Source organism: Diceros bicornis, chromosome 33 (assembly GCF_020826845.1).
Source record: "Diceros bicornis minor isolate mBicDic1 chromosome 33, mDicBic1.mat.cur, whole genome shotgun sequence".
Lineage (NCBI taxonomy): Eukaryota > Metazoa > Chordata > Mammalia > Perissodactyla > Rhinocerotidae > Diceros > Diceros bicornis.
Window position 1 is genome coordinate 12,917,818 of NC_080772.1, and position 144,179 is coordinate 13,061,996.

General features: G+C 35.4%; 1 pseudogene; it reads left to right on the forward strand.

Annotated features, from left to right (window-relative positions):
• Nucleotides 1-121,777: 121,777 nt before the first annotated feature.
• Nucleotides 121,778-122,049, forward strand: LOC131396631 (small integral membrane protein 15-like; annotated as a pseudogene).
• Nucleotides 122,050-144,179: the final 22,130 nt, after the last annotated feature.

Genomic DNA, 144,179 nt, shown 5'->3' on the forward strand with positions numbered 1-144,179 from the left:
TCGAACTTTCGTCTCTTCATCCAATACCAACAGTGCACAAATGATGCGCCATCACTGCTTGAATCACTTGAGGGTTTGCTCCCCCACAACAGCCCCAAATTCCTGCCCTTACAGAGCACAGCCATTTCCCTTTGAAGGAGCTATCTCGTGGCAGATGCCATTTGTTACATAACATACACTTCTCTATCCACCTCAAAATGGTGGGGATCAACTCAGTTAAAATAGTAAACAAAATCACGTTGCAAACTCTGAAGGGGTACAGGAACACGAGTGCTCATTATTATTTAATCTAATTTCTCCTCCCCTTCAGGAAATTTTCTCCTCCATTCTTCTCACTGTCAGTTGTGAGCTCAGGGAATTCAAATTAATTTAAAGATTAGACTGAGTAAAACATAATTAGGAAGGTAAATGTTCAGGGGAAAAAAGGGCAGCAGAAAATGTGTTCCAGACATAAATATAAATGATGCTTGTGTTATCTGCCATTTTTACATGCTCTGTGTCACTGTTCCCATTCTTTGGCATGGATAATCCGAAGCTAACTACAGTCACACAAGAAATCAAACTGATAAATGGGAACAATAAGAAATTAGGGATATTAGAAGCAAATTCCAAAGATATCCCTGCATAAAGTTAATTTAAAAATACAAATTAAATATGGTTTTTAGTCTTGTGTTAAATAGACATATTTGACAGAATAAATTTTATTTTGAAAATACAGATATACCCTAAATTTCAGCTGTATGTCAGGCCTGGAGTGTTTCAAATGTTTCCTTAAAATACACAAATGCAGCAATATCATGTAGGATGGAATATTTAGGACCTAAATAATTTAAATCCTGTTGCTCAATCTATGTGTGTGTGTATGTGTGTATTTTAACATCTTTTATGTGATGATAAATTTCAGGTATCTTTTATTAAGGAGAAGCCTCTAATACCTAGAGAAAAGTCCTAAAGATGAAATTCTCTCTTTATAAACTCCAGGGGAGACCCTTTAGAATTCTGATTGGTTAATATTTTTATTGCTTATTATTTTCCTGTAAAATAGACAATTAAATTAGTCAGAATTAAAGAACACCACACTAGAAAATGATTTATATCTGGAAATCAGATTATTCACATTCTTATGGAAACTTCTCAAAAGTTAGATACAGGAACATGAAAAAAAGCATATTGCCTTTGTGATTCTCAAGTTAAATATTAAATATTTCTTACAGCCTCCAAGGCAAAAATACTATTAAGGTATTGAAAATCTGAGCAACCTTTCTGTGCCACATTTAAACTTCATTGATGGAGCTTTTAGATCAGAATGAAACTTACAGATTTGGTAATGTGAATTTCGTTTTATTGTATAACCTTCTTATAACTGCCTGAAGGCTCAGACTAATAATACTTCTAATAAACAAGTTTTTTAAATATATGGACTCAGTCCAGCATTTGAGCTCAGAACGTTTGAAAAGGCAAAATCTCATTTTTTTCATTCATTTTCCCACCGTATTTAGATATTGGAGTCTCAAGAACTAAAAAACTAGTCTGTAACTTGAAAAATATGTATTTTAGAAGTTTTTTATACTCTTTTAATATGTAAATGTTTCTAAATCACAACTCATAAATATAAGCCAAATCAGTATTAACATGTTTGGTATAATTTCTTATCAATTTTCATGTTTTTGCCATTAAATGGAGGTAAAATTGTCAGGTCATTCAAGTTACATCAATGAGACACGAAAACCGTGGTGGCTTCATTCAGTGATGGTATTGGGTAAATGAGAAGATTACTCTTTCTGATGTCATGGTTCACTGCTTAACAACATACGTGAAGGTGTGATATGCATACTCATAATGAATCAGAGAAGGACTTTAAAGTAAAAGCCAAAGACTAAGAGAAACAAATCCATGTTAGCCATCTATTACTGCATTTTGTTTAGAGAAATATTAAAATATTAGTGGATTTCTTCTTCTCAGTAGCTACCTGTTATATGGAAGATCAAAGTCAGAATCTCAAAACCAGGGCACAAATGAAGAAGACAGAGAAGAAGAGCAATGCATTTTCTTGAAAAACAAAACAAAATCTTACGTCCCTGATACATGAAATCTCCTTCTTAAAAAAAAATCAACAATTTATTTTTTATTTATATTTTATTTATTTATTTTTGCTGAGGGAGTCTCACCCTGACCTAACATCCACTGCCAATCCACCTCTTTTCCGTTTTTGTTTTTATGTGAGCCACCGCTACAGCGTGGCCAGTGACGGATGAGTGGTATAGGTCCGTGTCTGGGAACCAAACCCTGGCTGCCAAAGCGGAGCATGCCAAACTTAACCACTAGGCCACTGGGGCTGGCTCCAAAAAATCAATGATTTAAATTCTACCCTGGTCGTGAGTGAATGAAAACTTGTTGTGGATCAGTATCACAGGAAATACATTCTTGGATTAGGCCCTCTGTCTAACTGTTAAGAAACAGAAACTCAGAGTTTTGAAACTCAGAATCTTGAGCATCACCCTGGGATCTTCAGAGGAAAACCAAGGAATGGGTATGGAAGCAAGGGTTCTCTTGGAAGATTATATGTTCTTAAACTCTAAGGGAAATATTAGTACATTCTTTTCTGTAACTATTTTATTTTGTTGTTGTTGAGGGAGATTGGCCCTGAGCTAAAATCTGTTGCCAATCTTCCTCTTTTTGCTTGAGGAAGATAGACCTTGAGCTAACATCTGTGCCAATCTTCCTTTATTTTGTATGTGGGATGCCACCACAGCATGGCTTGATGAGCGGTATGTAGGTTCGTGCCCGGGGTCCAAACCTGTGAACCCCAGGCCCCCGAAGTGGAGTGCACAAACTTAACCACTATGCTACCAGGCTGGCCCCTGTAACCATTTTATAAGTATCTTGAAAATGTTGCTTCAGCAAAAATTTTCAGTTTTAAGTGACTAGCAACACAACTGAAAGTAACTTCAGTGAAAAAAAAAGGAATTTGTTGGCAGGTTCCAGGCACAGCTGGCTTCAAGACTCAAGGATGTCTACAGGCCTGGATTCCTCTCCATCTCGCCTTTCAGTTTCAGCTCTGCCTGGCAGCAAGGTGGCTGCCAGCTCCAGCCTTATTTCCTTTCAGTTTCAACTCCAGCAGGAAAGAGTAAGCCCTGTTAATGGAAACTCTAGAAAAAACCCCTGAGTTTCATTCTGCTTGTCATACTTAAGGTGACTCAATCACTAGGGCGAGAGGAATATGTTGTACTCTGATTTAGGCTGGGTTATGCACTCTAACTCTGGATTCTGGGTGATATAACCTCCCCCTGGACGTGGGCCTCAAAAGTGTAAGAAGCACGGATCCCGAAATGAAAATTTGGGTATGTGGCTAGAGGAAGGGGAATGGATGTGGGAGAGGCAGTTAACATAGAACCACTACGTTGTCAATCAATCAACCATCCTCCATATCACTCAAAAATTATCATACTTACTTGCCTGCTTTTTGAATTCCTTGTTTTCTGCAACACATGGAATTCCCTTTCAGCAAAATATTAACTCTTGCTTCATGATTGTATTTAGTGAGTGATGCAATTACATGTTTGGGTACCATAATCTGTAATTAAATGCAGCGGTTAACTACAACAGGATGGGGCATAATAGTGATACCAGAGAAAGGAAAGGTAGCATGCTTGGCAGCCCTTGGGTGTGTTGATTCTCAAAGGTAACAATAATAGAAGGGTTGTGAGTAGCTTCAAATTACTTTTTCTTTCTAATTGGCAATTAGTTCTAATTAACTTTTAATTAATATTCAATGTTTTCTTTAACAAATGGAACCCTGATGAGATCACATCTGTTAATACCACTCAGTTTCTATTTTGGTGTTCTACAATTTTCCATTATGACAGTAGCAAGTGCAACTTTGGACAAAAAAAAGATCACCTTTTAGCTAAGGTTAAAAAAGTGGCCTGATTTAAAGTCATTGTGCTTTAAAAGTGATTTCGGCAAAAACTAAGACTCTATGAAATTGGATTTTGCACTACAATCTTAACAGAGAGCATCAGGAATTAGAAGTTACTGCCACTTTTCTGTAGCCTCAGTGAAAATTCTTTTGAAGTATTACAAGCTGTATACAAATCCCCCTTTTTACTATGATGGGCACACAGAACAGAATGTAGAATGTAGGACATAATGCGTAGAAAGATGCATAGAGATTTCTTCCATGCAGTTACTTTAGAGATAAAGCTGAAATCCAGAGAGAAGTTTTGGCTGATCCATGCAATTCCATAAACCAATATTATTAGAAAGAACAAAAACAGAGAAATCTGCAAATATCTTACTTTATAGAAAGTTGAACCTCGCCGGAACACAATTCTGCTCCATCATCTGACCATTAATTCTCTTGGCTTTCCCAAGTTCTGTTGCTTTCAGACTGTTTGTTGACATCATTCCAAGACATTTTTTTGTTTCATTCTTTAGCTTTTTAGTCTAGCTAGTGTTTTGGTTTGTGCTTTGGGTAATCTTTCTTCATTATTTGTTTTTTATTTGTGAGCTAGCTTTTAGTAAACATGTAGATGCATGTCCTTTTCGATTATCTCAATTTTACCTTTGCTGATTAGGATAATTTTTCAAATATGCTTCTGCAGTTGCTCAATATTAAATAAAACTGGAGCCATTGTTCATCGTGATGTGTGGATTAAGTAGAATAACTGGGGTCCAGCAAGTAATTTCTCAATTTCAAGCAGAAGTCAGAGTGGGCAAGCCACAGATGCTTCTGGCTAATTTTTGGTTTGAACGTCCAATGTCATTCTCTTTGATGAGAGGCCAAAATTCAAAACTTTGGCTTAAAGAAGCAAAATTTAAGTGGGCTAACTATTCTTCTTAATGTTGGCTACAGAATTGAGGTTTAAGAAACTGGCTTATTTGAAAGAGATTTTAGCCCTTGTAGAGTAATAATTAAGATGGCTATATTTGGGTAAATGGGTTGTAGTTATTTCTTTTCTGCTTGAAATGAAAAGTAATTTGCCAAACCCCAAATTCCCTTTTCTACATTGATCTTCTATGCCCAAGATACTTTGGAAATGTGAATAACTTTTCTCTTTAGCAAACCAACCACTATAACTATAATAAACAGATGAAATCTTATGACTTAAAAATAATATTTGATGATTTCTTGGGAATTGAACTTCTTTCTTGAATACATATGTTTAGAACAGTACACTATTTAGAGGGACATTATATGCTATGAGACACTCGTTTTGATAAGATATTTGATAAAACAACAACATGTAATGATTAATAAACTTTCTTGGACTTTACTACACATTGAAATTATCTTTTTTTTTTTAACATGGCACTGATAAAGAAATGGAGAAACCAATCACTTCTAGATTCTAATAATGCCATTAATTTCATTCTTTTGAGAACTTAGGTTCAATTGAAATCCTGAATCCTGATTTTCTGTTGGTGAAGGTTCTGAACAATGATGCTTCTGGCATCTTAGGTTGAAAATTTCAAACAGCATTTCAAAGAAACTCTTTTCTTTCATCTGTCAGAAGTTTGCTTAGGTTTTCAGCATCATTCCCTTATAATAAATGGGTATAAATCTATTATTGTTAATAACTTGATACATATAGCCTTTATTTTAAGTAAACTAAAAATAGAAAAATCAGTTCTTGTGAAATCTGTAAAGTAGAAAATGTTTACACATTGTACATATTCGTTGCAAATGTTAAAATCTCCAATATTATTAAATATTGGCTAAAACCAATCAGCTAGGGAAAAAGAAACTTTTTTTTTACTAACTGCTTAAACAAAATGCAACCTAGTTATGATTGCAGTGAAATTCAAAAGTCAAAAGAAAATGCAATACCAAAAGAAAATTTAAAAATTAATTTAAAAAATTCAAAGTAAGTGTTAAAAAATTTTTAAATTCTAAATAAAATAAAAAAAGAAGTCAAAAGAAAATTCAAAAGAAAAATCATTCATTTTCTCCTTATAATCCCACTTTTGGGATTTCTCAAATGGAAATCATCACACTGAAGTAAAATCCCAGAAGGATGTCCATTGCAGAGAAATCTGCAACAGCAAAAACAGAAAGATGATCCAACTGTCTAACAATATGGAATGCTTGCTTGAGTAAATTATGATATCTAATTTCAGTTAATTACTATGAACTCACTAAAATGTTTAAAATGTAACTTCATTGGGTTGGATGGAAACTTCTATTAAAAAATGACAACTCTAGGGCCGGGCCCTGTTGCCGAGTGGTTCAAGTTCCACATGTTCCACTTTGGCAGCCTGGGTTTGTGGGTTCAGATCCTGGGCATGGACCTACTCCACTGACCAGCCAAGCTGTGGCAGTATCCCATGTACAAAATAGAGCAAGGTTGGCACAGATGTTTGCTCAAGGAAAATCTTCCTTAGCGAAAAAAAAAAAAGATAACTCTGAAGGAAACGTTTGGAGTCTCTCAGGGGCTTAAATTTTCTCTTTAAATGCTTAGTTTCTCTTTAAAAGTGTTGTTTTCCACTTAATTAATTAATGCAAATATATACCAAAAATGTTATTTTATAATTCAGAATAATCATAACTAAGGACTTTTTTGGAGTGGAATTTATGAATGTTCTAAATGTCAACACCTACCACGATGGTTCCTATTTTCCAGGTTGGGTGCTTCTCAGATAAGCCAGTATTGTGTTGGGAGTTGGCAGAAAGACAATGTGAGATCTATATTTATTTGAAAGAAATATTAAATTGAGCATTTTGGATTCAAGGAATTCCTCTCCAACTCTAGAAACCATGCCAGAGCAGATGTCCTTGGGGCAAAGCCCGGCTAGGGATCATTTGCCATCTTGCTATTTTCTTTGCTTACAGCTTTTTCCATTGAATGTGTTTTTCCTTTTGCAAACAATCTCCAATTTGTTGTATGTGACCAGGAAAATTGGGATTTGTGTTCAACTTCTCAGGAGCAACTTTATTTTGTAATTGAGGGAGAACTGTATTGCAAGCTGTATATCCTGGATTTGTTCACATTTTGTTACGTAAACGTAGATGAGCTGTCAGTGAGATAATATTCGTAAAGTGATTTGTATTCTTTCGTATTCTATAAATCTAAGGTAGTATATTCTTTGAATTAAAATAAAATCCTATATTATTCTAGTTAATACGCCACCTGGTGTAACACAAACTTTGAAACCAGGATCCCAGTTCTTGATTAGCCACTGAGTGTTGTTATTATCCACTGAGTGAATAATAAGACATCTCTTTTAAATTAGGCTTATTAAGAAAAACATTCCTTCAAACTTTACAAGTAAAATGCGTGAGTTTTAGGGTTCCCTTGACAAGACAAATAAGGAATTATATTTATGTTCATTGAAAACACTATGTCACTCTACAATGTTATAAGGGTTCAGAAATGGACTTTAAAAGGTGCAAATACTATGACTTAAACTTTTTGCAATGCTATATTTTAGAGAATGGTGTGACGACTGATAATTTCAAAATCATCCAAAAAAGCATTGATTTCTAAAGTACTTGGTTGTTATTACATGGCTTTAGCTGCAGTAGATTTCTAGTACTGGCTGTTAATTTGGTGGTTCTCTTCATCACACTAACAACTGGTAGTTTTCATGATTTTCTTCACATGTCATACATACACATATATAGATATCACAGTTAGAGACATTCAAAATTGGAAAACCACATGCTCAGGAAGAAAGAAATTCCATCCAGATTACTTCTGGGTAAAGTTTGCACTCTCTAATCGCATTACTGCCCTCATTGATAAGATAAAATAAAGTATAAAGTAAAAAAATGAAATAAAATAGAACAGTGCAATCCTTTAAAAGTGAAAAAGAAACTGAATATACTTCAAAACCACATTTTACCTCCTATGTTTTCATTAATTTTTATTGAAAAACATTGCATAAACAACAAGCAGAAAAGTAATAGAAATGTGTCAGCATCTTATCTGCCCTATACCCAAAGTCTATGTGAATTCTTTCAAATCAGCATTTTCATGAGCAGTGCCATACCTCTCTACCAGCAGGGCTGGCAATCATAGGGAACCTCGGTCCCTTTATCTTGCATGTAGGAGGATCATTATTTTTATTTCCCCCTTGAAATAAAATAGCTACTCTTTTATCATTATGTGGGTTTGAAGCCAAGACAGAGCCAAACTGTAAGTCAGGGAAAAAAAAAGACATTTGGGACTTTTCCTTAGGGAACTTTCCTGTTAAGTTAGTCTCTACTTTCATTTGTCCTAAAAGAAAATAACATCAGTTGTGTCCATAATATACCTAGTTCATGATCCAATAGATCACACCGCCAGGAGCTTTGCCTAATAGCCTTCAATTCATATTTTTCTAACCTTGACTCCCTACCCCCACCCTCTCTGTGTGGTCTAATTCTGGGTGCTGCTGCTGAAGCCCAGATGGGAGTCTTTGGGGCTAGATATTGTGGTCCTATCAGTGAGTGTCATCTTGGCCATCCTTTGGAAATACCACACGGCTCATAAGCATGGACAGGGAAGATGCTTCAATTGATCCCCATTATCTGCTTTGGAATTAGAGTACCACCTCTGTACAAGACAAATTTGTTGTCTGTTATGGGCAGGTGTTTTGCTAGGTCTTTTATCAGGAGGTTTTGACCCACTACCCTAGCATTTGGCTCCTAGCATAGCCTTGGCCTCCACTTAGGTGCATGGTGGAAGAAAACCTTAATATCCTCCCGTGCAAGCTCTGTGTGGCTGCAAGATGGTTTGTTGAGACCCTCAATATAAATCAATGTTATCCTGTTAGAGTTACTGTGACAACAAAAAGGAAACAAGCTATCATTACTCCACTATGGAATATTCCTTTTGTGTGTGTGTAAATTATAAATATTACTTTTTCTCCCCACCTTCGGTTTTTAAAATGTGGTTTCACATTTCATTTAATGCTAAATGGTTCATTACATAGAGTAGCAACTCAGTTCTCTTATTACGGTGTTATCTTTCACTTTGTCAAAATATGTCTACTTGATAAGAAATCTGACAGAAGTTGCTTATGATGGGATCACTAACAGCCATCAGTTTCTCTCTAGCAAATGAAACTGTAACCATGGTGACGGCCTTTTTTTGCCAGAATGAAAATGAGACAGCACTCTGCTGCAGCCATTAGCAGAATACACAAATGTCCCTCAAGGCAAACATCTAAAGCAAATGGACTGCAAAGGAAGGAGCACTAATTTCTATTTATTTAGGATTTGTAAACCTAGCAGAGCAAGATATTAACAAAGGAACAAACAAAGAAAGCTTAAAAAATCCCTGCTGTTTGTGTTTTTCTTTTGGTTTATGAAACTCCCTGTTTCAAATCTAAAATACTCCCGTCTGATTTTCCTACTCTAGTATTAAATAATGCCAACAATGTGCCTTTTACTCTAGCCCTGGATATTTCATTGGTTTTCATTCCCCCCTTTCATCAAGGGGAAAAGAGAACTTAATCAATCAGGTAGAAAAAGTACTTTAAATGATAAGGAGTTTCTCCTAGTGTTTTAAAATGTGCATTTTAGGGAAAACTATCAAAAACAAAATACAAGATGTCTTTTTTCATATACTTTAATTTTCAAAGAGTCATGTTCATTCTGATAAGGGGCATAGAGGCTGATAATAAGTCTATTCTAACACCATCAGCAATCAGCCACAGGCTGTCAAAGACCTTTCAAGTGTCAGACCCTTCTTGGTGTCTTCTTATTCACCATTAGACCCGTCTCAGCAGAATCTACTCAGTGCATGCAGATATTCTTTTGACAGACATGGCTTAGGTGAAATTTCTTTAGCCATCTGTGATGTGAGAAAGTGATTTTCTTTAACTCTCTTACATCTAAACCAAAATATTAGTTTAAAATGGTTTCCAGGTCTCTGTCTCTCTTTCTCATTCTCTTTCTTATGTCCTTCTCTCTCCCTCTCCCTCCAACCCTCCCTCTCCAACTATTCTAATGGTTAAGCAAAAATAATATTTTTTTCAGGGTCTGATCCAGTTTATTTCCTGCAAATGCTTACTTAGTTTTTAATTTATGCCTTGATCGAAAGAGCAAATGACTTTGGTAGTATGTTATGAAGCCTGTTAGGGACCTCTTTAAGGCCCATTTAGGTATATACATTATTTCAGAATACTTGCTGCCACCCCAGAGAGGCATAAAAATATCAGTTTCAGGCAATGATATTTTTGCCCAGCATCTTATTCAGAAGGTCTGAGTTAGGAGATTTTGAAGCCCAATAAGGGAATCAGTCTAAAAGTCTGTGGCTGTATTAAAACAATTAACCTGTGGAATTTGTCTGTCAGTGACTACAGTGTAGGTACTCTGCATACCCATCTCTGGAACGTTTTCCTGTTTTAGGTTTTTTTTTTTTTCAGTTGGGCAAATATCAATGATCTGTACGTTTTGATTTTCTTCACAACTTTCAGCATCCGCCTCAGAGCACTGCGGACTGAAGCTGAGTAGTGCTGGATGTAGAAACTTGTCCCCGGCCAGATATTCACCAGCTCTTTCTTTTACTTTAAGCTGCAAGACTTATAAAGGACACCCTAATATCTCTAAAACTGATGAAATCAACAGGAAAGGGGTTTAGGCATTGATTTTGCATCTGGGAACTAAGTTCAGTTTGCAGTGTTTCCTTTTTGGGGTCATCTTTTCATATTTACTGATTCAGTGTTCTTTCTGGTAGAGTGAAAGCAAAAATACTTTAACTCAACTCAATAACACTAGCTAATTTATATCTCTAGCTTGTAACTTATTTTAAGAACTTTTTAATAAAAATATTTGTCTATGAGTTCACCAAGTATACATCAAGTGCCTAATGTACATAAGACACAGTCTAGACACCAGCATATGAGATGAGGTATGATTTGTATATAAATAGCTACAAGTGCCATAATAACAGTCAATATTTATTATGTTTCACAAGTGCCAGCCATGGTGAGATGGTGGGAGCACCACCTAGAAGCCTATAGCACTAAGCCAGAAGAGGAGTCATAAAATCTGTCCTTGGATAATGATAATGGGTACAGAGAAGAAGGATTGGAGGCTAAAAATACCTGAAGAGCTAGAATAAAGGGACTTCATAAGCAAGGGACAGGAGAAAGTCAGATATCTCTGTGAGATTTTTGGTATTTCCAACTCAAACACAAAATATAGTTTAGCCTATGTATTTGCTCCAGGAGTGTTCTAGATTGTGTAATGGTGAAGTGCGTGTGCTTGAACAATTACTAGCTGTACCTGTGGGAACGTGGAATAACACTCATGCTTCTCAGTTTCCTCACTTGTTAAATTGTGAATATAGTCGTCCCTGGTATTTAGGGAGCGTTCAATAAACATTAGCTAATTTTTTGTCCATAGAATGGGATATGACCAATTTTAAAAGATATTGACCATATTGTGTGCTTTTCATAGTGATTTTTCGATGAATTTATAATTGTCTATTCAGCTCTATTCAAAGTTGTGATAAAGAGCTTTGGCCGGAGGATGTGTCAACACGCTGCTTCCTTCATCCACAAAGGAAATGTCTGCAGGACTAAGCAGTGTGCTCAGTGACTCAGTCAATGTACGTTCTGGAGCAAGTTCCTCACCTCCTTGTGGACTGGGAACAAACAGTTTCTTGGTGAAAGCCCACAGTGAGGTTTCCAGGGTCCACACTTTGCATATCGCTGATCTCCACGTTGAATCAAAGGAATTAAAAGCAGAAAATTAAACAGTGTTTAAAAGATGCACGCCAGGGACATATTTACACCACCTTAGATCTTTTGCCTTCTTTTGTAGGACAGACACAGGGAGGTTCAGAATGAGGAACAAAGAGAATAGCACTGTGACCTTATCTGTCACCAGCCAATCCCAGCCACATGAGCCTGAGGGACTTCCTTTTTCTGTTTTCTAGAAGGGTGCTTGGCCACCCAGCCTCAGTCACAGCTCAGCTAGATAACAGAAGTTTAACCCATTCTGGTCAATTCTGTGAGCATTTCTAGCTTCTAGGCTTACTACTCTGAATCAACCCATGAGGAAGATCAGATTTCTGGTAATTCCTTGTGTTCTGTATTATTTCAAGGTAATATTAAATTACCTGATGCCCAGTTGAACCCACCACCATATAGACCTGCAGCCTCAAGCGCAACTTGGGATAAAAGCAGTTTCTTCAAGATGGAAGACTTGGAGTCTGCCATTCATCATTCTTTATTGTAGTGTGAAGGCCACTTTTGAAGTTTTCCTGTAATACGCAACTTTGTGAGGAAGGTGAATGAAAATTCAAAAGATCCATATGGTTCTAAAGATCTTAAGGTATGAGCATGCACTCCTTGAGAACACGGCCTACTGCTTCTCTTTCATTTGTTACTGTTCCAGTGCAAGAAGCTTCTAGAAGATCTCCTTCTGGAGAACTTTGCCTCCCAGAGGCAGATGCATGTTTAGCTCTGAAGCCAGCAATGTAGTCTTACTGTGTTTTCCAGTTCTCCTTTATGTAACTTGCCCCTCTTTTTAGCAACTCCATCTACAAGAACTACTTAAGATGCAATCTGAAAATCTAATTCACACATAGGTATAAATAATTTACAGCATTTATAGAAAGTACTTGCTTACTCAAAAGCGACTAAAATTAGTAGGTAAACAGGTCTCTAATGATGGTATTGTATGTCCCATCATTATGCTTTTGGGGAAATGAAGTTTCCATGTGTCCCTAAAATCACTGTCCATTATTCTGAATTGTGAGGTTGGCCTGACAACATACATGTCGGGACCTCTCAGCTAGACATGATGGGCACAGGAAGACAGAAGGCAAATACCTCTACTAATTCATTCAATGAGCACTTGCTCTGATTCCTACTGTACTAAATTGACTAGCCATGCAAAAAATAGGATTAACTGTCCAATTAGGAACTTGTGCTTTTTTTTTTTTAAACAATTGAGCCTGCCTATACTAGGAAGTTATTAATAAAATAAGCCATTAAATTCTAAATAGACAGTAGTTAAGTTGAGAACTTCCTTCTTTATCAAATCACATTTCAACTCACCTAAAAGCAACACCAGGCTTCCACCTTTCAAAATAAATGAAGGCTACTCAATAAATGCCTAAAGCCCATAAAAATCTGAGCCAAGTGAGTGTTATTTCAGGCTGGTATTTATCCTGGGGGTAAAGTTTTATGGGAAGCATATAAGAAACATGAGTATGTTTCAACATATATCATATTTAGTAAATATTTTTAGCATTTTTATGTTTTTCTTGGCAACTTAGAAATTCATCCTTCAAGTAAATTGTTACAAGTGTATGAAACTAATGTATATTTAGCTTATATTTCTTAGTAGTGAATATTATCTTTTAATGCTTGTTTCTTCTCTATAATCATTGACTTTTTCTCTAATCTTAAAAGACCAAAGACCTTTACCTCTGCACAATGGTTCCTTGGAGGTGAATATTCACAATTAGAATTTTAATTATCTCGATTAAGACTAAGTGAGGCCAAGTTTTCAGGAAACTGAGCATGAGACAAACTTTACAGGCTGTGTTCTACCTCTTATAACATCTTAGATTCTTCTGAGTCACAGGAATATTGAAAACTTCACCTCTTATGGCCAAATTCCAACCTATTCTTCGTTCTAATTTTCCTTTGGCCAGACCCAGCTTGCATGATTTCAACCAAGTCTCCTGCCTCTGCTTTAATTCAGATCTATTTCCTCCTATGTTTGAGTACACTTCTGCTGGTGCTCAAAAACCTTGCTCCACTCCCACCCCTAGACTCCTGGATTTTGCCACTTGACAAAATCCAGTTTTGGATTTGGATTGAGCCTGCCTCAATCCAATTTGGATCATTAAAACTACTAGTTTTAACGAATGAGGCAGAAGACAAACACTTCTATAAAACTTTACATGATTGATAAGGAATAAGAGGCCATTGCCATCCAGTCTTTCTGCTAACATGTCAATGTGGTGTTCAAAATGTGTATAGTTAAGCTGTGTATAAAACATTTTATTTGGACTTAAAACCACTATAGTATTTCTTTTAATTTTATAGGTCATATTGATGACGTCGTTGAATAGAATCCATGAACTTGTTTAATAATAAATGATAGGTTACAGTTTTCACAGATGTCTACATATTATTAATAATTTCATATATTTAGCCACTTAAATGAAAGAACTGGGCAGATTAGAATTAGAAGAGTTGAAAATATTATTGTTTTTGATAACTCTAATAGAATTCATTTGTAACTTACAGTCACTATGTATGTGGCTATCTGAGAATGTTACCCATTAAAGTACTTCAAACCAAGCATTTCTTTTCCACATACTGTTTCATAGAACTTTGGAATAGCATTTTTTTAAACAACCAGAGAAAAGAGAAATGTAATAGGAGTCAGCTCTTGTCATAAACCTTATGAATTGTTTAGAGATATATTAAAAGTTGACATCAATTCATATACCAGCTTTCAAATGTTCCTATTTACAGTTTGTAGTTCTAAATCATTCCCTGTGTTTTATTGCCTTGGCATAAAATTGAATGTATTGTTACTTTCCGTAGACCAGCTATCTCGGACTCTCACATGTTCTGAAAAACACTTGTGCCCCTTCCTGATCCCTTGGAATAGTTTCTCACAGGAGCATTATATATTTAGTTTGATGAATTTCAGAGAGAAAACACAGCGCATCTACAATTCAAAAATATTACTAATTCTTCATCATTAAGGATCTCTCTTACACTGGTTGCTAGGGATGGTAGACTCATGTACCAGCTTTCAGGATCATGAGAGATTGAGAAAAGTTATACCATGTTTGGGGGCTGCTGGTTGCCTTCCCACATGAGCACTGGAAATCTGTAAAATTGGACTGAGGGATCGGAACAATAAAATACTAAATAGTAAAGAACCTGGTAAGGTCACAGCAGACTTTGGTTTTGCAGAAACTTCACTACCTTTGATCCTTGGAGATTTTTCTGTTTTTCTCTTTTTTTTAAAATTTAGATTCACATGGTTCCTAGAGACACAAAATGATCACATTGTAACTGAGCTCATACACTTTACTCTGATAAGACTGCCAGCACACTCTTCAGAATACTTATCATCAATTAGAGAGAGGTAGAAAAATAATGGAGAAGACTAGAGTATAAGCCTTAGTGTGAAAAATGCCAAAGGAAGGATACAAATATAGTGCTCTGAGGATTCTGAAAAGAACAATTCCTTCTGGAGGTATAAAGTCTTTGGCATTTGAAATAGGATAGATAAAGCTTTAAAAGGAAAAGTAATAGAAGGTAAACCATTCCAGGGAGAGAAACTAGCAAGAACAAAGGCATGACAGAGGAAACTCAACGGTATGAATTTTGGCAACAGCAACATGGAGCAGAAATAGCTTTGACTATAAAGAAAGATTTGAATCTCAATTCTACTGTGAACTTTGAGACTTTGGACTCATTTTTATCTTGAGGCTTCATTTATAAATTAGATGTAATGCCATCTTTCTTATAGAGTTGTGAGGATTAAATAGAATAGTGTTTGCATACCACCTGGTTCATAGCAAATGCTCAACAAACCATAGCACTTCATAAAGGGATTTTTATGGAAGGCAATGACATAATCTGAGCTATCTTTTTATTTTCCTAAGCACAAATTCTTTCTTGAAATAAAAAGAGAGTAGAAGACATTTTCTCCAATGTTAAACTGCATAGAAAAATATTTAATTTAGAGAGTAGTATAGTTATGGTTGATCTCATATAATAAATGGCTAGTTGCATATTATGCCCAAAGACTTTAAGAACTGAAACTTCAATGATTCTGTTAATATGGTGAACTTTGAGTATGTAATAATCAGTGCTTAAAATGAGACAGGACATGGTAAGAACTGTGTATTTTATTCAGTTAAGTAATAAATGAGGAAGTAAGATAATTCTTTCATGAAGTAGTCATAAAATCAAATTTTGGAATCATGATTCATCTTTGAGGTTACGTAGTATAACTCCCTCATTTTGCAATAAGGAACCTGAGGAGTATGTAGATGAAGACAGTGCTGTCTAAATGTCATTCTGAAGCACAGTCACAACACTTCACAAATTTTCATTGTTCCATGGCAAAAGAGAAATGTTTTAATGGTGTGAGCTTTTATGAAGCTAAATTTATTTATTTAAAATTTCCATATAATTATTTTACGTTAAAATGTTCACCTTAAGGGCTGGCCCAGTGGTGTAGTGGTTAAGTTCACATGCTCCTCTTCAGCAGCCCAGGGTTCGTAGGTTTGGATCCCGGACGCAGACCTACTCCACTCACCAGCCATGCTGTGGCAGTGTCCCACATACAAAATAGAGGAAGACTGGCACACACGTTATCTCAGGGACAATATTCTTCAAGCAAAGAGAAGAAGATTGGCAACGGATGTTAGCTCAGGGCCAATCTTTCTCACACACACACACACACACACAAAAGTTCACATTAAATAAAATAATAGTGAAGTAAATGATAGAGTTTTTACTCTCCTAATTGAGCAACATGTAAGTTAATTACTTGTCACCTTGTTCCTTTTTAAAAACATTTAATCCTTTATGAAATCAAACATCTGGGAACCACTGAGTTAAGCAACTTGAGAAAGAATTTTCCAGACCATTAGCAACTATTCTAGATTAATAACACAGGTTTCCTAGGTCTTGATTCAATACTCTCTCCAATACCTCTCGATGTAATTTAAGAATCTTGTTTATAAGATACAGAAAAATAAATCCAATCTTCCCGTGTTCTGTCCTAGTCACGTTTTCTGCATTTTCTTTCTTAACAAAATTTTCCCAAGTTAAAGAGAGTAAAAGAAAACTAATTTAAAAACTTTAAATGCGTCAATATTCCTACCTGGTAACCATTCTTAGAATATTTTATAAAGTGAGCCTTGAATGTAATGAAAAACAAAACCATGACAGTTATCTCTGTATTTCATTCATCCCTTTACCTCTGGATGATCTGTTATAAGCCATGGGCATTTTTAGTCAAGTGTATGTTTCCTGGACATGGATTGTGAATATACCTATTACCACTTCACAAAAACCATTTCTAATATGTATATAATGAGTCATGAGTATGTTTGGTCCAAAATTTAGTTTCTCAGTTAATTGTTTAAAATATGGAACATATTTTTATGAAGAAATAATGCTATTTCTGGTGGTTTTGTTCTCAGGCTTGCTTACAAAAAGCCATTTTTAATCCAAAATGTAGCTGGATCATACCATTCTAGGTTCTGATTCTGGATAAAGAGAGGCATTGTTCATGAGAGGAAAACATGGGAAAATGTATACATCCAGGGCCCTCAGAAGTCAAGAAAGGTAAAATTGTAATTTCTAAACTTTTAAATTTCAAAGATTTACTATACATATTGTATTCTCTGTGAAACATATTGTTAGCCACGTCTTTCAGTGCAATCATGGAGCGCCTTATGGAATGTGGTAATCAGGCTGAGGTATGATTGGAAAATCTATATTTGTGCAGGAGTGATTCAGTATGCCCCTTCTTATGAAAGACGGGAGATGTTGCCTTTAACGCTCAAGAGTTATGTTCCAATTTCACAGAATTCACATGGTGATGAAGTCCTATAGTACTTTTCTTGGCTTCCTCAGATTTTCCCCTTACCTTTTTCGTTGGCACAGCGTCACAGTCAATGACTCTGTTGTCACCACTCTTAGATGACAAAAGTACCCCTCCCCCCCAAAAATAACAAACTTGCCCTCATGCCTTCTGTTTCTCCCCTCCCTGACAGTCTGTTGGTCCCTTATTCCCCAGGGTGGCTTGCCAGTCCTTCTCAGTCATTCCTGGTTCTGCTGCTGCAGAGGAGAGGGGCTGGGCGATTAGATCCAGAATGGAGAGGAGGGGAGACATTACAACTGATGCCACGGGAATAAAAAGGATTATGACTACTATGAACAATTATATGCCAACAAATCGGATAACTTAGAAGACATAGATAAATTCCTAGAAATGTTAAACCTACCGAGACTGATCATGAAGAAATAGAACATCTGGCTGCTGACATTTCTCCTGTACCTTACAACGCTAACAGAGTGTCCTCTGCCTTCTTTGAGGGACATTATCAATGTTCATTCACTTGCCTTAACCTCAGTGGGTTCCTGGTATTAGGAAAAGTTTGTGTTTCAATCAGTGTGAAAATTCATCGTGAAGTAACATAGGAATAATTTTTTGAAAATTGAAGAAACGGTTAACTTATGGTGTAAAAATATATGACCTTTGGCAGAAAATGTAATTTCATCAAATGCTCAACACCCCTTCAAAATTTACTTAAAGCAACAGGCACCTGTGTGACCACTGAGCCAACTTTTGTTTTGAGGTTTTTAAGATGCATGTTTATTTTCACAACGTGAAGTTTAAAGAGCTGGAACAATTTATAGAAAGAAATGTTTTAGGTAAGAAAAAGCCTTTTGAACACAAATGAAATCTGCCTATATGAGAAAAAAATGCTTTCACAGTCATACATATCTAAGGAGACTTGAGAGGAGTAGACCAACTCCTCTGATTTGTAACAAAGTAGCCAGCCAGCCAATTAAGTCAGGCTTATGCTCCTGTTCTACAAATCCCAGGTCACCAAAGAGTAATTCCGTTGCACAGTTTTAGTCATGGTACTAGTTTGTGTACCAGTTTCATGAGTACTTTGTGGTAGAGTGTTATTTGGGGACTTACAGATGTTTCTGATCATAATCCTTAAAACTGTCAGAGGTCTGCTCTATCTGGAGACAGCAGGGAGGTGCCTCTCAAGAACCTAGAAATGAAAGCAGGTTGTTTTCTGAGAATTAGATGGGGCCCTAGCCTAATAGTTTGCAACAGAAATATGCAAAGTCAACACTAGCATATGAGATTTGGTAACAAGAACAAGAGGAGAAGATCTTCAATGAAAACATAGAAAATCAAGAATCAGATGAGCAAATACTGACAACGTCTAGACACATCTTTTCTGGGGAGAGGAACCTGCTGGTCTGATGTTTGTTTTTGCTGTTGTGAGAATAGATGCATTCGCCCAGTGTTTTTCAAAATGGAGCATGCATCAAAATCATTGGAGGGCTGTTGAAACACAGCTTGCTGGGCCTACCACCAGAGTTCCTGACTCAGGGGGTCTGGAGGGAGGTTCCAGAATCCATGTTTTCAACCATTTCCCAGGGAGTGACGATGCTCCTGGTCCTAGCTCTGCACTTTAAAAACCACTGCATTAAACCAGCAGAACCTGCTTGTAGTAAGCATTTAAATCAAATGAATGTCTCTCAACTCGTTTATTTCTTGTTCACCAGGAACCTAAAGACTATACCTTGCCCACAAGGAAGAAAATATGCCAGACATCAATGTAAGTCTTCACTCAGCATTTATATTTAGCATTGTAAATTGATCATTTGTTTTTCTGGATTTATACACCAGTCTTCTGTGAGCAGGGGCATAACTAAGTGTTATTTGGCCTTGATTTACACAGTTCTTAGGGAAGACTCTTTAAGGAAAATGGATATAAAATTTTGAATAAAATCTTTGGTATGAAGGTGCGTATTGATCTAGAAAATAAATCACAACAAATTATAAATTGATAAAAACTCACAAGTACCGCAGACATCACAACATCCAGCAAATGAATGGTTTATCTTGTGTACAGAGGCAGAAGCTCTTTTCCACTAGCCACGCACTCCTGTGCTGGGCACCATAGCACACATTCACATGAGGATAGGACCTCTGGCCCTGCACTTTCGTGAGGAAGCCACGTGAGTCAATGTGGAAGATGGTAAGAATATTGCTGGAGGCTATTTCCACTTGGACAACTAGCAATAACAATGTAGAAGTGACGACAAGCCACTAAATATAATCCACTCTATCCAAACTAAATATATCCCCAATTTAGCTTTTCCTTAGCAGGATCCCCCAAATGCCTGAACCATTCCAATTACACTGGGGAGGTTTAAATGGAAGAGACAGTAGTCTTAACTAATTGCAAGTAAAATAGTCCATTTTTGTAAATTTACTAAAATGTGTGATCGTGTGAACACATTATTAGACTCCCTCCCTTGGGCTCAGAAGGATACATGTTACTTAGGGACTCTGAGACTGGAGCTTGTTTAGACTCACAGCAAATCCATGGGGAGAAAGAAAAAGAATGTCAGAATCTGATCAGATCTAGAACCTCAAGGATTTCCAGTGGTTGAGTTTACAGAGCTCAGGGTAAAAATGAACCAGCGTGGATTCAACAAGATAAAAGAAAGCCATGTTTGCAGTCCAGTGGTAGCATACCCGGCATCATCAAGCACACATGCCTAGATGTGTAGAAATTCCACCAGCCTTTGACATTTTGTGACTGGGGCATTTCCCAGTTTTTCCCTTTTTTTCCATACCCGTGTGTCTTCTCCTCTGGATATGTGTGAGGAAGTGATAGGAAGGAGCAGGAAGCTACTAAGAAAGTGAAAGGTAGCTTCTGAAAGTGATCTCCAAGGCAGTAAGAAGGTCAGATGAAAGGCAAGTGGGGGAGTGGGACTCCCTGAGTCTGGATGTCTGCTTTCACCAGCTCTGAGACAATGGCCACGCTACCAATCCCTCTGTGCCTGAGTTTACTCAACTGTAAAATAGGAAAAATAATAGTACCTCCCTCGTAGGGTTGTCATAAGGACTAAGTGAGTTAATATATGTAAAGCATGTAGAACAGTGCCTGGCACACAGTAACCACTCAATAAAAGTTAGCTGTTATTATGTGGAAAGTAAAATACATTTTAAAATGTGATTTCCAAAGCAGTAGCAGAGATTTTTGGATTTATTTCCCCTCTCCTCTTTTACTACTAAAATTAGCATCCTTCCAAGTCCAGTTCCTGGGTAACTGCTTGTTGCTATTCTAGGCCATCTGTGATCTTCAATTGCACCAAGTTTGGCGTTTCCAATCCACAGCTAGATCGCGTCACAACTCCTAGTGATCTGTTGTCTGTTTATTTGCAGAATTGGTCACAATTTGGTCTTTTTTGTATAAATTGTCTACATTAGCTCTTAAAACTCTGCAGTCGTCTACTGGGGCGCCAGCATTTGGAATGGGTGTTATAACACTACATTTTCTCTTCATTACAAGTCCTAAAAATAGGGTGCAACTGACTAACGTTTCAGCCTTCACAGCAAGATTTGGTTTGTCAGGAAATGGTGTGGGAGGAGTTCTCATATGCACTGAAGGTGCAAAGTGCAAAACAAAAATAACTCAACAAGAGTTTAACAGCCCTTCTTTATGTACGTTATTTACAAAGGCCACAATCTGGAGTTCCAGGCAGAGCCTTAGGAAGCTCGAGAGACCCTTCTGGAACGGGAAAAAATGCCAATATAGATTACACAAAAGAGAAGATGGTATAAAGAAAGACAAGGTTTAATCTGTTATCTCTGCCCTCTTTATCAGTATTCATGTCTGCTCAAGCATCAAAAGGACTTTGAGTTTAGTCAAACTTGGAAGAACTCTTTAATAATATAATGCATAAACACATATGCAGAAATTTCTAAACCATTGCCGCTTTCATTTTTATGTGTAAAATTTCCCCCATCCTCTCCGGTGGGTGACTACTTTTCTTTCGGCTGTCTTAATTTCTTGTGTGAAACAAGACATGTTGCATTAGTGAATCTTAATTGCATTTTCACTTTCTGTGGCTTCATAATGTTTAGCAGCAAATATTTTGCAAACATTGAGACACTGCAGAATTATTATTTCTGCCCTTCAATATAAATTCTAAATATTGTCAGAAGTCAGGAGAAAAACAGTTGTCTTCATTAATATCATGACAATAGAGGAGGAAAAAAGCCATGATTTTTGGTGCATGCTTTATTCCAGCTCTAATAAACATCACATTCTTGATTAGGCTAAAAAATTTCAAATGCATGTAATGAAATAATTTTGCTGCATTTTTTAAAACTTAAAAAAATATTTTTTGCTGTCTTGCTTGCTGTTAGTCTTTCCGTTATCAACTTAGAAGAGAATTCTTGCACCTCTCAATGCATTGGGGATGAACTCTTTATTTTCATGCCAATGAAATATTGTCACAAACACTTTGTTCAGCCAAAAGAAGATTTAAAATAGCTTTGCTTTATCACTGCTTGCAATGTAGTCTTGGAGTTAATAGACTTACACAAATGAAATAACCAAAGAGATTTCCCCCTTTGCATTTTTTTAGTTACTTTCTCATCAAAAGTTTTTCAGTTTTACAGTATGGAAAACTTTCTCTTTGTGCTTAAAAATCAGAGAGAGAAAAACATACACTGTTTTCTTTGAGGAGCAAAGAAGATGATGGATTAAAGTAGATGTAGAATGTTTGCAGTTATATGAGACTATTAGGGACCCTGCTTGTTCTGGTTTTTGTAATTTGTCCATGTCCTACTTTATATAACTCAATCCATTGTGAGCCAAACATGAAATAAGCGAATACGGTATTCCATATTTCACTTTGTCAGCAAATTAAAAAAAGTGTAGAACAAACACAATCGTCATCACGGTTCTTAAATAGAGAACGGAGCATTTTTCAAATCCCAGGGACCTGTAAGAAACAGAAGGTTAAAGAGATTTTTTTTTTAACAATGAGCAGATGTGTTTGTTACTGTTGATGGACAAGCTTATCCATTTACTTCAATTAATAACAAGAGGGAACACATCAATACGTAAGCTTGTCCTGATGCCTTGATTTTTTTCCAATTTGACAGGTAATAGTGGGGCTGGGAACATGTCACCACAATTTAGTCCTGCCTCACTAGGTTTAGCTAGTTCGATGACAATGGAAATGCGTCTTGCTGAGATTTCTTATTATTCATAATCACGCTACATTTTTTGACTGTTACAGAGGGTTTAAAATCTGTGACAATTAATAGTTTAAAATCAAATCCTTTTACGGGTTATTCATTTGAGCACTAAGTAAAATCAAGTTAAAATATTTATGAACAGTATGAAAATGTGGAAACTTTCTTTAGGAACCTGTCCTTTCATATTGAGTCATAAATGAAACCAACTATGTTTGACAAAGAAAGGCCATTTCATCATATGGCTGAGATATTAACCCCCTTCCCATGTTCTAAAAGTTCTTTTCTACAATCCGACAGATTTTGTCAGAGAAACTCTAGTGACTTTAAAAAATCCATGGTCTCACAAATTTTAGCAGATCAGAGCAAATTATGCCTCCAGCAAACTTGACAATGGATATCAAAATGTAATAATATCAGTAAATCACTTCAGTGCTCACAGACTCAGTAAATACACACTTTCCTTTTAAAAGTAAAAGATTAATACCTGTACAGGAGGGGAGGGGAAAATTGGCAATTTCTTTTTATAGAAAAAATACAAGCCCATTTATACTCTTCTATGGGCAATGGAATTAGCGTAGGTAGTAGCCTCACACGTTCCATAGAGGTGTGAGGGATCTCAGAGAATGTTCACGTGTGTGGATAAATCGCAGCTTCTTCAGGGCAAGAATGGCATCATATTGGTCTCTGAATCGCTGCAGTGCCTAATACAACCTTTCTCACACATAAGGAAGTCAACCAATGTTTTCTAGCAAGCAACATTCTTCTAGACCACTCCCTATGGTACAGTGAACCAAGTGTCTTAAAAATAGATGCGTAAAACTTAAGGTTTGTAGCAGGTTTGAGGAAAGCCTTACGTAGCTCTCCCCAAAACTTATCTCCTCACTACTGTGCACTCCCCCCTTCATTCTGCGTGTTATCATCTCTGTGAGGCCCTCCCTGATGCCTTGAGCACCCCAAAAATAAATCACAGTTCTCTCCTCTCTTTGACGATAGTACCCGTATATAACTTTAACACTTATTGTTTTATATTTTAACAATTTCTTTTTGTCTCTGCGACCACGTTTGAGATCTGCAGATACTTTCTTCTTATTTATCATTGAATCATCTGATTCGAAACTGCCATGTGTCTAGTCTTGAGTAAACACTCAATAAATGTTTGAATTGCATTGAATTGTTGATGCCAATCTGAATCCTTTGGACTACGGTAGGCACAGTAGGACTACCAATTAGTTACAAGGAGATGGGACAAAATAGAGTAAAAGCAAGTGTTATGGGCTGAATTGTGACACTCCCCAAACACATATGTTGATGTCCTAACCCTTAGTACCTCAGAATGTGACCTTATTTGGAGATAGGGTCCTTACAGAGGTAATCAAGTTAAAATGAAGTCATTAGTGTGGGCCCTAGTCCAATATGACTGTTGTCCTTATAAGAAGGAAAAATTTGGAAACAGACAAGTACAGAGAGAAGATGATGTGAAGATCCAGGGAGAAGACAGCCATCTTCAAGCCAAGGAGAGAGGCCTGGACCAGATTCTTCCATCACAGCCCTCGGAAGAAACTAACCCTGTCAACACCTTGATCTGAGACTTCTAGCCTCCAGAACTGCGAGACAATATATTTATATTGTTTAAACTACTCAGTTTATGGTACTTTGTTATAGCAGTCCTAGAAAACTAATACAAGCATCCAATTTCCTTTGCCCGTTAAAAAGAAAAGCTGGACAGAAAGTAGTTTGTAATGGTATTGTGGCATTGTTGAGGAAGGGAGATAACATAAGGACTCATATATGACCTCTGCAGAATATCATAAAATAGAAAAGCTTGCATTTTTCCCTCCTATAGGAAAACATTATCTGCATGCTATTACTATCCTGCACTAACTCAGTGTTCAAATGCTTTGTGTAATATGAAAATGGATCTTCAAGTAGGATGGGAAATTACATTTGCTATAATCAATCAGCCTGCTCTGAAAAATAGATTATTAAAAATGCCTTCATTTGATTACCTGGGTGAAAATATAAATGGAAAATAACAATTCCAAACGCAGTGTAAGTATTGATAATGTGATGACTAGAGGAACTGTATTCATTCCTAACATTAATAAATTTTTAAGTTTTATTAATGCCTACAATAATACAGGTTTGTTATATTAACCATAATTTACTTAGGCTTATCAACACAATGACTATAGGTTAAATGAAAGGGGCTGCTATTTTCTGAAATGAAAATAGAGACAAAGAAACAAAGGGAAGTATGTTTACTGAGATAGCATATGAGGTGGGGTAGAGAAAAAGAAGAATATAAAAAAGGTTATTTTAAAATTATTTATTTAAAGAAATTGAGATAATATACTTGAGAAGGCAAGGTTAGTCTTTGATCAGTTACACAGTTTTGTTTTTCAAGGTTTTAACTTGATTCCAGCCTCAGAGAATTAAAATTTGTTTTCTTTTATACAAAATTCAGCTCCCATTATATGGAAAAAACACAAGAGTAAGAAAATATAGAGAGCTGTATCAGGGACACAATAGAATTCCTGGCTTTAAAATAGCTCATACAAACCTACAATAATAAATCAAAAGAATTGTGCGTATCTTGATCATATTTCAGGGAAAAATCCCTGAAACGGAAGCCCTAGTCTACATTACCAAATAAGGACCCATATGCCAGTATGTGCTTTTCAATCATTTATTACAGCAGTTTTGTTACTGCCAGATAAGCCATTGCCCAGCAAACATAAAACAGAAAAACTAAAGATCGCTTAGAAAAACCTCTGTGAAAGATTATAACAGCCAGAGATTCAAATGTAAAAATATTTAAAGCATTCATTTGATGAAAAAGTAAAATAATAAAACATTTATCTAGCTTTCTGTTTCTAAAAACACATTCTCACTAATTCAGCAAATACTTATTGACCACTAAATTATTTTAATATATGTCTGGTTATATGTTGTGTTTACATATGTATGTAAATACACTATATAAACTCCTATTTTATTCTGAAATGGATCCAAATTCCTATTTTCAGTTTCTTAACATAAAAACACTTTTTCTTAAATATAAGGACTGCTTCAAACCACTTTTGTATATTTCAGAAATCAATCGAAATCTATTTTGAATACATAAATAATGAGTGATTCCTATTTCTCATAACTTAATTCTAAATAAGGATAAGAAAATGCAAGAAAATAATTTGGAGAGAGTTTACATGCTGCTGTCTTTAATAGTTTCCTTTAAGACCTTTCCAAATCTGTCTCAAGTGATTTTTCTTGCCTAAATCTCCTTGTCTGTAGAGAGGGTAATAATACTATGCTACAACAGATAGTTTAATGGTTTACAGGTTAAACTAAGAACAGTTACGGGAATTGAATAGACAGTCACTTAGATAAACAACTCAACAAGATACTATCAATGTTTCTTCTCTCCTCTTCCTTTTGTCACACCTGTCTCTCCATAACACCTCAGCATTGGATCAATCCAAATATTGAGGATAAATATTTCCTCACTCCTGGATAAATGGAGATAAATCGCATGGCAATACAGACAGGAGTCTCTGGCTTCAGCCTCCATGCTGCTAGGAAATCTTCCCACAAGTCCTTTATCAGCCCCCTCATATCTGCTCCTACGGTGTTCCAAGCCTATGCTTCTTTTCTCAAAACTATCCTTTCGTCTATTCCCCACTCTCAGAAAATGATCTTCCTTCTACTTCCATGAGAAGAATCATATCTTCAAGGAATAAGTCTGAATTACTTTACCCAATACCTACAATAAACAAACATCTGTATGCATTTTTCCTCTGTGTCAAGGGTCCCCAAAATTACTTCACCTTAGACTCTATGATTTGCTAAAAGGATTTGGAGGACTTGGGAAAGTTGTTATAATCACGGTTGCAGTTTATTACAGTGAAATGATAGAGATTAAAATCAGCACAGGGAAAAGCCATCTGGGGTGAAGTTCGGGAGAAACCAGTCACAAGTTTCCAGTTTTCCTTTTCCAGTGGAGTCACAAGGGTATACTCTTAATTCTACCAGCAATAATGTGTGACAACACACGTGAAGTATTGCCCACAGGGAAGCTTGCCCCAGCCCTGGTGTTCAGAGTTGTTGTTGCGGGTCAGTCACATGAGCTTGCGGCACCCATGTGACTGACCTCAGCTACTCAGACACCAGCCCCTTCCCTCCAAGAGCAAAAGCAGGTGTTTGCATAAATCATATTATCTTTTCAAACTGGTACAGCATAGCTCAAGGCCTCAAGTAAACAAAAATGCTCTTACTAGGCAGAATATTCTAAGATTTTAGAGGTTATCTTCCAGGAGACGGTCAAAGGCCAGTGCTGAAGACAGGTCTTTATTTTGAATGTGCAGGGTTTGAACAACCCAAGTCTGCTGAGTTACCCTTTTCTTTCAGTTCTCCTTCTCTCTTGTTTCATTCTCTCACTTGTCACTTTTCCGTTCAAGTCTACTATTTCTTCTTATGCCTAATCCCTTATTCCTACGCATGTACGTTATTCCATCAACCATTCTTTCTTCTCTTTCTTCAGTCTCTCTATCAAGTCTAAACATGCTTAATCTCTCCTATTCAAAAAATAATTTCAAAGACTTCCAGTTCCATCAAGATAGAGTAACCCCATTCTTTCCAGGTAGCATGAAAGTAAAATAGGGGGAAAAGATACACCATGCAAACATTAATTTTAAAAAGAGCAAGAGTAGCTATATCAATATCAAATAAAGTGGTTCTCAGAACAAAGAAAATTGCTAGAAGTAAAGAGGGACATTACCTAATGATAAAAGCATCAATTTGTCAGGAAGACAAAAGAACGCAAAATTTGTATCACCAAATACAGGGCTTCAAATTATATTAAGCAAAAACTGAGAAGATTGAAAAGAGAAATAGACAGAACCAAAATTATAGTTGGAGACTTCAACACTCCTCTCTCAACAACTGATAGAACTAGTGTACAAAATATGAACAAAGATAGAAAAGATGTGAACAGCAAAATTGCTGAACAGGACCTAATTGACATTTATAGAACATTCCACTCTACAACAGCAGGAAACAATTTTTTTTCAAACTTACATAGAACATTTATCAAGATAGAACATACCCTGGGCCATAAAACACACTTCAATAAGTGAAAAATAATCAAAATTATACAGAGTTATGTCCTCTGACTATGATGGAATAAAACTATAAATCAATAACAGAAAGACAAGAGGAATATCTCCAAACATTTGGAAAATAAACAGCAAACTTCTAAATAATCCATGGGTCAAAGAGAAGGTCTCAGAGGAAATTTAAAAAATAAATAGAATTAAAATGAAAACACAACATATCAAAATGTGCGGTACACAGCTAAAACAATGGTAAGAGGAAAATTTGTAGCACTCAATGCTAATTTAGAAAACTGGAAAGTTCTCAAAATAAAAATCTCAGTTCTGACCTCGAGAAACTAGAAAGAGTACTCTGAGCACAGAATAAACCCAGGGCAAGTAGAAGAGTGGAAATAAGAGCGGAAATCAATGAAATTGAAAATAGGAGCAATAGAGAATACTAATGAGACAAAAAGCTATTTCTTAAAAAAATCTATAAAATCAATAAATCTCTAGCAAGATTGACAAAGACAAAAAGAAGGCATGAAGCACCAATCTAAGGAATGAAACAGGGGCTATCACCACAGATTCTGCAGCCGTTAAAAGAACAAGGGAATACATTGAACAACTTGATTCTCATAAATTCAAAAACTTAGAAGAAATGGACCAAGTTATTGAGAGGCACAACCTATAAATACTCAGCCAAGATAAAATAGGCAACATGACCAGTCTGATAAGCATTTAAAAAAATTGAATTTATAATGAAAAAGCTCTCATAAAAAAGATCTTCAGGTCTGGATGGTTTCCTTGGAGAATTCCACTAGCATTTAAAGAATTAACATCAATTTTATACAACCTTTTCTATAAAATATAATAGAAGGGAACACTCCTCAACTTGTTTAATGAAACCAGTACTACCCAGCTATCAAAACCAGACAAAACAGCACAAAAACATGGAAAATGACAGACCAATATCTCTTATGAACTTAAACTCAAAAATCCCAAACACATTATTAGCAAATCCAATCCAGCAATGTATAAAAATAGTTATATACCATGACCAAACGGGCTTTATTCCAGGTATACAGCCTGGCTCAATATTCAAATGTCAATCAGTGTAATTCACCTTATCAACATACATAATAAAAATCATATGATCATATCAATTAACACAGAAGAACCATTTGACAAAATTAGATCCCCATTCACGGTTTTAAAAAAACAGAAAATCCTCAGCAAACTAAGAATAGAGGGGAACTTCCCCAATTTTGATAAAAAGTGTTTACAAAACAGTTAACATCCTAGATGGTAAAAGACTAAATTCTTTCCTTCTAAGAGTGGGAACAAAGTGAAGATATACACTCTGATCACTCTTATCCAACATACTACTGAAAGTTCAAGCCAGTGCAATAAAAGAAGAAAAATTAATGAAAGACATGTAGATTAGAAAGTTAGAAAAAACTTTGTCCGTGTTTTCCATTAACGTTAATTGTCTACATAGAAAATGTCAAAGAATCTACAAGAAAATCCCTCATAGAAGTAATAACTAAGCTCAGCAAGGTTGCAGGATACAAGATCAAGACACAAAAATCAATTGCATTTCTGTATACTGATAATGAGTATGTGTAAACTGAAATTTAGAAATCAATACTATCTCAGTTATTCCAAAGAAAATGAAATACTTAGATACTAACTTAATAAAACATGTACAGGATCTATATGTTGAAAACTACAAACTACTCTCAATGCAGGAAATTAAAAGACCTAAATTAATGGAGAGGCATACCATGGTTGTGATTAGAAGACTCAACAGTAAAGATGTTAATTCTTTCCCCAAATTTACCTATTTAATTCAATTCAAGGTTTAATTCAATTTCTATGAAAATCCCAGCAAGGTTTTTGATAGACATAGACAAGTTTATTTTAAAATTTATATGAAAAGGCATAGAACCTAGAATAGATAAAGCAATCTTAGAAAAAAAGGGAAAAATCATTCTAGCTAATATTAAGGCTAGTTGTATAGCTACAGTGGCCAATATTTTTTCATTATTTTGATGTTGTTTGATATTGGCCTAGGAATACATATAGATCAATAGTACTGGATAGAGAACCCAGAAATAGACCTACGCAAATATGTCCGAATGATTTTTGACAAAAATGCAAGAACATTTCAGTGGAGAAAGGATAGATTTTTCGACAAATGGTGCTGGAGCAATTAGACATGGCCAAAAAAATAAACCTCAACATACGCCTCACACCTTTTACAAAAATTAACTGAAAATGCATCAAGGACTTAAATGTAAAATGTAAAACTATAAAATATTTAGAATAAAATAGAAAATCTTTGTCATCTAGGGCTAAGCAAAGAGCTCTTAGACTCTACACCAAAAGCATAATTCATGAAAGAAATATTTTATAAATTAGACTTCATCAAAATTAAAAATTTTGTTTTTAAAAATACCCTAAGAAGATGAAAAAGTAAGCAAAAGACTGGGACAAAATATTTGCAAACCATGTATCTCACAAAGGACAAGTGTCTAGAATATACAAACCACTTTCAAAGCTCAATAGTAAAAAAAAAAAAAAAAAAAAATACAATTACAAAATGGGCAAAAATCATGAACTGACATTTACTAAAGAGGATATACAGATGTCACATAAACACATGAGAAAATGTTCAACAGCATTTACCAATAGAGAAATGCAAATTAAGACCACAATATATCATTACACACCTATAATAATAAAAAATAGCAACAAACTAAATGCTGGCAGGGACGCAAAGAAACTGGATCACTCATATATTACTGGTGGGACTACAAAATGGTATAGCCACTCTGAAAAACTGTTGGTAGTTTCTTATAAAACTAAAAATGCAACTATCATATGACCCAGCAATTTCATTCTGGGGCATTTATTCCAGAGAAAGGAAAACTTAGGTTCTCACAAAATCCTGTACAGGAATATTTATAGCAGCTTAGTTTGTGATAGCCAAAAACTGAGAAAAACTCAAACGTCCTTTAATGCATGAATGGTTATATAAACTGGTGGTACGATCAGACCAAGAAATACTAATTAGCAATGAAAAATAACGAACTATTTATATACTTAACAACTTGATGAATCTCCAGAGAATTATGCTGAGTGAAAAAAAGCCAATCCCAAAAGATCTCATACCGTATGATAATATTTATCTTACAGTTTTGAAATGACAAAATTATAGAAATGGATAACAGATCAGTGGTTGTCAGGGGTAGGCGTGTGGAAATTGGGTGTGGCCATTAAAGAGCAACAACTCCTTGTTGTGATGAAACTGTTCTAAATCTTGACTTTGTCAAAATCCTGATCGTAACAGTATACTGTAGATTTGCAAGACATTACCATTGGGGTAACTGTGCAAACAGTACACAGGATCTCTCTGTTTTATTTCTTACAACTGCATGTGAATACGCAATTTTCTCAAATGAAAAGTTTAGTTAAAAATTAACGATTGTAAAATAAATTTTCACTGATCTCATATTTCCCTCTAGTTGCTGTACTGAATGTACATTTATTACTACTACTTCCTCAATGCCCATTCATCTCTTGACTTATTGCTCTCAAGCTGTTAAACCCACTAACTCACTGAGACTATTCTCGCTAATATTACCAGTGACCTCTACATTGCCAAAATGAAAGGCACTCAGCAGTCTTTTTACTCCTGGGCCCTCTACTGCATCGCTGACCACTCCAGAAGAGAACTTTCTTTTGATTTCCATGACATTGCATTTTCCTTTATTTCTATGTACTCTTTTTAAAATCTTAGTGTTCCGTAGGATTCCATTCTCTTTGTCCTGATTTTTACAACCTCTACATGACTTGTGAATGACCTCACCTCTACCCATAACTTCAACTATTTCCAAATTGATAAATCTCAAATTCATATCTTTTCCATAAGTCTGCTGAGCTGCCTAACAGACATTTCCACTTCACAGCACCTCTGCATCTCAGTTACAGCATGTTTCACCTAATCTTATCCTCTTTTTATATTCCAAGCAGCCATCCAGTTCTCCCCTAAATCCAGTCATCCTTAACGCAGAAACCCAGTCTCTGTAAACTACTCCCTCTTATTCATGTCTACCTAAGATCAATCCACACTTTTGGTATATTCTAACTCTCTGGTATCTCTGGAATCCATTATCTTCCTTTCATATACCACTGCTGCTGCCTTTGTTCTAGCTCTCAAGAGTTTATTGCATGGGTCATTCAATAGCCTCTTAAATAACCTCCCTGAAAAAATCTGATTTTCTCAAATATTTCCTCCAAGCTGCAACCAATAATTTTACAAAAACACAATTTGATCACTTCATACCATTGCCTTAAACATTTCAATAATTTCCTATTGTTTCAAGATAAATTTCATACTCCTTAACTCATATCCTCCCTCAATCTCCTGTTATACCTCACCCCGGATTGACTTGAGAAATGCCTGGCTACTGTGCACTCCTACTGCATTAGACCTATAGTGTTGGCCTCCTGATAATGCATTCCCTGTACTGGGCTTGGGATCTAGTGTGAGGCTATGCATAAAGAACCTTGTATTGCCTCTCTGCCCATGCTAGACTGTTGTGTGTGAGATGGTTAAGACCTGAGAATTTTGATCCAACATCCTAGAAAACAGCTCTCCACTGGCTCCTCCTTTGTCCCAGTAGCTCATAGTCAAATCACATCTTTACCATCATTGGCCCTCAATTACTCATCTGTAAATGGAAGGGATTGGTCCGTGGGATCGCTAAGAACCTTTTAATCTCAATATAGTATAGTTATATAGAATGGTGGAATGAAGTAAATATGTAATAAATCAGATAACAGGTTTTCATTCAATACTGAATTGCTATTACCTCTATGTCTGCCTGGTATCATTCATATACATATACACACACACATATATACATACATATATATATAATTTTATCTATTTGAAAGGCTATAAGTTATTTGTAATTCTTTCATGAATGATAGCTAAATATAGCACATCACATGCCTTTTCATTAAAGTTAACTGCATTTGGGGAACTAAAGAAGAATTTTACCTTAAAGATTGGTCTGTGGGTGTTTTTTTTACTGCTTTCTTCCTCTTCCTTTCAGATCTCATTTATGTAAATTGAAAAATAAGCATGTTATTTTTGCAAAATTTGTTTTCCATTTGCACTATTTCTCACGTATAATTATATCTGAATAAATGTTCTATCTTAACCATTAAAACACATGTAGAAAAAAATGCTGATTTCCTAAAAAACACTGATGTTATATTTCTTTAATGAATTTTCATGCAGGAGTAAAAGTGAAAAAATACATATTTTTCCAAAAGAAATTTTGATAACTATTGAAAAATATATAATCACAATAATCAATTTGTAATGAATGACTATGGGTATATAAAGAAGCAATAGTTTCATTTTTATTGTAAAAGAATTAATCATATTCTGATATCTTTATTAAAACTTATGAAATGAGACCTAGATCTTAAATAAGGCTATTATTTCTGAGACTATTATTTACTTTAAATAAAAATAGTACTTCTTTCTCTGGGGTACATTGCACAATTTATTTTGTATAGAAAATTGATGAGGACATCAGAGTTAAAGAAATATTTTAACTCTGAGATTTATATAATTTTAATAATAGTGTGACAAAACATAGTGTAAGTGGAAAAGCAGAAGAAAATTAAATAAAAACATTCTTCTATATTTTGCTATAGTTCCACCCAAGCAAATATTTGCTGAAAATATTTTTTACATTTTGCTATATATAGTTCCACAAATGTATAGTAATGCCATGGCAGAATGAAAAGAGGCTAAGGATACAAGGTGATAAAAATCCACTTAATTTCACAGGCCTTAACCTTTACCAAATTACATCATATTCATTCACTTTAGGAGACTTCTTAATGCTAAGTAATAGTTTTAAGAATGTAAAAGGGAAAGAAATTTAACATTTAGTCATGCATTTAATTTCCCATTCATGAGCATAGTTTCTATTATTTTCAAGGTAGGTAAGAGGTTAAAAAAACAGATAAGGAAAAAAAACAAATTAAAAAATTGAGAGATATCTACCTTTAGCAAAACACTGAGTTTATAAGAAATAGGCTTAAGAATTAGTGAGAAGCAATGAAAAGATGCTCAACTCTGGAACCCTGCTGAGGTTGCTATGGTTCTGGATAGTCAAACGATTGTTAATGGGTAATCAATGCCGCTCATCCTTAGCTTCTTTTTCTCTTTTTCTGGCATTCTCTAGAACCTCCCCATGTATTTTATTAAGACCACCACTGAGATTCATTAAATACTTGGCATATTACTGGATATTGGTTGTACAAATGTCAACCGACTGCATGTTCCCTGTAGTTTGCCTTGACTGTTGAGATTATGAAAGCTCTAAAGTATATTTAACTTCTTTTTTATCATTATTAAAAGTGACCTTTTAGACATTTTGCTCTATTGATATCCAGACTTCGGTTGAGGCTCTTTCTGAAGAGAGTGTTTGGGTTCAGTGAACAATGGCAAAATGACTGGTGTGAGTGGAAACCACAGTTACTGCACATAAAGGTAGATCCACATTCCTTTTCTTCCCCAAATCTTCCAGGTAAAGATTTAACAGGAGTGAGAAGAGCCAAACACATATCTGTAACCAAATAGAGCATGGGTACAAGGCCAGTTGTCAATAAATCTTCTGTGCTTTTAAAATGATGATAAAGTAAAATCTCTTTCCTCTGGAAACATATAAAAACAAGAGGAATTCTCATTGGTTTGAAATAGGTTTGAATGCAAAGATACGGATTAATCAATTATGATCCCCTCACTATCAAAGTATATTCTGGGCCAAGAATTAAACCACATTAAGGACTCACACACATACACACACACACACAAGTAGGCATTAGATCCCATCCTTGGACCCCAAAAATAACTGGCATGGGACAGGCAGATTTTTTGAACCTCACGAGCACACTGTCCAAGAGTCTTAGCTTTTAAAAATGTTGCAGGCATGTGCTAACTTTCCAGCTCTTAAGACTAATGAATAGATCTTGGAGTAGTGCTTTTCAAACAGCAGATTGCAACCCACTGCGTAAATAAAATCATTTCAGAGGGTACCAACTAACACTTTTATTGATACATAAATTAAAATGTTATTTCTTTTAGAAAAATCACAAAATAACCAAACCAATAGCTGCAGTAATCAAGTATTGTTGATTGTTGATTGCACCGACGAGTACACACACACACACAAACACAGGTATACACAAATGAGAAATAATCATTAAAACAGGGCTATAAAATTTCACATAAGTCTTCTTTGGACAATATAGTAGTCCCCCCTCATCTGCAATTTCACTTTCCGGGTTTCAGTTACCCGCCAATGGTCAACTGCTGTCAGAAAATATTAAATGGAAAATTGCAAAAATAAACAACTCGTAAGTTTTAAATTGCAGGCCGGGCCACTCTGAGTAGCATGGTGAAACCTCACGCTGTCTAACCCAGGACGTGAATCATCTGTCTGTCCAGCGTATCCTGGCTATATACACCACCCACCCATTAGTCACTTAGTAGGCTTCTCCGTTATCAGACCAACTGTCCCGGTATCGCAGTGCTTGTATTCAGGTAACCTTTATTTTACTTAACAAAAGCCCTAAAGTACAAGAGTGATGCTGGCAGTTCAGATATGCCAAAGAGAAGTTATTGTTGTTAATCTCTTACTGTACCTAATTTATAAATTAAACTTTATCATAGGTATGTGCAGGAAAAAACATAGTATATATAAGATTCAGTACAATTAGAAGACATTTGGTCCTGTCCAAAATGTCTGTAAGACGTTTGGTCCATGCCAAAAGGTCCTTGACAGTTGGTCCTGTCCAAAACGTCCAAGAGCACATTTGGTACACGCCAAACGGTTTTGGACAGGACCTTTTGGTGTGGACCAAATGTCTGATTGACATTTTGGGGAGGACCAAATGGCCATGCAAATATCAAGGACCTTTTGGTATAGATCAAGTATCTTTTGGCCGATTTGGACAGGACCAAATGTCCTGCAAGCTTTGGTATTATTTGCAGTTTCAGGCACCCACTGAGAGTCTTGGAATGTATCCCCCGAAGATAAGGGGGGACTATTGTATTATGCAAGTAAATTTTAGAACCCTGAAGAAATAGATAATTTTCTAGAAAAATAAAGTTTACTAAAATTGACCTCAGTAAAGATGGAACAATTAAACAGACCAATGTTCATTAGAGAAATAATAAAAAATATCAAAGAAGTACCTAACATCTTCCCCCAAGGGAAAAAAAAAACAACTAGGCCCACATGGTTTTACAGGGGAATTCTAATAATCTGTCATAGAATGGATAACTCCAATGATATTTAAGTTGTTCCAGATCATAGGAAAAAGAAAAGACGCTTTCAAATTCTTTATACGGAGCAAGTATACATATTTACTCATGAATATTGAAGTAAAAATCCTATATAAAATATTAGCAAAGAACAGATGGAAAAATAACTCTGTAGGATTTATTCCAGGAGTGCAAAGATGGTTTAATATTAGAAAATCAATAACAAAATTCACCATATTAAAGAGTTTAAGTTTTCCTAGAGAAATGGTTGATACCAGCACTGGGGCAGAGAGAATGCAAAGTGAAATAGAATAAAAAGTAGTCAAAGATTAATGGAGACATGCCGAAAGATATAGGAGATGGCTTGTTGGAGCTCCCATTGGCCAAATTTGGAACAATATGAGCAACAAAATAATGGTAATGGTGTATTGGAACATACTGAATAAAAATGCATCCATGGAGCCGGCCCCATGTCTTAGCGGTTAAGTGTGCACTCTCTGCTACTGGCAGCCCGGGTTCGGATCCCGGGTGCGCACCGACGCACTGCTTCTCTGGCCATGCTGAGGCTGCATCCCACATACAGCAACTAGAAGGATGTGCAGCTATGACATACAACTATCTACTGGGGCTTTGGGGGAAAAATAAATAAATAAATAAAATTAAAAAAAAAAATGAAAAGGGTTATTGACAAATGCTAAAACCATGGGGTGAAAGATTGCTGGGAACAGGATATTCACAATATCTCAATGTAACCTAGTATAGATAACTTAGTTATTACAAAAGGAAAAATATGTTATTACATGGAAAGATCTGGCATTCATCATCTTAAACAAGTGATCAAATTTAACCTCACCAACAATGGGACAAACTAACATTATGTCTGCAATGGGAAGTACACATCGCTGCGTATGTAGCGACAGAACGTTTGACTCCAAGTGGCCCAGGGTAGATGATGACGTGTAGGAAAGACAAAGAAATAACAAACTTCCAAACAACCTTCCTGCAGGGATTGCACCCAGCTTCTCCAAAGCAAAAATAGTCCAAAATGAGAAAGCATGATTGATTTAAGAATTAGAAACTTGTGTGGAATGGGGGTAGCTTAGAACTCCTCAAGGATATGACACTTGAGCATTCTTGGTGAATAGCTTGATGCTTGACCACCCTAAGAGCTGACATCATCTCTTTGTCTGGCATCTAGACTCGTGTGGCACTCACATTTCTACTCCTCTCAGTCACCTGTCCAGCCTTTTCAAAAAAGAAGAGGTTTTCTGATTCTTCCTACTGCCAGACAATGGAATAAGTACTCTGCCAACTTGGACTAATTTTTGGGAAAGTCTCTGTTATAATGTTTAAATGAGACACTATGTATAAAGTGCCTAGGATACCACCTGCCACATAGAAGAGGATGAGAAAACAATTTCCTGCCTCTAATGAGTATCGGTATTTCTTCTTGCCAATATTTTATCTCATTTTTAAAGAATTATCCTGCTTCCTTCTAGAATTACTCCAGGATAAACTGAGCAAATAGAAATACCTGCAGTCATTTCAGAAAGAGAAATTTCTTATCAATGTGTTGGTGGAATTATCCTACTGCTCACTGTGAGGATAAACTCATTTTTCTTGTTCCTTTTCTTTCCTTGCTAAAGAAATAGCTAAAAAAGAAAGAAATATAGAGAACCAAAAATAGAAAGAACCTTATGTGTCTTTGCTAGAATCCTCTCTTGTGACTTTACGCTAAGCCTGGATGACAATTACCAGTTACTTTCTTCCTTGTGTTTCCGTAATATTCTGTGTATAATCTTATTACAATATTTATTTTCATTGCATTGTAATTACTTGTTTACATGTTGGCCTTTACTGCTGGCCTATAAACTTCTTGAGGGCAGGAAGCATGCCTTATTTATGGTTTATGCTGGCACCCAGCACGATGGCTAGTCTGGAGTAGGCACTCAATAACTGTCCATAGCAGAGATATCAACTTCCTGCTCCTTTCTCTCTGCCCCTCCCCAGCTTCTGTCTCTCCTCTTTCTCTGCCTCAGATCTATTTTTGTCTTCACTGTCCTATGAGGCCACTGTTATTAAAGATAGGTCTATCTTTTATATGATTTTTTTTTACTTTTCAATTTCCTATGACTCTATAGAAGAAATGGTTCAAAATATGTCTTTTTTATATTTGCCAAGTTGTGTCACCTTTAAAAATTTACTACTACACACAAAGGGTCTCAGCCATTAATGACTGATGTTCTTTGCCAGGAGATACAATAAATCGTGTCTTTCTAGGTCTATGATATTTAGTAAGTTACACACAGTGCACTATAAGCCCAGTTCAATGCTGAGTCATTGAGATTTGATTATTAATTTTGAAGAAATACTAATACATCATGATTTCCAAATATTTATCTAAATATTTGAATACTTTTTTGGTTGCTTTGGAAAACTATTTATATATCCTCAAAGTATCAGAGATATATAGCCCTTTAGATGAGCCCTGTGGCTCTCTTATAGAGGGATGAGTTTGAGAGTCAGAATTATTGGCCAGGATATAGATACAATGTGAAACATTTTTCTTTTTTAGTGGAGATTATGATCAAAATACATTAGCTGAATTGATATTTCTGTCCCATTTATTCTCATACAAACGTATGCAGACTTGATTTTCTTTCTTTAGGAGAAGTTAGAAAATGCTAAATGTAAGTCAATTTTCTCTTAAATCTTTTTCAAGTTATTTTTATATATCATTGATTTTTATTTTTCTTTTAGAGCTAAGACATAGAGAACATATAGCTACCCAGCAACCCTAACAAAGGATTTCTAAAACATCTTGTTTTCTAAAACATTTATAGGTGCTTTAACAAAAAGAGACATTTAGAAGATTACAATTCTTCTAAAATGCCCTACTTTTTCTCTGCTGTATCTTAAAATTTCTATCATTTTCATAGATCAAAAGATTGGTGTTCAGAAAGTTTTAAGATGTTCAGAATAGCACAAAACACACAAAGTGAAGTATATTTCTATGAAGCAAAGAGTTTTAATTGCTGAGCTAGAGACTTTGCCTAATGACAATGCCTAGAAAATTTTTTTCTATATCTGAGATGTTCCTGAAAGCATCATTCTATTGCTTGTAAGAATTCAAAGCTCAATTCTTTCATATTTCTGCAAATGAAACTTCTTTCTATGTATAATGGAATCACCAACCTTGACTCATGCTAACTTAGTAACCAGATTAACCCTTTTAGACTTGTGCAGTTAACTAATTCTAACAACCTGGAGCAAGGATGAACTTAAAACTATTATTGCAATATGCAGAAACAGTATGTGCTAGATTGCTGCAGCCTCAGATCTATCACATCTTAAGTCCAAGACAACATTACAGAATGAAAAAAAATTATATCTCACAAAAAAATCAATAAAGATGATGTATTACTTTGCTTTTTCCATGTGTTTAAAAATTCTTTCTCTATGTCTTTAATCATCCTAGAGGAAAATTTCTATATTTATATACACTGGCATGAAATTACACAGCCCTTATACATAATAAACCATATTAATTTTGCCATATGTTGGTGGATGAGGTAATTACTATTACTTAGCCAATTCACTCTAAAAAAAGTTGTCTAAATTTTAAAACAAGGGACTTCCCATTGGCCCAAATACATTATTAGAAGTTTTCTTTAATGTCCTTGTCCACAGGGGCTCTGCTATGTGTCACAGAAGGGAGGTTGAAAAGATGTGACAACTTCCCTCCAGGAAGCTGACAGTCTGCATAAGACAAAGTTGGTATAAACCTAAGAGTTCAATGTGCGTATATGCTCCCTATCGCCATGATTTGAGCAGTACCATAAGGCCCACACCACCTGAAAATATCATCCTAGTCCCTGGAAATGTAATTTGGGCTTAAGGTATTATGCCAAATGCCAATATTAAAATGATCATGTTTCCTTGTGTACAAGAAAAGGGAGTAAAGGCCTAAGGAGGTGAAGGGTACCAGGATACGCCACCCCAAAATATGTCTTTTCGGCATATCAATTACTTTTTTGAAGACCATTGAGAAGGGAAAAGTTCTAAAAACAGGTCACAAGTCTTCCTTTTATAAAGGAAATTTACACTTAGAAAGGAAGTTTCCATTTATAGAGATGTCTCCAGCTGCCCTTATCAAGGAAGAAGGCACGTACTTAGATTTGCATAACAAATCTTACGAAACAATCCTTGTTTACCATACTTTTCCTGGTCATCTTCTCATAACTTGACTCCCCCCGCTCAGAAACCCAAAACCCCTTTTCCTTTTTTTCAGCCTAAGCAGATATATAAACCCAAGTTCTAACCATCTCTTTGACTTACTCATCTCTTAGTATTCCCATGTGTAAGTGAAATGTACATGTGAATAAACATCTGTTTGTTTTTCTCTTATTAAACTGTCGTGGCCAGTCTCATTTACAAAGCACCAGCTGGAGAAGCCATGATGGGTAGTAGAAAAGATTTTTTTCCTCCCCTACAGAGTCCAACACATTGGATTTTGTTCATTGAAAAGAGGATTTATCAGCAACATGCAGCTTGGTCAGGTAAGAAGGGAAACCAGATGGTTACATGGAATCAGGATCAATTTTCCCCACCTGTGGACTGCAGACCCTGGAGGCACCAAGAGTATCATAAGACCTCCGCAAATCTGAACATAAACCACACATTGTCTGTAGCTGAATAAATGATAGATATCCACATACATTTATATGGAGATACTTTATAGTCAATAAAATCAACTCTGTGTATAATGCCAGTGAATTCATGGAATTTTTAGATTGTATATATTTTTAAGAGTCAATACTGGAAACATAAGTACTTTCATGTGAAGGTAAATGGAAGTTTTGAGGTGAAAGAGAAGTCATACTCACCAATGTTAGGAAGTCATTCTCTAGTGTAAGCTAACTAAGGCAAAATTTTCCTAGGGCCAGCCTGTTGGAAAAGAATATGAAATCTGAAGATAAACAACCAAAACTGTTGAGGTGTGCTACACAGGTAGAAAATACTACTTTTTAAAAATTATCCACTTAGGCTATTGATACGAAAGAAAGCACACATATTTGGACCTTCGCCTTGGTCTAAGAATTTTACTGGGGCAGTGTAAAGCAAAAATCTAATCTCAAATGACTTCCAGTTCCTTATGTTACTAAGGCTGTGTAGACCTGGGATAGATGACTGTCATATGCAGAAACTCCTGATGGGCCTTTTAGTTAAAAGTGTCCAGTGAAGCCCCTGTTTAGGTTAGATGTGTAATGACTTTTATAGGAGAGGAAGACAATTCCTCTAACCATTGGGTCATTCTGACTGGGCTATGAATTAAATTGACATGAGACAGAATAGCAGGAGAAAATCAAACAAAGCTTTATAACATGTATACATGGGAGGAACCCAGGAAAACTGGGTAACTCACCAAAATGGCTGAGCTGCCAGCTTAAATATCATCTTCAGCTTAAGACAAAGGAGAGTGTTGGGGATAGTGCTTTGGGATTTCAAAGGGGAGGAAAGCAATTTACATGGAAATAGAAAAGCAAATGTTTGGTGAACAGAACTTTGATAAGAATGGGCTTAGCAAGCACCCTCACAGTCTATGATACCCAGAGTTATCTGTCGTGATGGCCTGTCCCATGGACAGGTCTTTTACCTTAAATTCTTTTAGGCAGTTAGGGGGGAAGGTCAAAGTTTCTTTCAGAGACTTTTGTTCTTAAAAATAATCAAGACAAAGAGATACATTTTGGGGTGACCAATTCTGATCCCCCACACTTTGATGAAGAAAATAAAATAAAATAATATAACAGAAATTTTGGAATTTTCTTGATCCTGGGAGATGAGAACAGTGCCCCAATAGGGAAGCTGCCTCAGTTACACGTGAAAGATCCAGTCTGAAGGATTTAACAAAAGTTTACTTGTGGAATGAGTTGTTAGGAAAAGTGATGCCAAATATTCAATTGGAGATTGTTTGCTCTTCTGTTCTAGAATAATCCTTAGTTACAGTAGTAAAAATCTGTTATCCAAACAACTTTGTATCAGTGGTGCTTTGGGAAATGACGAGAAAGGCAGAGTGTCCACCCTTGGCACAAGGTGGGATAGAGCCAAGATAACAGATGCAGGAGGTAAGATACCAAGTAAGTTTGATTATTGAATGAGGAGTAAAAATTGAGAGTAGAAGGTGATGGCAAGACATAGACCACCCTCAATGAACTTAGAAATATGATGGTCTTCCTCTGGTGCAAGTAATGGAAGCTTGAGCACTTTGTTTGGATATTAAAGTAAAGGGTGTGCCCTGCACGCTAGAAGATTGAAGACCTGTGAGTTAAAAATGCAATAGCAGTTGGCTGGAATCCTTGCATTACATAGGGAGGAAGGGACGTGTATGTGAGAGACTGGGGGAGGGGTGGCAGGGCAGGGTGGGTGAATGGAGAGAGAATGTACACCAGGAGAGAAATAAAGGGTTTGAGATTCATGTGTAGAGAGTCGAAGAAAAGATGAAATGCAATTTATGTTCTACTTCCTCCCTAATTCATCAAAAGTACCTTTTGTAAGTTTTGTCAGAACTTTTTTTCATAGAATTGATTTTTTTCCAAGATGATGACAGGGCTTGGTCAAGTGAACTTGGGCAACTACTCCTGCTCCCACCACCCCAAAGGGTAGGGGTATATAAAAAGCAAAAATAATTAGGAAAGAATTTTCATTCATTCTTATTTTAATTGAGTCTTTGTTCTAGTAAAATCAAATTAAAATGTGGCCTGTGCCTTTCAAAAGAAATGTAAATGAATAATTCTTAACCATAAATAAACAAAATTCAAAGAAATAGAAATTTGTTTTTTGACAGATAGTTATGTTTATGGGAAATTATGCTCTTTTATTCAAAACACCAAAAGTATCAGTGTTTACACATATCAAATGATATGACAGTTGTAATTTGAGTTGGAGTTTTAAAATGAACATAAAAGAATAGCACAAATTAGGAGGTACATGTGCAGAACAAAGATTGAGGTATGACTTTTAGAAACTGAAGCACATTTTTTAGCAGAAATCTTTCAATATGGGATGTAATTTTACTACTATTATAGAGGATCAATATGGACATAAAGTTGAGTATTTAAATTAAAAATATGCTATATATATTTAGAAACTCTTTGCTGCATCAGGTATTAAGACAGTGTTAATTTAAGAGTATTTCTGAATTTTTTACAAAGATGCATTTAACAGTATCAATTAATTAAATTTTCAAGGAATGCTCAAATGCATTCAACATTCTTATGAAAATGGAAACCATCCACTTCTGATCACGCCATAGCCCCTCCTCCATGCCACCCCAACTCTGAGCCAAAAGAGGTGTATTCTTTATGTTTTCGTGTCACTGCTATATCTTTATGCATGCCTGCTCTAAACCTCTTAAATACAGATGAACACAAAATACGGGCATATTTCTCATTATGCAAGCAGACTTGCACACACGGATTCTAAAGGAAAGCACAGAACAGCTGCATTCCACTTTTTTTTTTTTTTTGGCATGAATAGGGCCTTTAATATCAATACTGAAGTGGAAGTGATTAGAACTATTTACTGAATTTTAAAGCACCTTAGGATGTTCAGCCAGACAGTTTATTTGACTGGCTGAACATGTGGACACCTCATTTTGGGAAAAATATGTTGGCACAGGCAAAGAAACAGCTATCTGGCTGCTTCATAGGCATTTTCAGAGGATTTGAACTGATAATTCTGTTTTTAAAAATGATGCTCATAAAGAATAACATGCTCTTTCTAGTATTATATGGTGTTCTTTACCTAATCACACTCCTTACTTTAAAATTAGGAGCATTGAGTATGATCATTTAGATTTGGCTCAGCTTACACAAAGCTTTTATTCATGACATTTTGATGTATAGTATTCAATGCAGAAATTATCCATTTATATTGCAGTACATTGATAATACAGGATCAATATACAAAATGAGTTGGATTTCTGTACACTAGAAAAGAAGAATCTGAAACTGAAATTAATAAAATACTATCATTTACAATTGCCTCCAAAAGAATAAAATTTACTTAAGAGTAAATTTAATAAAAGAAGTGCAAGACTTGTATACTGAAAACTACAAAATATCATTGAAAGATATTAAAGAAGACAAATAAACCCAAAGTCATCCAATGTTCAGGGGTTGAAAGACTTAATATTGATAAAATAACAATACTCCCTCAAATTGATCTGCAGATTCAACACAATTCTTATCAAAATACCAACTGGTTTTTTGCAGAAATTGACAAACTGATCCTAAAATTTATATAGGAATGCAAGGAACCCAGATCAACAGATAACTCAGAAAGATATCATAGACATATTTCAAAATATAGCAGCAGTCCCAATGAATCTAAAACATTTAGAATTATCTATAAAAATGCAAAGACTGTCAGATAAGAATTTTTTTAATCTAAAATTATGTGAAACTTATAACACACACACAAAAATCAAAAAAAGAAATAGAAAAGATAACTCAGCCCAATACTAATCAAAATGAAGCTGGTTTAGCAACATAAATTTCAGATAATAGGAAAATTGAGGCAAAAAAATAACAAGAGGTGAAGAGAGAAATAACAAAATAATCTATCAAAAATGCAAATAAGAATTTTCCACACTTTGCAACATAGTCTTGAAATATATAAAATAAAAACGATTATGAGAAATTGACAAATCCACTATTCTTTGGGATACTTTAATATATATTTGTCTAACAATAGCAGATTAAGCAGAAAAAATAGTAAGAATATAACTTTGAGAAGTAAAATGTACAAGTTCATCTAATTGAAAGAATGTTGGGGAAGAAAAGGGCTTTGTACACAAGACAAAAAAGTATAATCTACAAAGAATAGAGAGATAAATTTGACTACATTGAAGTTAAAAAACAAAACATCTGTATAACATAAAACGTGTTAAACAATACTAAAAGATTTATGATATAGTGAAGGAAGTATTTAGAACTTTTACATAGCACACAAAAAAAGTTATTACTCAGATAATGTATATATAAATTTATACTTCATGTATAAATACTTTTTAAGTGTATCTCTCTATATATACTTATTAATATAAAGTATGTTTATCTCTCTACATGCATACATAAATATGTGTATATATGAAATAAAATACATGTATATTTTACAAGTATTTGAAAATAAGTGTATATATGTATACATACACATACATACATATATATAGAGAGAGAGAACTAGAACACAAAGATATTCTAAATTTAAAAATAGATCAAAACCTGAAAAGATACCTGATTACACTAAAAATTTTAAAAATGTAAATTAAGAAACCAGATATGATTTCACTATTAGATTCACAAACATTTTAAAATATGACATCACCATTTTTCAAAATGTCACAGGGATGTGGAACAATGGAAATTCTCAAACACTACTGAAGTATAAATTGATACAATCATTCTTCTAGTTGTTCTCTTTCACTTGTCTCCCAAATCCAATCTCCTCTATTCTTTGCCCTGTTCTCAGTCCCAAAAGGCTGAATCTTGAAAATTGCATCACTCAAGGTTCCTTGACTATTAGCTTTGGTTTGATTCAGCCAATGGGCAGCAGTGGCAGGACACTAGGGCATAGAATAAGAGGTCATGGTATTTCTTTTTAATGTATGGAATGTCATTGGGGTGAAATCTATCTCTTTCTGATACTACTAGTTGTCGGGAGAGAAATTAGGCAGGGCTGAAATTTTTATACACTGATGCCCACCAATTCTACTTACAGGAATATATTGTAGAGAAGCTCTCATATATGAACTAGGAAACTGGCACAAGAACATTCATGGTAACTTTGAAAAAAAAATTGCAAACTGCCAAAATGTCCATCAACATGATTATAAATAAATTAGTTAATAAGTTAATTTATAAATAAGTAAATTGGGATACGTTCATACACAAAAAATCATACAACACTGAAAATGAATGTGTATGTATCAACATAAATAGATTTTAAAAGCACAAATTTTGAATTATAAAAGCAAACTGAGGACTTCTGATTTCTAGTCTGACAAGTTGTTAACCCCAAAATTGGAGAGACGGAAGAATACAGGAGAAGCACAGCTTACCAGAGCAGAAGTCCAAAACCAGAAGCCTGCCACTGGAGCCAGTACTGCTATAGAAAAACAAACTGCAATTGGTGAATTGCTAGAGGCTCAGTGTGGGCAATCACAAGAGTTAAAAACTCCAGAGGGCTCAATCATAGGAGGGGCGCCATACTGCCAGAGCTTTCACTCCCAGAGTCCCACCAGGTTGTCAGGGTGTAGACTGGATAAAACTCCTCTTGAGCTTCTGGCAGGGAAAGGGGAAAAGTAATCATTTTGAAATATGCTCAGAGCATTCTTTTCAACTTAATAAAATCCTGCTGTCAAGGGAAAATATTTACCAGAACCTAGCCAACCTGAGAGAAGGGAAATACCCAACTTCAAGGCCCTCTAGCTTTCCTGTCTTACCTACAGGGGAGGAAAAAACCCCCCTGAGAATCCCTTCTGAAGGTCACAGCTCAGGGCACAAACTCACTAAAAACTGAGACCTAATCATAGGACTACTGAATGCTTTTCCTCCCTCCACACCTTACCACCACATCAATAGAGCTCCTGTATACTAAGAGAGTGCTACAACAGAAAGAACTGCCAATCTTAGGCATTACTTAAGAAGAATTCTCTAGAGAAACTCAATGACAACAGGGGAGACAAAAACAAGGACACCAGAGAAAATATGAGCCTCTCACACCTACAGATACATAAATAGTTGACAACCTAACTCCTAGGCAGATAAACATAATATCTCACATTGCGGGCCTTTTTAACTAGGTTTCTTTTGCTCAATACATCATGTCCCCTGTCCAACAAAAAATTACAAGGCATGTTAAAAAACAAAAACATAGTTTGAAGAGACAGAGCAAACATCAAAATCAGACTCAAATATACCAGAGATTTTGGAATTATCAGACCAGGAATTTAAAATAACCATGATTAATATGCAAAGGGCTCTAATGGAAAAAGAGGACAACATGAAAGACAGACAGATAATATAAACAGAAAGCTGGAAACTCTGAGAAAGAATTAAAGAAAATGCTAGCAATCTAAAACAGTGTAACAGAAATAAAGATTACCTTTGATGAGCTCATCAATAAAATGGAAATAGCCAAGGAAAGAATCAGTAAGCTTGAAGAAATGTCAATAGAAACTTCCAAAACTGATATCCAAAGAGAAAAAAGAATGGTAAAGATGTAACAAAATATCCAAGAACTTTGGGACAATTACAAAAGGTGTAGCAAAAGCGTAACGAGAATACCAGAAGTAGAATAAAGGAATGGAAGAAATATTTGAGGTAATAGTGTCAGAGAATTTTTCAAAATAAATGAGAGACACAAAACTACAGATCTAGGAAGCTCAGAGAACACCAAACATGATAAATTTCAAAATATCTACACCTAGGCATATCATAATCAAACTGCAGAATATAAAAGACAAATAGAAAATCTTGAAAAAAACCAGAATAACAACATAAAAAAACCCTATGTATAGAAGAGTAAGGATAAGAATTACATTGAACTTCTCTTCAGAGACCATGGAAGTAAGAACAGAGTGGAATGAAACATTTAAAGGATTAAAAGAGGATAACCACCAGTCTAGAATTCTGTATCCAGCGAAATTATCCTTCAAAAGTGAAGAAGAAATAAAAACTTTCTCAGATAAACAAAAATAGAGAGAATTTGTCACCAGGGGACCTGACTTGCAAGAAATGTTAAAAGAAGTTCTTCAAAGAGAAGAAAAATTATGTAGGTCAGAAACTCATGTCTATGTCAAGAAAGTAAAAACATTAAAGAAGGAATAAGTGGAAGTAAAATAAAAACTTTTATTTTTCTTATTCTTAACTGATTTAATGGATCACAGTGTGTTCAAAATAATAATAACAACAATATATTCCGTGACTATAGTTTGTGAATCAGTGCAATGAATGACAGCAATGTTATAACGGATGGGAGGGAGGATTTGGGAATACTCTGTTATTAGATACTTGCACTGCCTGTGAAGTGGGATAGTGCTATTCAAAAGGCAACTTGAATTGGTTGTAAATGTATGTTGCAAACTCTAGGGCAACCATTAAAAAGTTTTTTAAAAAGGCATAATTGATGTGCCAGGGAGGAGATAAAATGTTCAATTAAAACCAGAGAAGTCAGAAAAAGAGTGGAAGACAAAAAAAACGAGGCAGTTAAAAATAGCAAACAGTAACAAATATAATAGATATTGGTTCAACTGTACCAATAATCTCTTTAAATGGTCTAAATAACTAATTAAAAGACAGAGACTGGCAGGGTGGATTAAAAAAACAGTACCCAACTATATATTGTCTATAAGAAGCCTACTTTAAATATAAAGATATGAAGGAATTGAAATAAAGGGATAAAGAAAGATATACTACACAAATTCTAATCAGAAGAAAGCCAGCATAGCTATAATTGCAGACAAAGCCTACCTGACAGTAAGAAAAATTATCAGGGATAAAGAGGAGCATATAATCATAACGACAAAGGAGTCAATTCTCCAAGAAGACATGACAATCCTTACTGTGTTTGTGCTTAACAACAGAGCATCAAAAGACATGAGGCAAAAACTTATAGATCTGCAAGGAGAAATAGACAAATTCACTATTGTAGTTATAGATTTCAACACCCCTTTATCAGTAATTGACAGATCCAGCAGGCAGAAAATCACACAGGACATAGTTGAACTGAACAGCAACATCAATCAAGCAGATCTAATTGACATTTATAGAATATTTTATCTAACAACAGCAGAATATACATTGTTTTTAAGCTCACATGGAACATTCACCAAGATAGACTAAAGTTGGGCCATAAAATGCACCTTAACAAATTTAAAAGAATAAAAATCATACAATGTATGGTTTCAGACTACAATGGAATCAAACTATAAATCAATAATAGAAAGATAGCTGTAAAAAAAACCCAAATACTTGGAGATTAAACAAAACACTTCTAATTAACAAATGGGTCAAAGAAGAAATCACAGAGAAATTTTAAAATATTTTGAACTAAATGAAAATGAAAACAATTTATCAAAATTTGTGCAAGCAGTGAAAACAATGCTTACAGTAAAATTTATATAGAATTGGTTGCAATTGCTAGCAAAGAATAAAAGTCTAAAATCAAGAATCTAATCTTTTATCCCTGGAATGTGGGGAAAAAGAGACAATTAAATCCAAAGCAAGCAAAGAGAAAAAAAATTAATTAGAGCAGAAATCAATGAAAGTCAAAACAGAAAATCAATAGAGAAAATCAATGAAACCAGAAGCTAATTCTTCAAAAGATTAATAAAATTGATAAACTTCTAGCCTAGCTAACTTAAAAAAAAAGAGAGAGAGAGAAAGAAGACACAAATTACTGATATCAAAAATGAAAGAGGGGACATCACTACTGAGTCCATAGACATTAAAAGGATAATGAAGAAATACTATGAACAATTCAATGCCCACAGATTTGATAACCTAGATGAAATGCATCAACACCTTGAAAGACACAAACTATAAAAATTCACACAAGAGGGCCACCCCGGTGGCGCAAGCAGTTAAGTGCGTGTGCTCCGCTGCGGTGGCCAGGGGTTCGCCGGGTCGGATCCTGGGCGCGCACATATGCACTGCTTGTCAAGCCATGCTGTGGCGGCATCCCGTATAAAGTGGAGGAAGATGAGCATGGATATTAGCCCAGGGCCGGTCTTCCTCAGCAAAAAGAGGAGGATTGGCAGATGTTAGCTCAGGGCTGATCTTCCTCACACAGACACAAAAAAATTCACACAAGAAAACATATAAAATCTGACTGGGTCTATATCTATTAGAGAAATTGAATCAATAATTAACAACCTTCCAAAACAGAAAGTACTAGACCCAGACAGGTTCACTGGTGAGGTCTACCAAATATTTAAGGAAGAAATTATGCCGGTTCTTTGCAATATTTTTCAGAATATAAAAGCAGAGGGAAAATTTCTAACTTATTCTATGAGGCCTACATTACCTTAATTTCTAAAACAGTAAAGACATTGCATGAAAGAAAAACTACAGATTAATATCTCTCATAAGCATAGATGCAAAAATCTACCATAAAATATTAACAAGTTGAATTAAAAAATGTATAAAAATAATTATACATCTCAAGCAAGTGTGATTTATTCCAGGTATGCAAGGCTATTTCAATGTTTGAAAAGTAATTAATGTAATCCAATACATCAACAGACTAATGAAAAAAAATGATATGATCATATCTATAGATGCAGAAAAGCATTTGACAAAATTCAATACCCATTCATGATCAAAAAAGGAAAAAAAAAAACTCACATTCAACAAACTAGAAACAGAGGTGAACTTCCTCAACTTGATAAGGAATATCTACCAAAAACTTACAGTTAACATTATACTTAATGCTGAGAAACTAGATGTTTTCCCATTATGATCAAGAACAAGGAAAGATGTTCCTTCTTGCTACTGCTATTAAACATCATTTTGGAAGTTTATAAGACAGAAAAGGGAAATAAGAGGTAAACATATTGGGAAGGAAGAAATAAAACTGTTTTTGTTCTTAGTTGATACAACTTTGTATGTAGAAAATCCCAAAGAATCAACCAAAAAATTCCTGGGATTACTAAGCAATTATAGCAAGGTTGCAGGATATAAGGTTAATACACAAAAGTCAGTTGCTTTTCTCTGTACTAGCAAGGAACAATTGGATTTTGAAATTTAAAACACGACACCATTTACACCTCAAATAGGTATAATCTAAGAAATTATATACAAGGTCTGTTGCAGGAAAACCTTTGATGGAAGAAATCAACAAATATTTAAATAAATGGGAAGAGATTTATGTTCAAGGGTAGGAAGACTCAATATTGTGAAGATTATCAGTCTTTCCTATTTGATCTATAGATTCAATACAATCCCAATTAAAATCCCAGCAAGTCATTTTGTGGATATTGACAAACATATTCTAAAGTATATAGGCAAGGGCAAAAGATGCAGCGTAATGAACACAGTATTGAAGAAGAACAAAATCAGAAGACTGACACTACTTGACTTCAAAACTTAATGTAAAGCTCTAGTCATCACAACAGTGTGGAAGAGGGGAAAGAATAGGCACATATATAAGTATAGAATAGAGAATCCAAAAATAGACCCACATGAATATAATCAACTAATCTTTGACAAAGGAGCAAAGGCAATTCAATGGAGAATGGATAGTCTTTTCAACAAATAGTCCTGGAACAACTGGACATCTATATGTAAAAAAATGAATTCAGACACAGACATGATGCCTTTCAAAAAAGTTAACTCAAAATGGGTCAAAACTATAAAACTCCTAGAAGATAATACAGGAAAAAATCTAGGTGAATTTGGATTTGGCAGTGAGTTTTTTAAAATATAATATCAAAAGCATGATCCCTGACCAAAAAAACTAAGTTGAACTCCATTAAAATTAACAACTTCCATTCTGCAAAAGGCACTGTTAGGAGAATGAAATGGCAAGCCACAGACTGGGAGAAAAAATGTACAAAACACAGCTCTGATAAAAGACTTGTCTCCAAAATATACAAAGAACTCTTAAAACTCAACTATAAGAAAACAAACAACCCAATTAAAAATTAGGCAAAAGATCTGAACAGACACCTGAACAAAGAGGGTATACAGATGACAAATAAGCATATGAAAAGATGATCAACATCATATGTCTTCAGAGAATTGCAAATTAAAACAACGAGATACCAATACTTACGTATTAGAATGGCCCAAATCCAAAACATTAACAGCACCAAATGCAACAAGGATATGGAGGAACAGGAACTCTCATTCATCGCTGGTGGGAATGCAAAATGGTACAGACACTTTGGAAGACAGTTTGGCAGTTTCTTATGAAACTAAACACACTCTTACCATACAATCCAGCAATTGCGCTTCTTGCTATTTACCCAAATGAGTTGAAAAGTTATGTACACACAGAAACTTGCACATGAATGTTTATGGCAGCTTTATTCGTAATTGCCGGCAGTTGGAAGCTACCAAGATGTTCTTCAATAGCTAAATGGGTAAACAAACTGTGGTACATCCATACAATAGAATGTTATTCAGTGTTAGAAAGAAATAAGCTATCAAGCCACAAAAAGCATACAGGAACGTTATATGTATATTGGTAAGTGAAAGAAGCCAATCTGGAAAAGCTATGTACTGTATGATTCCAACTACATGACATTCAAGAAAAGCAAAACTATGGAGACAGTAAAAAGTTCAGTGGTTGCCAGGGATTTGGAGGAAGGAGAGAGGGATAAACAGATGGAACACGGGATTTTTAGGGCAGTGAAACTGTTCTACATGATACTGTAGTTGTGGATACATGTCTTTGTATATTTGTCAAAATCCATAGAATGTAATACACAAAGAATGAGCCTAGAATGTAATCTATGGATAATCATAATCTTTCAGTATTGGTTTATCAATGGTAACAAATGTGCCACACCAATGCAAGATGTTAATAAGAGGAAAATGTGGATGGTGGCGGTTGGTGAGGGTATATGGGAATTCTCTACACTTCCTGCTCAATTTCTCTATAAACCTACAACTGCTCTAAAGAAAATAAAGTCTATTAATTTTTTTAAAAGAAAAAAAGCAAATTGAAAAGGATGGTATAGTATCATTTATGTGAATATTGAAAGCTTATGAAAAATTCTGTATATTTTATGGGTACATGAATACATAGGGAAAGTATGGAAATGTATCTGATAAATTCATTATGTTGGCTATACAGGTAAAATGAAATGGAGAGGAGTACACAGGCACCTTTAGCTGGGTCTGTTGTTTTTAATTTTAAAAAGATATATGGAGAAAACTTGGCCTTAAACACTTGAGCATTTATTTTATTAATCTCTATTCTCCACTGTATTTTTAATTATTTCATTACCAGAGAGCTTCTTGAACTTTATTGTCTTAAATGCGATGATTGATACTATCAATTTACTAAAAATATCTTCTTTTTAAAATTATAATTGACTTTCCAACATTTCATAAGGTGGTCCAATAAATATACCTAAGCAGTTACCTAAAATGAATATTTCTTTCCTGAATGTACCAGGAAAGATAACTAAAATATTTTTCTTTGAATCTAGAGAAGGAACCAAAAAGGGTTCATGGAAAAGATCAAATCTCCTGAGCTAAGTTTCCTTTGAAATTAGATTCTTTAGAACGCTATTCAATTCACTGAATATCTACTATGTTCATAGAAGAGAAATATCAATAATTTTTCTAAGGAAAATCTTACATTTTTTAAAAATGACAAAATTTTTTTCTAATTCCAAGCAACAAATATCTGAGAAATTTTATCTGATTTTATGCTTATGAAAAACTTATTTTTCCTCCGAAGATACAATTCATTTACTCTTTATCGTTTAGATTAGTCTATCAGCATGGATGTGAATGCATTGGAAATGTTATAGCAAAAAAGAAGAGGGGGAAATTAAATTCTATAGATATATGTGCTTATTTCTATATTTATCTATATCAAATTTACCAGTAAATACAATAATAAAATAGAAAATGAACATCTTTACTGCATATTGAATGTACCGAATTAAGTAAAAGCCGCAAATATAGGACACAAAATAATTTTTTTTGCTGACTGGTTGGGAACATAAAAATTTTTGTTTAGGAATTTTTTGTTTAGGAAAAATTTCCTGTTTAGGAAAATTACATAGATTAAAAATTGATTCTGATTCCATAGAATAATATTGTCCACCTAACCCATACAATAAATGACTGTGCGGTTCAACTCATTAGAACAATTAGCCTTGAAAAAAATTAATATAGTATAAAATATTGAAATTATATTTTTCTTGCAGATGATAGTAAAAGAACACTGATGGATTCTGATAATTGCTTCTTAGATGTGCTTACTACAAAGAAAAGTTAGAATTCTATAACATGAAATTTCATAAGTGATATACTAGTTAAAATATGTGAGAGCTATCGATCAGAGCACATCTCACTGTTAAGATAAAAGCACTTGATATTAGCAGATGTGCAATAATATTTATTGTGATATAAGAAATAAGATTCTAAAAATGCATAAATTCTGTCCGTTAATTCTCTTTTCAATAAGAATACAACAGGGCCAGCCCGGTGGCTTAGCAGTTAAGTGCGCGTGCTCCGCTGCTGGTGGCAGGGTTCGGATCCCGGGCGCGCACCGACGCACCGCTTCTCCGGCCATGCTGAGGCCGGGTCCCACATACAGCAACTAGAAGGATGTGCAACTATGACGTACAACTATCTACTGGGGGGCTTTAGGGAAAAAAAAAGGAGGAGGATTGGCAATAGATGTTAGCTCAGAGCCGGTCTTCCTCAGCAAAACAAAGAGGAGGATTAGCACGGATGTTAGCTCAGGGCTGATCTCCCTCACACACACAAAAAAACAACAAAGAATACAACATAACTGGTAAAAGGAAATTCTTGTAGTTGAAGACTATTCAAATAAATCTCTTCTCCCTCCCCAAATCCACTAAAATGCCAGAAAAATATAAATATTGGCTCCTTAAATGATCCCAGTCCAGAAAACAGGATTTAACTTCTCCCCCTAAATCAAGGAACATCTTACTCAAGGTATAATCTAGAAAAACTAGGGTTTTCTAATGGATGAAACAATCCTTGCTGAAGTCTATCATATTCTACTTCCAAACCAAAATTTTGGCCTTTGCTCACTTTGGGGCATAGAATTCTCATTCTACATTGTTTCCCAGAAAGGAGGTAGGTACAAATCAAACTTATGATATTGTTTTTCTTACAATTTGACCGTACTTGAGGGCAATTTCTCACTGGCCGTATCTCTCTTTGGGTTCTAGCAACCACCATTTTGCTAGGCCTCTTGAGAGCTGTAGCAGGTATTCACTACCTTCTTTATGAGAACTGCCTTTACATGCTGGGGGGAAGGGGGAGGAAGCCTGTCAATCAAAAGACACTGCTTCCTCCACCACAGAAGTGGATGTATAACCTATACTGGAGAATCAGACTATCCCTTCTTCCTGGGTTCAGTTTTGGGTTGGGAATGGACATGTGAGCCAAGTAAGACTAGTCATAGTCCTTTTGTAGAATTTATACAGAACCTGGAAGAGATTCTAAGTGGTAATCCATATGCTGTCAAGGACCAATGATCTTGTATTTGCTTTTGTATGTTTACCTTATAACTCATAATAACCCTAAATTATAAAATCACCAATTTCTTATTTGAAAACCACACGTTAAAATATTTTCCTGTCCACATCTATTTGAAAAGAGCTAGAACTGCTAATTCCATCTCATACCATTTTACCATTCTTTGCCATGGATCAATGGCAAATTTACGTTACCAGCTAAACACTGCAAAATAGAATGACTGAGGAGACTGGTGATGGATGATGGAGCCATTATCATCTAAAACATTTATTTTAATTTTATGTTACCATCTAATGGAAATTCTGTGAATCATATGAGGTAAGTTAATAGTCTCTGCTCTTATTTCATAGCCAGATATCCACAGTGCAATCATCACCACACATACCCCTAAGCCCTTAAATTACGCAGTGATAGGTGCACTGGGAAGATTTCCACAGAATTAGACAGTTTCAGTTGGGAGGCCAAGGATTAAATGGGCATGGAAAATGAACAAACTTCTAGAAGTCTTAGAGAAAAAATGTGGCTCTGAAAAGTGAGCAATGCTCTGGATACTGCTTTTGGACATAGATTTCTAATCTTGTCTCTATCATTAGCTTACTGTTTGCCTAATACAGACATGCAAAGAAAAATTGCTAGTTAAATTATGATTGCTCTAGGGGCCAGCCCCATGGTGTAGTGGTTAAGTGCATGTGCTCCGCTGCTGGCGGCCCGGGTTCGGATCCCAGGCGCCGCAGGTTCAGATCCCAGGCACGCACTGACGCACCGCTTGTCAAGCCAGGCTGTGGCGGTGTCCCATATAAAGTAGAGGAAGATGGGCACAGACGTTAGCCCAGGGCCAATCTTCCTCAGCAAAAAGAGGAGAATTGGCATGGATGTTTGCTCAGGGCTGATCTTCCTCACCAAAAAAAAAAAAAAAAAGAAAAAAATTTATGATTGCTCTAATTACCTATCACCAGGTATTCTTAAGTGAACACTTAAGGTAGATTTTTTTGTCTATGCATATGAAATTTTTAGAATTGCTTTTGCTTACCAAATAACTTGTTCTATTTGGTAGCAGACAAATAGGGCTGCTATATGGAGCCTTTAGTGAGCTCTAATAGGAATCGTAGCACAGATACTTAAGGGTTTGGCATAAAGCCATGCCTCCTTCTGCAGGTAGCTTTCTTTCCTTCTTTGGAGAAATATCTCCTAGCTTGCCACTGGGCCTTAGAAGAGACTGAACCCATGACTACGGCACACATTGTGAAATAAATATTCCTGGGCACATTATGTCATAAGGTGGGAATGTACACCAGCAATCCATCATCGAGTGGAAATCCAAATAAGAGGTTGGAATCAAGATGTTCTGAAGCTACAGATGATTTGTATGAGAAGTGGTTCAGACCCTCTGGCATTAGATGCTGCATTGCCTCCTCTTCTTCAATCAACATCAGTATCTCATGGGGATTTTCCAAGTATATGCACTGAATCATTGATCACTGTATGTTGCTGTTTTTCCCATAGATTACAGGGTTCAAAATCAAGACATAAAATTGGGATGTCTCTTCTTGGTTTGAAGTATGTATTATCATTTTTGAAATATACTATACTTCTCAATGTGGGCATCAGTACAGATGGTGTTTGTTTCTTTTTTTTCTTTGCTTCTGATAATACAGCAATATGAATTACGTATTGGCTTATTTGTTACAAAAATAGTCCCAAACCATTTTAGTGTACTCAAATCATCATTAGTGTCTTGTTATTTAAATATACAATTTTGCTCTAGATATATAAATATCCTTATGTTACTTTGATTTCAATTAATCCCATATCTCAAAACTATGCTTTCTTTTAACACTTTGTTCTTGTGTTCTCACCCATCTTGGCTTTTAACTTCATTTAAGCAGACAAATCTCAAAACAAGGTTAACTCATATTTGACTCCTGGAAAATACCGTGAATTATTCTTCTTGTCTCCTTCCTATTCCACTACTAAATCCTTCCTAGGAGTTTGGTTTTGTATCTAATGGTTTTTCCATCTTTGAAAAAAATTCTATCCTTTTCCCATGGAGATATGGCATATGGTCCCTTTTGGAATTTTTTTTTCTCTTTCCAGTATATTGTGATCTGTTAAGGCCTTGGTATAAATATTGAACTGAAGTAAGTCTCCTCTGGAACGTAAAGGAAAGCCTGCATTGATCTGAATGTGAACAAGGGGTATTCTCACTTTTCAAATCATTGCTCCCAAGTAATGAGCATTTCTTTTGTTCTGGTGTCAGACATCCTAGAGCAACAAGAAGCCCTTACAAGCTTTCACGTTATCCACTTATCTCAATAAAACCCTATTATAAATTCTAAGAATAAGAATAAATAAGATTTAAGGAATAGTCATAGTTTAATTCTATTTCTTCTATGTGAGAGTGTTTATCAGCTCATAAGCCAAAATGGTGATGAGTTCGCTTAATGTTCTCTATCCTCTCTTAAAAATCAAAACTTTTTATTAGGGCTTATAATAAATTTTTACAGTGAGCTTCATAGGACAATTTTTATATTTTAACAAGGATTGTAGCTGGATGGATGAGGTTGTAGAAGTGATATTTAAAACACTATTTAGCTCCAGGGAAAATGTTTGGGCATCATAAATTTCCAGTGAAATTCTAGGTCTAAGAAATACTCCATGTTGTTAGGAGGTTGTCAATGTCAGAATGGAGGTATACAATATTTCATTTATCTTAAGGAGATTTTTCAACCACAGAACAAATGCATATTTAGAATTTACTGATAGTCATTGTATTTAACGACAGTGAGAAAATGGATAATTTTCTCCATAAAATCTCATAAGAGTTTTGTCCTAACAATAGGTATTTGGCATGCTTGAAGAATGACTTTTAAAATCCTCTCCAATTGTTTAGAAATCAGCTTAACAACAATTCAGAAAACATTTGATTGTCTCTGATTAACCCCACTCTCTTAGCTTCAGGGAATAAAGAGAGGCTATAGAATAAAAAAATAGAAGGAAGGAGAGATAAACAAGTACAAAAGTAATCATGGCATGCAATATAATTTTGGTAAAAGAAATATACCACCAAATGTAGGATAAATTAATTTGGAGTAGAAGTTAAGAGCCATGATTGTGTTTGGATTGGTCACAGACAGAGGCAAGATCTAAGCAGAATGTTGAGTGAATATGAATTTGCTAGTTAGATACAATGGAAAAGAACATTCTAGTTTGGGGAAAACATGTGATAAAACACCTAGATATGTGAACTGAAGTGGTTTAATGTGCTAATTAAATAACAAGTAGTTTAGTGTTGTTGCAGCATAGAATTCAAAGAGAAGTAAAAAGAGACTAGTCTGAAAAGATCAACGGGGAAGATCATAAATGGCTCCATTCATCCATCTATCCATTTATCCTTCCATCATTGAATTATGGACCGTGCTAAGGAGCTTGTATTTTGTCCTCAAGTATAAGGGACCTTTTCCTGAGTTCTGTCAACACTATGAGCGAAGTGGATTTTGGATTAATGAGAGACAAGACGGGGGACAGAGAGACCAATGATGAGTCTCCTGGAAACCTAATACTGAATTGAAATGCAGTTATAGAGTACTTTGTATATTAGTATAGAGTACCTTATATATTGGATTATATTATACCATAGTGTATTATACTATGGTATATCTACATTCTATATACTCTCTTATAATATCATAAATTATCCACTCTATAACATTATAGATACTTTATATATAATGTACAGTATCATATCTATTTCATTAAGGTATAATTTATATTCCAGTCTCCATATAATATATCGTATACTCTATATTATAAAATACTATATATTTTATAGTGCATTATGAAATATAAAGTACCATATATATTATGAAGTATATAAAATATGCATACAGAAAGTTGTGTCTGGAAACATTATCCGCAAAATATTAAAAGTATCAATAATGTTTGAATAGTAGTTTTTTTAATATTCCTTGCACTTTTTGTTGTTGTTGTTGTTTTGGGTCCAGGCATTACCCTTAATTCCCTTAGATTAAATACTACATCCTATTTCTCTTTTTTTGTTTGATAAATTTTACATGTTACATTTTATAAATTTAAGGTGTACAGTGTGTTACCTTTATACATTTTATATTGTAATATGATTGCCATTGAAGCCATATTTATCACATTACATCATTATAGTATAATATTATTGTATGTATTGATTATACTATGCATTAAATGTCTATGGCTTATTTACTACTTGTTACAAGTTTTTGCCCTTAAACACCATCAATCTAATCCCTCCACCCCCATGTCCTGGTAATCACCATTTTACTCTGTTTTGTACAAGTTTGACTTTTTTAGATTCCACATCTAAGTTATATCATATGGTACTTGTCTTTCTTTATCTGACTTATCTTGCTTAGCATAATGTGCTCAAAATCCATTCATGTTGTCACAAATGGCAGAATATCCTCCTTTCTCATGGCTGAATAATATTCCATTGTGCATATGTACCACATCTTTTTTATCCATTCATCTGTTGATGGGCATTTGGGTTGCTTCCATATGTTGGCTGTTATGAATAGTGCTGCAATATACTTGAATCAAAGACGTAAACACAAGACCTAATACCATAAAACTTCTAGAAGAAAATATAGGGAAGAAGCTCATCAATACTGGTCTTGGCAATGATTTTTTGGACATAATGCCAAAAGCACAAAAAACAAAAGCAAAAATCAACCAAGGGGACTATATCAAACTCAAAAGCTTCTGCACAGCACAAGAAACAATTAAAAATGAAATGGCAGCCTACAGAATCGGAGAATATTTTTGCAAACCATATATCAGATGAGGCATTAACATCTAAAATACTTTACAAAATAAAGAACTAACACTACTTAACAAAAAACAAACAATCCAATTAAAAAATGGGCGGAAGAATTATATAGACATTTTTCCAAAGAGGCTGTCAAAATGGCCATCAGGTACATGAAAAGATCCTCAATATCACTAATCAGGGAAATATAAATTAAAACCACCAAGAAATATCACCTCACACCTGTTAGAATGGCTGTCATCAAGAAGACAAGAGACAACAGGTGCTGGCGAGGATGTGATGAAAAGGGAACCCTTATACATGGTTGATGGGAATGTAAATTAGTCCAACAACTATGGAAAACAATATGGAGGTTCAACAAAAAATTAAAAATAGATCTATCATATGATCCAGCAATTCCACTTCTGGGTATATACCCAAAGGAAATGAAAACAAGATTTCGACAAGATATACGCACACCCATGTTTATCACAGTGTTAATCACAATAGCCAAGATATGGAAATGGTTCAAATTCCTAGCACTTTTTATAGTTATTTTAACTTTTTTCAATGAATGTGTATTATTTTTTAAAAAATTGATTTTTTTAAACATAAAGTCAACTATACTCACTTAAAGTTAACTATGCGCCAGGTGGAGAGTGTAAGTCAGATTTCACAGGCATTTTGGAGGTAAAAGTGCCGACACTTGTTGCCTCATCAAACATGGGCACTAAGAGACTAGGAGTTCCGCAGGACTTCCAAGGGCTCTGCTTTGGGTGAGTAAATCAGTCAGTGAGTCCAGGAGAAAATAGGTGGCATAGAAAGGCAGAAGGGATGGAAGAAGTAGAGAGAAGGACAAACTGGAAGTGCCCAGGGAGTGATTATGAGGAGATATCTTATTGACTATCTAGCCCTAGAGCTAGGAGTAGAGTATGAAGACAGAGATTTAATTTGGAGAACCATCAAAATATATTAAGGTGTATAATTTTTGCAATAGTGTTATGATATGTATTTTATTATTTCATTTTTTTGTTTTTAAAGTCTAATAATTTTAGCAGGTGTTATGGGCTAAATTGTCTACCCCCCCATTCATATGGTGAAGCCCTAACCCCCAGTACTTCAGAATGTGACTGCTTCAGAGAATGAGGCTTTTTTTTTTTTGAGAAAGATCAGCCCTGAGCTAACATCCATGCCAATCCTCTTATTTTTCCCTAGGAAGACTGGCCCTGAGCTAATATCCGTGCCCATCTTCCTCCACTTTATGTAGGACGCCACCACAGCATGGCCTGACAAGCAGTGTGTTGGTGTGCGCCCGGGATCCGAACCCCGGGCCGCCAGCAGTGGAGCACTCGCACTTAACCGCTAAGCCACAGCACCGGCCCCAGAGAATGACGCTTTAAGGAAGTAATTAAAGTTAAGTGAGCTCATAAGGGTGGGGTCCTAATACAATAAGACTGGTGTCTTTATAAGAAGAGTAAGAGACACCAGAGCTTGCTCTCTCTCTCTCTCTCTCTCTGCATGCGCGGAGAAAAGGCCATGTGAGGACAGAGCAGGTAGGTGGTTATCTGCAAGCCAGGAAGAGAGACCTCACTAGAAACCAACCCTTCTCACCTTGATGTTGGATTTCCCAGCCTCCAGAGTTGTGAGAAAATGAATTTCCATTGTTTAAGCCACCAGTCTGTGGCATCTTGTTATGGCAGGCTGAGCTGACTAACACACTAGGATACACGTCAGAAATTACCTTCCGTGTCAAGTCTCCCAGGTACACTGTGGGTCTTTTCAAAACATAGTTCTAAGTGTTCACTTATTTCTCAGAAGCAGAAACTGAGGCAGGATGGTTAAACAACATGGCTGCAGCCAAACAAACAGTAAGCAGTGAGGCAGGGATCCTAACCCAGTACATTTGACTCCATCCTAAACAGAAGTACCACCTTTTAGTCTCACCAAATAAAGGTGGTCAACAATGTTACAGCGAAGAGGGACTGGAAATTACTATTGGGACCCGCTATAGCCTGTGTAGAGTTAAATTTATGCAAGTATAAATAACAAACTATGCATTGTTCAAATATTTAAATCCGTATATAAATAAAATATGCATAAATAAAGCAAGGCTGTATGTACTCCTTGGCTATAAGAAGGTGAGAAAAAATAAATGTTCAAATGGAAACAAGTATGAAAAAGATGACCAAGAAGAAGCTATGGAATGAGGTGAGGACTCTGAATAGAGACGTGGGCTATTGCCCAATTCCATAGGGAAGCAAAGGAAGCGGATCCAGGCAGAAGACAAGACCAAGAAGAGAAGGGATGGAATTGGGGGAGAATTTGTGAGAAGTGAGAAGAAAGTTTCTAGGGAGAAGGAAGAGTCATTTTTCTTCCTTTACCTACCAACTGAATTGAGAAAACATACCAGTAGATGTTGGTATGTTCCTTTTTGTTTTTGGCTTTGAGGAGATTTACATGATTTTGATCCCATTCTGATCCAATTTTGCTGCTGCTAGAAGATGAGTTAAGTGGGGAGTAAATGATATTGGATGAATGTCAGTCCTCAGTGTGATAGGGAAAACCTCTGTAACAGCTCTGGCTTCCTGACACCAGGCAGGGGAAGAGGAACGGTCTTGCACTATTTATGGAGATATCGTGTTTCCCTGACTGCCCTTTATTATACTCCAAGTCCAGCAGTTTTCACTTTCCTAAACTGGGAATGGTTCCAGAGGAATGCATCTGGATAGCGTTTGGCCATTACCCTTCCCAGAAAAGAATTAGTCAGCAAGGACCCTATTCATAAAAACAAATTCCAGCTATTTCTACTTGAATGTCACGTCTTTATGTGGAAAAGTGTGGAGTGAGCCCCTTATTCTACACAAGGAATGCTTTTCTGTGATTAATAGACCTCCCTTCCCCCAATATGTAAGTAGACACCTCCTGATTATATACCTGAGGGAGCTCAAAGACTATAGACATGGTGAAAAGGGTTTGATGTGATGTTTCTAGACTGAATTGTATCCTTTCTGAAAATGGATAATGTAGAAGGTACTGGTTCCAAGAGAAATGCATGCTTTTTAAACCATATAAGAAAAATAACAGGATATTTATAACATACAAACATAAAACCTTACACTCATATTCCTGAATCAGGTGAAAGTTTTAAGAATCATTTCTACTAACAATCTGTAGTTACCAGATCCCAGGCTCTCAATCTAGTGTTTTACTTCACAAAATTCTAATTCCCAGAAGTGAGAAGTTAATCTTAATGGAGTAATATAGTTTTAATCAGCCCATAAGGTTGATAAATTGAGTTGATTGGAATCCCATAATTAGACAGTGAATTTTGGCAGATTTTTAATAGCCACTGAGGGGGCCTGAGATTTATGGTCTAGCCAGTTTATTATTTTCTTTTGGTTGAATGATCATTTTAATGTCCTGTGACACAGAGTATACCTTGCCTAGTGTGGCGTCTATTCAATGACAAAAGTTTTGAACATACTGTAAGTCCAGATCATTACATTTCAACTAAGGAGCAGCATAGAACTTAATGTTATGCTTTACTTGAGGCAATTCTGGGAGATGAGGTATTTTATTGGAGATATTTAACGCAGTTTCCAACTGTTGCTCTAAGGCCCTGCATAAAGGAGACTCATGCTAAAATGAATATTGCTGACCAAAAGATTGCATTGCCTTTAGAAAAATTGGAATTTTAAAAAATGCTTTGCCAGAATAGCATTGTAGGCTATTCGTGTTGTTGTCACTGCCATATTTATTGTAGACACAGCTGACTCTAGACAGTTTTACACAATTGCAATAAACACACATATGCAGACACAGGGAATGTAGGCAAATAAACTTTACATCTCCACTTGCTCAAGTATGATTTACTCTATGCAATTACTATACTTACATATACTCTAAGAAAATTTTGAGGTCAAAGTCTCTCCATATCTTCCTTCCCATTATTATAGCTGAGTGGAGTGGGATTCTGATCCCAGAAAGGCAAGTACCACAGTCCCTTCCTCCAAAAGCGTGTCAGCTCTGCAAGGTACCTGTGAATACTTTTCAGTGGACTACTTGAATGGAAATATGGAGATGTAAAGGAAATAGAAGATACTTCACTATAAAAATCCATCTATCAACCCTAGTTATAATACTACTATGCAGGTATCATATAAAGGGTGATTTCCAGGATTAAATGAGACCCCAAATGTGAAAATGTAATGAGAAAAATAGAAAATAATAATAACATCAACTTTTATGTATCAGGCACCTTAATAATCACTTTGTTTGCACCAATTTATTTATCCTCACAATAACTGGATGAGAAAGGCCCTATCTCTCCCACTTTTTAGATAAAGAAATTGAGGCTTAAAGAGGTTAAGTCACTGTTTAAGATCACACAGTTACTAAGTGTGACATCCCGGACTCAGTTCTAGGTGATCTGACAGCAAGTCAGGGACCCTCACAGCACACTATTTTGCCTCAGGAGTAACTACAACATCATCATAGTTCATAGTTGGTAGTCATATGAGGCTATTGGCAGTTATGCTTTTCTTTCTTTTGGTCATTTAAAGCCTAATTTGATTGGGCAACTAATTAGTATGTCATATAATTAGTTCCACTCAGTTAAAAAAAGAAATCTGGAACCTAGGTCTATGGAAAATGGAACTTATCTCAAGAACACTGCATACAGATTAAGGTGCAATCTGCCTACCTGCCTGATTGACTCGAGACTCCAGTATTTGAAAACTCCTTATAAAACCCTTTTAGTGGCAAATACTATTCTCTCATGTACTATCTCAGAATCTTTCTTTCAATAGTAACTGATTTCCCAAGTATTATTTTCTCTCTCATTCTTCCTATGCCACAGACCCTTTATGGGCTAATGAAATAGTCTTTTCTCCTAATCCAACTACTACCCTAGAGCTGTAGGAGAAATGCTCAAGGGTTCTCTGCTAATGCCTAACAGTATAATGAACACATTCTTTTCTGCATGACTAATAAATAAAGAATGCACTGATACCATTATTCTCATAAAATTTAAGTTCTTTGCATAAAGTAATACGATTTAAATACATAACAAAAAAACAAACAAATGAACAAAAATCTAACTTTCTGTCGATCTCCATTAAACAAGGCAACTGGCATTTTTGTTTCAAAATGTCTTGTGAGGACGGCTCATTGGCAATGTAAACATAAATGCACATATCTGAAATTCAAATGTCTGATTACAAATAACCAGTCATAGGCCAAAAATGTTGGCAAGATCACTCACAGATGTTTCACAGAAATGGAGAGAGGAGAGGTCAACGTACTGTAAATACATGTAGTTGCCCAATGCTTCTCTGGTCAATTTCCTCCTCAGCAGAATACATTTAGTGTAATAAATGTTTCATCTGGGAAGCTTTCCAGATTCATCATTAAAATAAAAAAGTAAGCACAGTTGTTCTTAGTGGATCTTTTTTCCATCACAGTATCAGTCACATCTCAGAGGCACGCTGAAATGTGTTGGTGAGTACAAAAGGGTCAGAAGAGAAATGAGAATGTAAAAGAAAGAGAAATAAAAAATGAGAGTGGTATGGATTTTACAGGGAAAAGCCCTCACTTGTGGAATAAATTTAAGCTTTATGCCACCTTGTCATCTGCTGAATGATAGCACAATATATTAGGAATACAATTTTATCTTGCAATGCCATTTTGCTTTGGCATAGGCCAAAATGATCTCACTTTTCTAAATTCCTATAATAGTTGCAAACTGTCCTACCTTGCATTGTTAGTTGTTCTGCCTTGTATCGTTTGTGTCTTTAGTTATTTTAAATTCACTGAAGCCAGGGACCATGTCTTATATTCCATGCATTCCTCATTGTCTTAGTCTGCCCAGTCTGCCATAAGAAAATACCATAGAATGGTTGACTTAAACAAGAGAGCTTTAGTTTCTCAGAGTTCTGGAAGCTTGAAGTCCATGATCAGGGTGCCAGCATGGTAGGTGTCTGCTGGGAGCTGTCTTCCTGGCTTGTAGGCAGCCACCATCTCGCTGAGCGCTCACATGACCTCATGACCTCATCTAAACCTAATTAATTCCCAAAGGTCCCATCTCCAAATATCATCACATTAGGGATTGAGGCTTCAATATGTGAATTTTGGGGGAATACAAACATTCAGTCCATAGCACTCCTTTCACACAACACAGTGCCTTGTACACTGAAAATAGTCTATAAACATTTGTTCATTGACTGAGTTAAGGAGAGTTAGTTGACATAATTTCTACAATCAGAACTAAAAAATTTTCTGTATCTTTTTCAGAAATTTTTAATATCAAGATACAAGAGTCTGAGTGATGCTTTAAATAAGGGAGGGGAACTTTTGGTAAGAACTTGATAAGAAGGAAGACACATTGGAAAAAAAAACTCAAAGAGAAAAGCAGAAGGAAGCCTTATTGTTTTCATCCTATTATTCTGACTAAAGAATCAACTAAATAGTAATATCCTGTTATTTCAACTAAAGAATCATGACAGAAAGTCTAGAAATTTAAAGTATTGTTCCTAATGATCTAAAGTAGTGGTTTTTAAAGTGAAATGCACTCATTCTATAGAATACAAGATAATCTACTGGATATGGGAAGAAACTAACAAAACTTTCATTTATATTTTTACCTACAAAGGTAAGGAAGCAATTAAGCTCCTACATTATAAGACACATCCTAAGGAGAGCATCCTAGTGTGTCTTTTTATAAGTATTTTGTGATGTCTTATTATGTGGGCCTGGTTTTGTCTAGTTTCAATGAAATAAAATCTCTCAAAATAGACAAGTGGTTTTAAATAATTCCAGGTTAAGTCGGGAAAATAAAAGTCATTCTAACTATCTCAAGCAGAAACGGATTTAATTCAGAGATTGAGGTAATCATAACACCATTGAAAGGGCTAAAAAGCAAAATCAACAAGACCACCACTAGTTCTCAGTTGTTGATGCAGAAAATTAGGAAGTACTGCTGCCATCAAGGTCACAGTCGCCACTGCCAATGGCCCCAAAAAGATGGTGACGGTAAGAGGATGGCATTTAGCCAGCCACTGTCACTCCCCTCAGCTACTGAAGCCCGAGCTCCCACCTCTACCTGGAGAGGATGGAATGACTTGGAGCACTCTTCTACCTTACAAGTCTTCTGAAGTGCATTTTGTTGTCAGGACCTACACTGTATCGGGAATCCTGCTTACAAGGGAGTCAGGGAAAGTTTTCCAGACCCTGCAGTACACGGGAAAGTCCAGCAGAGAAGGGAATCATTGCTGAGCATCAACCTACGCTTTCCAGCCCAGAGGAACACGTGAATAATGCCAACACCAGCAAACACAAGAAACACAGTACAATGGCAGAGTTGACACTTTACTCATGGTATGAACTCTCTCAGGCATACTATAATATTGTTTTATAAAACAGTATATACATACATGCTAATGTAATGATATATATGATAGATACAGATATTCTAATTAAATATTTATACACACACCCCCATATATATTTAAATTCTAATTGGATGAAAAAATTTCCCCCAAATTATAAAATTATCAAAAAGAATGTTTTAAATATGGATTTATATTCACTATTAGTAAGTATGACTTTCACCCTGAGTTGTACATTGTGATATTAGCTGAAAATAGTAGGAACCCATTATGTATAAGACATTTAAAACTTGTAGCCAGAACATGAAAACAATGATTATGTTGTTTCAAGTGATGTTTAAGTAATTCGAGCCTTGATCCAATACTTACAGAATTTCACCAAACTTAATGATAAATATTTGGAAGCCTCCGTTGCTGTTTTTAAATAAATAAGGAGAGGGGAAAGACAGATATATACCACTGGGGAAACAATTGTTCTTTCTGCCATGGTAGAAGTATTTATAATACTATACAGAAAATATGACAAAAAGCTAAACACATTCTTTAGTCAGTAAATACTGTTGGATGATGTATATAGTACATTTCTGAACGTTTGTAAAAAATAAATAGAAAAAAGTATGCAATCTGAAAGGTGTGTTATACAGTTCAATAAATGTACAAATGTTTCTAGCATGTATCATGTTATTTTTCCGAATCTGTGCCAATGATGAAATGCGTATAGAAGTAATTATTTTAAGTCACTAAAGAAAAGAGGTCCTGGAGAAGATGTAGTCTGAACATTAAAACTTTCATTAATGAAACAATGTTTGAAGGAGAAAAATGTTTAAATATAGTCACTGATGGAGGAACTTCTCTGACAAAAATAAAATAGTAATATTATTTGAAGGTTTCTAGAATAAGTTTACAGAGGCAGTACCAGATATGAAATTATTCACAGCATTATTCACAAAGACTTTATTGCAACAAAGGGACGTGCTATAGAAGGATCAATGCACTTAATTTAATAAAACTCAGAGTTTTGAAATACAAGAAAATCTTTAAAATACTTTATTATGAGATTGGGATGGCCATTAACATCCTTTGAAATAGAGATTTTTTTCCACTTTCATCATGGCAAAGTGTTAAAAAGAATTGTTAAAGTTGTTATACTTTTCTCTTTTGTATACTTTAACAAGAGTTCCAATTCTGTTGCTTTTGTTGGTGGTGATACACAGATATCAAATAACAAATAAATAAGTAATTTAAAAATACACACATTTAATTGGGCCCCTCAAAATAGCCAAAATTATTTTTACAATAAATGAGAAAATAACTTCTTTTCAAAAGAAACAAATACTATGGAAGAATATTTTGAAATCAATATTTGGAATAATTCCATCATTATGTTACTTATTGCCAAGTAAAGCACAATATGTGGGCACTATAAATACTCTGTCAGTATACTCCTAAGAAATTTGGAAAACATTTTATAGCTTATTTTTAAAACCCTAAATAAAGAGCATCATCAGATTTTGATATCAAGAGAAATGAAAAAATTTAAGGAAATTAAAAAAAAAACCCTTATGATATTGAAAAATAAATTTCATGGTTTGCTAAGTGCAAACAATAATATTATTCCATCTTAATCTATTTTGGAACTATTTTTTCATCCATGATAGTATTTAAAATCAAATAGCAAAATAAACTGAATTTAGAACCAGATATTGTAGAAGAGTAATTTGAAATTTTAAAAAAGTATTGATCATATTCAATCACATTACTTAATAATATTTTAGTTATAACAAAAATGGTTCTTAAAGTAAAAAATTATAAAATATTATTTATTCTTTAGCTCCTCTTTTTTGATTTGCTGTGTATTTTTTACAGCATAAAATTATATAATACATTAGCACAGTATATTTTTTAATCTCCCGCTACATAACAAATTACTCCAAAATTAGTGGCTTAAAATAACAAATATTGGGGCCAGCCTGGCAGCGAAGCGGTTAAGTTCCTGTGCTCCGCTTTGGTGGCCCAGAGTTCTCCAGTTCGGATCCTAGGCTCGGACCTACTCATCGCTCATCAAGCCATGCTGAGGTGGCGTCCCACATAGAGGAACTGGAAGGGCCTACAACTAGGACATACAACTATGTCCGGGGCTTTCGGGAGAAAAAAGAGAAAGATTGGCAACAGATGTTAGCTCAGGGCCAATCTTCCTAAAAAAGATAAGAAAAGCAAATATTTATCTTTCACAGTTTCTGTGGGTGAGGAATGCAAGTGCAGATTAGCTGGGTGTCTCTGGCTCAGGGTCTTCCACGAGGTGGCACTCAAGTTGGAGGCTGGGGCTGCAGTCTTCTCAATAATTGACATGAGCTGAAAGGTCTGCTTCCAAGCGCCTTCATATGGATTTTGGTAGATTTCAGTTCCACATGGTCTAGCGGACCAAGGGTCTCAGTTTCTCTCCATGCTGCTTGAGCTTTGTTATAGGGTTGATCACATCACGGCAGCTGGCTTGCCTCAGAGTGAATGAGTAAGTGAGAAAGGGTGCCCGAGATGGAAGGCATAGCCTTTCTGCACCCTAGTCTCAAAGTGACATCCCAACACTTTTGCCATATTCATCAGAAGTACATCACTAGGTTCACCCCACCCTCAGGGCTAAAGGGAATCCCACAAAGGCATGAATACCAAAAGGTGGAGATCACTAAGGGCCACATTATAGGCTGCCTCCCACACACAGTAATGCATGTATACAATTTTATGTATATAAATGTGTCAGTATTGAGTGGCAGAGAGTTTCTGTTTGGGGAGATGAAAAGTTCTGGAAATGGATAGTGGTAATGGTTACACATACTTTGTGAATGTACTTAATGCCACTGACTTATACACTTAAAATAGTTTGTGGTAAATTTTATGTTATCTATATTTACCACAAAAAAATTTAGAGAATAATTTTTTACAAAATTGGCTTCCTTTTTTTTTTTTTCAAGTAATCTATACATAGGAGGCAGCCATGAGAGGTCAAATTCTTTTAAAAAATCACAAAATGCTAAATAATCGGGGCTAAGAATATGTGGGTTTTGCAAACAACGTAATGGCTGAAACCTACAACTATTTTTCATTTCTCATAAAGAGGAGAATAGAGAGGTGTGACAATCAGATAAGAGCTGGAAAGGATCTTTGATTTATTTAGCTTTTCCTAAGATGTCTTATGAAGCCTGAATTCAAAAGGTAGGTGAATTTTAGTATATAATTCTAAAGCAGGAGTTCAATATCAACTTATCAACCATTTCCATCCCCCTCCAATAAAAACACTTTCTCTTTTTGTATTTGTCTCTTGAATGAGAACAGTCATGAAAGTCTTTATCCAAAATAGAAGTCGCAGCATCATCCTTGATTTCTTGATTTTCCGTATCCTATTGGCTACCAGGATTTGTCAATCTTGCCTTCTAAATATCTCTCAAATCATGTTTTTGTTTTTTCTTTTTCGGTCTGTTGATGTGATGGATTACATTTATTGATTTTCAAATATTGAACCAGCCTTTCATAGCTGGGATAAATCCCACTTGGTCAAGCTGTACAATTCTTTTTATATTTTTTGCATTTGATTTGCCAATAATTTGTTGAGGATCTTTGCATCTATGTTCATGAAAGTTGTTGGTCTGTAGTTTTCTCATAATGTGTTTGTCTGGTTTTGATATTAGGATAATGCTGGACTCATAAAATGAATTAGAAGTATTACCTCTGCTTCTATCCTCTGAAAGAGATTCTAGAGAATTGGTATAACTATTTCCTTAAATGTTTGGTAGAATTCACCAGTGAACCCATCTGGGTCTGGTGGTTTCTGTGTTGGAAGGTTAGTAATTATTGATTAAATTTCTTTAATAGGTATAGGCCTATTCAGATCATCTATTTCTCCTTGTGTGAGTTTGGCAGATTGTGTCATTCAAGAAATTGGTCCATTTCATCTAGGTTATCAGATTTGTGGATGTAGCGTTGTTCATAGTATTCCTTTAGTATCCTTTTAATAACCATGAGATCTGTAGTGATGTCCCCTCTTTCATTTCTGATATTAGTAATTTGTGCCCTCTCTCTTTTTTTCTTAGTTAGCCTGGCTAGGGGCTTAGCGATTTTATTGATCTTTTCAAAAAACCAGCTTTGGGTTTCATTGATTTTCTGTTTTCAATTTTATTGATTTTTGCTCTAATTATTATTTTTTTTCCCTTCTGCTTACTTTAGATTTAATTTTTTCTTCTTTTTCTACTGTCCTAGGTGGAAACTTAGATTGACTTTAGTTCTTTCTTCTTTTCTAATATATGCATTCAATGCTATAAATTTCCCTCTAAGCACTGCTTCACTGCATCCTACAATGTGCTTCTGTTTTCACTCCAAACATAAATGCCCTAGTACAGGCTCTCATCCTTCACTCCTGGGTTAGTAAAAATATTATGACTGAATTTTCCACATCTCTATTTTCTCTGCCTTTAGCAGTCATTCTTCACAATAGAGTGAGTTTTCTATTCTTAAATACGAGCTGTTTGCTTCCTTTCTTAAAATCTTTTATTAATGTCTTGGTAGGTAAAAACTAAAAAACTTTGTATAACATATCTCCATGATCAAAACCGTTCAAAACCTTCATGATCTGAGCCTGCCCTCCTCTTCAGCCTCATTGTACCCTAATCCCAACCATGCCCTACCTTCCAGTCGACCATACTACATCACCTCCCTCTCCTCCTTATCTCTCTCTCTATTGGTGGTCTTTTTCTTTTTTATTTTCTTTTTTTTTTCTTTGGCATGAATGTCATTACATGGTGAATATTTTATTTATGTCTGTCTTTTCTATTTGTCCAGGACTTCTTGAAAGATGTACTCATCTTTGATCCTTACGGCTTAGACCCAGTGGTAACTCCTGTCATACAATTACAGTCAATATAATTGTTTAATTTGCAAGAGAATGAATGAAATATTTATGTAATAAAACAGACACGAGCATCACATGGGATCTAATATTTAATAATTTCTGAGGTCATTTCTATCTCTTTTATCCCATGAGTGTTCTGACCTTATCTTTTACCGATAACGTGTGGGAAATAGTTGGATCAATGTTGTGTGGAAAAGATAACATTAGAAGAACTTATTTTGCTATTCTTAGTGCAACTTTTATGACTCAAATTAGCTTTTCTCTCTATTTTATTTTTTATTTTTGCTTATGAAAGTATTTTAATATTTATTTTCTTTGACCTTATGACAATTTTTTCAGACAGATACATCGGAGAGTGTGTCCTTGTCTTGGACCAGCTTTTGCCTCCTGTGATTTTGGATGAGTCACTTTGAAGAGTAAAGATGATTATGTTAATTCATAGTAGTATTATTATGTAATTACAAAGTTTGTTCCACTTTGTGTGGACATTTCAATGAGGCTTACCTATTAGCCAGCATTTATAAGGAGACATATTTATGATATCTCCTTGTTACTGAGGTGTTTTGAGTATAATGTGAGATAAATATTTTATGAACTCTATATTTTAATAATTTTTTCTTGTCCTAAACAACACAAATTTGTTCATTATTGCTCCTGGCATTTGATTTTGTTTATAGAGGTTTATATCCTTACAAATTAAAAAGAGTAATGTCCTACATTTTCAGCCTTGCAACTTTTTGTTTCTCACTACAGATTTTTATTGAGGTGAGATGGTGAGTTTAATGAATAATGTACTATTTCATTTCAGAGTATTATTGCTTTCCTGAATGAATACATTCAAGCAAATGTTCAGTGACACTATAAACTCCACTCTGTGGACATGGGTCCCTCATCACTCTGGCACTGGTGTATTAGAAGGACCTTCAAACGGCGTCTAGTCCACGCACCTGCCTAGAAAATCAGTTACTTTTAAATAGACCTTTAAAAACTCTATAATCTAGCCAAAAAGTGTTAAAAAAAAAAAAAAAGAAATTTAGTCTTGCCAAAACAATAAGAATCTTTCCATTTTCTGTAATGTTTAATTTCTTAACAAATGTTACTAAGTAATTATTTTGTCAAATACAATATATTGCAAAAACAGATGACCACAAGTCTAAGACTGATATTTAGGTGGTGATTTTCTCCTCTTAAATGTAAAGCAAATGAAAAGGCCAGATTCATGAAATTAGAAACTGAATTTTCTAGTTAATTCATAGCTCAACTAATAGCTCTGCACAACCCCTTATGCTATCTAATTAAAGTGTCATGGCCTGGAAATGAAAAAGCATGATCTTGAAAACCAGACCCTCCAGGTGGGTTTCTTAGTTTCTAGGGTTTTTTCCTAAGACCACAGAAAGGGCTGGTAGTGATGGGAAGGAAGCCACAACAAAGTGGCATTGACAAAGAGTCAAAATGTGAGTTCTACTCTACTAAGAGACTGACTGGTAATACACTTTCAATTCTGCCCCTGCAAAGAAGATGGGTCCAGTAGCCTGAGGAAGGCCTCCTAAGGGCCACAGACACTGTCTATTGAAAATGTTCTGAAGGGAAGCTCTCCTCCACACATCAACCCCTCAACCCTCCCTAAAGACATTTCACAGCATCGAGAGAGCCAGGGGATCTGAGCAGAGCACCTACAACTGTTGGCCGAAGTTATAGAACCTAAAACTTTTTTTTTTCTGCCTGCCCACTGCCATCTTCCCATTTTCTTTAAGAAGCACATAGAAAAATTTTCAAATAGTTAGAAAAGTTCAATGAAATCTGAAAAACAGAGCCTATATTTTTTAGTTAAGTAATAAATTAATGTTATACTTTCTAGGGAGAAGCCATAGTCTTATTTGGAGTTTTAAAAAAATTCCATTTCTCTGATGACTAATCATGTTGAACACCTTTTCATTTACCTGTTGACCATTTGTATGTCTTCTTTGGAGAATTGCCTATTCAGTTTCTTTGCCCATTTTTACATTGTGTTATTTGTTTTTTTGCTGTTGAATTATATGAGTTCCTTATATATTTTATATATTAACCCTTTATCAAATATATGGTCTGCAAGTACTTTCTCCCTTTCTGTAGGTTGCTTTTTCATTTTGTTGATTGTTTCTTTTGCTTTGCAGAGCTTTTTGGTTTGATGTAATCCCATTCATCAAGTTTTGCTGTTGTTGCCAGGGAAATGCAAATCAAAACCACAATGAAATATTACTCACATCTGTTAGGGTGGCTATTATCAAAAAAGCAAAAGTATTGAGGAGGATGTGGAGAAGAGGAAACCCTTATGCACTGTTGCTGGGAATGTAAATTGGTGCAGGTACTATAGAAAACAGTATGGAGGCTCCTCAAAAAATTAAAAATAGAACTACCATTTGATCCAGCAATCTCACTTCTGGGTATATGTTCAAAGGAATTAGGACTTTGAAGAGATACCTGCATTCCTATGTTCATTCACAACAGCCAAAACATGTAAGCAACCTAAAAGTCCATCAATGAATGAATGGATAAAGAAAATGTGGTGTGTGAGTACAATGGAATATTATTCAGCCTTAAAAAAGAAGAACATCCTGCTGCTTCCAACAACATAGATGAATCTGAAGGACATTACAGTAAGTGAAATAAGCCAGACACAGAATAACAAATACTACACTGATACCATTGAATGACGAATCTTAAATAGTCAAACTCATAGAAGCAGAGAGTGGAGTGGTGATTGCCAGGGGGCAATTGCCAGTGATTGCCAGTGGTGATTGCCCCTGGGGGCAGGGGTAAACAGGGAGGTATTAGTCAAAGTGTTCAAAGTTTCAGTTATATAAGATGAATAAGTTCTAGAGATCTACTGTGAGGTATAGAAGTTATAGTTAACAATATATAGTATACTTAAAAGTTTGCTAAGAGGATAGATCTTAAGTGTTATCACAAAATAAAAATAATAATAATAACTAATAAAGAGGGTGGGACGAAACTTTTGGAGGTGATGTATGTATTTACGGCATAGATTGTGGTGATGGTTTTCACGGTGTATACTTATCTCCAAACTCATCAAGTTGTATTTATGTATGTAATTACAGTAATTATGTACAGCCTTTCATATGCCAATCATACTTCAATAAAGTGATTTTTTTAAAAAGTATTCCAAATTTGAGAATCATGATAACATTGCTATTTCCCCAAACTCTATTCTGCTGAACTTCTATTTCTAAGAGCAGGCACTCTTCTCACTGGAGAGCATGTTTACAGATCAGTTTGTAATATTATAAAGGCATCAGAAACACAGAAATACATGGAGCATCCCTGAACTGATTAGATTAGCCTGAGCTCTTTCCACATGTGATTCGAGATGATCTAATTGGCTGGCGCAGTAAGTAAGTTATCCTGAGTGTTTGAATATAATGCATGTATGTTTACAATACCAAAACACATTAAAAATAGTTTCATTTACTCTCTTTCTCTTGGCATTACTCCTACTAGAGAAAGCTTTCCACAGTGCTTCCAATGAAAAGGGGGAATTTTGGGGGTGATTCATCACAGCCTCCTAAGAATTTTCCTTTATCTGAATCATCAGCTGTCTTTGAATGCCCTTTTAAGAGAAGAAGGGTGCTTTCTGAATCTATCTTTACCTAAACTGTTTTCTGTGATTGGTCTCTCACAAGAAAGGAGATGAAGCCCACTCTCAACAGTGTATTGAATTGTGTTGAAAACTATACCATATTCCCTTTTTCCCAGTCTTGCTTTCTGTCTTAATATAAGCAATTGAGATAGTAATAAGAAAAAGATTCAGATCTGAGAAAAAGGACATTTTATTTTCATTATTCATTTCAAGATACTGTTTCTAGCTATTAAATTCTCTAATTCTCTGAACACATAGAATATATATTGCTAGAAACAGAAAGAATGTAATTACTTGGGTGTTACATTAATTAATGGGATCCTTTATTGAGATTTTATATTCTGAGGATTGTATATAGGAATGAGTAGCAAGATGGCTAAATAGATCATTTGGACCACAAAAGAACTATTCCTAATTGCCTAATAATTTTTTTAGTATTCATGGAGTTAACAAATCTAGGCAAAGGCATGGAATTAAACTGAAAATAGAGACATCATCTAATTGCAATAAAAATTGAATAGCAATCAATGTGTATGTATTAAACATTGTGACAGTTACTCCTACGGTCCTACTCCTAAGGTCCTGAGTCACTTTTGTTTTTCATCTAAAATATAATAGCTCTCACTGTATTTCATTCACCATTCAGTTTTTATTCATTAAGTAACCACTTACAGAGTACCCATCTCATGCTGAACACATATTTCGTTGCCCACATTCTCCACAAGAGCATGGCAGTAGTAGCCAGGTAAATCTGACACCTGCACCAATTTTTAACATCTCTTTGCCTTTGAGCACCTATTTGTATTGTTTCATGTGATTGGATAGGCAACCTTTTTTATTTAAAAAAACACACACATAACTAGCTTTTAATAATCCATCACACAACAACAACAACTGTGCAAGGCAATACACTGGAGAGATTTCAAGAAACAAAAAAGCTCTGTTCACAATGGAATTCACACTGTTCCATTGTGACAAAAAGGGGGGTGGGCTTCCAAAGCTGCAAGATCTCTGTTTGAGTTCTTCATTCTCAGCTCTGCTTACAAGGAGAAAATAGTGTAACCACATTACTGGTCTCTTCTGAGAATTTGAATTTTGGAAGGGTATTCCTTTTTAGTGCTAGTAGATTTGTTATCCAATTCGGTCCTATTATTTTACTGAGACCGAGAGAGGTGAAATGGCCTATCCAAGATCATGGGGTTTCATTTCATTTCAGTTAATATGGGAACCTCTAAGGTGTGATGCCTACTTGTTATGAACTGAGTTGTGTCCCCTCAAAATTCATATGTCATAGCCCTAACCCCCAGTGTGACTGTATTTGGAGATAGGGCCTTTAAGGAGGTAATTAAGGTTAAATGAGGTCATAAGGGTGTGGCCTTAATCCTAAAGGACTGATGTCCTTATAAGAAAAGGAAGAGATACCAGAGCTCTCTCTCTGCATGCATGCACAGAGAAAATGCCCTGTGAGCACACAGTGAGAACGCACCATCTGCAAGCTAAGGAGAGAGGTCTCACCAATTCTGGAACTTACAGCCTCCAGAACTGTGAGAAAACAAATTTCTGTTGTTTAAGCAGTCTAGTTTGTGGTATTTTGTTATGGCAGCTTGACACACTTAAAACACTACCCAGAGTCCATGGTCTCAAGAAGCCCTGAAGGACAAACATAAGAACTCAGAATGATGTGGAGCAGAGTCAACAAGAGGGCTCAGCCAACGGTACCTGGGGGAGTGCATCAGTTCAGTTCCTCTGAGAAGCTGACCTCAAGACAGAATTAGATGTGCAAGAGACTCATCGAGGAGAAAACTGTTAAAGATAAAAGAGAAAGGGAGCAGGAGTAGACAGGCAGAGCCTTCAATTTATGATGCAAGTCTGACACCTGTGAAAAGAGAAAGGAGCAGAAGAAGGATTAGGTGAGAAGAGTTCCAAACTACAAGAGCAGCTCCAAGACATTCTTGGCCAGGCTAGTGATGGGGAGACCCAGAGTACAGATTGCTAGTTTGAGTCCTCTTCCACTGGGTTGAAATGGCAAAGTCTAGGACCCTCACTGTGCTCATTCACTGTCTGGGAGCAGCCTGGAGCAAAAGTGGCCTTGGCAGGAATGTTGAGGCGGATCCGCAGGTGCAGCCCTTGGAGGCTGTCACCAACTGGCCTCCTCCCAGTAGGTTCCCCTGGAGGGTTGTCTAAACAGCCCACCTCTGAGGTCATGGAGTCAGCGTATCAGGGCAAAACCAGGACTTGAACATGGATGACCTTGTTTCTGTTCAATTCTAATACATCACAAAGTTTTAAGGCCAAGAAACTTAATAAAAGCTAGATACGCTACATGGAAAGTTGTAAAGCCTGGGACTGAGTGGATAAGTTGCTTAGCACACGTGCTTGAGGTTTCTAGTGATTTCTAGTCAATAATAATGTTTGCTTTTTCTTCTACTTATTGTGATGAGTTGAAAACCCAAGTAATGTGATTCATCCTGCCATGTTAACAATTATGAGTCTAATATTTGCAAATAAAGTGATACTTCATCTCTTGGGGTGTGAAGCCATCTGTCATCATCACAAAACTTGTCCTTGCCAAATTATCAAACTGTCATGTGCAATTTTAAAGACCTGTCAGTGCCCGTGCTCACCTGATTCCAATCTGATCAGAATCCTCTCATTCTATGAAATGGAATATGGAATATTTAGTACAGTGTTTTTCCTGTGATAGGCATCAAATTAGTCCTAAACTCTTCAGAAAGAGGGCTAGTAACATCAACTTAACAGAAATCTATAAAACGCTCTCTTTTTTATAGCTACCCAGAATCCCAGTGCCTGGCTAAGCAGAACAAAATGTGTCAGTGGAAAGTGGGAAGTGCTGTCCTGAAACGAGACACCTGTGGCAGAGAGGGTCTCTCTGTGAAACAAAGCTCATCACACCTGTTATGGACTGAATTGTCTCCCCACAAGATTCATGTGTTGAAGCCCCGATCCCCGATGTGATGATATTTGGAGAAGGGGTCTTTGGTAGATAATTAGGTTAGATGAGGTAGGGAGGGTGAAGTCCCCTAGATGGGATTAGTGCTTTATAAGAAGAGGAAGAGACAGGAGCTCTCTCTCTCTTTCTTTTTCCACCCATGCACAAAGAGGTTGTGTAAGCACAAAGAGAGATGGTAGTACTCCACAAGCCAGAAAGAGAGCCTTCACTGAGAACTGAATCTGCACCTTCATACTTCCCAGCCTCCAGAACTGTGAGAAATAAGTGTCTGTTTAAGCCACTCAGTCTACGGTATTTTGTTACAGCAGTCTGAGCTAACTAAGTAAGACATACCCTTAGCTCAGCTAAAGCAACTTTCACAAGGAAGCTCTTCCTTTCTGGTCTTGGAATTTTCTCTGCAAGAGGCGGAATGGAGCACCCTCAGAACAAACAGAAATTGTTCTTTTCAGAAAGCATTTCCTTATTGCAGAAAGACCTCCCCTAAGAGTGGACTGTGATGTCAAGGTGCCCAGATACTCCATGCTCAGCAGTGTTAATTACAGCATCTGTAGCCACATCATTCATTCTTGACATTATTGTTTCATTTGTGCCTCCATTATCCTCCAGCAGGATGGGACATCCATTGGCTCATCCCCTTACAGCCTACTACAACTCTAGGTAATCTGAAACAATGATGAGTCATTAACAAAGATAACAGGAAACGAAAATGCACATAGCCTAGGCATTATGTTGTTTCTATATTTGTGAACAGATCATCATAAATGCTTCCTTCCATGGATGACCCTGGAGGCCTTTAACTACTACCACCAAAGAGTCATTGTAATGACTTGAAAGATGCTTTGGCTCAGAGGATACCAGGGATAATGGGGAATGGAGGGCTTCCAGAGGAGAGTGGCCCATCTGACATCTTTCACAACCTTCTTGCCAGGGCTTACCAGGCATAGAGAGGAAGCAAAAGTCTCTGGGGGTGACTCAAGGTCAAGACTGGCTGAGTGGACTTAATTCCTGCTATAGGTCTAAAATATGCTGCTTATGCTGATCTGCAAAAGTTCAATCGAAAGTAATGACTCAGAAATGTTGAGCATTCTAAAACAAAAAAGTTCTGCTAAGTTCTTTACTTTCTAAGTTGTACTGGAGTACTTGTTTATAGCTCCGTGCCAGAAAAAGAATATAAAACAGATTTTTCCTTTGTATCAGACTAATAAACTCATTACTAAGAGGAAAAAAAACGTATCATTATACTCAAAGTAATTTCCTTATTAGGATGGAGTAATAGTTTATGGGCAACAAAAGCATGTTGTGCATGGTGACAAGGCTCAAATACAACTGGCCTGATGGAATGTTTCACAGATTTTATGCATTTCAAAAACTCAGCGAATACTTCATAAATTTAAGTGAAATATTTTGTTCTTTTAACAAAAATGTGTTTCTCTGTGCTTTTTGTTACTTAAATAATTGACAACAGCCCAGGCTTTGGGAACCAATGTTGAAACAAAATTCAATTACATAAGTGAGGAAAGAAATATTCGCACTGAGTGGTTTGGTTTTGTTTTATAGCTGTATTAAAAGTATAACTATCCTTGGGTATTCCTGAGGTCCTGGCTAAGCAGAACTCCCAATTCTGACCTGATGCCGAGAACCTAGACCTGGGTAAAGAACTTCCAAACAAACAGACATGTACAACTCTCGATCGCATTCTTCTTATGAATGTTAGCACTGGGATGGCATTATTGCAATATATTGCAGTAGGTATTACATAGTTGATTTTTAACTTATGTTATATATTTTTGGCTTCTTTGAGGGATCAAGGTAAATAACACTAGCTTATGGCACAGCATCATGAGAGAAGGCTGGCCCAGGAGTGAATAGGCCAGTTCTTGGTTGACTATGTGTTAACCGGGAAAATCACTTTTTCTCTTTCAATGAAAAATTAGGCAGGAGGAAGATTAGTATCTTATTTCAGGTGGATGCTTTAAATAAACTTAAATGAAATAACAGGTGTAAAACAGTTAAACTATGGCTGGACACATGGTAGGAAGAATTGGTAATTTCCTGCTACTGAAGTCCCCTTGGACATTTAACACTTGGGAAGGACTCGAATGGTGGCGGAGATGAGGTTGGCCATCTCTGCTTATGGGTTCACCAGCATTCTTTCTTTATCTCCCATCCCCAAGCTTATTTTATTTTGCCAAACATCACTAATTCTCTCTGAGGAAGGCAGCTATTTGGGAGAAAGTAGACCACCAAACTGGCATGTGCCATCACAGTGTAACGGATACCTCCCATGAATCCACATGGAGAGGCAGAGGTTCTGAGGAGCCAATTAGTTCTTTGAGAAAGACTCACAGGGGCACAGACCTAGGCCCCGCCAGACCTTGATGGGAGATGTGGGTCAACCAGCGAACACAGTGTGGGCCTTTCACAGCTTCACTTTTCAGTGCAAGTTCCTTTCGAGAACTGAACTGATTTTTTTTTCCCTGAGATTTGTTGCTTCTGGGAACGAGATGAGACATTCAAACTCATTTCCCTAGAGGCTCCAACCGAATTTGAAACTAGCAGAGAAACAGTGAAAGACCAATAATTTCACCAGCTGGCTCTCCCACAATAATCTAACATCGTATGGGAAGTTGTAATACGCTGTGTGATTACTTCCTCTCTTTTATTTGTTTGCTTTTCCTCCTCTATTTCTGAGTTATTTTTCTTCATTTCGTGAAGAAAAATACAAATATACAATGTTTTCAGGTTGGAAACAAGTTTGTTTGAAGCTTCTGGGTTATTTTTAGTACTGAATACTTTGAACAAGAAGTTATAATTTTCATTTTCCCCCATGTAACAGGTAAAGAAAGAGTAACCACAGAACCAGGTACATAATGATTATAACAAGGAATTGTTTTATTGGAATCCTGCATGCTCTTAGTTATTAGGTTGCTGGTTTTCTGTAACATTCATCTCTTTTCAAACTGTGAAATTTGCTCAATTTTTATTGGACACATGATGGTATTTCAGCCAGAGTTAAATCTTCTACTCAAATTATTATACGTCTCTAGCCCAAAATTCAGTAAAAAATTAATGTGTATAGTGTAATTGTCTCATTTCCAATATTACATAAATATTTGTAAAATACATGTGGATATATATCTACATAAAAACTTATCATGAGTGTGCAGTGCCCATCATAATACACATATCTTGGGTTTCTGAAGAGGTTTTGCATACTCTTTGACACATGAAGTATGAATACTTAGAAATACAGAAACATATTTGATGTTTAAGTGACTTTTTTCCTATGAGGTGTTTTGATATTACATTAGTTATAGTGGTAAGAATCTGAATATTGTTTCTAAATTAAATGGAGATTTAATCCATAGTTTTATTTATGTCCATCCAATCCTCCCTGATCTCTATAAAATATTACAAAACGTACTCCACTCCCATGCTATCCTATTACTGATTAATTCACGCAATGTTGTTCAAGCGTTTGTCTGCCATGTGCTGTGCCAGGTTCTGGCTTTACAGCAGTACCACCAGAGGCACAGGCCCATATGCCCAAGGACCCTGTGACCTGGGCAGGTGCTCAAATATTGCAGGAAGGAATTTCAATAAACAAGAAGTATAACTTTTTTCCATAATAAATTAATTTCTCTTTTAAGTCCCCACTATATTAGTTAATAGACATTTAATCAACTTAACATCAACTCCCTACTACTCTCCTTGCTTTTCCCGGGGGCCCGTGTCTGTCTTCTCAGGAGTTCACATGGTGTCCAGGAATTTCCAGGGGCTCTGGCCTGGACTGTCCCCTCTGCACAGCAGCTTTGCCTGAGATGGCCTTTTCCTTTGAGTGTTCCTTCATCCATCCTCACCTGTCACTGTGAGGACCACAACGCCCCACCATGCTCTCTGCTGCTTTGCTATCCCTCTCAAGTACACAGTTGCTTCCATGTCACTTGGGGTGAAAGATCACTTAGCAAAGCCATCTGAGCCTCTTCATCCTTTTTATGCCAATCTCTGACACTCAGAAATCACTTAAATCCTCTCACTATGCAAGGGCGTCCAGGTCCTTCTGCCTAGACACATCATACAGACATTTCCACTCCTCTACTCCCACGCACACATGTGGACAAACTGAGGCCTTGTCACCTCTCCCAGGTCTTCCAGGCAAGTTCTCTCTACTCTCAGACACATGTGAAGAGTTTGTTGGCCCATCTGCTGCCGGAGCTCATAACTCCATTTGCAGGGACACATGTCAGCACATACCCTCTCTGCAACTCTCCTCCTACCCAGCCCAGGGAATCATTTCTTGGCTGCAGTCGGGAGCCACCAGAAGCCTTGCTCCATCTCTCTGTCTTCTGACTTCCCTTGGGCCTCAGCTCTTGAAATTCAAAAGACTTTTCTCTGCTGTAACATCTCTTCCCTGAGACAAACTCCTTATTGACACACAAGAAGGGGATCACTGGCTCAAAGGAAGTATGAGGGGGGAAAGAGGACTTGTCAGGTGCGTCAAACTATTTACATAGACAATGTAGTCTAGCAAGATCTGTGATTGGGAGAGTTACTAGATACAAGGAGGGTCACTTCACTTGATTTGTGTGCAATGTCATGACCAAGCACATAGTGTCATAGCTAAGATCTAAAAGATTAATAGGTGTTAGCTGGACAAAAGGAAAGACTGTTCTAAGGCACAGCAAAGCATGGATGCCGAAGGCACATGGAATATTCTAGAAACTAAAAGACGTTCAATGTGACTAGAATATACAGTGTAAGTAGAAGGACATTGAGGGACTGGGGAGCATGGGAGGAATCCTGCAGCAGCAAGAGGAAAGCTGCAGAGATGAGCTCATTGTTCAGCAGACATCATTGGTTGCTTACCCACAGCCATTTCTTCCTCCTTGTTAAAGAATCCCATGTTTGGTCAGGCCTAACTGTGCTTGGTCCTACAGGGTGAATCATGGCTAAGATGAGCCAATCACAGCAATCTTGTGCAAGTGATTGGTTTAAGTGTGGGCAAAATATCAAGTTTTGGTCAACAAGCCACAAGAGAAAGTCAGCTGAAGACCTAGGAAACAGTCTTCTCCCTGATATTGGAAAGGTACACGAGGCGAATAGAGAGTGTGCTCTTTCTCATGCTGTCCTTCCTGCTTTTGAATGTGATTGTTCATTGTTTCGATGTTAGGAGCTAGAGAATGTAACATGTGAACACAGGGCAACAAATTTCAGGATAGAAGACAGTATGCTGATGATGTGAAAGATAGAAAGAGCTGGGGGTTTTTGGTTGAGGCAGAAACCCAAACGGGAAGTGTTTACCTCAGAATATTCTAGTAAACAATAAATATCCTTACAGTGTAGACCACTCTCAGTTAGGTATTCTGTGACTTGCAACTAAATTCTTCTCAACATGGCAAAATATTTCCGGATTTTGCAGGGGTAGCAAATAGCATTGGGTCCACGTGTGGGAAGATTTTTGCAGGCAAATGTGAAGGCCCACATTAAAGAGAAAGCATAACATGGACAAAGGGGCAAATTGAAAGAAATTCAATATGGTTGGAACTTAAAATGTAAGTTTTGAGAAATGAGGTTGAGATATAGGTATGAACTAAATCATGGAGGACCTTATAATCCAAGTAATGATATTTAGATTTTATCCTAAGGGCAAAGAAGTTATTGATGGTATTAGGGTGAGTTAGGTCATCAGATTTGCAATTTTAGATTTATTCTGGATGAACATAACCTAAGCTAGGTTTCTAGCAGAGAGTTGGAGAGTAAGTTCCAGAGCAGGAGATGGAATCAGTAAGATTTTGTGGTTGGTTGGATTTCTGTGGTGAGAAAGAAGGAGGAGCTAAGAATGATGCCAAATACCTGTCTTGGCAACTAGGAGGAGGAATAAGAAACTTCTAGGTAGTAAAGACATTGGAGATTTCCTCAAGAAAGCACTGTCTTGAATATTAGTGGTTATCTAAATTTGAATTCTCTCAGAGTAGAGTTAGAAATCAAATAGATGTGTAAATTATCCTTACATGACAACGAATGACCAGAAAAACTTAATCAGTTTGAAGAAACCAAATTCCTAATTGTATTTCTTTTCCAATGACTACCTTATTTCCTTCCGGCATGATATCAACCTTGTCAACAGTGTCGAGTGTACAATGGGAGATTAAAAACTCCACAGAGACTAACGTGTGCATCAAGGATGTGTTTAGCAACAATGGTATTTACAGTTCTAACATAAAATTAATAATCTGGTATTAAGTCCCTATGCCTTAGTTTAGTGTATTCCTCAGGATCCCAATAAGAAAAAATTGTACCTTCAACCCAAAGATCATTCAAGAAGAGTTCATTTACAAAGGGACTGTTTACAAAATGTAGCCAGAGTACAGAGGAGCTACAAAGGATAGTGTAGTCACTCAGGGCTAGAAACAGAGAAGTTGTTACCACCCATAAGCCCAAAGGGACAAGATAAGGGGCATCACTAGAACCCACGGGAAGAGACACATGCATGTAGGACTGCCTGGTGAGAAGCAGTCCCTTCAGTCTCAGGACATAGCCAGCAGGAAGCAATCGCACAGGTAGCCAACCAGAGAAATAAATTATTCTGACCCTACTCTCTCCCTTCTCTCTAATTTCATGCCAGGGCTCCTAGTTAGCCAAACCCAGCTGGAAGACCTTGGATAAGGCTTGTCTTCAACATAATTATGTAGTTCAGCCTGCACCCACATAAGGACAAGAAGAGAAGAGAGTTAGTCTGAAGGGGTAAATAGTATATATCTGGCATGATCATAGCTGAAAATATTATCTAAATCCATTGCCTATGTCAAAGTGAAACTCATATGTGAATTAACAGCTAGATTTTCAAACACTGTGAAGATGAATGGCTAGAATAAAGACAGAAAAGTTTTAGCTCAAAAGATCTGCGTTGATAAAATAAGTGCTCACCAAAACCTAATTAAATATTTTTAATTAGTCTTTCCTGCTAAAGATATTAGTCTATTTTTGTTTTTAGCCATAACAGCTTTGTGGGTGGGAGAAGGGAGCTATAATAGGATTAATTATAAATGAAAGTGAGCAAAATTGCAATATTAAACTACATTACTGCTTAGCCATTACTTAAAATTATAATTGTTTTTTTAGTGAATTATACTTTTATAGTTAGAGTGGTATGAGAATTTCTAACAACAGAAGGGAGTAATGGCAATAAAAGATTTCTTAATTGGATTTGGGTTTTGGAGAGCATTTTATACATAGTAGATACTTTAGATTGAATGCCATCTCGGTTCACTCTAGGACTCAAGACCTCCTGGAAGTCTGAAGAACCCGTGTTGTGAATCAGCTAGGGCTCTATTTATACAGAGATTGAGGTGCTGCCTGAATAAGAGTGTGTCCTAGAAAAAGATGGAACCAGGGAAATCAAGTTTGCTCCAAGAAGAAAAAGTCAGCGATTCTGAAATATGGCATAATATCTGTTCCATATTGCTCTCTGATTGAGCTTCTAGGGATTCATGCCTGAGTGATAAAGCAAGCAAATTTAATGAACAGGCAAGCAAAAACTAAAAATTAATTATTTTTACCAAAACCCACAAGGAACAATGAGAGAAGGCATTATACTGCAGTGATCAGAAGTGCTACTTTTAATGCAAATGGCAGGATTCTTGATGTCACATATAACAGACTTCAGGGGACATTGGTGTGAATCTGTAGGAATTCAGGAACTGCTGAGGAATACCCTCATCAATTAAAGATATTTAACATCCCTACATTTGGCATAGACATAAGAATCCTCATCATCCAGCACCTATAGTCTTGAGGAAAATGTTGATAGACCACGGTAGGGGCCATGGTGGTGTCCTTGGCAATATAGCAACTTATTTGGCCCCCAGCAGCAGCTGAAGACCTTTTCAGGGTAAGTTGGAATAGAAGACAATTTAAATATAGGAAATCATGTTAGAATTCTAATAGAATAGGTGAAGGCAAGGCTAGAGAAATATAACTTGTTCTACTATTAAATCTATAAAGATGGAAAGGAAACAAGGATTAAAGGCAAATGCAGTTGAATAAGGGATTTAGGAACCGGGAATTCACAGCACAACGTAAATTAACAAATTAGCCTTCTTGTTATCCCTTAGAAATCTTGTACATTGTGCAATTCAGTCTTTTAGTAAACTCTTGACTGGTTTTGCAATATGCCACTCAATATTACAGTTAACTCTTCTCCTCAACTTTCAACATTTATGCTTTGCACTCTTCCCCAGATTAGGGAGGGTAATTACATATACAGTTTAACTCTACTATGACTCTGTAATAATCTCTTGATCATTCATACTAAAAAAAATGAGTAATACCACTAGTAATATAAAAGAAGCTCATTATCGGGATTTATTATTGATTTGTAATTATTCATTCATTCACTTAAAATATTTATTGAGAACCTATGTGAAAGAAATATGTTAGAGTTTTTAAAATTTTATTAATATTTAAATGTGTTTATATTTTCAGTAACTGATGAGTGAAAGAAAGATAGGAGGAAAGACAAGAAGGAAGCCCAATATTTGCTATATGGAGCTTTGAACGTTTGCTATAGATAAATAGCAGTGAATAATATAATTTAATATGTTAGTTATGATTGATTTGGCTTTTTAAAGTATCTCAAATAATGTTTAAACTCCTTCATTGATTTTGGTTTTTCATTTTTTTTTTAAATTGATATCTTAAGTAGCTGATGACTGAATATATATATTTGAAATCAGTTATATGTGAAAAATAAAATAGCTGTATTCAGTAATATAAAGATGTTACTATTACTACCTCTGATGACATTACAGGTCCTCTAATGCATTTTCATTATGAAATGAGTCATCTTTAGGGAAAACAACATAAACTGAAGCCACTAACATTTCTCCTGTGGTCATATTTCTAGCAACTCGTTTTCTTGTATGAGTCCTATGGTTTCCATTTTAGAAATTTATAACATAGAGTGATGAGAAAAATAATCACAGCCATAAGATTTTATTTCTATATGCCAAGTTTACACTCAGATTCTAACATTAAAACCAATTTGTTAGAACAATTCCAGAAGAGACAATTTTTAACTTAAGCCATATATGCAAAAAGTGAGTATTTATCGTTGTAATATTTTATTCACCCTTAAATGTGTTTTTCTCTCCAAAGGTTTTGTTTTAAATATTAGACAGAGATGGAAAGGATTTATGTAATGAGATAATATGATATCATAAACAAGTGCACATTCGTGGTTTTGGCTATGGTATAAAATCTAATCTCCGTATCCTTTAGTGACATTTTATAAGAAATTTAATACCATACCTCTTTTCCAGGTTTAGGGAATGGGAATGTGGTTTATTGGATGGGAGCTTTAGGTTGCTATTATTCATGTTACATGAAATCAGTTACATGCCAATCCTAAAATAGACACAAAGGAAATATTCGGATCCATTTAATACCTTTATTTAGTGTGACAGAGTACCTGTGTTGATTCGGACATTTTTATGAAATGATTTAAAATTGATTTTATTATGAAATGACAGACTGCACAATATTTATCTCTGCACAAGAAATGGTCAATAAGTTCATTGATTAAGAATTTAATCTTTCAATTTTTCCCAACTTTACGAAGGATAATTTCAAACCCCAAGGTTGTTAGTATGATATTGATTAAATAAATCTAAATATTCAACTTTCAATTCATTAATATGTATGACCATAATAATGTGATATTCTCATTTATGAGTAATATCAAAAATAATTTTAGAGTTTAGATTAATTGACCATCGCTCATTTTAACTATGAATGGAAAAGTATTTTTCATATGAATAAATCATCCTATTTTTTATGTCATCTTCCTGCAGGTGCTGGTTTTATAGTTGACATTTGGTAAGTGAGCTGCACCCAGTAGGATGTAATGAGGACAATTTAGGCATAATCTAACACTTTAAGGTGTGAAGATAAACCATTTGTTTGGGAATACTTTTATCATTTTGATAAAAAATAGTACAAGGCCAAAACAAAACCAAAAAAAGGAAAATCCTAGAGAAAAACAATTGTTTCTATTCCCTATAATGCTATTTTAACATGTAAACAATTGTCAATACTCTGTGTGAAATATTTGTTCCACTAGCTCTGGGTGAGAAGTATCATCTTCATGTATGATAGATCACTTGTAGCAAATTTATTTCTATAATCATTGTATCCTGGTCCTAAAACACTTTTCATCCAAATGACTCCCATTTTTTTGTGTTTTCTAATAATGTAAAACATTATTCTTTTAATTCCATCTGAATATACTGCTTTGGAACAAAAACTAAGATTTAAGGCTATTAGGTATGGAGCCAAGCACCTAGTTCCCACAACATGCCTTGCTTCCCATGCTTGGTAGATTTCTTTAATTCAGGAAGTTGAGGTGATAAGCAACACCCCCAACACTGCAATCCATTTTGGCTTCTTGGAGGGGAAATTTTAGTGAGCTCTGGGTCGGTAACTCCTTTGACTTAGCCCTAAATTAAGCTTACTGATAGTTCTGCTCTGAAATTAGACCTTATGTTCAGCAATTGGATCCTTGTGTAAATACCACAAATTCAAAATTTTCCTCAAAACCTTAATCCTCATAGGTCATCGGCAAAAGAAGATACCAAATAAGCTTAATAAATGCAGTGCGCTCTATCCCTGTCTTGGAGATTTATGAAGAAATTAGCACATTAAAAACTGAAAAATTCTGCAGAAAACGGTTGAACTATATTTTAATCACCATTGGCCAAATATATTTGACCAGAAAGTCATGGCACATTGCCAAACCAAGCAAACTAATTCAAATTTTGTATCAATATTGCGCAAGTTACATAAGAATTATAAACTTCAAGCTCCTTTAGAGATCAGAATCTCCTTCTTTGTGGATGAGATTCTGATCTTTCTAGAATCCAGGAATACGAACTTTCAAGCAAGTTGCATGAAGTTCCAATAGTAGCCAAATTTGGGAACTTTGGGCCTATATCCCCTTCACTGTGATCTGCCTGCAATGATGCAGCAATAGCAAACTCGCATCTGATTGGGTATCACTTTAAAGTTCACGTACCTAGTTGATATTGACCAATTTCTCAGAATGCCCCCCATTGTCTATCACCAACTTCTGCTAATATAACAGCTGTTCTCATGAAGAGGAAAAATGTTTTCAAGTTATGTCTCAATTCAGTCAAATATTTATGGAGCCTCTACTTGTGCCAGATCTTCTGCCAGGTCCTGGAGGAAATGAAACTAAATAAGACTCATATCTTTTAATAGCTAGCATTCCAGGGAATATAGAATCCTAGATGATGGAGAATAAAATCCAAAACAATTTACTTAATGGTTTTAGGGAAAACCATTGACTTTGGTGCCAATTACAAATGCTCAAAAACTAAATGAGAGGAAAACAAAGTATTTCTTTCAATTCTTTTGATGGTCTCCTGAGCTTCAAACTGTTTTTCCAGCTATTATTTATTCATTCCTCTTTTGATAATTGCCATATTCTAAAATTAACTGGTTTTCTGCCAAACTCAACCACGTGAACCTTTCTTTTCCTCTAGTTCAATCTCGCTTAAAGGCCTTGCCATTCACTTAGTCATTCTAACTGGAAATTTCAAAGATTCTTTTATTTCCCCTTCTGTCTTATCAATCACATTGAATTCATTGCCAAGCCTGATTGACTCGATATCAGAACTGCAGCTCAGATCTAGCTTCTTGCTCCTTCCCCTGCTGTTCCACCACCACCACACTTACAAATTTCGCCTTAATTCATATCCTTACAGTTTTGCTTCAGGATTATGAATAGCTCCTAACTGGTGTCCTGGCTTCCTTCACTCTCTCTATCTTTCCCTTTCCCCATCCACTTATTATACTATATCCATCTTTGCTATTCTAAACCCAAATAAGATAAACAAAGACAAAACTGACCATATGTGACTCTCTGTTGCTTGCCCCATATGACAAATTTCAAACTTCTTAGCATTACAAAGAAAAATTTATAATCTGATTCCAAGATACTTCCCAACTACATCTTCTGCCAGTGAAACCAATAAATTACCTTTCTACAAATACATTATGTTTCTTTACTCTTCTGTTCCTAAATAGATTTGTATTTCCTTTTTCTTGAAAGATGCTCCCGATCTGTTTGTTTATTTGGTGAGCTTATCTTCATCCTTAAATATCTAGTTCACATGGCTCCATCTTTGTAAATTTATCCCTATTGAATGCTGGCAGGAATAGACACTTCTCTTCTGTACTCCTAGCATTCTACTTATGTTCGCATCATAGCACCCTCTCATTACGTTTGTATAGGATACGTCTTCTTTCCAAGATTCTAAGTATGACAGAACTATAACATTAATCTCTAGACCATAGCAGACAATTGTTGATCAATAAAGATTTGCTTAATAAAAGCATTTATGATTGAGTAAATTAGTTATATCTTGTGTTTATTAAAATTACCATTTGTGTCTAATGAATATGCAGCAAATACAGCGTATCAGTCAAAATCTGCTAAAATTACTTGTTTTACATTGTGTGTGAATATCCTAGGAAACTATAGGCCTATGGCTGAAATTGGTACCTTTTTTAACGTGGCATTATTATCTATTCAAAGACAATCTGTTGCTGACAACAGAATCTTTGAAAGAGAGGGAAGGAGAAAAGAAGGAAGGAACAGATGAAAGAAGGAAGGAAAAATGAAAAAAAAAGAATGGGGTAAAAGGAAGTATAAAAGGTGAATACAGACTGTCAGCAAACATAGTGAACTGAACATACATGTTACTTTTGCTCCTTCCAAAACTTCAGTAAAAGAATAGAGAGAGGGTGTATAAAAAACCATAGTCAACTTCTGATTTCTGATCAGACAAATAAAGAACTTAGAAGGCATCAATCCCATCCCCACAACAAGAAATATCCTGAACAGACTGAAAATAAGCAATTCTTCTGAGATGCTTAAGAGCACTGAAGTCACAGCAAATGAACACAGTTAAAATTTGAGAGATGGGAAAATACAGAGAATCACAGCTTACTAGGAGAAGAAGCCTATAGGCAGATGCCCTCAGCTGGATCCAGTACTAACAGGAACACTTAAATTATAATTAAGGAATTGCTGGAGGTTCAGTGTGAATAGCTTGAGAGTTAAAAACTTCAAGGGGCCCAGTCTGGGGGAGGGGCAAGGGGACACACTTGGGTGAGTTTTACCTCCAAAAGGCTCACCAGATTCTCAAGGTGAAAGATTGGAGTAAAATACCCTCATGCTTTCAGTAAGAGGAAAGAAAAAGTAACCTATCTGAAATATGCCCAGAGCTCTCTGTTCTCCTTACAAGGCCAGCCCTCAAGGGAAATTATTGCCTAAACGACTTGGGTTTCCTCAGAGCCTACTCTACCTTGGGGAAGGGAAACATGCAAATCCAGCCTCACTATCCTTCCATGTGGAGAGAGGGAAATACCCAACTTGAGCCCCTTCTAGCCTTTCTGTCTCACCTAACAGGGAAACAAACTGAGGTCACAGGCTGTGTAGATCACATCCCAGGGCATCAAGATTAATAAAAGACTCAGACCAAATCATAGGACTATAGAATACTTCCGTTATCCCCACAACTTACCACCACAACAATCAGGTTTCTGTATAATAACAGAGGATTATAGTTGAAAGAACTACAAGCCTCAAACTCTGTTTATGAAAGAATCTCTAGTGAAACCCAAAGACAACAGGGTAAACAAAATCAAAGACACTAGAGGAAATTTTAGCATCTGCTACCTGAAATTACAGCAAACATTGAATAAGCCTAACTCCTAGACGGATAAAGATAAAACCTCACACCAAAGCCTTATTTACTTCGTTACTTTTACCTGGTACCTCATGTCTACTTTTCAACAAAAAATTACAAAGTGTGATAAAAGGGAGGGGAAAAAAAAAAACAGAAGAGAAAAAGTAAGCACCAGAACCACTCTCCAATATGTAAGAGACTTTGGAATTATCAAACCTGGAATTTAAAATAACTTATTTATATGCTAAGAACTCTAACAGAAAATTTGGACAACATGCAAAAACAGATGGGCACTATAAACAGAAAACAAAGGAAATTCCAGCAGTCAAAAACACTATAACAGAAATGAAGAATGCCTTTGATGAACTCATTGACAGAATAGACACAGCTAAAGAAAGGAACAGTGAGTTTGAAGATATGTCAATAGAAACTTCCCAAACTGAAAAGCAAAAAGAAAGACAAATTTAAAAAATGGAATAAAATATCCAAGAACTGTGGACCATGACAAAAGGTATAATATAAGTGCAATGGGAATACCAGGAGGAGAAAGAGAAAGAAAAAGAAGAAATATTTTAGGTAATAATAACTAAGACTTTTTCAAAATTAATGGCAAACACCAAACCCCAGATGCAGGAACCTTGGGAAACATCAAATAGATTGAAAAAAAAAGGAAAGAAAAGATACCTAGCCATATCATACTCAAACTGTAGAAAATCAAAGGCAAAGAGAAAATCTAAAACAAACGCAAGAGGAAAATAAAAGCCTTACATCAGACCTCTTTTCAGAATGTACACAAGCATGAAGAGAGTAGAGTGAGATATTTAAAGAGTTGAAAGAAGAAACACACCAACCTAGAATTTTGTATCCAGCAAAATCATCCTTCAAAAGAAAAGGATACAGATATTGTGGCTTTCCTTATGTGATGCAATATGAAGCACACAGGACCAACTATAAAGTACTTGTGCCAAAACAGTTGAACCTGAATTCAATCAAACCTATAAAGCCAAACAGCATTTATAGGAAATATGGGGAGAAAAGGAACAAAGTAAATGATACACAAAGAAGAAAATAAAGAAATCTAGAATGTGGGATAGTCTATACAACAATCAGTCTAGTGCGATGGTCAATTCTGTGTCAACTTGGCTAGGTATTAGTCCTTAGTTACTCAATGAACCAGTAATCTTAGTGTTGCTGTGAAAGTATTTTGTAGATATAATTAAAGTTCACAATCAATTGACTTTAAGCAAGGAATATCATCCTAGGTATTCTGGATGGGCCTGATTCAATCAGTTGAAAGGCCTTAAGAGTGGAACTGAAGCTTCTCAGAAGAAATTCCATCTGTGCACAGCAGTCACAGCACATGCCTAAGAGTTCCACCCAGCCTTCCCTGACAGCTTTCTCCTATGGATTTCAGATTTGCCTTGCCAGTCCCCACAATTAGGTAAGCCAATTCCTTGCAATTAAAAAAAACCAACGAGAAATAGAGTTTCTTGGACACACAAAAATAGACGAGATAAGATAGAATCATATAAAATGCTCAAAGCTATAACAATTTGAGCAAAAAAATAAAGTAGTATTGGATTATAATCCAAAGTAAAAAATACATATCTGAGTTCACACTGATATAAGTAAATGATTGAATAAATAAATGTGGGAGAAAAGACAAATTTCACACGCAGAAAAATTCCAAAATTTTTTTTCAATTTTATTGAGATATAACTGACACATCACTGTATGAGTTTCAGGTTTACAGCATAAAGGTTTGACTTACATATATTGTAAAATAATTATCACAATAAGTTTAGTTAACATCCACCATTTTATATAGATACGACAAAAAGAAGTGGAAGAAAAAAAAAGAAAAAATTTTTCTCCTGTAATGAGAACTCTTAGATTTACTCTTAACTTTCCTATATATCACACAGCAGCAGTAACTGTAGTCATCATGTTGTACATTACATCCCTAGTACTTATTCATCTTATAACTGGAAGTTTGTACCTTTTGACCATCTTCCTCCAATTTCTCCTCCCTCTACCCCTTGTGTCTGGTCATCACAAATCTGATCTCTTTTTCTATGAGTTTGCTTTTTATTTTTTGGATTCCACATATAAGTGAGATCATACAGTATTTGTCTTTCTCTGACTTATTTCACTTAGCATAATGCTCTCAAGTTCCATCCATGTTGTTGCAAATGGCAGGATTTCCTCATTTTTTATGGCTGAATAATAATCCATTGTGTGTGTATATATATATATATACATACATCTTTTCTGTATCTGTTCATCTGTTAATGGACACTTAAGTTGTTTCCACGTCTTGGCTATTGTAAATAATACTGCTCTCAACATGGATGTGCAGGTATCTTTTTGAGTTAGTTATTGTTTCCTTTGTATATAATCACAGAAGTGGAACTGCTGGATCATATAGTGGTTCTATTTTTAATTTTTTCAGAATCCTTCATATCGTTTTCCATAGTGGCTGCACCAATTTACAATCTCAACAGGCACAAGGGTTTCCTTTTCTCTACATCTTCACCAGCATTTGTTACCTCTTATCTTTTTGATAATGACCATTCTAACAGGTGTGAGGTGCTATCGCACTGTGGTTTTGATTTGCATTTCCCTAATGACTAGAATATTGAACATCTTTTCATGTACCTGTTAACCATTAGTAAATTTTCCTTGGAAAAATGTCTATTCAAGTCCTTCACCCATTTTTTTTTTTTTTTTTTGCTGAGGAAGACTCGCCATGAGCTAACATCTGTGCCAATATTCCTCTTTTTATTTATTTATTTTTTTGTGTGAGGAGGATCATCCTTGAACTAACATCCATGCCAATCCTCCTCTGTTTGCTGAGGAAGATTGGGCCCGGGCTAACATCTGTGCCCATCTTCCTCCATTTTATATGGGATGCCACCACAGCACGGCCTGACAAACAGTGCATCGGTGAGTCCCCAGGATCTGAACCTGGGCAGCCAGCAGCAGAGCGCATTCACTTAACCACTATGTCATGGGGCTGGCCCCCTTCCTCTATTTTTTACCTGGGTTGCTGCCACAGTGTGGCCACTGGCAAGTGGTGTAGGTCCATACAAGGGAACCGAAGCCAGGACACTGAAGTGGAGTGTGCTGAACTTAACCACTAGGCCATGGGGCCAGCCTCACTTCACCCATGTTTTAACTGGATTATTTGTTTTTTTGCTGTTGAGTTGTATGAGTTCTTTATATATTTTGGATATTGACCCCTTCTCAGATATATGATTTGCAAATATTTTTTTCCATTATTTTAGGTTGTCTTTTCCCTTTGTTGATTGTTTCCCTTGCTGTGCAGAAGCTTTTTAGTTTGATGTAGTCCCACTCATTTATTTTTTATTATGTTGCTTGTGCTTTAGGTGTCATATCTGAAAAACTCATTGCCAAGACCCATATGGAGGAGCTTTTAGCCTATATTTCCTTCTAGGAGTTTCATGGTTCCAGGTCTTACACTTATTTCTTTAATCCATTTTGAGTTACTTTTTGTGAGTGGTGTAAGTTAGGGGTCTAGTTTCATTCTTTTACACGTGAATATACAATTTTACCAGCACCATTTATTGAAGAGACTGTCTTTTCTCCATTGAATATTCTTGGCTCCCTTGTTAAATATTAGTTGACTGTATATACTTGGGTTTATTTCTGGGCTCTTGATTCTGTTCCCTTGGTCTTTGTCCGTTTTTATAGCAGTCCCATACTGTTTTGATTACTATAGCTTTATGGTATAGCTTGAAACCAGGAAGTGCCAAATAATTTATGTAGATACTCCACTCACAAGGAAGGAGAGTGTAATCCCAGTTCCTAAGTGCTCTATACATATGACTTTCTTCCAAAGACCACAAAATAGAAAGGAGAGAAAAGACTAACTTAACAGTGCAGAAATTTGACAAAACTACCTCAGACAGATGATCAAGGTTAACATCAACAATGATAAATCATTGATAGTGTGTACCCTTGATGTGACATGCTGAGGATGGCACTTTATCTTTGTGGTTTTCCTCCTCAGATCCATAACCCCATTTTTATCATGAGAAAAACATCAGACAAATTCCAATGGATAGACATACCATAAAATACCAATCAATATTTTTCAAAAGATTTTCAAAAAGAAGGAAAGTCTGAGAAATTGTCACAATCAAAAGGACCGTAAGGTGACAGGATCACTAAATATAATGTGGTATCCTGGATGGGATCCTGGAACAGAAAAAGGATGCTAGGTAAAAACTAGGAAATCTGATTAAACTATGGATTTTTAATTAATAATGATGTATCAGTATTTGTTAATTGTAACAAATATACTATTTGTTACTAATTTACTAATATAAAATGTTAACAATAGAGGAATCTGGATGTGGGGTATGTGGAAACTCTCTGCACTATCTTCGTAATTTTCCTGTAAATAAAAACTTTTAAAATAATAATAAAAATAAAGTAAAATAAACAAGTGGGACTTTATCAGATTAAAGAGCTTTTATAAGACAAATGAAACCAGAATCAAGATGAACAGACCACCAACCAGCTGGGAGAGAATATTTGCAAAACATACATCAGACAAGGGGTTGATCTCCATAATATATAAAGAACTCACACAATTGAACAACAAAAAAACAAACAACCTGATCAAAAAATGGGCAGAGGAAATGAACAGACACTTCTCCAAGGAAGATATACAGATGGCCAATAGGCACATGAAAAGATGCTCAACATCACTAATCATCAGGGAAATGCAAATCAAAACAACACTAAGATACCACCTCACGCCTGTTAGAATGGCTATAACCACCAAGACAAAAAACAACAAATGTTGGAGAGGATGTGGAGAAACAGGAACCCTCATACACAGCTGGTGGGAATGCAAATTGGTGCAGCCTCTATGGAAAACGGTATGGAGATTCCTCAAAGAATTAAAAATAGAGATGCCCTATGATCCAGCCATCCCACTACTGGGAATCTATCCAACACACCTGAAATCAACAATCCAAAGAGGCTTATGCACCCCTATGTTCATTGCAGCGTTATTCACCATAGCCAAGAAGTGGAAGCAACCTAAGTGTCCCTCGACAGACGATTGAATTAAGAAAATGTGGTATATATATACAATGGAATACTACTCAGCCATAAAAAAAGACAAAATCGTCCCATTTGCAACAACATGGACGGGCCTGGAGCGTATCATGTTAAGTGAAATAAGCCAGAAAGAGAAAGACAAACACTGTATGATCTCACTCATATGTGGAATATAAACCAACACATGGACAGAGAAAACTAGACTGTGGTTACCACGGGCAGTGGGGGTGGGGGTGGAGGGGTGGGCACAAGGGGTGAAGGGAGTCATATATATGGTGATGGACAAACAAAAATGTACAACCCAAAATTTCACAATGTTAGAAACCATTAAAACATCAATAAAAAAATAAATAAAAATAAAGTAATATAAAATAAAATTAGATTTCCAGTCCAGTTCTGGAATTTCAACATCCAAATAGTGAATTCCAGTAAGTGAAAACAGAATAAAAGATGAAGGGGAAATAATTCAACAAATGTTTTCCAAATCAAAGAACGTCAATTTCTAGATATAAAAGCTTGCACTGTGTGCAACTGTGTTTCCAGATCAATAGATGAAAGTAGACTCATACCCAGACACATCATTATGCATTTCAAAACACTGGGGACAAGGAAAGTTCCTACTACTTTCCATCAAAAATACCATGCCACATAAAAAATATTAGGAATTGCCCTGGCTTTCGATTTCTCCATAGTAACATTGGAAACTGCACAAACATCTAAAAAATTCTCAGTGAAATCAATTTTAATCTAGAATTCTATATCAAGTCAAATGCTTACTCCTGTAAGAATCAGATAAGGCATTTTCAGACATGCAAAATCACAAAAAAATTACTTTCCATGCGCCATTTCTCTGGAAGCTATTGGGGAGTATACTCTTTAAAAGGAAAAGATAATTCAAGATGAAGGAAGACATAGGCTTTATGAACCAAGGGATTCCACATAAGAGTAAAACAAAGGAGATATCCAGGATAATGGCAAAGGGATAATACAACATAATAGGTGTATTACAAGTAAAGGAAGAATCCAGTCTACACTGGGTTAAGTTAGAAGGTCCCAGAAGAGATTGATAAACTTACCTGACACATCTGAACATACCGAGAAGAGATTTAGGCAATTGGTGGACTTGGGATTGGATGAATGACACACAGAAAATTAATATAATATAAAAAATGCTATTATTTCCCCCAGGCAAATAAACACTATATAGGAAAGGGAAAGTAATCATTATTTATATATATATATAGTATATATATACATATATATATTACACCCTTCAGCTGAGACTATCATTTATATAGGCCTAATAATCTAAAAATGAAATATTGATTTAATCAACATCATATATAAATACATATATTTATATGTCATATATTACATATTATATTTATTATATTATTATATAAGTCATGGAGAAAGACAGAGAGAATGGGTAATGGAAAGAGTTTGTGTGTATGGAAGAATCACAGGAACGAAAGAAGGCAAAATCACATTTTCCTAAAATGGAATGGAAAGTTCCTAAATAATGTTAAATATTGAAAGATGAAGAACTTTATATAAGCAACATAGGTATGTTATTTGGAGATATGGAGATAATTATCAAAACTATATATTCATATAAATGTATAAAACTAAAAAAAATAAATTTAGATTCAAAATATTGTAACACATTTATTGAATTTCTACTTTGTGACAGTTTCTGTGTAAGTGCTTCAATGCATATCTGATTTAATTTAAAGGTTTAGGAAGGATTTCTAGCACTTTATGTGTAAGGAATGTAACAAGATTTATTTATCTAGAGTGCTGCAGACTACTTCTGTTGTCTTAGAGAAAAGAAAAATTTGTATCTGTACTCGTAAAGATGTGAGAATAATGGAGAGAGTCTTATTTTCAAAGTCTTTCAAGGCAATTTCAGTTTGCGTTTCTATATTACAAGTATGATTTTCTTTGACCTCTTTGAAAACCGATGGGACCAAGAATCCAGGTGGATGTGTTACCACAATATCTGTGAGGAAATTGATTTTTCTTCTTTTCTATAGGAATGAGAATAAAATCAGTACTTTAGTATGCATTGCTCTTGATTTCTCGAAACAAAATAATTCATTTTACTAAGAAGTTTTGGTGAACTCCAAGTGTCTGCAAAGGTTACATTGAGTAAAATGCCATTTACGTTGATTAGGCAAAATAATGAAACTAAACGCACATCTGTGGTGTGCAGGAAATGGTGTGCCATTTCCCCCTTTTTCTCACTATTGCAATGAAAGAAAGTGTATTGTCTATAGCTCCCAACTCTTTTGTGATGGGTGACGTGAGCTTCATTCTGACTGGCTGGATTCTTCTGAAGAAACACTTTTTTAATCAAGAGAAATTTGATCAATTCTTAACCTATAGCTAGCCACAAATGTTTAGATGGAACTCTGAGCAAGTCCAGTTACAGTAAAACCAGAGATCACCAGCTCATTATGAATTGTTTTTTTCCCCTTGCTTCCTTCCTTTCACATCCCACATTCTACCTTATTTCTTCCCTTTCCTAATCTGAAATGCCTCTGCATTATCTATCACCAATAACAGTTACTGAGTTCTGAGGCATCAATGATTTTTACCAATTTTAAAATGTTTCAGATCTGCCAGCTATGAGGTTATATTTATACTTTGAATTATTTTCTGTAGAACTACATTCCTGAGACACTTGTTCCTTTTCAAAAGAAATAATTTCTTACTTTGTGGGAATATGAATTAAAGTTCGTTTCTTTTAAAAATAATGTGTTTTCTGAGTAATTTAATGTGTCTATTATTTGGTAATAAAGAACCGTTCTAGAAAAAGTAATAATAATTCTCCCTGAAACCCTATCATCACCTATGTCCAATAATTTTTCAGAATAATAAATGGAAAAGCTCTGAGCTCAAGTGATGTTTGGCTCAAGTAAAGTCAGCTTTCATCAAATGAACAAAAACCTCAGCAGATTTTTTTAAAACAACTTATACTGTTTGGATTATAACTGAAATTTGATTTCAGAAAGGAAATTTCAGTACATTAAATTACTTCCCAATGACTAAAACAGGATTATAAACTCTCTTTACTGAAATTGTACTGCTTTCTATAATATAATTTTGACATACTTAAGATCCATTAAAAATTTAAGCTATAACAAAAATTGGACACATTTATATTTTATTATTCATTTATTTTGAAAACTTATCTAGACTACCATTTCATATAATTTGGAAAACTCCCGCCAGGCACTTTTCAAAAATGGGTCACTAAAAACAGAAAAACAGATCAATTTCTGTTTTAAAAAAATTAAAATTCTCATTGTATGCTTCTATTTTCCCACCTTAACGTAAAAGCTTCTTGGGAAATGATTTCACTTGTGTTTGTAAGTTAACATTTCTCCCAAAATGAAGCATTATTTATTACTACTTAAAGTCATCTTAGAGTCTCCACATGTGACTAAAATTGTGAAAGGAATATTTCAGAAATTAGAAAATAGATGTTGTTCTTGACTTCAAGAGTTTATTATAGAAGACTGTAAAATTATATCTGGTTTAGTACCAAAAGAGGTGCTTTAGTCAATTTTTAATGTATGTGAATTTTTCTGAAACTTTTCGGTAAGAATCATGTAAGATTCTACACAACGTCAACTTATATCCATGGATACTAAACAAATTTCATGACAGATTGTAGAAGACAGGAAATAAAGCTTATTTCTCTCACTTCTCCTTCTCCATTCATGGTCTATGCACCATGTATTTGCACCATCATCCTTTCTCAAGACAAGTCTTACTCTTTTTGGGGAACAAAACCATACAGAGCAGTTACGTAGCTTACATAATATGTAGCTCCCTTTTGGATAAAATTAATTCTGATATAGCCTCAGTGTTCATTTAAAATATTTGTTTTCAGATGCAACTTTAATATATACAAACGAAAATTGAAAAAATTCAATTTGTACAAGCAAAACTACGAAATCAATGTACGCCAAAGTAAAAACATTAAAGTAGTAGATAATGTTTTATTGCCGAACATCCATCACTTATGTTAGGTTTAATAAAAGAGAGTTTAATTTTAAGTGTCTAATGCTTTATTTTCTGTCATCTTTGTTCTTTTGTGTTTTAGCCCAATGGACAATCACGTATTAATTGTTGTTAATCACGTATGCGATTGTTATTATTGTTTTAGCAATAAAGCAATTTTTAACCGTTGGTCAGCTACTTTATGGGCTAATAAATTCAATAATGCATCCAAAATACAATAGTGAAAAATTTTTTAAGTATTATTGAACAAACAATGGTTTATTGTATATTTACTACTACTCATATTTAATTGGGGCATACAAAGAGTATCTGTTCAAGAAATCCACTCAAAATGTGAGCACAGTGTTTACTACAAGCACGATTTTTTTGTGTTTGGCATTTTGTGTGTGTCATGTGATGGCTGAATCCTCCCACCACTTTCTCTGCTCAAGTCACTGAAAAACTTTCAGTTTTATATAGCATCATGACATCCCATGGCTTTTCTTTGGCACAAGCAAGATGGTGATAATGCTAATAGAGACACTGAAATCACATATCACCATTCTGTTGTAAAGTCACTTTCAAATAGTTCAGAATATATGTATAATTGTTTTAGAATATCATTGAAGTGAAAACACAAAATATTAAAAATCCTATAGAAATCAAGACCCGGAATATACGCCTTAGAGATACCTTAGGGGTATAAGGCCTATATAGTCTTGGAAACTCTGATTGTGTCCTAGACATCTGTTTGTAGGAAAGTAAGTAGATGCAGGAAGCAGAAAGAATATTAAGACTAGGCATGGGCAAGAAACTGTTTCAGGAAAGATAGAATTGTTGTAGGTGGGCCGGAACAGGTTAAAATGAGTTACAAGTCAGAACACTGGAGGAAGCTAGGCATTTTCCCAGTTGGGCTGATACTGCATTGTCCCTCATTTCATGTTGTTAATACATTTAAAAATAAGATTATTTAATCATAACATTTCAGTAAGGTGTAAATGTAGATAAATTCCTATTTGGGGCCTAAGTTGCTGCCAGAATTATGCCTTTTTAATGTGTCTGGGAAAGAATGTGATAGGAAGAGAAAAATATGCATCTTTCCTTTTTTAATTTGTTTGATTTATACAGCTGGGAAGTGAGAAAAAAATGAAGAAAACGTTGAGACTAAGGCAAATACAACTTAGTAGTTTTGTTACAGAAGTATGGTGCCTCACAAATGTATATCAATTTTGCTTACTTACCAACCTTGCACTATTCCTGCATCTTCTTTAAGATAGTTGCCTGGGCGCCAGGCCCAATAGACTGGTGGTTAAGTTTGGTGCACTCTGCTTCAGCGGCCCAGGTTCAGTTCCCGGGTACAGACCTACACCACTTGTCTGTCAGTGGCCATAGTGTGGCAGCAGCTCACATACAAAAAGAGGAGGATTGGCAGTGGATGTTAGCTCAGGGCGAATCTTCCTCAGCCAAAAAAAAAAAAAAATCAATAAACACCTATCTTCTCCAATGGAAACACACATAATTAAAAAAAAAAAAAGATAGTTACCTGGAATTAGTTGAAGGCAATCTTATCTCACCTAACTTCTTCTGAATGAGACCTCAATGTGCTCCATCAGCACAGGGCCAGAAAGAGAAGGGATTAGTCTAGACTGTTATAAAGAAAAAACGTTTTTGATCTACACTGTGAGCACACATAATACAAATTTGTATTGTGAGCACACACATGCAAATACAAGACATGTTGCTATCCACATATCACCTAAAAAGATGGAGCATAAAAGCAATATAGAGACACAAGGGTCCTCGGAAAGCTGTGAACGGGGGGTGGGACTGACAGTCTGTGATGCAGCTGCCTTAGTAGGGAAGTGAAGAAGGAACGGCTCTGCTACCCATTTCTGACCTCCACCAATATTATTTTTCTCTTGTTTCTTTTCTCAACACCAAATGCTTCTCCGGCCATATAAAGATACATATTTCTATATCTTTATTGATACAAAAACATTTGGGTATATAAAATGTGACTACATATGTAGAATATTTATCCATATGTAGCTATATAGAGATACAACTCATATCTCCAAATTTAAGCTCTTGATTAAGATCACTTTAATTTATAATCTAAGAGCATTGCTGTTCGGAAACTGTCACGTTTTGCAAGAGGAATATTTTGCTTCCTATATTTCCTTCTTTCTCTCCACTTTCTTGCACCTTCTTTTGCTTTTTTCCCCATATTTGCCTGACAGTCAATCCTAACAGTGTCTCTTATAAGTCTCCACTTTTAAACAGTTGTTCTATTAGCAAATACTTCATTCTTTTTTAGGTTAAATTTAAATTAAATACAGCTGGGTTTTCTACAACTCAGGACATATCTATACTTGACTAAATTTAATATAACTGCATCTACCACAAACTGTCAACACTTCAGTCAATGTTATACACGAGATGCATGTGTTTCTGGTCTTTGCACATATGATCTTCCGTTGCTAGCCTTTCAAAAGCCTCTAGAGACCAAGGACTGAGAAAGAAGATAACTGAAAAGAATCTTTATAGGAATATTTTTTAAAAAGAAAAGCAAGTTGATTTATTTTTCTAGAAAGTAGACAAGTTTGGAAAATGGAAGAGTTGAATCCACTAATGAAGACTTGACTATGATAAAGAGTTTAAATTTATTAGTAGAGGACTGGATTTTCAGATTACCCTCCAAAATACCTCATAGTAGAAGATAAAAAGAACAATCTCACAAAACAGTCTCAAACTGCACTTTCATCAGGAATATGTAAGAATTTTAATATTTTGTACATTGAAAGAAAAAGAGTAACCAATCACAGATAACAATAGATTTCAGCCACTAGTCTGATATAATCTAGAAGTTAAAGCTGGGCGTATATTCTTAAAGGGAAGAACAGCCATGTTATGACAGAGAATGCAAGTGATTTATAGTGTTATATAATATTCATACTGTATGAGAGAATTTTAATTGAATCTTTAATAGCTTTTGGAACAGAAAGCTCAAATTATACTAGTCAATATAAAATGCAGGATTTAGCAGGAGAGTCTAATTTTCATTAATGAATACTCAGCCATCAAGTGTCTAAATGTGGCAGTGCTTAAGGGATCTGGTTAAAAGAAGGCAGACCGATCATACCAACATCAGCAGTCTCACCTAGTGCACCAAATCCTATAAATAATATACGTAGCATTGGTGAAAACTGAGATGAATACTCTTAGCGGTTGAAATGGGAGCATGAGAGAAACCTGTAAGAGATTGAAAAGCAAAATGATTGGGTAGGCTTCACAGTGTGGCCTGCACACTTGAGCACATTCCAGGCTATAAGGCCGTACTGACGCAGAAAGTTATAGCAAATTTGAGCATGAACACAAGGGTAGAATCCATGAGCAGAGGACATCTAGAGACAGAAGCAGGGTGAGCAACTAGAACAAAGTGAGAGAAACCAGAAATAAAGATCCCTCTATACCATCCCTTAACCCCAGGGCTAAGCAGTAGGGTATGGGGTATCTTCTACTCAGTAGGAATATTTATTGTGGGAGTTTGGGGAAGAGAGATAAGACAGTAATCTAATTGCATATCCTGTCTACCTCCCTCCTCCTATAACAATGTGGACCACAACCTTACAAGGAGTTCCCAGCCCTCTCACAGGCTGACTGTCCAAGCGGAGTCTATCAGAGGCAAAGAACCTCAAATGCAAACTTGAATACAAAATAAAAAATCACCCAATATTTGAGAAGTATCATCAATATGAAATATCAATGACAATAAATGTGAATAATAAGTAATGTGAATGGTTTAAATGCATGTAAATTATGTAGGGATACTCATTCTGGGCTTACAGTATATCCAGTTAAGCAATGATTACAAGAGATGTATCTAAAACCAAATAAAATAGGCAAATTGAAAATAATGGAATGGAGAATTTGGGTTATTATGATGGAATAAATGCATTATTTATCTCTGATCTCTCCACAAAATCTCTCAAAAAATAGAAGAATAAAATAGGCACAGCATCAAGTGTCTCAAGACGGTAGTGCTAATGAGAAGTAAAGCAACTGACATAGCATCACCCCCCCCAAAAAAGATCAAAAGTTGGAGGCAAGAGAAACTGTGTAAGGCAAGACTGAAAACAAGGAGATTAATAGAAAATCAAACAAGGAAAGGTATGTCTATCAACTATGAAAATTTTTCAGAACTGATTAAAATTATCAGCCTATATTTTTAAGAAGCTCAGTGAAACCCAAACAGAATAGCCTAATGCAGCTATCCTTTTCAGAGAAATTTTATTCCACCCTTTACCTCATAAAGTAAAGTTGCCGGCTCAATAGGGCCCTTGACTCACAGAGTACTCCCTAAATGCCTACCTCATGCACTGGCCATTTGGCTAGGCTGAAATCCAATGGTGTCCAGTGGATTTCAACAACCTGTGGGAATTGGGGTTCAGAGAAACAGCACACAACAAAATTCTGATACTCTAGTTACTGTTACTGTTGTGAGTAAAAGCCCTGTATCGGGGCCGGCCCCCTGGCTTAGCAGTTAAGTGTGCGCGCTCCACTGCTGGTGGCCCGGGTCCGGATCCCGGGCGCACACCAACGCACTGCTTCTCCGGCCATGCTGAGGCTGCGTCCCACATACAGCAACTCGAAGGAAGTGCAGCTATGACATACAACTATCTACTGGGGCTTTGGGGGAAAAAATAAATAAAATTATTAAAAAAAAAAAAAAAAAAGCCCTGTATCTCTGAGTAAGGAATCTTGTGTCTTCTAACAACATCCAAGAAACTATGACAGCCTAATTTGTAAGTTTGCAAAAGGGGAAAATCTCAGATACTTCACAGTTCTTGACAATTATTATCAAACAACATAGACTTGAAGTCAAGAAACATTACTAGCAATTATGATATAAAGAGACATTTTATAAATGAGATACTGTAACCCACACATCTATGGACAGCTAATTTTCGACAAAGGAGTCGAGAATATATAACAGAGAAATGAAAGTCTCTTCAATAAATGGTGTTGGGAAAACTGGACAACCATGTGCAAAAGAATGAAAGTAGACCATTATCTTATAGTTTACACAGAAATTAATTCAAAATGGATTAAAGACTTGAACGCAAGACCTGAAACCATAAAACTCTGAGAAGAAAACACGGACAGTGTGCTCTTTGACATTGGCCTTAGCAGTATCTTTTTGAATATGTCTCCTTAGGTAAGGGAAACAAAAGAAAAAATAAACAAATGGGGCTCCATCAAACCAAAAAGCTTCTGCACAGCAAAGGAAACCATCAACAAAATGAACAGACAATCTACCAATTAGGAGAATATATTTGTAAATTATACATCCAATAAGGGGTTAATATCCAAAATATATAAAGAACTCATAAAACTCAACAACAAAGAAATGAACAACCCTATCAAAAAATGGGCATAAAAAAGAACAGACATTTTTCCAAAGGAGATATACAGATGGCAAACAAGTAGATGAAAAGATGTTCAACATCACTAATTATTAGGGAATTGCAAATCAAAACTACAATGAGATATCACCTCACACCTGTCAGAATGGCTATTATAAAAAGACAAGAAAGGGGTCAGCCCAATGGCCTAGTGGTTGGGTTTGGCATGCTCTGCTTTGGCGGCCCAGGTTCAGTTCCTGGGCATGGACATAAACCACTCATTGGCAGCCATGCTGTGGTGGTGACTCACATACAAAACAGAGGGAGATTGGCACAGATGTTAGCTCAGGGCAAATCTTTCTCAGCAAAAAAGAAAAAAACGACAGAAAATAACAAGTGTTGAAGAGGATGTGAAGAAAAAGCAACACTCGTACACTGCTGGTGGGAATGCAAATTGGTTCAGCCACTATGGAAAACAGTACGGAGATTCCTCAAAAAATTAAGAATAGAACTACCATATGATCCAGCTATTCCACTTCTGGATATTTATCCAAAGAACACAAAAACAGTAATTTGAAAAGGTATATGCACCCCTACATTCATTGTGGCATTATTCACATTAGCAACCTAAGTGTCCATCAACAGATGAATAGATGAAGACGTGGTATATGTATACAATGGAATACTACTCAGCCATAAAAAAAGATGAAATCATTCCATTTGCAACAACAGGGATGGACCTTGAAGGTATTAAGCTAAGCGAAATAAGTCAGATGGAGAAAGACAATTACTATATCACTTCACCAATAAGTGGAAGATAAACAAACAAACAAACACATAGATATAGAGAATAGATTTGTGGTTACCAGAGGGGAAGGGAGTGGGGGGAAGGAGAAACAGGTAAAGGGGCACATGTGTATGGTGATAGATGGCAACTAGAATTTTGGTGGTGAACAAAGAAGTTCTATACAGAAGTCAAAATATAATGATGTAGACCTGAAATTTATATAACGTTATAAACCAATGTGACCTCAATAAAAAAAAAAATGAGTCACCCTAACAGGAAGATATCACAATCCTAAATCTGTAGACACATCAAAAAAACCACATTTAACAAACTTGACCTAATTAACCTAGACAGAACAGTGCATCTAATAGTAACATAATTCACATTTTCCCCCAGCACACAAGAAACATTTGTCAAAGTATACTGTAAGCTGGTACAAAAAGAAAGACTCAACAAATTTGAAAAGATTAAAAAATTTTAGACTATGTCTTTTGATCAGACTGTAATTAAGCTAGAAATCAGTAACAAAAGATGAGCAGAAAAACTCCACGTCTGGAAATTAAAGGTATATTTCTAAATGAACCATAGGTCAAAAAAGAAGTCAAATTGAAAATCAACTAATTGAATAATTATTGGAAATTGAATAATGATAAAGATATCACATATCAAAATTTATAGAATGCAGCTAAAGCAATATTTTCAAGACATTTTGTCCTTAAGTATATATATTAAAGAAAAAGAGAAGCTGAAAAACAACTCTTGCAACATTAATGTTAACATGCTAGAAAAATAAATGAACTCTAATGAAATACAAAGAAAGAAATATGATAACAAATTTATGGTATAGATAAAGACTATTAATAAACAGTAAAGAGAATAAACAACAAAAAAAATTTGTTTCTTATAAAAAGACCAATAAAATCGACACAACCTTTGGCAAGACTGATCTATAAAAAAAGAGAGAATGGGGCCGGCCCAGTGGTGCAAGCAGTTGGGTATGCATTCTCTGCTGTGGGGGCCCGGGGTTCGCCAGTTCGGATCCCAGGCGCACACTGATGCACCGCTTTGCAAGCCATACTGTGGTGGCGTCCCATGTAAAGTGGAGGAGGATGAGCATGGATGTTAGCCCAGGGCCTGTCTTCCTCAGCAAAAAGAGGAGGCTTGGCAGATGTTAGCTCAGGGCCGATCTTCCTCACAAAAAAAAAGAGAGAGAGAGAGAGAAAACAAATTGTCAATATCAGAAATGAAAAGTAAACATTAGATATAGATTCTCCAGACTTTAAAAAAAAAAGAGAATATTATGAACATCAATAAAGTTGAAAATTTGTAAGAAACAGATGATATCTTCACTAAAATAATAACTTACCAAGATGATAGATGAAATAGAAAATCTAAATAATCCTATACATACTAAAACATTAAATCTGTTAGTTAAAATCCTTGTCAATAAAAAAAAAATTCAAGACTACTTAGCTTCACTAGTTGATTTATTCCAGGCATTTCAGGAAAAAATAACATGTCTTAAACTCTCCTAATGAATAGCAAAATAGGGACACTTCATAACTCTGTTTATGAGAATCACAAAACTTGGTTCCAAAACCTAAACAGAACATTTCAATAAAGGAAAATTGCAGTCAAATTTCTTAACTAATACAGAGGCAAAAACTTTTAACCAGGTATAAGAAAAAAATACTCCAGTGATATATACAACCTCCAATATGTTTCAGCTAATTAATGTTTATTTTAGGAAAGCAAGTGTGATTCAATATTAGAAAACAATGTAACTTACTACATTAAAACTAGAAATTGCATATGACTTCAATAGATGTATAAAAAGAATTTCATAAAACTTAACATCCATTCATGATAAAATGTGTTAGCAAGGCAGGAATAAAAGAGAATGCTCTTAATATTGATAAATAGTATCTTTAACAGTCTATAGCAAGTCTCACACTCAATGGTGAACTATTGAAACCTTCTTCCCTCGAACGAGACAAGTATGCTTACTCTCACAACTTCTGTTCAGTGTTGTACCGGAGGCTCTAGCCAGTGAAAGAAGAAACAAATAAAAGGTATAAGGTTCGTAAAGGAAGAAATAAAATGTCATTATTGACAGAAGTCATGTTTGTTTACCTAGAAAATGCAAAAGAATCTATAGACAAATTTTAGGATTGATAAGTACATATAATAGCCATATTATAAATCATATAATAATAATGTATCACTGGATACAAGATCAATATGTTCAAATATTAATTGTATTTCCATATACCAGCCATCAAGAAAAAAAAGAAAAGAAAAATATACCATTTACAATGGCACCCAGAAACTTGAAATACCTTGGAAAAATCTAACAAAAGATATGCGCATCTTTATATTAAAAATTTAAAAACATTCAGAGAAAATTTAAAGGACTTAAGTAGAGGGATAGATCATATTTGTGGATTGAAAAACTCAGTATTGTAAAGATATCAATTCTGCCCAAATTCAACTATAGATTCAAAGCAATTCTAGTCAATATTTCAGCAATATTTTTGATTGACCAGCTGGTTTTAAAATTTATATGGAATTGCAAAAGCCGAGAATGGCCAAGACATTTTTGAGGAAGGAGAACGAAGCTGGTGGGCTGACGTTACCCAATTCTAAGACCTATTCTGAAGTTATACTAATTAAGACAATGTGGTATGAACCCAAAGACAGACAAAGGAATCCCTGAAACAGAATAAAGTCTAGAAACAGATCCCCATGTATTCAGTCACTGGTCTTTTTATGACAAACATGACACAACAGTGTAATAAGAGAAAGTATGGTTTTGTTCATAAATGGTGCCAGATGGGCTGTATATTCATTCGTGACAAAATGAATCCTGACCCCCTACCTCACCTTGTATAAAAAAATCAATTCCAAATGGATTGAAGATCTAAATGTGAAAGGTAAAACAATCAAGTTTTCAGAGGAAAATATAGGAGAAAATATGATCTTGGAATAGGCAAAATGTTTTTAAACAGAACTCAAAAACAGTAACAATAAAAGAAAAAACTGTTTAATTGAATTATGTTAAAATTAAGAACTTTAGTTCATCAAAGACATTATTAAGAGTGAAAAAGCAACCACAAAACCTAGACAAAGTATATCCAATGAAGGACTTATTAAGAAAATACAAAAAGAAATCCGAAATTACTATGAAAAAGATATACAAAGCAATTTTAAAAAATGGCAAAAGACTTGAACAGATATTTTGCAAAGGAGTCTATCAACATGGCAATAAAAACATGAAAAAAAAGCTCAACTTTATTAGACATCAAGTGAATGCAAATTAAAACCACAATGAGATACCACTACACAACAACCAGATGGAAAATGCCAATTGTCATCTAGGATGTGAAATAAACAGAATCTCCCTACATTGCTAATGACAGTGTAAATTGGCACAAGCATTCTGGAAAACTGGCAATGTTTACTAAAGCCAAACATATGCATTTTCCATGAACCAGCAGTTTTACTCCTAGATATATACCCAAGATGAATGCACACAAATGTTCGCCAAAATTCATTGAGTAAGATATTCAACATAGCACTATTCACAATAGACTAAAAATACACTACCCAATACCCATCAATGGTAGCATTGGTAAATATATTGTCATATAGTAATAAAGTAGAAAATTATACAGCAAAGATATGGATTGAAATCCCTATAACTACATGCAAAAATATGATAAAACTCATATACAATCCTGACTAAAAGAAGTCTGACACCTAAGAGTATATTCGGTATGCTTCCATGTATGTAAATTATAAAAACAGACAAAGCTAATCTATGCTCTAAGATGCCAGGAGAGTGATTATTCATCAGAGATGGGATATTGACTAGAAGGAAGTGTAGTATGGCTTCTGAAGTGATGATAACAGTCAGTATCTTAATCTGGGAGCTGGATACATAGGTAAATTTAGTTTGTGAGAATTCATCAGGCTGTATACTTATGGTATGTTTATTTTTCATGTCTATTTTACATCAATAAAATTTTTAACTAATAGTTTTTTGGTATAGCAGTTATATAAAAGCCAAATAACAAACTATTAAGTTCCTAGAAAAAATTTTTATCAAGAAATATGCTAGACCTTTTTGGGAAAAATCTATGAAGCTTTACTTAGTAACGTAAAAGAAAACTAGAATAAATGAAGAGCTGTAACATGGTAATGTTTAGGAATACTGAATACTGTAAAAATGTCCATTTCCTTTTACTTGTCTATAATTTCAATCTATTCCAACTCAATGCACAAAAAAATGTTTCTTATGGCCATTGACATGTTGGTTTTTAGTTTTTATGGAATCATAATAGCCAAGACAATTTTAACAAAAGAGAAGAAGAGATTTGACTCCATCAAGTAGCAGGATAAAAAATTTAAAACCCTAGAATTTTGACTCCAGAGTCATGCACACACAAGAATTTAGTGTGCCTCTCACGTCAGTAAGGAAAAGATATATTTTCCATTAAGTGGTGTTGAGAAAATTACAAGTGAAAGAAAAGGAAGATAGATCCTTGCTCATACCATACAAATACAAATTCTAAATGAAAGAATGTCTCAAACGTAAGAATGTAAGAAATAAAACTGTACAGGTATTAAAGGAAAAATATGAACATATGCTTATGATCATATAGCAAGAATTCAAAAAGTCATAAAAGCTTTTGGACCTTGAGGGCATTATGCTAAGTGAAACAAGTCAGACAGAGAAAGACAAATACTATATGATCTCACTTATATATGGAATCTAAAAAAAAAAACCTTTTTTTTGGTGAGGAAGATTAGCCCTGAGCTAACATCTCTTGCCAATCTTCCCCTTTTTGCTGAAGAAGATTGGCCCTGAGCTAATATCTGTGCCCATCTTCCTCTACTTCATATGTGGGATGCCTGCCATAGCATGGCTTGATGAGCAGTGTGTAGGTCCATGCGTGGGATACAAACCCGCAAACCCCAGGCTGCCAAAGTGGAGCCCACAAACTTAACCAGTAACTCACAGACACAGAGAACAGACTGGTGGTTGCCAGAGGCAGGAGGAGGGGATGGCGAAATGGGTGAAAGTGATCAAAAGGTACAAACTTCCAGTTATGAGATAAATAAGTCCTGGGGATGTAATGTACAGCATGGTGACTACGGTTAACAATACTGTATTGTATACTTGAAAGTTGCCAGGAGAGTAGAACTTAAAAATTATCATCACAAGAAGAAAAAAAATTTGTAACTACGTGTAGTGATGGATATTAACTAGACTTATTGTGGTGATCATTTCACAATGTATACATGTATCAAATCATTATGTTGTACACCTAAAGCTACAACAATGTTATATGTCAATTATATATCAATTAAAAAATAAAAAATGAAAAAGCCATGAAAGAATAAATTGGTAAATTAAAAAACACAAATAATGGACTGGGTAATAGTATTTATCACTTAGATAATTATCTAAGACAAAGAATAGGTATTCAGAATGCACAAGAAAATTCCACAAATAAGTTAAACAAAAACACTTGACTTAGCAAAGCAAATGTACAGGTAATTCATAGAAAATAAAAAGCAAAGACCAATAAAACCATGAAAAGATGATAGACTTCAATAACCAACAGGCATATTTAAATTAAAGCAAAAACTCTGATACCATTTTTTCACTTTTTAGTTTAGCAAAAATTACAGGTTGATCATCATTGGTGAGATTGTCAGCAGTCTCATACACTGCTCTAAAAGTAAATTGTAAATTGCTATGAGTATAAATTGGTACAGATATTTTGAAGGCAACATAGCTTATATAATAATGCCACTTTTCAGTACCATATTTACTCTATGTACCAATAGATTTGTACAAGAATGTTCATTATGGCATTGCTAATGCTAAAAGCAGAAGTGGAAGGGAGAGGGAAAGAGAGAAATGCTTAATTGAGCAATAGCTAAATATGCTGTAGTTAAATGTACTGTGGTATATGTAAAATTATGCAGTAGTTTTTAAGGTAAATCTACAGGTATCAGCTTTCTTGTGATAGCTCTCTATATAATTATACTTGGAAGTAGATCCATGTGTACCAACATGATTAGAGCTTCAAGATCAAGTGTAAAAAAATAATTTGAGATTAAGCCCTTATCAGATGTATGGTTTGCAAATACCTTCTCTCAATTGTTAGGTTGTCTTTTCGTTTTGTTGATGGTTTCCTTTGCTGTGCAGAAGCTTTTTAGTTTGATGTAGTCCCATTTGTTTATTTTTTCTATTGTTTCTCTTGCCCGGTCAGATGTGGTGTTTGAAAAGATGTTGCTAAGACCGATGTCGAAGAGTGTACTGCCTATGTTTTCTTCTAGAAGTTTCATAGTTTCAGGTCTTACATTCAAGTCTTTAATCCATTTGGAGTTAATTTTTGTGTATGGTATAAGGTAAGGGTCTACTTTCATTTTTTTGCATGTGGCTATCCAGTTTTCCCAACACCATTTGTTGAAGAGACTTTCTTTTCTCCATTGTATGTTCTTGGCTTTTTTGTCAAAGATTACCTGTCCATAGACGTGTGGGTTTATTTCTGGCTTTCGATTCTATTCCATTGATCTGTGTGTCTGTTTTTGTGCCAGTACCATGCTGTTTTGCTTACTATAGCTTTGTAGTATATTTTGAAATCAGGGAGTGTGATACCTCCAGCTTTGTTCTTTTTTCTCAGGATTCCTTATCTATTCGGGGTCTTTTGTTGTTCCATATAAATTTTAGGATTCTTTGTTCTATTTCTGTGAAAAATGTTGTTGGAACTTTGATAGGGATTGCATTGAATCTATAGATGGCTTTAGGAAGTATGGACATCTTAACTATGTTAATTCTTCCAATCCAACAGCACGGAATATCTTTCCATTTCTTTGTGTCTTCTTCAATTTCTTTCAGAAATGTTTTATAGTTTTCGGTGTACAGATCTTTCACCTCTTTGGTTGAGTTTATTCCTAGGTATTTTATTCTTTTTGTTGCAATTGTAAATGGGAGAGGATGTGGAGAGAAGGGAACTCTCATACACTGCTGGTGGGAGTGCAAACTGGTCCAGCCACTATGGAAAACAGTATGGAGATTCCTCAAAAAATCAAGGATAGAACTACCATATGATCCAGCTATTCCACTGTTGGGTATTTATCCAAAGACCTTGAAAACACCAATTTGCAAAGGTACATGCACCCCTGTGTTCATTGCAGCGTTATTCACAATAGCCAACACTTGGAAGCAACCTAAGTGCCCATCAAGGGACGAATGGATAAAGAAGATGTGGTAGATATACACAATGGAATACTACTCAGCCATAAGAAACGATGAAATCCAGGCATTTGTGACAACATGGATGGACATTGAGGGTATAATGCAAAGTGAAATAAGTCAGAGGGAGAAGGTCAAATACCGTATGATTTCCTTCATTAAGTAGCAGATAATAACAACAATAAACAAACACATAGGGATAGAGATTGGATTGGTGGTTACCAGAGGGGAAGGGGGGAGGGAGGAGGGTGAAAGGGATAATTCGGTACATGTGTGTGGTGATGGGTTGTAATTAGTATTTTGGTGGTGAACATGATGTAATCTATGCAGAAATAGAAGTACAATGATGTACACCTGAAACTTTTACAATGTTATAAAACAATGTTACTGCAATAAACAAAAATTAAAAAAATAATAATAATAATTTGAAGAAAATATTACTTCATTTAATATAAAAATGCAGATTAAAAAAGTAAGAATAAAAATACAAAATAAAATCTTTCCCTTCATGTACAAATATTTTATGTAAATTCACAGAAGAAATGTCTGGATGAATAACCACAAAAGAAATTTGTGACAGTGATTATCAAGGAGTTAGGAGGGAATGAGCATTTGAAAGAGGCCATCAAAGGAGAGTATAGTGAACATCTATTATTTTTACCCCCCAGTATCTACTCCTCTCGCTAAGGTACACTGATTTTGTTTTTGGAGAAACCTCCTGTGTCAACCAACATGCTTGGGTGAAACTGAACACACCTCATCTGTGATTGAAAGATGTAGACAGGGCCCACAGCAATCAGTGTTTTCCAGTTACATAGAAACAGTGATTGGCTCAGTACCATAATCAAAACAAATGAAACTCAATTCTGGAAACTTTTTACAAGCTATCATAAAACATGAAACTGGAAGGAGAGAAGCTAAAGCCACTGCAGCCTTCTTGCAATCTTAGAGGGAGAGCCTGAGACAGGCTCTGTGGTGGTAGAGCCAAGATATACACAAAGAGAAAATGGCGTATGGCCACCAGTGGAACTCTGGGAAAGCTAAGGGCTTCCATCCTACATCAATAAATGCCATGGGCGCTTATGCCAGTTGAGTTAACTTTTCAGTCATTTGCCACCAAAAATTTTCTCCAATAGAGATCCCTTGGGCTTACCTTTTTTTAAATAATTTTTACTAGGAAAATATATTTGTATACTGTATAATTAAAAATACTTTAAGAAAAACAAATAAAGAAAATATGATTAGACTAAAGGATTTCTAAGGTCCATTTATTTTTATCAGCGTAAGATTTTTATTTGAGGTTTTATTAAAGTATTGGTGATAGAATCATAAGAAAATATTTTTAAAAATATAACATTTTATCTTGGCAGATAGACTAGAAGGAAGTACTCATCTCAAATCCTTTTTAGAATTGCGTGGTTATAAATAATACATACGTATAATTAGAAAAGTAATAATTACAGGTGGAATCAAACAAAATCTTTAGTCGGATTAAACAACAGAAATGTTGCTGTATTTTCCAAACTCGTTCTTCTCTAACTATTGCTAATAGAAATAGGGTGTCTTTCTTTTAAAATGTCTCTGTTTAAAATGACAACATGAGCAGCATGAAATTTATAGGTAAAGGGACAAACCCTCTTCTTGTAACTGTTGTGCTTGCCTGAAAAGAGAACTACATCTTTGAATAGGACCTTTAAGATAAAGGCTCTTTTGTGATCTTCCTTTTCCCCTGTGCTTTACATTCTGGTCTCTTTTCTTCAGCTCTTCGAGGAATACAAGCACAAGAGGATCCATTCACTTCCTCTCTGTGCGTCTCTGCTCTCCCTACAGCCAGCTGTCTTTCCCTAGAACATTGCAGTATTCAACTCAGCATTTTCTGCTTCATTTTTCCGTTTTGCTGCTCATTTTACCCATTTCTAATAAGATCACTGAGAACATAGTTTTTCTCAATGTAGAAAAAAAAAAAGTTTGGTTTTTTTTCAATGGCCATTAGGCCTAAATGTTAACATAGATGAACAGTGCCTCTCTGTGAGAGCATGGCATTCGTCATTCTAGCTCAACCAAAGCTAGCCAATTGTGGGATGGAGACGCCACGTGTTTATTGCAAAATGGGCCTAGTCCACAATCATTTCACATGTGTGCTAACAGGCCAAAGAACAATCGTCGATTTAATAACTTTCAGTTTCTAGATACCAATCGGACTTAACAAGTTACGTAAAAATTTATAGTTTCTAACCTCTCTGTGTATTATTTCCATGGCCACTCAGTCCCTCAATCATTTTGTAAAATGATGCTATTATTTATAATGCTGGATTTGTAAAATCAAAACAAACAGGTGGTCTGTCTGCCACAAACTGGCAAGCCAGATTGTTAATTGTAAATTAATCTCAAGGAACTACCTGGTCTGGGGCATAGCATCAATTCACTTAGCAAAGGCGTGATTTTGCAATCCAAGGCCTTCTTGGAAAATTATGTCATTAGTAAGTTGAATTGTATGTTTAAAAATACAAAATAAGTTAAAATGACATGTGCACACATTTTTTCTTGGACTTCAGCAGCATAACGCAGACTGAACTATAGCATCATTGTCACTATAGCATCACTATTGGTCAGTGCCAGGCACCTCTGTGTCTTCATTTTATTTTTTCAACTTTAATTTCCTATTCTCACTCTTATTTCCATTCTCCTACCTACTTTAATTGCTTTAACTCATGTCCTTAAAATGTATGCCTCCTTCAAAATATAAAGTTCCATTTTATGTTTTTCTTTTTTTTTATTTTAAATTGATATATTGCTTTGACCTTGCTCTGATGCTGACTCTTCACTCCACATTGATCTAGTCATGTTATTGTCTGCTTTCTACTTCTCACTGCAGCATGGTGTTCCTTTGCTATCATATTTTGCTTATATGTTCCCTTAGTAATGAATCCAACAAAGGCTTCTTTGCTACTGCAAATCATGCTGCAGTGGACATTCTCATACATATTCTTTTGTAACACCTGTGTGAGAGAGTTATTTAATTCAACTAATATGTATTAAGCATCTAATAAGTGTCATGTACTATTCTAGGCATGAAGAATATGTCAGCGAACAAAAGAAAATCCTTGGCCTCGAAGAGTTTATGTTCCAATGGTTTTTCTCTAAAGAATATATCCAGGAAAGGGTTTCATGGCATGCACATTCTTAAGTTCATTGTCCGAATCCCCTCTGAAATAGTTTCACTGAGTTAAAAATATGAGCAATATATGAGTACCCTTGTTCCCCCGCCCCAAACCTGGCTGACACAGGGAATTAGACAACTTATAATTTTTGCCAACTTGATAGAAATAAAATGGCATATCATTTCTCTGATTTCTAGAAAGTTTAGTATTTCTACACGGATCTCTAAATCATGTGGCTTTACCACATATGTGAACTGCCCATGCAGGATTTTTTCCAATTTTTATGCTTTCCTTTTTTATTTTTAAAAAATATTTTTATCAGAAAATAAGAAAGATGGGGAAAAAGTGGAAAAGGCACAACAGACCCAAAAGAAGAAGGCAGGAAATAAATAATATACAAATAATAGCAGTGCCCAGTGAAATAGAGAAAAATGACCACAGTAAAACTCAAGATATGACATGAAAAAAAAAAAATTTCTTTGGAAAAAGGTACATAAAATAGACAAAACTTTGATAAGAAATGACAAATAGAAAGAAGATACACATAAGTGAAATTAAGAATAAGGAAAGAAAATCAACTAGAGATACAATAGTGACTATAAAAATTATAAACTGCACATCCATAAATTTGAAAAACTAGATGAAATGTTAAAATCTTGAGAGGAATATAACATGTCAAATCATTACAAAAACAGATAAAAACTTTAATATACAAATTCCTATTAAATAAAAATTAAAATGGTGATTTAAAGCAAAAAACAGAAAAACAGGCCTACATTGCTTGAAAGGTAACTTCTAACAAGTTGTTAATGATGAGATATACAAGTTGTTAGAAAATATTTAAAAAGAGGAAAGTTGGACATCTCGTTTAATAAGGCTAGTCAAATTATTTATTTCAAAACCAACGAGGATAGTATATTAAAAGAATATAAAAGTTAAAAAGAAAACTCTCAAATTCAATTTTTTGTCCATGAAGAATTAACTGCTGTGAGCATTATTCTTCCTATAAAACTAAAAAACCAACCAAAATACACGGTAACAGAACAGGACTGTAAGCGCCAAGAAAAGGGAAAAGTGAGGTGAGCCTCGTGGCTGACTGACCAAATGTACCTCCTAGATGTAGTTTCCACGCTGCAGCAGAGAGAACTGAAATCCAAACAGAGCTCAGTAGTCTCCCTGTGTGGAGGAGACAAGGATTAGAGTTCAGCAAACCAAGGAGGCTAGACTTGTGGGACAGGGTCCTTGAATGGAGGAGTCTTCAAAGAGAAATAGTTCTACAGGACTGCAGAGGAAGCCCTTTGAGACTTCGACTAAGCACTGTTCTGTGTATACAAGAGACCATGATAAAACCACCAGAAAGCAGTAGACTGAACAATTTCCTGGGCTTCACACAAGGCTGTGAGCAGTCTGTGCTGCCACCAGCCATAGTGAAGAGACCTCATAAGAATGGGCCATTAGATAGAGTTCTCACGCATTGAGTTATGCCTTAAAAGTGAAACTAATTGAACACTAGGGAAAAATAGGCTGCTCTGGACTAACACTAACAAAACATAAAAGAAATCCTTGAAAAACTTGGACAGATCCCAGGTAACTTAACTACATGCCAGAACAAAGCCAAATGTGCTTTAAAGGAACACAAAAATGTGTGGCATGAATGAGATAATCTAGAATACAATAAAAAATTACCAGACAGACAAAGAAGCAAAATAATATGATCCATGTTATTAATATGATCCATATTATTAATAATATGACCCATGACTGAGATTAAATTCAGTCAATAAAACAAACTCAGAAATAAAAAAGGTGATAGAATTAGCAGAAAAGGACATTGACACTTGTAAATTTGCTCCATATGATCAAGAAGGTAAAGGAAAACATGAACATGATAGGGAGAGGAAAAGAAGATATGAAAAAGACAACAATGTAACTTCTAAACTTGAAAAATAAAAAATCTAAAATTAGACACTGTAGCAGATTAGACACTACAAAAGGAAAGATAAGTAAACTAAAAGACAAAGCAATACAATCTATAAAAATGAAGCATGAAGTGAAGAAAACAAAATGAAAATCGTCAGTAACCTGTGAAACAATATCAAGCCGTCGAACACAGTGGAAGTGGAGATCCAGAATGAGGAGTAGGAGGAACAGGAAAGAAATTTAAGTAATAACGGCTGAAAGTTTTCCAAATTTGATGAAAATTATAAATCCACAGATTCAAGAAGTTCAGCAATCCCAAAGAAGAATAAATATAAATAAAACCATACCAATCATAGCTCAAATCACGCTAAGGGAAAAACTTAAAAGCAGCCAAAGAAGAATGTATTTTGTACACAGAAACAAAGATAAGAGTGACATCAGATCTCTGATGCAAGCTAAAAAGACAATGCAACTTTAAAGTGCTAAAAACAAAAACAAACATTGTCAGTGTAGAATTCTATGTCCAGAAAAATTACATTTCAGCAGTAAAAGTGAACTTCCTTCCTGCTTCTAATCTGGAGGTGAGCTGGGAGTGGGGATCTGTGCCTCAGGCCCAGGGCATGATGGAGAGGAAGCTGGTGGCGGCCGTCGCCATGTTTTGCCTTGTGTCCAATGGAGGTGGACACAGTGCCAGCAGTGCAAGGCATGGCATGGAAGGGCAGGGCTCAGATTTCCAGGGACCCTCTGTGACTTAAGCCCTGTCAGGTATACTGTGGAATGAGGGGCCCACACATGCCTTGAGACCAAGGACAGAGACGAATGTAACCTCTATGGGCCAGGGGCTGTGTTGGGGGCGGGGAAAGAAGAGTAAACAAGGAGGAAGCTTAAAGCAGGAGAGAGTGCAGATGGCAAGATTGCCACTACCTGCAGCTTCAGGTGTTGGATGGATCTGGTCCACAGGTCAAGCTCTGTTGATTGTTTATAGATGGAAGAAGGAATATTTATTCCTGAAAGAGTGAGAGGCACTTTCGTTGGGCCTTTCTTCGCTGGCATTTGTGTCCAAAATTGAGATTCATGGGAGAATTTAAACCTTCTCTCAGAAGTGTACATAACTAAAGGAAAAACAACCAACCAATGCTCATCTGAAATTCTGATTGGCTCACTGATAATCATAGAACAAAGTTAGAGATGACTACTCAAGTACATGTTTTCCTAAGACCACTATAAAGATGTTTGACACAAAGACTTGGCAGAATATGTTGTGGAATAGACCACAAAGAACCCTTATGGTTTCCTCGCAATAATGAATTTGGCCCTTACTCCACTGTTCCTAGGAAGTGCTATACTCTCCTGACACTTGGCCAAGATGATTGAAGCCAGGAAATAGGATCAAAAAGCAAAACAAAAACATCAAGAAAAAAATCACAAAAGCCAAACAACTAAGAAAGAACTGAAGGAAAGAACAACCTCTTCGGGGCCAGCCCGCTGGCGTAGTGGTTAAGTCCACGGGCTCTGCTTCGGTGGCCCAGGGTTCGCAGGCTTGGATCCCAGGCGCAGAACTACACACCGCTCATCAAGCCATGCTGTGGTGGTATCCTGCATACAAAATAGAGGAAGATTGGCATAGATGTTAGCTCAGCAACAATCTTCCTCACCAAAAAAAATAAAAAGAACAACCTCTTCACCTAGAGGAAACCTCGAAAAGATCCACTATGGTTTCTTCTTGGATTTTGTGACACTATTATTTAGTAAACAAAGTCTGACCTTATGGAAGAAGTGTACTAGTAACTTTTAGTCTTGGATGTAAAAGTTTGTTGGTGTCTGCTGACAGTCATTGTAAATTAGCATTTACTATTCTACAAATCCTTTTTACTAATTAGTCATTTGCCATTTTGGAACCTATGTACAGAAATGAAAACATCCTATGGAGAAAAATGACTTTAGATTATGAATTCTATTCAAAAAATGGCTTAAACTGGGATCTTGTTCTGGACAAAGACAATTAAGAGTGTAATAATCAGAATTGTCCTTTCTGAGGTAAAAAGTGTGCTTTGGCTTACAACGATACAGAATATTAATCACATCTTTTATCATTATTGCTTATTTCTTGGAATGGAATAATTTCTGGCTTTTTAAAAATAACACTAATCAATGAAAATTTCTATTTTTTGCATTGTTTTTCTGATTTTAGCCTTTGAGATATTGGTAATATAATTATCTGACATTCTGCATTTTTGTTTACCTGATTTATAAAGAGTTCTGGATATAGCAAATTTTGTACTTATAAAACTTTTATTTTCATAGAGATAACTTGTTGAGAAGAATAAAGCTATGATTTGACAGTGACAATAACAATTGCCAGACATTGTAGTACCTTGGAACCAGTTAGTTCTTATTTAAACTAAACAGAAAGGTGAAATAGTTAAAATAGCTTATCACATAACTTGCTGATTACACAGATAGCACTTTTGCCTTTTTTCTTTGTTTTACCTCATGTGTTAGTGATGTATATTTATTGATTAAAGAGTTTCAAGGTGAAAATTAAAACTTCAAGTTTTTTTAAGGAAGTCTGAAGAGTAACACATAAGTCATAGTTCATAAGTGGTAAAGAAAGTCTTAAAGTTTGGAAAAATTTTGTTAGGCATCACAGCAATGAAAATAAATAAATTCTGGCAAAATAAGAATGTGTTATAATTAGAATTAAAAAGCTAAATGATATTTCTCTCTCGTTAAGTAGTGTAACTGGAATTTTTTACTATTAAACATGGCTGTTGTAAAGGCATGGTCCAATAACTTTAGTCACTGTCACTCTTTAATAGCTTATTAAGGTTTTACTTACCTCTAATGTAAAGTTACAAAAATTGTCCAATAGCAATATTTAAATAATGAAACTAAGAGGCAGCCCCGTGGCCTAGTGGTTAAGTTTGGTGCACTCTGCTTCAGCAGCCCGGATTCAGATCCCGGGCGCAGACCTACTAGTCCTCAGCCATACTGAGGTGGTGACCCACATACAAAATGAAGGAAGATTGGCACAGATGTTAGCTTAGGGCAAATCTTCCTCAGAAAAAAAAAAAGAGAAACTAGATTTTTAAATTAATTTGATACTTTTTAATAAAATATGAAAGTGAAATAAAAACTTGTTTAGAGAAACTAAAGATAAGAGAAATCATTGACAGCAGAGCTACGCTATAAGAATATTAAAGGAAACTTTTTAGGCTGAAGGATAAATGATACCAGGTGAAAATTTAGATGCACACAATGAAATGAAGAGCAACAGAAATGGTAATACGTGAGAAAGTGTAAAAGACAGTTTTTGTCCTTTAACTTGAAAAATAGTTAACTGTCAAAAGCACAAAGAATAGCAATGTTCTGTGTGATTTATACTATGTGAAATTAAAATATATGTCAACAGCAGCAAAACACATGGCTTGGGGATATAGAAGTATACAGTTTGAAGGTTCTTACTCTATTATATGTGGTACATTATTGTTTGAAGATAAATTGTAATAAATCAAAAATGTATATTACAAACCCATAGCAATCACTAAAAAATAAAACAAAGAAGTATAGCTCATAAGTCACTGATTTAGATAAAAGGAAATCCTAAAAAATATTCAATTAATCCAAAGGAGGCAGGAATTTTTTTAAAAGAAACTACGATCAGATGTAACAAATAACAAGATGTTAGATTTAAACTCAACTGTGTTGATAATTACAATAACAGCCTAAATACTCCAAATTTACTGTTTACCAGAAACTGGCATTAAATAAAAAAGCACAAATAAGTGAAAAGTAAAATGATGAAAAAAGTTATAGCCCATAAATACTAAATCAAAAATTAAAAATCTGGCATGATTATATTAATATCAAGCAAAGTAGATTTCAGAATAAGAAGTATTTCCAAAATAAAGAGGGACATCTAATAATTATAAAGAAGTTAATTACTTAATACATAAAACATACTAAATATGTATGCACTTGGTAATAGAACTTTAAAATATATAAGCAAGGATACTGAAGAAGTGAAAGGAGAAATAAACAAAACCACATTTATAGTTGGAGGTTTCTAAACTTATCTCTCACTAGTTGATAGAACAACAGAAAAAAATAATAATAATTATAGAAAATTGGAACAATGCTATCAGCTAAATTGACCTATTTGATATTTGTGGAATATTTTACTCAACAACAGCAGAATATCTTTTCAAGGGCACATAGAACATTCACAACAGTAGAAAATTTTGTGGGCCATAAAACAAGTCTCATTAAGTTTAAGGATTAAAATCATACAGTGTGTGCTCTCTAACCATAATGAGGTTGACCAAGAATTCGTTAGCAAAAAATATCTGAAAAACCTGTAAATATTTGGAAATGAAACCTTACACTTTCAACCCAAAAATCCACGGGTCAAAGAAAAAAAATCACAGGGCAAATTGTAAAACATTTTGCACTGAATAAAAAAGGAAATAGAAAAAGTCAAAATTTGTGGAAAATAGTTTAATCAGTGGCTTTGAGGAAAATTTATAGTACTTAAAGCATATATTCACAAAGAAGAATTATCTAAAATCAGTGATCTAAGCTGTGACCATAAATTTCAATGATTATAGAGAAAATCACTGAAACAAAAGCTAACGTCTTTAGAAAATCAATAAAACTGATCAAAATTCTAGCCACATTGATGAAGAAAAAAAGAAAGAAGACTCAAAATTAAAATATCAAGAATGAAAGGTATCACCATTTATCCTATAAATATTAAAATGATAAGAAAATAAGATGAGTAACTTTATGCAAATAAAAGTAGCAACCTATAGATAGAATGGGCAAATCTCTTGACAGACACAAATTGAAACACTCGAGAGGAAATCAACAATGTGAATAGGCTCTAATATATCTATTAACAAAAGTGAATTCATAGTTTAAAAATTAAACAACAAAATTCCAGATTCAGATGGTTTTAATGGTGAATTCTACAAAATTTAAGTAAAAAACAATAACAATTCCATAGATATCCTTTTCAAATATAGACTAAAAGAGAATGTTCCCCAAATCCTTTTATGAGGTCAGCATTAACTGGGTAGCAAAACCAAACAGAATGGAGGTGGGGGAAAATACAGATCATTCTCTTTCACAGATTTAGTTTCAAAAAATCTTAGCAAAATTTTAGCAAATCTAATCCAAAAATCAATAATAAATGATAATGCATCATGACTAAGTGGGCTTTATCCCAGAAATGTAAATTTGGTTCAACATTAGAAAATTAATCAATGTAATCCACAAAATTAATAGACTGAAAGACAAATTTTTTCATTATCTCAACAGGTATAGAAAAAAATTGACAAATTTAATAAACATTTATAATAAAAACTCAAAACAAACTAGGAATGAAAGGGAAATTCCTCAACCTCATAAAGATAAAATATAAAAAATTGATAGCTAACATCATAATTAGTAGTAAAAGGCTGAGTGTTTTTTCCTTAGATTCACAAACAAAGCAATATTTCTGCTCTCATCACTTCTATTTTACGTTGTACTAGAGGTCCTACTCACTTGACTAAGGTAAAAAGAAATAAAAGGCAAAATATTGAAAAGGAATAAGTAAAACTGTATTTGTAGACAACATGATCACATAAGTAGAAAACTATCAGGAATTTACCAAAAAAGGCTAGTATCTTAATGGAGTTTATGAAATTTCCAAGATACACGATCAATATACAACAATTATATCTTCATGTAATAGCAACAAACAGCTGAAAATTGAAATAAAATACTGATACAATTTATAATAGCAAAAAAGCAATGTGAAATATGCAAAAAGAAATTTAAGAAAAATGTACAATATCTGTACATTGAAATCCATAAAAGAGAGAAGTTAAAGAATATTTAAATAAATGCCTTGTTTATGAATCAGAAAAGTCAATATTGTCAGGATATCAAATTTCCTCAAATTAATCTGTAGATTCAGTACAATAACAATCAAAACCCCAGCCCACTTTTTTTGTAGAAAAAGCTGATTCTTAAATTTATATAGAAATATAAAAGACCTAGAATACCCACAATAATTTTATAAAAGAGCAAAATTGAAGGACTTACATTACCTGACTTTAAGACTGTCAAACTGCAGACATCAAAACAGTGCAGGATTGGCATAAGGATGTATGTATGGATCAATGGAACAGAATAGAGTCCAGAAATAGATCCACATATATGTGGTCAATTTTGGAGAAAGTTATCAGGATGATTCAAAGGGCTAAAGGATAATCTTTTTTTTTTTTGTGAGCAAGATTAGCCCTGAGCTAACATCTGTGTCCATCTTCCTCTATTTTATATGTGTGACACCTGCCACAGCATGGCTTTGTATGCAGCACGTAGGTCTGCACCCAAGATCTCAACTTACGAACCCAGGGCCATTGAAGCAGAGGGTGAGAACTTAACCACTATGCTACCGGGCCAGCCACCAGGATAATCTTTTTAACCAATGATGCTGATTAAATATTTTTATGAAAAAACAATGAACTTTAACCCCTACCTCACATCAAATATAAAAGTTCATTTAACATGCATCATAGACTTAAATGTAAAACCAAAAACTATAAATCTTCTACAAGTAGAAATGAGAGATAAATCATTAGACCTTGTGTTAAGCTAAGATTTCTTAGATAAGGCAAAAAAAACACAAACCATAGATAAATATTAATAAATTGGACTGTATCAAAATTAAAAACTTTTGCTCTTCAAGACACTATAGAGAAAATTAAAAGGCAAGCCGCAGATTGGGAAAATAAATATTTAAATGTTTGTATCCAGAATGTAAAATTAACTCTTCACTCCACTTAAAAGAAGGTATACAAATGACCAAAAAGCACATAAAAATGTTATCATTAGTCATTAGAGAAATGCAAATGAAAAGTACAATGAGATATAAAAAGTGTATTAAAAAACAGCACATCATGATACGATTTGGATTATTCCAGGTAAGCAAGGATGATTTATCATTAGAAAATGCACAAAAGTAACAAGAAAACCTCAGTAGATAAAGAAAAAGCAACTGTTAATTCCTATATATGATAGGAAAACAAGCTATGAATGGTAAAACTAGGAAAAGAAAGGAATTCTTTAATTTAATAAAGGCTAGCTGCAAAAATTTTTACCAAACATGTTTAACCAAAAAACACCTTGAGATTTTATTTCCTTTAAGATAAGGAGCCGGATAAGTTTGATGAAAACCTTTAAGATAGGGAACTAGAGGAGGTTTCTTCCATTGAGAAGACGGGGAGCTAGTTGAGGATGCTCACTATTTTTGCTTTTTGTTCAGCATGATGGTGTTCAGGTCCTTGACAATGCAATTGGGAAAGAAAAGTGACGAGGCATGAAGGAGAAGCCGAAACATCATATTTTGAAGAATATTTGAGTATCTCCATAGATACCCCAACAGAATGGCCAGACAAGCTAATACAATTTGTAAAGCCTAATTAACCTGTAGTCTGATAAAAATCCCCAACCACCCCAGCCCCTCCTTTTTTTTTGCTTGCATTCAGGGAAGAAATTGCAGAGGAAGATGGGATGTTGTTAAACAAGAGGGAGGAGGGATTCATCTTGTGTTAGGCTGGGGTTCCCTCTGAAGGATTCTGAGGAGAGTCTAAGGGAAGCAGTATCAGTTCTGGATTGGCTGCTGTTCTTAAGGAGGTATTCAAAGAAGCAGGAATGAACTAGGGATTGGGTGCTGTCTTAAGGTAAAAGTGGCTAAGCAATTGCATAGCTCCTATAATTAATGAAACAAGCAAAGTAGATCTGAGGCATCACTGGAGAGAAAGTAGTAATCGCTCAAAGTGGGCTCTGTATGGCATTTTACAACTGCAGCATGACCTTGGGAGATGCAATGTTGTTAACGTTGCAGCTGACTTTATCTGTGTCTGTCCTTCCGTTCTGATTAATGGCAGGGCTGCTTTTTGCTTTTTCAGTTCGAGCTGATTTTCACTCTTCAGTACTGAATAGTTTTTGACTCCTTCACAACTAAAGGAGACCTTAGCAACGTGGCCAGATAAGAAGACTACTTTACAAATTCAATTGCTTTTCTCAACTTCATCAAAAACAAGTAAAAATGAAATTTAAGAAATATAAATTAGATATCAAGAAAAATGGAGAATACACAAAAATGTTAAAACTCCATTTAATCACATGGAAGACCATGTAAATAAGTTATATTAAAAATATCTTGGGCCGCCCCGTGGCTTGGCGGTTAAGTGCGCGCGCTCTGCTGCTGGCGGCCCGGGTTCGGATCCCGGGCGCGCACTGATGCACCGCTTCTCTGGCCATGCTGAGGCCGCGTCCCACATACAGCAACTAGAAGGATGTGCAGCTATGACAAACAACTATCTACTGGGGCTTTGGGGGAAAAAAAAGGAGGAGGATTGGCAATAGATGTTAGCTCGGAGCTGGTCTTCCTCAGCAAAAAGAGGAGGATTAGCATGGCTGTTAGCTCAGGGCTAAGCTTCCTCACAAAAAAAAAAAAAAAAATCTTAATCTTGATTGGGGTGATTCAATATTGCAAAGATATCAATTCCCACTGCACCCCCACAAAAGTAATCCTCAAATTCAAGTCAATTTACACCAAGACTTTTAGGAGGAACTTAAAAATACTAACTTTAAGATTCATAGGACAAAATATCTATAAGTATCCACAGTAATTTTTTTAAACAGTAAATATAAAAGTGAATGGAGGAGAAGCGCCCTACTATGGCATGAAACCTACAACAAAATCATGGCAATAAAATAACGTGATATAGAAAGATGAATAAGCCAATAGTCGTAAATAGCTTAAAGAGCCGAGATATAGATTTGTCTATTCATGGAAACTTGGTAAATGAAAGAGATGGTATTACAAATCACTGGGGAAAGGGTAGGTTATTTCATAATAGCTGTAGGGGAAAATGGCTCACTATGTAGAGAAAAGTAAAACTGGATGCCTACCTAATAGCCTATGCAAATAAAAAGTCCCAAGTCTATCAAATGCTTTGGCATTATACTGTATTTTGACGGATACCACTTCTATAAATTACAAACTCCTATAGTTCTACTTTCTCTTTTCTTCTGTTCTTAGAATCTAGTGACCCCATCATTATTGAAAAATACTAAAAAGCATTAAGTATAGAAACCATAAGCTGAGTATTGGTGGAAAAATATGAGAGATTGACATTAGTCAGCTTTGTAGGAAAAGAATGTGTCTTTTCATTAATTTCTATTTCATAGAAGACAATGATTACAATTACTGCATAGAAGAAAAAAACAAATCAAATGTTTAAACATTTTGCAACTTTCAGCCTTGTTGGCAAGGATGCTTTTATCTTTTGTCATGCTGCTCTTAGCTTAAAGCAACCTGTCTCTTTCAACAGAAATACTTGACAGCTGATATTTTCTTCTTTTACTTCTACTTCAACTGCTAATTGCATATTTACAATCCTTCAATCAGAGGAAAAGAAAAACAGATTAGAAAAATTTTCTGTCAACAGAGCTATGCACTATAATGAAACATCTACTCATTAAATATAGAGAACTCCATGGCATCAATAATGTGTTACAAAGAACACACAAGGTATTATTAATTCTAAAGGAATGCAGGACTGTAAAAACAATAAGTCATTTTGACAGTTGCTATGAAGACTATTACCAAATGTTATGTTTTCTTGACTAGCTCAATTTATAAAACAAGATCTACAAAAAAAATCTACAGTTAAATCAATTGAGATATGCTTTTATAAACAACTGCTAATGGACTGAAGCTTTGCTTCCCTTCTTAATGATTGAATTGTGACTGTGTTTTTAAAAATTAGGGTAATTACTAGTGTGGGCAGTTTAGGTGCATTTTTAAAAGAACCTTAAATCGGTGAAATAAAACTGTAGAACAGATTTAATGAGAGCGTAAATGTTTCTTTTTAAAGTTAAATTAAGCTAAAGATGCAAGTCTCTTTAAATACAGTATGTGATTACCTTTTCAGGGAGAATTCACAAAGGTATTTGTTTATCATGCAAATTAAGGAACAATAGTGGTTTTAAATCCCCAACCATAATCATTGATTACATTTCTCTGTATATCTCATGAAAATTCAATTCAAAATCCTAGGAAATAGTATTTTATCTTTGATTGGATTTTATTTAGTTGAACGAAAAATGGTTGAAGGATTTGATTATCTAAGTAATCTGAGAGATTAGATGACGGATTGGGCTATAGTTTAGGGAGAGATACTGTTGTTTAAGTTTTCTATTTTTGATTTTGACTAACTCATATGGGAAGTAGGTTTCAGTGATATCATTAACTTTTTTAAAATGTAAATTATTCAGTCTCACATTCATTCTATAATACATGTTGGTGTCCTTTTGTATTAACTTTTTTTTTTTTTTTGCGAGGAGGACCAGCCCTGAGCTAACATCCAATGCCAATCCTCCTCTTTTTTAGTGAGGAAGACTGGCCCTGGGCTAACATCCGTGCCCATCTTCCTCTACTTTATATGGGACGCCGCCACAGCATGGCTTGACAAGCGATGCATTGGTGCGCACCCGGGATCCGAACCCGTAAACCCCGGGCTGCCGCAGCAGAGCGCGCGCACTTAACCGCTTGCGCCACCGGGCCAGCCCCCCCTTTTGTATTAACTTTTGTAGGCAGTAAAGGACAAGGATTGCACTGAAAAATATATATTTGATTTATGGTCCTACGAATTGACTTATGAAACATTTCATGACATTTATATGCATGTGTTCATTTGTGGATGTGTGAGCATGTGTGGGCATGTGTGGATAAGTAGTTTATGTGAGCATGTGTGTCTAAATGGGTGTGTGTCTGTGTGAATTCATGTGAAAATGTGTTTGAGAGTATACGTGTTGCGCATATGTGTCTTTGGGTCTATGTGTACGGGTAAGCGTGCATGCAGAGATAAGTCACACCCAAATTTAGAGTAAAGGCGACTTCAGCAAAATAAGGAGGTAATTAAGAAAGGATGAACACACCTTTTGATAATTTTACAGATATGGCTCTACGAGGTATTTGTTTTTTTTGACTTTAAGATATCAATAGCTAATAAAAAAAAAAGACATGAGAAAACTTTTAGAGGTGATGGATATTACCTTAATTGTAGTGATGGTTTAACAGGTGTATGCATATGTCTAAACTCATCAAAGTGTACACATTAAATTTGTGTAATTTTTTGCATATTAATTATACCTCATTAAAGCTGTTAAAATGTAATCAATCAGAAAAAGTGGCAGGGGAGCGGGTAGAATTCTGGAAAGTTAGTAAAAGTGGTGAGAGTCTAGTTTTTGGATCTTCATGAATTCACACACACACACATACACATATATGAGAAAAAGTTAATGGATAGCAAATTAAAAATCCTTGGATAATATTTTAAATTAAACTAAATGATGAAGAATCCCCAATAACCCAAACTATAAACCAGTAGAGGCAATCTGTCAATAGTCACAAGACCTGGTTGACATAGCTTCTGTGCAGAAGAAAGCAGAAAGGGACAATGGAGCATCTGATAGATCTGAGAACAAGAGAACTCCAAAGAGATGAAAAGAATTCACTGAAACATGCAGCAGGCCCCTTAGAGAGCAGCTGAAATTGGAGGCAGTTTTGCTTATTGGATAAGTATAACGAGTCTGCAATGAGACCTGGGGGCTAGCAGAGCCAAGCCCACACGAACCACGAACTCTGGAAACAGACCAGCAATGTTCCCTTATAGGTCAAAGACACAAACAGAGGAGAAATAGCTGGGAGTGGAGTCAAAATTGAGCAGAATGGAGGAAAACACAGATAAAATAAAAAGTCCAGATGAAAGTACGGAAAAGAAACAGAGCTAGAAAATCTCAGAAAGCAAGCAGTTATATTTTTTCTAACATTACATTAAAAGATAAACCTGGAAACTTGGCAAAGTCAAAAGAGCTAACTGGAGAACAGATAAATATACCATGCAAAAGAATTCCAAATATTTTGAGCACATACTCTGCCCCCAAAGAGGTGGAGCATAATTCCCAACTCCTTAACTGTAGGCTGAGTGTAGTGACTTCCTTCTAAAGAGTATAGTATGGAAAGGGCAGAAAAGAGTATCTTTACAGTGGAGAAACTAGATAAAAACTATCTCAGCCAGGTGATCGAAGTCAGCATCATCAATGATAAGTCATGATAATACATTATACCCTGGATATGAAGTGATGAAAATGGCCCTTTACCTCGAAATCCCTCTCAAAATTCTTCACTCAGTCTAAACATGAGAAAAACACAAGACAGATCCCAATTGATAGACATTCTGCAAAATACCAAACTAGTACTCCTTAAAACTGTCAAGGTCATCGAAAACAAGGAAAATCTGGGAAACTACAACAGCTAAGAGGAGCTTACTGTGACATTACAAGTAAATGTAATGCAGTACCTTGAATGGGATTCTAGAAGAGTAAAATAACATTAGACAAAAAATTAAAGTGATCTAAATAAAGTATAAACTTTAGTTAATAATAATATATCACTACTCAGCCATAAGAAATGATGAAATCCATCCATTTGTGACAACATGGATGGACATTGAGGGTATTATGCTAAGCAAAATAAGTCAGAGGGAGAAGGTCAAATACCATATGATCTCACTCATAAGTAAAAGACGAAAACAACAACAAACAGACACATAGAGACAGAGATTGGATTGGTGGTTACCAGAGGAGAAGAGGGGAGGGAGGAGGCCAAAATGGATGATTAGGCACATGTGTGTGGTAATGGATTGTAATTAGTATTTGGGTGGTGAACATGATGTAATCTACGCAGAAATAGAAGTATAATGCTGTACAATTGAAATTTATACAATGTTATAAACCAATGTTACCACAATAAAAAAATAAATATAAATAAAAAAATAATAATAATGTATCACTAATTATGATAAAAATCCCACATTAAAGTAAAATGTTAGTAATAGGAGAAATTAGTTGAGAGAATATGGGAATTCTCTGTATTATCTGTGTAAATGTTTTGCAAAACTAAGTGGATTCTAAAACAAAACATTTATCTTTTTTTTTTTTTTTTTTGTGAGGAGGACCAGCCCTGAGCTAACATCCAATGCCAATCCTCTTCTTTTTTGCTGAGGGAGACTGGCCCTGGGCTAACATCCGTGCCCATCTTCCTCTACTTTATATGGGACGCCGCCACAGCATGGCTTGACAAGCGGTGCGTTGGTGCGCGCCCAGGATCTGAACCGGCGAACCCCGGGCCGCCACAGCGGAACACGTGCACTTAACCGCTTGCGCCACCGGGCTGGCCCCCCAAAACATTTATCTTTTTAAAAAGCTATCTAAACCAAATCTCCTTTGAAAAGTTCACAAAAACTACATTCAAATATTGGCAAGCCTGAGCTATAAAACATATTCTAACAAATTTTAAAGAATAGAAATCGTATGATGTCTGCTCTCAAACCACAATAGAATTAAACTGGAAATCAATAACAGACACATAGCTGGAATTTCCTAAATACTTGGAGGTTATACAACATACTTCTGAATAACAAAATGAATCTAAGAAGAAATCTCAAGAAAAATTTTTTAAAATGTTGCACTCAATGAAAATAAAAACACAACCTATCAAAATTTGTGGAATGCAGTGAAAGCAGTGAGGATCCTGAACTCACCTCCCCCCATAGATACAACAAATCTACAACTACCTGTGAAGTAATTTCTTCCGCGAGAGACCTGGAAACGGGATAAAACGAACATCCACAACAAGAGACAACACTGACGGGGTGGAAGAGGCATAGATGCAGTCCTGCTGAGGAAGAAACCACGCTCTAGCCACAGCACTTCACAAAGAGTGATCTCAAAGGTACAGAGCTTTTCCCAGAGGAGCAGGGGATTTGAGCTCCACATTAGGCACCCCAGCCCTTACACCCAGCACAACAGAGAAGAAATCCCACAATACCTGGCTTTGCTGGCTTTCAAAACCAATGGGAAATAAGCCCAGGAAAAGTATAGAACTTCAGAGGAAGAAAAACCTGCTCTTAAAGTGCCCATGCACAGACTTACTCAACCTGGAAACCAGCACAAAAACACCAGATAGGAAACTGCAGAGCCCAAGAGTAAAAGAGACTCATTTCCTAAGCTCAGAATGCATCCTGGAGAGGCAGGAGGTGGCTAGGCCCACCTCCTAGGGACTGAGACACTGGTAGCCATTATAGTGACCTAGTTCAGTCAGGATGACACAGATACTGGTAACACTGTTGAAATCCTTCCTCTAGCCTGTTAGCTCAGGGGTCTTCCCTGTCCACGAGCACCCAAGGAAGTGGAGCACAGCCAGGCAGCAGGCTGCCTGCCCCAGGGACTGACCTCGCCCACCAGCGAGCCTGCAGTCGACTTGTGCACCCGTGGCAGACTTGTGAGCCTGAAGTGGACTTGTGGGCCTCTGGCAGATTTGTGCCACTGACCATCACAAACAGCCACGCGGGGGATCTTTCCTGCCTACCAATAAATACCTGAAACAATTATGCACTGCCATGCCTGGGGCCATCCGCACTCCTGAGGCAGCCATGTACTGGAAAGCAGTTCTTGCCAGAGGCCTGCCCCACCCAAAAGAAGCTGGCAAGGGCTATGAGCCTTGCAGCTAGACTTACTTGAAGCCTGCCCCACCCACCAAAGCAGAGGCAGCTGAGGGTTGCAGGGAGCTACATCAGGGACCCTCAGCAATTATGTGTGCCTCAGCCTAGCAACTAGCCACAATGGGGGCCTGATTCACTTACCAGCAAAACTACAGTACTTGTGCACTATTAGACCTTGAAGCCAGCTGCGTCTGAGGCTTCCCCCACCCAAGAAAGTGTCAGTTGCAGCCACATGCAGCTGAGCCTTGCAACCAGCCAGCCCAGGGCTTACTGGTGCACCTGCAGCAATAGCAACCCCCCACAACAGAAGGGCACATGCAGCCCAATACAGGGGACACTCCTGGAGCACTTGGATGGGTGAAGAGAGAGTAGCACACTGCTGGCCTCACAAGACATATCTTACACGAGGCCACATTTCCAAGATTGGGAGGGATGGCTGATCTACCTAGCACATAGAAATAGGCACAGAGAAGTAGGCAAAATAAGACAGAGGAATACGTTCAAAATGAAGGAACAGGACAAATCCTCAGAAAAAGAACTAAAGGGAATAAAGATAAACAATCTGCCTGGTAAAGAGTACAGACTAATAGTCATAAGGAAGCTCACCAGTCTAGGGAGAAGAAAAGATGAACACAGTGAGAACTGCAACAAAGAATTCGAAAATATGAAGAAGAACCAATCAGAACTGAAGAATACAATAATGGAAATGAAAAGAAATATTTGGAGAAAGTATTTGGAGAAAGTATTTGAAGAAAGAATAGCTGAACACTTCCCTAACTTTCCCTAAGCTGAGGAAGGAAACAAACATCCAGGTATAGGAAGCACAGAGAGCACTAAGAAAGATGAACCCCAAGAGGCCCACACTAAGACTCGTTATAATCAAAATGTCAACAATTAAAGATAAAGAAACAATTCTAAAAGCTACAAGAGAAAAGCAACAAGTTACATACAAAGGAAACCCCATAAGGCTATCAGCTGGCTTCTCAGCAGAAACCTTACAGGCTAGAAGGGAGTGGTACCATATACTCTAAGTGCTGAAAGGTAAAAACCTGGCAAGGTTATCATTCAGAATGGAAGGAGAGATAAAGAGTTTTCCAAATAAGCAAAAACTGAAAGAGTTCACCACCATTAAACCAGCCTTACAAAAAATGTTAAAGGGACTTATTTAAATGAAAAGTAAAATCCACAAAGAGGAATAAGAAAATTATCAAAGAATAAATATCACTGATAAAGGCAAATATACAGGAAAGGTAGTGGATCAACCACCTATAAAGCTAGTAAGAAGGTCAAAAAACAAAAGTACTAAAATCATCAATATCTATGATAAGAGGTTAAGGGATACACAAAAATAAAAGAGGTAAAATATGACCTCAAAAATGTAAAACATGTTGGGTGGAGAGTAAAAGTGTAGGACTTTTAGAAAGAGGTCAAACTTAAGACATCATCAACTTAATATAGATTGCTATTTACATAGGTTACTATATATGAACCTCATGGTAACCACAAACAAAAACCTATAATAAAAACACAAAAAGTAAAAAGAAAGGAATCCAAACATAACACTAAAGAAAGCCATCAAATAACAAGGGAAGAGAGCAAGAGAAGAAGAAAGGAACAGAGAAGAACTACAAAAACACCCAGAAAAAAAGAAAATGACAATAAGTACATAATTATCAATGGTTACTTTAAATGTAAATGGATTAAATGCTCCAATCAAAAGACTTAGGGTTGCTGAATGGATAAAAAATGAGACATATAAATATGCTGCATACAAGAGACACACTTCAGACCTAAAGACACTCGCAAACTGAAAGTGAAGAGATGAAAAAAGATATTCCATGCAAATGGAAACAAAAAGAAAGCTGAGGTGGCAATACTTATATCAGACAAAATAGACTTTAGAACAAAAACTGTAACAAGAGACAAGGAAAGGCATTACATAATGATAAATGGAACAATCCAACAAGAGGATATAACACTTGTAAATATCTATGGGCCCAACATAGGAGCATGTAAATACATAAAGCAAATATTAACAGACATAAAAGGAAAATTTGACAATAACACAATAATAGTAGAGGATTTTAACACTCCATTTACATCAACGGATAGATCATCCAGACACATTAGACCAGATGCACTTAATAGATGTATAGAGAACATTCCATCCCAAAACTGCAGAATACACATTCTTTTTGAATGCACATGTAACATTCTCCAGGATAGATCACATATTAGGTCACAAAACAAGTCTCAATAAATTTAAGAAGATTAAGATAATATCTACCACCTTTTCTGACTACAATGATATGAAACTAGAAATTAAATACAAGAAGAAAACTGGAAAAGTCACAAATACATGGAAAGTAAACAAAATGCTACCAAATGACTATTCGGTCAATGAAGAAATCAAAGAAGAGATCAAAAAATACCTGGAGACAAATTAAAATGAAAACATGACATACCAAAATCTATGGGATGCAGCAGAAGTGGTACCAAGAGGCAATTTTATAGCGATACAGGCCTATCTCAAGAAACAAGTAAAAATCTCAAATAAACAATCTAACACTGCACCTAAAGAAACTAGAAAAAGAAGAACAAACAAAGCCCCAAATCAGTAGAAGGAAGGAAAATTGGAAATAAATGAACCGACACTAAAAAGACAATACAAAAGATCAATGAAATTAAGAGTTAGTTCTTTGAAAATATAAACAAAATTGACAAACCTTTAGCTAGACTCACCAAGAAAAAAAGAGAAAAAGCTCAAATAAATAAAATTGGAAATGAAAGAGGAGAAATTACAATAGATACCACAGAAATACAAAGGATTATAAGCGACTACTACGAAAAGCTATACACCAACAAATTGCATGATCTAGAAGAAATGGATGAATTCTTAGAATTATATAGTCTTCTAAAATTGAATCAAGAAAAGATAGAGAATATGAATAGACTGATCTCTAGTTAGGAGATTGAAACAGTAATCAAAAACCTCCCCAAAAACAAAAATCCAGGACCAGACGGTTTCCGCAGTGAATTCTAACAAATATTCAAAGGAAATTTAATACCTATCTTTCTCAAACTCTTCCAAAAAATTGAAGAGCAGGAGATGCTTCCTAACTCATAAACAAGGCCAACATTACCCTGATACCAAAAGCAGACAACGACAACACAACAAAATAAAATTACAGATCCGTATCACTGATGAACATTGATGCAAAAGTCCTCAACAAAATATTAGCAAATCAAATCCACTACATTAAAAAGATCATACACCATGATCAAGTGGGTTTTATTCTAGGGATATCAGGATGGTTCAACATCTGTACAGCAATCAAAGTGATACACCACATTAACAAAATGAAGAATAAAAACCACAAGATCATCTCAATAGATGCAGAGAAAACATTCGCCAAGATACAGCATCCATTTATGATTAAAAAAAACTCTGAATAAAATGGATATAAAAGGAAAGTACCTCAACATAATAAAGGCCGTATATGACAAACCAGCAGCTAACATCATACTCAACAGTGAAAAATTGAAAGCTATCCCTCAAAGAACAGAAACAAGACAAGGATGCCCATTTTCACCACTCATTTAATATAGTATTTGAAGTCCTAGACAGAGAAATTAGGCAATAAAAAGAAATAAAAGGGATCCAAATTGGAAAGGAAGAAGTAAAACTGTCACTATTCGCAGATGACATGATTTTATGTATAGAAAACCCTAAAGAACCCACCAAAAACTATTAAAATAATAAATGAATATAGAAAAGTTGCAGGGTGCAAAATCAACATGCAAAAATCATTTGTGTTTCTACACACTAACAATAAAATAGGAGAATGAGATATCAAGAATATAATCCCATTTACAATCACACAAAATGAATAAAATACCTAGGAACAAATTTAATGAAAGAAGTGAGAGACCTGTACACTGAAAACTGTAAAACATTGTTGAAAGAAATTGAAAAAGACAAAAAGAAATGGAAAGATATTCTGTGCTCATGGACTGGAAGATTTAAAATAGTTAAAATGTCGATATTTCCTAAAGCAACCTACAGATTTAATGCAGTCCCTATCAAGTCCCAATGACATCTTTCACAGAAATAGACCAAAGAATTTTAAAATTTATATGGAACAACAAAAGACTCCAAATAGTCAATGCAATCCTGAGAGAAAAGAACAAAGCTGGAGATATCACAGTCTAGTATATTTTGATTTCAAAATATACTACAAAACTATAGTAATCAAAACAGCATGGTACTGGCACAAGAACAGACACAAGGATCAATGGAACAGAATTGAGAACCCATAAATAAACTCACACATCTATGGACATCTAATTTTCAACAAAGGAACCAAGAACATACAATGGAGAATGAAAAGTCTCTTCAATAAATGGTGCTGGGAAAACTGGACAGCCATGTACAAAAGAATGCAAATAGCCAGTATCTAACACCACTCAAAAAAATTAATTCAAAATGGATTAAAGACTTGAATGTAAGCCCCGAAACCATAAAACCCCTAAAACAAAACATAGGCAGTACACTCTTTGACATTTTATCTCAGCATTCTTTTTGAATGTGTCTCTTTAGTCAACGGAAACAAAAGAAAAAATAAACAAATAAGACTACATGCACTAAAAAGCTTCTGCACAGCAAAGCAAACCATTAATGAAACAAAAAGACAACCTACCAATTGGGAGAAGATATTTGCAAATTGTATATCCAATAAGGGGTTAATATCCCAAATATATAAAGAACTCATACAACTCAACAACAAAAAAACAAACATCTCGATCAAAACATGGGCAGAGGATCTGAATATACATTTTTCCAAAGAAGATATACAGATGGCCAACAAGCGCATGAAAAGATGTTCGACATAACTAATTATTAGGGAAATGCAAATCAAAACTACAATGAGATATCACCTCACACCTGTCAAAATGACTATTATTAAAAAGACAAGAAATAAGTGTTGGAGAGTATGTGGAGGAAAGTGAGCCTTCATACACTGCTGGTGGGAATGTAAACTCCTGCAGCCACTATGGAAAACAGTATGGCAATTGCTCAAAAAATTAAGAACAGAACTACCATATGATCCAGGTATTCCACTTCTGGGTCTTTATCCAAGAGTAAAAAAACACTAATTCAAAAAGATGTATGCACTCTTATGTTTATTTCAGCGTTATTCACAATAGCCACAACTTAGAAACAACCAAAGTGCCCATCAAAGGATGAATGGATAAAGAAGATGTGTTATATATGTATATATGTACAGTGGGATACTACTCAGCCATTAAAAAGATGAAATCTTGTCATTTGCAACAAGACGGATGGACCTTGGGGGCATTATGCTAAGCAAAATATGTCAAAGGGAGAAAACCAAAAACCATATGATTTCAGTCATATATAGAAGATAAAAAACGACAACAACAAAGAAATACATAGATACAGAGACTAGATTGGTGGTTACCAGAGGGGAAAGGGGGAGGGAGGAGGACAAAAGGGGTAAAAGGACACATGTGCATGGTGATGAATGACAATTAGACTTTAAGTGATGAACTTGAAGTTGTCTATACAGAGATCAAAATATAATGATGAGTACCTGAGATTTATGTAATGTTATAAACCACTGTTACCTCAATAAAAAAATAATTTAAAAAAATCATAAATACATAATCTAAACTTTCATCTTAAGAAGCTAGAGAAAGAAGACCAAATTAAGTTCAAAGTAAGTGGAATAAAAGAAATAATAAGAATTAGAGTAAAAAATCAACGTAAGTGAAAACAGAAAATCAACAGAGAAAATCAAGCAAACCAAAAGCTGTTCTTTGAAAAGATCAATAAAATCAATAAGTCTCTAGCCAGTCTACTAAAGAAAACAAGAGAGAGAACACAAACTACTAATGTTAGAAATGAAAAAGGGGACAGCACTACAGATCTCATGGAAATTAAGAGGATAATAAAAGAATGCTATGAACAACTCTATGCCCACAAATTTTATAACCTAGAGGAAATGAACCACTTCCTCAAAAGACATAATCTTTGAAACTTACACAAGAAGAAATAGACTATCTGAATAGGCCCATATCTATTAAAGAAATTAAATCAATAGTTAATAATCTTCCAAAACAGAAAGTACCAGGCCTAGATGGGTTTATGATGAATTCTACCAAATACACAAGGAAGAAATTATACCAGTTCTCTATTTTCTTCCAGAAGATAGAAGCAGAGGGTATATTTCCTAACTCATTCCATGAGGCCAGCATTACCCTAATACTAAAACCAGACAAAGACATTCAAGGAAAGAAAACTATAGACCAATGTCTCTCACAAAAATAGAAGCCAAAATTTTCAACAGAATAGTAAATTTATTCTATAACGTATAAAAAGAAATATACACCATGATCAAGTGGGATTTATCCCAAATATGCAAGGCTGGTTCAACATTAGAAAATCAACTAATGTAATCCATGACATCAACAGGCAGAAGAAGAATAATCATATGATCACACCAATAAGTGCAGAAAAAGCTTTTGACGAAATCCAGTGTCCATTTATGATAAAAATTTGGTAAACTAGGAACAGAGGAGAACATTCTCAACTTAATAAAGACTATCTACCAAAAAACTACAGCTAACATCATGCTTAATGTTGAGAAACTCAAAGCTTTCCCAATAAGATTTGGAACAAGGCAAAGATGTACCCTTTTATCACTGCTTTTCAACATCTTACTGGAAGTCCTAACTAGTGCAATAAGACAAGAAGATGAAATAAAAGGTATGTAGATTGGGAAGGAAGAAATAAAACTGTCTTTGATCAAAGATGACTTGATTATCTATGCAGAAAATCCAAAACACTCAACAAAATAATCTCCTGCAAATACTAGGCAGTTATAGGAAGGGTGCAGGATATAAAGTTAAGGTATAAAAGTCAACTGCTTTCCTATATACCAACAATGAACAAGTGAATTTGAAATTAAAAACACAATACCATGTACATTAAAGCCCCCAAAAGTGAAATATTTAGATATAAATCTAACAATATATGTACAAGATCTACATGAGAAAAACTATAAAACTGATGAAAGATGTCAAAGAAGAACTAAATAAATGGAGAGATATCCCGTGTTCACGTGTGGAAAACAGAATATTATCAAGATGACACTTCTTTCCAACGTGATCTACAGATTCAATCCATCCCAATCAAAATCAAGTTATCAAAAGCAAGTTATTTTTGTGAATATTGATGAACTAATTATAAAGTTTATGTGGAAAGGCAAGAGACCAAGAATAGCCAATACAATACTGAAGGAGAAGAACAAAGTTGTAGGACTGACACTACCAAACTTCAAGATTTACTATAAAGCTACAGTAATCAAGACAGCATATTATTGGTGAAAGAATAAACAAATAGATTAATGGAACAGAATAGAGGGCCTAGAAATGAAGCGACATAAATATAGTCAATAAATCTTTCACAAAAGAGCAAAGACAACACAATAAAGATAGTCCTTTCAACAAAGACTGTGTTAGAACAACACAGTTTCAACAAATTGTGTTAGAGCAATTGAACATATACATGTAAAAAAAAAAAAAAAAAGAATCTAGACAGGGACCTTATATTCCTCACAAGACTAACTCACAGTGGATCACAGACATAAGTGTAGAATGCAAAACTATAAAACTACTAGAAGATAACATAGGAGAAGATCAGATAACTTTGGGTTTGGTGATGACTTTTTAGATACAATACCAAAGGCACAATCTATGAAAGAAATTGTTGATAAGATGGACTTTATTAAAATTAAAAATTTTTGCTCTGCAAAATACACTGTCAACAGAATGAAAAGACAAGCCATGGTTTAGGAGAAAATATTTACAAAATATATCTGATAAAGGACTATTACCCAAAATATACAAAGAACTCTTAAAACTCAACAATTTAAGAAAACAAACAACCTATTAAAGAAGATGACCAAAGACTTTAACTGACACATCAGCAAATGTGTCTGTGCATATTATGCAGATGCAAATAAGCATTAAAAAAAACGTTCAACATCGCATGTCATAAGGGAAATGCAAATTAAAACAATGAGATACCACTGCACATCTATTAGAATGGCCAAAATCCAGAACTCAGACAACACCAAAATCCAGTAAGGATGTGGAACAACCGGAGCTCTCATTCATTGCTGGTGGGAAGGCAAAATGGTACAGCACTTTGGATGACAGTTAGCAGTTTCTTACAAAAATAAACATATTTTTATCATAAGTTCCACAATTGTACTTCTTGATATTTAACCAAAGCAGTTGAAAACTTATATCCACGTAAAAACCTGCACATGGATGTTTATGCAGCTTTATTCATAATTACCAATGTTGAGAGCAAGATGTCTTTCAGTAGGTATTTGGATAAATAAACTATGGCACATTCAAACAGTAGAACATTATTTAGCACTAAAAACAAATGAGCTATCAAGCCATGAAAAAACATGGAGGAAACTTAAAATGCAAATTACTAAGTGGAAGAAACCAATCAGAAAAGGTTATATACTGTATGATTTCCACTATACAACTTTCTGGAAAAGGCAAAACTATAGAGACAGTAAAAGGATCAGTGGTTGCCAGGGGTTAGGGGGAAGGAGGAATAAACAGGTGGGGCAGAGAAGATTTTTAGGGCAATGGTGAACTACTCTGTATGATACTGGAATGGCAGATACATATTATTATACATTTATGCAAAGCCATAGAATGTACAACTTCAAGGGTAGACCCTAATGTGAACTATGGACTTTGAGTGATAATAATGTGTTAATGTAGGTTCATCACTTGTAACAAATGTCCAACCGTGGTGAAAGATGTTGATAATGGGGGAGGCTACGTATGTGTGGGGGTAGAGACTATATGGGATATCTCCCTCTTGCTGTGAACCTAAAACTGCTCTAAAAAATAGCATCTATCAAAAAAAAATCAGTGAGCAACAGAAATGTTTAAG